The sequence below is a fragment of the Neopelma chrysocephalum genome, unplaced genomic scaffold (genome assembly GCF_003984885.1).
Source record: "Neopelma chrysocephalum unplaced genomic scaffold, ASM398488v2 Primary Assembly neopelma1_82, whole genome shotgun sequence".
Lineage (NCBI taxonomy): Eukaryota > Metazoa > Chordata > Aves > Passeriformes > Pipridae > Neopelma > Neopelma chrysocephalum.
In genome coordinates this window covers 2,708,874-2,842,900 of record NW_020897744.1, presented here as the reverse complement: position 1 = coordinate 2,842,900, position 134,027 = coordinate 2,708,874, and the positions used below count along the sequence as shown (strand labels likewise).

Here is a 134,027-nt window from a genome sequence, read left to right as displayed (position 1 = left end):
GTGTAGTATTTATTTTCATTCTCTTCCAAGCCTTAAGAATAAAATATATATTTTCAGTGTGTGGAGGATTTCCCATGTGCTCCTCAGGATTGCAGAGCACTCCAGGGGAGAACTGAAATAGGAATTGAACTGGAGGAGGTAGTGGGTATGTGCTATTTTGGGGTTTTTTACACCCATATTTTTCAGCCTCTGGGTTGTCAAGAAGCAGGTTTGTAGGAAATGGCTGGTTTGGAGGAATGGGTGACTGAATAATCAATCACAACTGCTGCAGAAGGTGGGGTTTCAATGTGAAAAACACGTTTTTCAAACAGGAAAAAGCTGACCTAGTTGAAAACCCAGAGAGCAGCAGGTCAGCTGATTTCTATCATCATTATAGATATTTATTGGAAAATGCAGCACTGAGGGAGCACAAAGAGGGCTGGGAAGGGACCAGGAAGGATTTCTGCACTTGCCATGGTAGATGTTCAGTGAGGACCCTCCTGAGCAGAGCCTGCTGTTCCTGCTCCAAGGTAAGATCATCCCAAGCTGCCCCAAGTGGAGCTGCATCAAAATCTGGTGAGATCCCAATGTCCAAAATTTAGATATGCTGGACTGCCATTTTCCTGAGCAGACAGGTCCAGAGCATCTGCCCTACATATGTCCCAGGGTGTCTCCTAAAATTATGAGTCAGGCCACACACAAAACTAAGCCTTTTCCACCTAAAACATAACACCTGGGGAGTGCTTTTGAAGCCTGTGAGCCAGGTCACACCAAAACCTGCAGGAATACTCTGGTTATTGCGAGGAAAATCAACTCCTGCTTCAGCTGGTTAAACTGAGAAGAAACCAGCAGGAGCTAAAAGATGATGTTTGCAGGATGCAGTTTTCCCCTGGAGAAGGTGGCTCTGGAGAGGGTTACAGGGGAGAAAGGTGAGACCTGGACAAATCTCACCCACAACATCTGGGACTAAAAAACTGACCACATAAAAACCCAGAAGTTCAGGCTAAAACTTTAGCAGCTCCCATGCTACCTCAAGTCTGGTATTTTTTCCCCTTACTAATAGAAGGAAAAGTCCTGGCTAGGGGAATCTCCTGCATTATTTATTAGCAGCTCATGCCAGTGTGTTTAACACAGGCCCTGGAGATAGAAAATAGTCTGCTCGAGCTCAGCTGATAGGGGAAATGTATCTGGAAAAGTAATGGAAGTGTTATCCCTCAAGGACTACCTGCTTTACATACAAAACACTTAGCAAGCACTGTCAGAAACCTGAGGGGTTTTAGCTCCTGCTGATCACGGAGCTCAACCAAAATTACCCTGCAGTTGGGATGTGTCTAATCCTTGGTGGAATTGTTTTCCTTGGTGGAGGGATAAGGCTGATGCCAAAATATTTCAGGGTCTAGGAAAAAGTGCCAGATACCAAATACTGAGCACCAAGAAGAACCAGCCTCCCAGGAGCAGGGATGGATGGATCAGGCCATCAATTATCTCCCACATTTCAGTAAGCAAATACTCTGCCCAGTTGTGAAATTTCCCTTTTACCAGAAAGAAAATAACAAAAAGCAGCCGATGGATCCTATTGGTTTGATGTTTATGACAATGCTGCAGGTCTTGGCCAGGATCAGGGCTCTCCCTACCAACCCAAACCATTCTGTGATCTGTGTTTCTATAAAATATTAGCACTGAATTTGTTCACGAGGACGAAAACGAGCTTTGCTCACTGGAAAGGACAGGAGGAACCCTGGATCCCAAGTTGGCACTGCAGCACAGGTATTTAGGGATACAGTGCCAGCTTTTTACTTGTAAACTGCATAAGCCCATGGCTCAATTACTCCTGATGGATGGGGAATTGGAGGTGCTTTGTTTATAGTCCCTTCTGGCAGTTTTGGGCTTGCACTTTCTATCTTCTCCTCTCTGTAAATATGCAGAGACACAGCAGTTTTTAACTTCAGCTTAGTTTACAGTTTTACATAAAATTGAAGACCTGATTTCACGGAGTCAGAAAAGATGCAACCTGTTCACCACCCCCTTTAATTATATGTGCAGTTTTCTGAGTTTTCTTCTGACTCCTAATAGCTTATTGATTCTGTGGCTTCTGTGCCATCTTTCTTCTTTGCTTTTTTATTAACTCAGCCTGAGGAGAAAATAAAACTGTGGAGACTGTGAAACATCCTTAAAGGAGGGTTGGTTTAGCTGTACCTGGTGGGGTGGAATGAGCAATCCACTGCCAGTGAGCCTCTTCCATGTGGCATCTCTCAGTGAGTTGTTAGTGGAAGCAGAAACAGCTTTAAGGTTTACAAAAGCGAAGCACAAGGAGGAGAGAAAGATCAATATATAACTCACTGCAGATTTGGCCCCTGCATTTATCACTGGTTGTTTCTAGGTATGTGCTGTGAGGATGCTCTATTTTTGCCTCTCCCCGTGGCTCCTGGGCTACCTGTCAGCTCTGTCCTTCCTCTGGGGAAACCAAAGTTGTCCTGGGCTTATGCAAACCTTTGTGGAGGTGCTCTGTGATTAGGATTCTGCATGGCAAGCAGCAGCAGGGGCAGCAGTGCTAAACACAACATAAAAATATGTGATTAAACCTCAAAGCACCTCATTACAGACATACCTGTATAAACTCCTGGAATATATTCCTGTATGAACTCCTATATATACAGAGACTCAGGTATATGTGGAAAACTGTAAGATAAAGAAGGGACATTGACTATAACAAATATGGAGAATCCAGCTGCATCACCACAGGAATGACCCTGTTTTTCCTCTTTGGCAGCTGCTCCTTGTCTTGCTGCTACCTCCAGGTAAGCCCTGCAATTCCAGCTTGCTTATAGAAATGAAATATAAGGCAGTAAAGAATCAATCTCTGTGCATCACGCTCTGGTACCTGCTACCCCAGCTCTTCCCAAACTCCTGGGGAATCCTGCAGGCAGAAAAATCCCAGAGGTGGACAGGATTCAAACACACAAAATAAAAGGCAGCAGCTTCAGGCTGTGTGCCTTTATACATCACTTTCCAAGAGGAGGAGAACTTCTTTTTTTTTTTTTGCTTTATTTCATCTCCTTCACTGTGCCCACCTGCTTGTTAAATTATGAATTTAAAGGCTCAGTATTTTCCCAAGTGCTCTGAGGGAAGCTGTGCTTTCCTGCAGGCTCAGAGCTCCCCTCCACCACATGCACTGAAACAGCACAGAGCTGGGGGCTGCAATGCAAACCTTGTCCTTTTTTTGTGCCCCTCACTTGCCTTCCTTTGCCGTGAAAACCCACCAGCTATGTTCAGGGAAGGATTAAAAAAAGGATAATCAGGCAAATTATAAGAGGGAGATTTTCAAAAGAACAAAGCACCTACTTCTCCCTTCCAAGCAACTGAAGAAGAGGCTGTGCAGCTGAGCTTAGAGCCAACTGGGTGATACACATTTTCCCAAAAACTGGCAAAAGTTACTGTAAAAAACACTCCATTGTTCATCCAGGAAAAAAAGAACCAAACAAAACACCCCAAAAAATCCCCAACAACAAACAAAACAAAGCAGTAGAACAGTTTAAAGCATTGCAACACTTCAGGACATGCAAGCTCCATTTCTTACAAATTCTCTTTCATTCCAGCTCATTTCTAGAGCTCAGGTCCAACCTCAGCTCACATCTGGCCCATCCAATCAATTGGGGGCATGGGAAGATGTCTGCAATGAGCTTAATGAACCAATTCCCAGCATCCCTGGGAGAAAACTCAGCTTCCCACCCCAGAGGTAGCTCAACTCAGTTTTCTCTCCCTCTCTCACTGTAACTGTCCTCGTTCCTGCTCATTAACCTGAGTGGATATTGCTTCTTTAAGTGATAATACTAATTAGGAAGTGGTAGAAGGGAGGGTCAATTTTCCTCACACCTACACAACAGGCAGCACACATACACTGTGGAACTGGAATTTAGGAGCTTTCCACGTAAAACACATCTCAGACACTGATCTGAGCAGCCCAGGTTTGTGTGTCAGCAACGTCACCCACCTGCTCCAACCCCCCCAGATTCAGCACAACTCACACAAAGGGGATTAAAGCAACATTTTCAGATGGTAACTGCTCAGCAAGAGTCAGCAACTGGTAATTCCTGATAGGAAGTAAGCTCCAGACCAGGACATTTCGGAAGCAATGCCATGTACCCACAAAAAACCCATATCCTGGGCGTACAACTCTTATATATGTAAGTGTCTAAAGTGTCTAAAGATCTCTTATCTTGTCCTTATTTTAATCTGTGTCTTCCTCCAAATCATCTGGTTTTTTTCCCCTTTATCTCCAAGCTCACCAAAACTCTTCCAAAGTAACAGGCACCAACAGGCTCCTCTTGAAATCTTTCCCTGCACCAGGATCATATTTTCCCACGACCACCACTTATTTCCTTCTCCCTCTTTAATTTTGAGGAAAACCTCAAGGGTTTGATTAGACACCAGCTTCTCTGGGAAATCATAGTTTTTCCTACCTGAATTTCCTCTTCTAGTGGATGTAGGTACCACCTTCTTCTTCCTCTTCCAACTGGGACCTTCTGCACGCCAGCCTAACAGATTCAAAGGCTTCTTGCTTGTTCATCCATCAGAAATGCAGCTTTTTCTCACCTGCCTCCAAAACCACCCAGCACTACCCAGGAGTTTGCCCTTTCACCCTATGAGCAGCAAGAGGACTTAAATAAGTGTAATATTATTTTTATAAAGAGAAAGACAGAACCCCAACTCCTCGCCCTGTACCTGAGGTATCAGGGGGAGCATAAAATGGAAGGTGGATGTTTAGAACAAAATGGATATGAAGAGCCTCACCTGGGGCCCCTAACAAGCACCAGCTTCTCCTCCTTACAGGTCAGCCCTGCACCAGTCTGTGAGCAGCCTCCAGGATTTCTCTAAGACTTATTCAAGCTCTGTTCGACTCAGATTGGGCCACCCCTTCTTGCAAGGACCTGCAGACCTTGCTTTTTAACAGGTGATCAGATCATCAAGGGCTTTGGGGGGTGATTAGAGAAGTTTCAAGACTGATTGGATGCAACCGTAATCCCTGAGATCAGCAGCAAGAAGTGCCGGGAAGGATGAACCCACGGGCTTCGGTGAAAAAGTCTCTGCTGCATCTGAAAGCTTTTGTAGTTCCAATTCTGCAAAAATATCCCCTCTAAACTGACCAAAAATCCACATCCATGATGACTGGGCTCCTGAAGGCGCTCTGGAGGGAAAAGGTTTCCCCAAGTACAATATAACTTTACTGCCATTTTCTATTTCTCTTTATCCATTTTCCTCTAAATTCCACACTCTCAAATTTCTTCCCCGTAGTTCATATGTCCCATCTGCAAACCCAGTGATCTCAGCCTGCTGCTCCCTTGAAGAGAGGAGTTCCCTTGAAAGCAGCTCCCTCTTCTACCTCCCTCTGCACCAGAAACTCTCTCCAAAGACACAAGTTAATGGGTTTTCACACAACCACTAAAAAAACCAACTCCTAAAATGGGCTGAACTTCACCAAGAGCCACCCAGAGCGGGGGCAGCCATCAGGCCAGAGCTGTTCCTTCACCACAACAGTTCTTCAACCAATTTTGGTGTCATTGCTGTTCCCTCAGCCCCACTCTCCTCCCTGAAACCCTTCTTTTTCCTCAGCTTTAGCCTCTGAGCTGCTACTCTGCTTCCAAGTGACACTGTGTCGCTGTCATCTCCAAAGACCTTTTTGAAGCATAAAAGCAGTACCTCTGAAATCCCTTCTCCTTGATGCAGCCTCCAGTTTTGGAGCACAAACAGCCTGGCCCTGACACCAAAGCTTTGTCTCACCTCCTGCAAACACAGAGCACCTTTCTCCCCAGTACAGCAGCAAACAGGCCAGTTGGGAGTTGACTGGATACACATCAAATCCAACTCAAAGTGCAGGTACCTTGCTACAGTGTCTTCCCGTGACCTGCTGAATTCACTGTGCATTTCAAAGCTCCCAGTTTGCTCCTTGCTTTGAAACAGTTCTCATCACCTTCCCAGCAGGTATCCCTGGTGTTTCACATCCCAAAGAGCAGTCAGCACAAAGATTTTATTATTTATTGCTATGGTTGAAAGTAATAAATATCTGATTTGACACAGTTAAGTAAAATTGCTTTATCCAATGACTGACTAAATTTGCCTTCCCTCTTCTCATCCCCCCCCAGCAAGACTCCAAGCTCCAGTTTTTTATCTGTAATGGGGAGGTAATCTGGAATCAAGATTACCTGAGGGAGACACAGGAGATTTAGAACATTATATTAAACATTTCATCTGCTGTTGTGGGCTGCATTAAACAATTGTACACGGTCACTGATCACCTGAACACCAGTATTGCACTTGCTGTCAGATGAAGCCTCTGATAACCAAATTATTATCAGAAGTATTTGATACCAGTCTTACCTTGACTCAGGTATTTATTAGTAAAATTTAAGCTGTTCACAAAAATTTATAAATTTTTATTGTGATAAGCTCAGACTGAGCAGGAAGTTTGTCTCTGAATGTGCTATTAAACCTCAAACCTGTTCCACTGTTCTGGTAATAACAGCGCCCGACACAACCCCACAGCCAACACCAACAAAACATCACATGCTGTTTGCATGTGTACAAAACCCAAGAAAAACAAAGAAAATCAAACCTGCAGACACTGTCCTACAGGGTCTGGGAAAGCACAAGCAAAGGAGTAATTCAAAAATCAAAGTGATAAAGAAAACCAAGGAGAGATCACCAGAAAGCCACAGGCAGCTTTAGAAATATTGATCATTTTTTGTTTAGAGTTCATGCTGCAGCTGTGCCACACAATTATTTTACCACAAATCATTACAAATAAAAAACTTGTTATGGGGGAAAAAAAAAATCTAAGCATTGACTTGCAAAAACTGACAGGAAATCCACAAAAAGAAAAGAAAGCACGTACAGGAAAAGTCGTGATTATTGGAGATGAAACTTTTAACATCTCCATTTGATCAAAACAGCAGGGATTTCAAATTCAGTCTCCATAATGTGATTTTCTCATTTGTATTTTGTTCAGGTTTCAGTTCCACACAGGTGCTGGGCTGGGGGCTGTTTATTGACTCCAGCTGAGCTGAAGCTCAACACCCACCACTGAGGAGGCACAGCCAGGCTGGCAAGTCCTGAGGCTGCTGGAGAGAACAATTTTTCATACAGCATTTTTATTAAGTTTTAACTCCTTTGGCTCCTCAGCCCACTGTTTACTCCAGCTCTCTGTGTCACTGCTGTCTGCTCAGACCAGGAACACTCTGGGGCTGGAACCATCACTGCAACAGGTTTGCACAGCAGCAAAACCAGAGCCTTTGCTGGTCCAACACTAAGCAACATTAATTAGCAACTAATTAGCCAGTGACATTTTCACTGTGTGAGGGATTCTCTGTGTGGTAACAGAAGATGAAAATCTTATTAGACAACTGGGAAGGAACCAGCAATTAAACCATGTTTCACTAATCAATCATCTTCCAACACTGTAAAATCTCTCAACAAACACTGAGCTTGGTCACTGCCCCACCTTGTGGGCTCAAGCAGGACAGATGTTATTCCTCCTGTGAATTAAGACTACAGGAGCACAAAATACTGATGTTCTTTAAATATGTCCTCCTGCCACGCTCTGAATCAAATCCCACCTGTTAAATTCTTACCATGTTAAGCAGTACCAGGGTCAGTTCATAACATTTGGGTTAAAATTGATTTCAAGTGTAAAATTAAGGCACTAAATTACAAAAACTGACAAAATAAGGTGAACATCTGTCCTACCAGGCCATTAAATGATGTGTTAACCTTGTCCTTCTTTACAGGAACACGTGAAATGTGCTTAAGCTCTCGCAGCACAGGGTCAGTTGGGTGCTATGAACATTGCTGAGCTTGAGGAAGGCCAAAAACTCCCCTGGTTGTTTTTGAGCCCTCGCTCTTTGCTCAGAGTTGCTGCCTGAGGCATCTGAGAAATCATCACAAAGCATTTGCCAAGGTGGCACCTGGAAGAAAACAAGCCTGTAACACTTCTCCTGCATGACACTAATACCATCTTAATTGTTCCTTGCTAGAAAACAGCAGCTCCTTTGTGCCTCAGTTCTTTCACTAATGTGAAATGAGGGAGAGGAGCTAAAAGACTAACTGCTCTTCCATCTGCCTTCAGGAGAAAAGTAGTGAAGTTTCAAAATTAAGGACTTATTTCATTCTAAAAAGCTAAGATACACAGGATATCCCTTCCTCCCTTCTAATTAAGCAGAGCCAGAACTGCTTCAGCTGAAATGGCAGCCAGCAAGAAAAAAAACTCCTCCGATTTCCATTAAAAGCCAGGATATATTAACGATAGTAATTTATGGTGATTTTAATACTGATGTAGATACAATGGCTTTATAATACTAATCAAGAAATGATAACCAGCATTTATGTTAAATGTGAAGCTTGTGATTTACAGTGAGGAAACAGAGACCAGCAGCCATGGCCCCTGTCAGCATCAAGGCCACACCCCTGCTGCCTTCTCCTCCTCCATCCCTTCAGCCCCTTCTCTATCAGGTCCAGTCACAGCACGAATTCTGGGGATAATGTATAATCAGTGTGTTTTCTCTCACAAATTATTCCATGACATTGCCATCTCTCTGATTGCTAAAAGCTGTCACTCGGCCATTCTTCACTTCACTGCGTATTTTATTTTTGCTTTAATCCTTTCATCTATTTTAGATTTATTTGTGGTTGTTGGCTGTTGTTAAGTGCCAAGGGACTCCTGCCAACTGTTCTTTTAAAACTTAGAAAATCTAAATTAATTGTGTTTGAAAACCAGGTTTTTTGTCTGTTGCTTATTCCACAACACTAAATTTTATGTGCTCCAAATGTAATCAAAACAGAATGGTTTTATTTCCCCTCCCCTGAAGCACTGTAAGAGAAACAGTAAAATTATCTGTGCTCCCATGTAACATCACAGTAGTATGTTGAGGACATCTATTTTGTTTGAAAGGCATCATATTCTAACAGAAATAATACTTTTCCATTCATTTATCTTAGAAAAAAATCCAGCCTGTTGGAGGATCCCTGCTGAGGAACTTTGGTTTTGATTAAAACAATAAACAAGTAATGCTGAAATGAAACTCATGAATAGTTAACTCTAATAGATACCAACTTGTAACCTCAAAAAACCCTGATAAATTATGTCCTGTTTACTTAAGTTTTCCCAGATCAACTCTGCTCTTTTTTAATGAGACAATTCTAACACACACTGGAAAGCAAGAACAATTATAAAAACAAGCTGCAGCAAACATTTCTCGAGCAAATTAAGCACCACACTGAACAGTCAAGCAACAATTTGCTTAGGTGTTTGTTGCCTGAGGGTACGTGGCTACTCTTAACTCAGTCATGGCCTACAGATTCCTGTTTTCAAAAAAGATGCATCCCTTGTGCTTTCTGAAAGCTTTAAAACCCTTTTTATTTCCAATGCATGTTATATGAGATAAGAAATGTCAGCATGTTCTAATACACAAGCTCTTAAAATCAGGCAAAAAGTTTTGTTTCCTTAAACACTGGGAACAGAATGTGACTCTATTTTCAGATTTTAATTTAACATTGGAGTAACCTGTTCTTCATACTGCTCCAATACCTTCAGATAAAAAGAAACTAATTAATCCCATACAAGTTTTACATACTCCATTACCCAGACTGAACATTTTTATTAAACCCTGTATGCATTACAGTCATGATTCTGGGAAAAATCCAGAATAATTTACCTGCACATTATAGCACCAGGCACTCTATTGCTGACATTTCTCTGAAAACCTGTTTTTCAGAGTGCTTAACTCCTGACTTTTCAATAAGAGCAACCTCTGTGAAATCCTACATTCTATATGATTTACACCCTAGACAGCACAGCCCACCTGTGCTACTGGAGGGAAAGGGACAGTGCCCTGTGATGCCATGAGGGCAGCACAAAGTCACAGCATCTTCTTCCAGTCAGGAAATAATTAAAACAGATTCAGGTCTTTACCTGAACTACACAGGGAAGTGCAACCACAGCTTGGGCAGACCCTGAACTCTTATATGTGATCCAGGGCTGGAATAACATTTATGTTCTGCTGTCACTTCTTCCTTTGTCCCACCCTAAGCTCACACCTACTGCTTTTATGAGCCAGAAATCCCTGGGTGAAACTGTATCCCTGCTTTTAGTTTTATGACAACCTGATCTGTTCACTTTAGTTACTACAGCAAAAATATTGCTCATCACATTTTGACTGAAAACTACCATTCTGACTGTTTTGGCTGTCCTGAATGGCTTTTTCCCAGCCCATTTTCCAGCAAAATTTCCACCACTTTCAAACCCTTCTACCTGGAGCTGCACAGCTGACACTGCTGTTCACCTTCTTGGCACAGAATGAGCACGTGCTCATGAGGTATTAGTTAAATTATGATGCTTAATTTAAAGTCTGGGGCCAAAATAATGAAGAAACAGCGAGCCTGGAAACAAGCTACAGAAATAGCTGCATTTGCTCTTCTTGTCAAGTATTTAAGGGTTACTCTCTCCAGTAATTACAGCACTACAGCAGCACTATTAGTATCACTTGTATAAACTGTTTAAAACAAGTTAATTACCAAACAAATACAAAATGCTTACACGGCTAAACCCCACTGACATTATCTGCAGTAAATACACTGCAGCCTGTGTACATCTTCTTTATCATATTATAGCAAATTACAGGAGTGTGTTATAGCCCAATGTGTTTATTAAAAACGTGCTGTGTAATGAAAAAGTCATTCCTTAATGCAGTAAAGTGATAAGAAAAGACTCAGTGTTTTTTTGAAAGAGATCACTTTAATGTTTGTGTAATCAGAACAGTGTAACCATTGTCGTTTCTTAGCACCTTCAGCCAGAAAAACAATTTGTGTCTACAAACACCAGTCCTCAAGCTCACGTGGTTTGTTGGATTCCTTCCTCCCCAGACCAGCTGTTTGCACCATCACCACCTGTAACAGAGCAGCAGGGTTAAGGTAACCACTCCACACCATTATTAACTCACTTGTTCATGCAGGAGATATCATCAGAAAACCTTTGCTCACCACCAGTCAATCTGCCGGTAATTCCAGCAATTTTTGGTTAAGTTTCATCATATGATATCTTTGGGTAAATTGATGCATTTCTAGCAGAAGCAAGACCTTTGTGTCTTTGCTCTACACAGTGCTGTCAGCAAAACTGCAGTGCAGGAGAGCTGCTCTTACACCTCTACTGCCTGTATTTTAGTCTAAGAAAGTGGTTTTTTGGCCTAGAACTTCATTAATTATACATTTAGAGCTAAGAACATGCAGAAACACGTTCCTGAGACTGCAGCCATGTTAAACCAAGAGCACACTAACCATTAAACTCACCCAGGAGACTCTCTTGCTCTGCTGTCTCACCACCTTCCACAGGGCTTGTAAAGAGCTGTAACATCAATGGATGGACATTAGTAACAACCAGCACATGGCAGCACAGACCTGCCAGCTATACCTAAATGCAGAGTTATCAAGAAATAAGTATCAGGCTTTAAACTATGAAGAAGAGATGAGGGAGAGCAGACTGAGTCAAGCTGACAAAACACACCTATCGAGTTCCTTACAGCCTATGAAGCTCATTCATTCTCAAATTAGATTTCACCTGGCATAAAGCTCTATGTGTTCCAGTGAAATTCATTTCTTACCTTCAGATTCGGGCCATCCCAGAAGAGCAACCTGGCCCCATCCTGTTGTTTCACATCTACCTGGAAAGACCAGGCTCTGCAGGTCAAGGGGAACAGATGGACACAAAGCTTGGTTAAACGTTTCTAGGGCGCTTTTCACAGACAGCAAGCACAAATAAAAGTTGCCTGATTAGTTTTAGAAGACAAATTTCTGTGACTCGAACTGCATGTCTGTAGCTGTATTTCAGACAGTAAGAAGGGTATCGTCAGTTCTCGCATCTGACGGCACTTCCTATTCCGGGTTATCATCATCAACAGCCAGCAGCTTCTGCACCCCACCATTTATAAAACAGTGCCTGTTTTATCTTAAACGGTTGTACAATTTCCCCTTTGTGTATAAGACGCTTTAACTCTTTAACTTGTGGGTACATGACTTTATTTAGCTTGCTCTAAGATGTAATTGTTACAGATTATTTTCAGCTAACAGTCCCACGTTGCATCATTAGCATTAAGTAAAGGCCTGGAACAGCTTGTGCACTTAAATAGAAAAAAAAAATTAAACTTACTCTTTACTTCAAGTCATCTTTCTGCTGTGGGGATAAAAGAGAAGTATTATTAGAATACTTTTCAGCAGTAATTTTAGATTAAAGTATAAAGTTGGTTTATACAGGAAAAAAAGGAACAAAAAAGTAAAACCCACCACCAAAACCAGACCCTCATGACCAACACTCTGCTTTCAATTCCAGCTGTGTTTCTGTTGCTATTAATCACCGAAATATTTACATCAGAAAGGCTGTAGTAGTCGACAATCCTCTCTAAATTGCTTTTAGTCAGGAAATTGAGAACTACCTAAATTTAGAATAGTATATAAACGCAGCTTGCCAGACTGCATTTACCACTAGGGCAATTTTCAAAAATCGAAACTGCAGACACTCCAATTTTGAGTTTGTAATGTCTGTTGTGCAGAAAGGGTCTGGCACATCGAAAAACAAACAAAAATAAGAGACTTATTTCCTGAAACAGCGCCATAAAAATCCATGGAAGGCACTGATTGCCGCGCACCCAGCACAGCAGCGTTACCCGCAGAGCCCTCACGGAGCTCCGGGCAGTGATCTCCACCCCCTCCTCGCCGCCCGGCGGTATATCCACACACACAGTGCCCTCCCAGGGCCCCGACCAGGCCAAGCACCTCTTGACTTACCGAGAAGGCGCATCCGCGGCCCCCGCGTGTCCCGGCCCCGGTCTCGATGTCGCCTCCATGGCCGCCTGAACGGACAGCGGCCTCAGGCGCCACGCTCCCCCCCCCACCTCTACAATGGTCCGGCCCAGCCCACGCGGCCCAGCGAGGCACGGCAGCCGCCACCACTGCAGAGAGCGGGGGGGTGAGCCCTCCCTTCAGCCTGCTCAATGTTAAGGGCGCCTCGACCCTACACGTCGGGCCATCGCCTCCCCGCTGCCCGCCCAGCCGGCCCCGACCTAGGCCCCGAGCCCGCGCTGGAGGTCATGCACAACACCCTCCCTCCGCCAGCCGCATAAATCGAAAGGGTGGGAATTGGCCAAGCGGCTGGTTATAAAGCCTTTGGAACGTACCACCCCGCGGCGGGGGGGCGGGCTGGGCCACTCCTCCAGCCAGGCGGGGGTGCGCCGAGGCTGCCGCTTCCTTCCGCGGGGCCAGGAGGGAACGTGGCGGGAGGAGCCTTGGGGTCCTCTCAGCCTCCCCGGCACTAAAACCCGGCTTTAGGCACCGCTTGAGCGCGGGTGAGAGCTGCAGAGCGCGCTCAGCACGAGTGGGCAGGGACCCGGCCAGGCACAGCCCCACGTGGGGCAGCCAAGGCAGCACCACCCCTCGGTGATCCGGCAGGACTGGAGAGGTCACAGTGATTCCAGACAACTTTTAATTTAGAACAGAACGGCTGTTAAAATAAAAGTTCTATTCTCTTCACCTTATGTCATCTTGAACTGAAAATAAGGGGGTTTTGCTTTCCTTTTCCCTGTCAGGCACATCCCAACACCTTAGAAACAAACACAAAACCACCACCCTGTTAAAGTCTATCAACGCCACGTGTTCGTTCTGCCTGAAGAACTATTTATCAAAAATACACCTTTTCAAACCAAAATCCTCCTACAAGAAAGACTACTGTGCTCCTATAATTAAAATTCAGACTAGTTTTTCCTCCGAGACACAGATCCATCCAGCAAGAGCCAAAGCCAAGATTCTCCTTGTAATTTTCAACTTCAGTTCATTTTAGTAAACTGCACAGGTATCTCAGTGTCAGAACATTAATTTCTGCATCAAATTCTTGTAGGTGATTAATATTTGGGAATTCAGTGAAAAATCAAGAACATGTTGGGTAAGGGCAAAACAGCTGAGCACAAAGAGGACTTAGAACACAATTCTCTTTGCAATCTCTCCCCAGATCAAATAGATTTAACTTAAAATGTTGAGGAAAAAGCATTCGCTGAAGATTCAATGCTCATTTTTTAATTATCAAATCCCAGCAGCTCTTGTTCACGTAACTAAGGAAGACCAAAGCTGAAAAGAATTCCTGGTATCAGCAAATACTTTTCAAGGCTCCTTTGTACATCATCAAAATGCAGAACCAGGCAAACACTCAATTACAAAACTCTCTCTGTAGGTTCCTTCAATGGTAAGCCCCTATTTTATAGTAAACCTCTATTTTTCTTGCAGCTAAGCTGCTAAGCTACTGTGGTCTCAATAGCACACATAACCCCCCCAAATCATAAATACAATAGACCTGAATAATACAGAGGCACTTTTAAGGCACTATTTAGGACAACTTGGAAGGCAGAACTGGTGTTCAAGGTGCCTCTTCCTCAACTAAAGTCCCGTGCCTACATGGCTGTTCTTTGATTTCACACATCCATTAGTTCAGATCTTTTCTATCAGATTCTCTACTCCCATTCCCAGTTAATTTATCCTTCACCAGGCCCAAGTTATGAGTATTTACATGGAAACACAGTGGGGCACAACCAGCTGCTGATCTTAAAGACATGCAAGAGTTCCCAACAATGCAGAAGCCTGACTTCACAGACCAGTGGTGTGATTCCCATCTACCACCTCCTTTCAGGAAAAGGAAAGGTCACAATGGCTTTAAAGCAGTAATACAACACAAAGGTTTACTGGCAAAAAGACACCGGTTAAATAAACTTTATCAGGATCTTGAGAAATGGGTATGGTATAGGTATGGTTCTCTTGGAAAGCTTTGGGAAGGATATTAATGAAAGCACACGTTTAAAATGAGTTATTACAGTGATCAGACATTGCAGTCGTTTACTCTCAACAGTACTTTTATGAGACATTTATATATTCAATAATTAAATATAAAATCAAGGATGAGTGTCACAAAACAAGGAAATGGTAAGGCTTGAAGCCTGGTCAGCCCCCAGATTGCCCTTCTAGTCACTGTACCTTTCATTTTGCCTTTCATTTTACATGCTGCTATTTCTTACACATAGCAAAGCAGTAAGAAAAGTTAATTGCAGATTCCTTGCTGAAACCTCAAACCTACTTCAACTTAGTACAAAAATAGGGGGGGAAAAAAGAGAAAACATTTGCTCGTTAAAAAGCAGGAACTGCAAGAGATATTCACAGACATTTTTGGACTGACAGAACCGAGAAAATAGGGACAATGCAAACAAATTTTCAGACTATCAAAATGTAGCAGACGATGTTTTTGCTACCAGTTGTTTACCTGAATGTGATGTGCTGCATTATTCCTCACTTAGAATTACCGGCAGCCAAAAGAAATGCCCACAGGCAACAAGAAAAAAATGGCAGATGCACACTGATCAAACTCTTTTCCTACCTAGGAAGGGAAAATGTGCAGGTAAAAAAGCTGAATGTAACAAGTCAACCATGTCCACATCCACATGTACTACACAGGAAGAACATTCAAAAGTATTGACATGAGACAGTGATCCTATAGTTTTCCTTTTCTCTTTCAGTTATATATATATATAGATAAACAGCACATAGGAGAACACCACTAGAGCTTTCACCGTGGCCAACAGGAAAATTCTCACAAATATAAAAATGTTATGCTTTCCAACTGTTAAGAGTGCTGCAAAACATAATCCAGGTGAAATGGAAGAAATATAATTTCCCATCATGTAACAACAACAACAACGAAAAACCAACCCCCTGGGGATTTACACAATTCATAAACATCCAACTTTGCAGTCCTGAACATCTCAATCCCTACTACAGCAGGACGTGGTATCACCAAAATAAATGAGAATTCCTTGAGAGTGGTGATACCACTGGGATACATGAAATTTAACTGTACTAAAATATTATTTAACTTGGATTTACATTCAGTGTTTTGGAGGAAGGGAATGTGATAATCCCTTCATGCTTTATCCTTGCTGGCTGCCCACCCAGGAAGCATTTTTGTTATTACTTCAAGAGGAAAGGAAAGGTGCTGGTAAGAGCCAGAAGGGCAAGGCAATGATCTTGATCATGAGCCCTGTTCTTTGGATGAAGTGTGTAAAACATTTTGTTAAAAGCCTCCATGATGAAAATATTAAAACCAAAAAGGTCTCATTAAAAATACAGAGCATTTCTGCCTCTTCTTTTAAGTTCAGAGCTCGGGGGAAAGTGTTTTGCTAGAATTAACTACAGGTTTGCTGTAATAAACATATATGACAATGCCCTACATAACACAGGGCCAACCACAGACTCCAGACAATGTGATTGCTTTAGGTTTCAAGTGGTTTATGCAACTCTTTTTGTATAAAAGGAACAGAGACACTTCTGGGACCTTCACTGCAGAGTCTTTGCCAGTGTCCAGCTTTTGGGCAAAGGAAATCTTGCCACACTGCAGAGTCACAATCTTGAGGATGAGGATGTGAAACCCATCATGATTCAGAGTCTGAGCCAGAACTGCTCTCTCGGCTGATTTCGATTTGTAGGGATGGTAAATTATCCAACCGACTCTTTTTTTGCCGAGACTGTTCTTTTTCCTTAATGAGAGCCCCCCAAACCCGCTGCAGCTCGGAATCCTCTTCCTCTGGAGACGCCACAGAGTTTTCAGGTTTATCTGAAGTCTTTTCCTGTGTCTTCGGAGCAGACCCCAATCGGGTCCATAAATTACCTAATCAGATGAAAAATAAACATTAAAAAAACAAAAACAAAACAGGACTAAGGAATTCTGGATGAGTCAAGGAATCAAATCTTAAATTCACTGCATCCCTTTAAACCCCTCGTACTCCTTTCACCTTAATGTCTGCCATGGAACTGATTCTGCTTTGAAGCAGGAGTTGAAATTAAACTACAGGAGGCTCAGGGCAGTCGTGTTCACTGTTGCCCATTTGCAGAGAATTCTACACACAGCACTGAAGTGCCACTGCATTCATTACACTTGTTTTAGTGCCCTGTTTTGACCACAGTTTTAAAGTGGTCCTTGACTTTTCAGCATAACTCTGTAAAAATACTGCCCAGAAACATTCCCAGCTCCTACCTACAAGTAGTTAGATTTCAAAGTTCTGAACAAACACTTGCCAATTTATAAGTTGAATTTCACTCAGCTGAACCTCTTTCGTGACTTTCTGCTGGAATAACTCATACTCCAGAATCAAAGGAATTGCATCATTACACTTTCCCCACAGAACTAACCTGATTTCTTCTCTCTGGTGTCAGAGTAGAGGCCTTTCACATCTTGTTTGGGGATTCCTAACCTGCTGTGGACATCTGAGATTGGTTCCCGACGAGGAGCAGAGGTACTACTTGGAGGTTTAGCTTCTGGAGAATGTGGCCTTTTTCCCAGTCTTTGCCGCACATCTAGGGATGATTTCAGTGATTAAAATGACCAAAAAATCATGTTGCATTTACTCCAGCTCTGCCAGCTGATTTTATGCTTGCTCACAATTTGTACAACTTAAAACCACAGCATTTGTCTGGTTTCATCTTTTCTATGGTCTTTTCACTTAAGTCTTTCATAATCAGATTTCAGTCCTGGCAATGTCTGCAATACAATTTACCCAGATTTCATTTCATTTTTGGCAATAAATTTGACAATGTTTTCAGGTTGTGCTCTGTCCAAAAGATCAGAAAACTAAGTTATTCCATGGCTTGCTGCATTTCTGCTTTAGCAGCACAGCATGAGATAAGATTCCATGAAAAGAAGTATACATTCAGTAATTCTTTTCAGATAACAGATACCTTGCTTTAGAATTCTAATACTTCTTGATATTTTGCAGAACAAAATGAAAACCAGAATATAAGAATCCTAAATATATTGATACTTAGCCTTTGATTTGAATCTTGCATTCTGAGGTTTGGTTTAGCCAGATGTTCCTTGTCTCACAGGGGGTTCAAACAAAAATATGAAGGCACAGGGAATTACAGAACTTTTGTGCCAACTTGTCAGAGGTCCAAAACAGGCAGAAGGGGTAAAATATACTAATAAAACTTTGACATTACATTGATACAAAAGCACATCTTTCCCTTATCAGTCAGATAATCCTCAGAATATTAAGTATGTCAGAGGTAGCTGAAATCATACACACTTGAGTCAAAAAAACAACAGGCAAGTAAGCTCAGAAATAAACCCTGCCAAGTGAAAGAACATCCATATTCATGCAATACATGCTCTTTCACATAAGTGTAGTTAGTGTTTTATGTTGGATTTTGTGCATGACCTTCCCTCTGTGCTGTGTTTGAGTCGTACGGAATCTCTGCCCCAAGCAAATCACAAGAGACTGAGTGAGGGGGAATGGACACAGGCAAAGAAAATGGATAAAAATCAACATCACTAAATAAGCTTTCACTACAGTGTATTTCATTTTTCCCCAAAGCAATCCCCAATTCAGTCTCTGAGTGTGGAAAGACTGTATGAATGCAGAGCTTGTTATTTCCAGTGGAGCACAGATGTGAAATGAATATATAAAGGAGTTGAAAATTACCTGATTTTACAGTGCTGTTTGGCTGACGTGGCCCAGTGCTATTCTGACGTTTCTCTTCTAACAGTAGTCTCACATCTGCAACTTTCTCTAATGATCCTTTGCTGCCAATCCTGTTTTTGATGTTACTGGTTGCTATGCTATCTGCTCGCATGGAATTCCTACAAAATAGATTTAATGTCCCTTAGATTAAATGACATTAGTACAGTTCTTAGGTCTCTTTGTATGTAAGATTACATCACAGAAAAAAAGTAGTATCAGGATTTTTCTACTGAGAAACAGAGGTAAAAACATTGTTTAGATGAGCGCATGTTCCAGTAAGAATCCTGAATTTAACAATAATCCCATGAATACTTCTGTATCCATTTCAAGGCAGGTATTGAGTTTGTCTCCTTAAGGCTGTGCCTCTGGGTCATAATTCAGCACAGATGAGCAGCCTCAAAATTGTTCAAGGCCTTGACGTTATTACAAAATATAACCATACTACTGAAGGGACACATTAAAGTTCCTTTAATAATCTATAACATAGTTTTAATTATATAATCTATAATTTTGGTTAATAAACCCATAATGAGCATAAATTCCTTTTTGTCATCAACACTTAAGGGTTATTCTTCTTTCTGAGAAGAGAGGAAGGGGTGAAGGGAAAAGAGGAGAGTTATTTCTCCCTGGCCTAACTATATGAAGTGCATGAAGTTCACTGTGGTTGTTTGCATAAATTTCTATCGATTCTACTTCAAGTTTCATTATTATCAATGAGCAGAATTCAGAGATCTGCAAAAGAAGCTGTATTTAAAATCATGTTAATTTTATTAAAAGCCTGTTTCTGGATTAGTTTTTAAAATATCTACTACAAAATTACAGCTTGTCTGCAAGCTCTGACAGCTCTGCCACCGATTAAAATCTGGAATGCCTTTTCACTGCTAGTTTTAAAGAGCAAAAAACCTTTACCTAATATTCTTCAGCTGTGATTCCACCTCGTCTGCATACATTGTCATTTTCATGCTTTTTTTGGGCGAGGGCGTTGATATCATTTTCAGTTCAAGATCATAGTCCATCTCATCCGAGTCAGAGCCGCTGGCACTCGACCGTCGGGCTGCGCTGCGCTCCCGGGACTGCCTAAAGGCCTGCAGCTCATCCCGGTACTCCACCACCACTCTGTCATCTTCATCCATGTCCTGATCCTCCTCCTCCTCTTCCTCCTCCTCTATAGGCTCTTCAGGAACGTTTACTAAGCCTGTAGCAAGGCAAACTCATTCTGATAAACTGAATTTTATCATCCAAGTAAAGCACTTCAAAACCAAGGCACGAAGAAAACCCACCTCGCTGTAATGAGTGGTCTCTTACAAAAGAGTTTTGTAGTTCTCTAAGGCTAAAGAAAGGGAATGTTTTGCAAAATATTCTAAGTGGAATCGATATTACAGAATAGCCTAAGTGGAAGGAAACTGCCACAGGACAAAAATGTCCCTGGAGTTCACTACCTCAGAGGCCTGACCAGGAATAAAGCTGGGCAGAGTAACTAAAACTGCCTCTTGTAGAAGGTGCAGTTCTTACTTCCTTAACTAAGCACAACAATTCCTGTGATCTTGCAGGGCTTAATGTGCCAACTGCTGGCTCTGCAATAATCCTTTCAAGTCCTGTAAGCAGTAATGCCAAAAAGAAGGCATGTATCTTTATTATGAATTCATCACAGACTCTGATTTAAATATAAACAACTTAAATTTAGTCATCAGCAGCGTGCAGGCATCTTTTCAGAAAGCAGTACACTACCAACACATAAAATCTGCCATGAGATTTGATACAGCCATGGCTGTATTTTAAAAGGCCAATCATATGAAAATTTGACACTGTCTCATGCCAGATTTTTATATGAATTATCTTTCTACCTTAGGGAGTAGATGAAGATATTCAAGCCTAATTAATAGAATTTTCTAATATTTATTGTTCTATATCTAGAGATTGCTTTCTCATAGAGCAGAAGAATTGATTAAGCAAGTACAACAAATTGCCCAGAATTTTGAAGAAGTCATCCCTTCTTTTTCCCCTCGATGCTCCAAGTCCCCACAACCTAAATCTGTAAAATAAAAATCTCACATAAAGAGCAGCAGCTATTTTGGTAAGCAACGAGCAGCACAGAGTCTCTGCCTCAGTCATTCCCTGCAAACTCTTACATATGATTCAGATTTATTTTTTTGTTTTAGAAAACTACCACACAGCACAGGGGATCAGGTGAGGTTCTGCTCAAGGCCCTCTGTTTACAGGGCTGTCCCACTGGGACCAGTTACCTGAGTGACGGTGTTTATATGGAGGAGTCAAGCCAACATCATCCCCAATCAGGGTCCTTTTCTTTATCACATCCCGATGGATTCGGCGGGAATGGTACCTTCGTTTCCTGAAACACCACAAAAAGAATGACATTCCTGTCACAGAAAGGGCACAATGACTGAGCTACACTGGATTAAGGATATGCAGTTGTCACCTGCTTTACCAGCAGACATATCTTTATGTCAGAGGTCTGTTCTGAATGTTTTAAATATAAACCTTCTTCACTTTCACGCAAAAATACTTCCTTGCAAATTCAAAGTCACATTTATTTACACATAAGAAGCATCTACATAAACTGACTAGAAAGAAAATCCACAAATTAAAACCATTTTAGAGTATCTTGTCCAATTACCTGCAATGTTCCAATTCCTCTGTCCAACACTCACCAAGAATTGCTCAGAATTCCTTTCATGCCTCCATAATTGGGATTGCCATATTTCATGTAATACTGACTCCGCCTTGCAGCTCCCAGCTCTTTTTTGTCATCTGAAAAAAACCATCAATTACAGGAATTTTTCCCTCTTAGAATATCTCTTGCAGCACAGCATAAAAATAAATAACCACCCAAACACAAGAGAGTGAAAGTAAGGCTGAGTACATCTTACAAATCAGCATTACTTCACCCTCCTCCATGAAGGATTCAATTTTGCTGACACCTCTGAAATTTCTCCTACCACAACAGTTTTATTTGTGTCTAGAAACTTAATTCCAGGGAGACTGAGTTTCTACATATCAGCTTAACAGAGCATTACATCCCTCTGTCACTGCTGGAGGCTCTACTTACCTTACTCACCAACCTTTCCTTTCTTTATGGATGTGTCACTGCCTGCATGGTCCAGAAATTATATGGATTTTCATTTTACTCATAGATATAATTTAATATCTCAACTGTATTTAGCAATAATTTCCACTAATACCTCATCAGCATCCCAAGTTATATCCATATTTATAAAATGTGAAATTTACCTCTGTTGAAAAGGGCATCATAAAACCTATTCCATGATATTGGGAAGAATGCCCTGAGCCCAAGATAAAGCTTTCAGTACAATGATTTTCATACAACTTGAACTGGTTTTAATTCACACATTAAATGTGGATTTATTGTAAAGTCTTAACACCTAATGGTTAGCAAAAAACTAACAGTTTTGCAAATACAGAGTAGGTACTTTGAGTCATTAATTAGCCAACAAATAAAACTACAACAAGCAATTAATTCACTGTGCTTGTTAAGCTGGTCATTTACCTTTAGTAGCAAATCTCATGAATAGCTTGTTTCCTTTAGCCAGTTTATTGGCAGGGCGAAGATCATTACGCAGGAGAGAATCCTCTTCTACTTGGGAGAGGGCATCCAACTTTGGGGGCAAAAAAGGTATTTTGGACTCAAAAATAAAATGACTGTTGAACGAAAATGGATTGCTTGCAGAGAAGCATTTTCAAATTATGTTCAAGGTGAATTTTTAACATAAATTGCCCTGAAAATTTAAAACACTTCCTTCTCTTGCTTCATAACTTTATCTCAGATTATTAAATCCAGTAATTGTCAAGTGACAATTGCCAAGTGACATATTACTGATTGAAATGAAGAAAATAAATAGCACAACTTTGACACTGAAAAAATGGACTATTTTTGCTTGTTTCCTATCTAAATGACTTTACTATGAGGTTCTCACGCCCTCACACAATGACTAAAAAGCTTTCTTTTTCATTTATAGCTGCTTTACAGAAACTAAAATTCAGACTTCCGTGATGTATGAGTGTTCACTGAGCCATTCCTAAAGAAAATACTAATCACACCTATTATATACTCAGCCAGTGAAGATTAAATTACTTACAGGACATCAATGTGTATGCTGATTCCCACAGATCTATGGACAGCCTAAATCCCATTTGTCTCTTTAAGCACTGCCTTCACTGCTGAAAGGTCATTGCCTTCCATCACTGTTCTTTCATTGCCTCCTCTCAGCAGAAAAGAGCAGCCAGACTCGCTCTCACACACTGGATGCTTCAAAATCTGCCTTCACAAAACACTTACATTGGTGTTATCACCAACAGCACACCTGCACCTCCTCTCATTCCCCATCTAATTTACTTTGATAACTGTGAATTGCAAACTTATATGGTTAAACCTACAATGCTGTGAGAACTTCACACCAGTGAGAGCAAAACTTTTCTGTGTTTTCACCTCCCTTCTGTACTGACCTCCACGTCACTTGGATTGTCATCCTCAACCTCGCCTTCTTCTGTCTCGTCATCAGAGCTTTCCTCCTGTTTTTCTAAGACAAATTACGGGGAAAAAACAAACAAACTCCATTTTAGTGCGTCTGCCCCATTTGATTATGATTGCCTGCATCCTCTGAAATCAACCTGAAGGTGTTTTCCTTTCTCCTCTGCAGCCTAGAGAATAATCAAACCAGCAAATGCCTACGGACATGAGAAGCACTCATGAGCACAGAAAGCAAACTAGAGAGCCCCTGTGCAGAGAACTGCCTGCAGCACACATGGATTATTAATTTAATTCACTGAAAGCAAATGCAACTGCACTGCATTTTCAGGGTATGGCAGAGATCAGCAAGGCCACGATGCTGAAAGGCACATAAAAGCCCATTTCCTTCAGTCTCCCTTTAAAATGCCACAAGTAGCTACAAGTATCCAATACTAACAGCGTAAAACAGGTTATTAATCAAGAGCTTAGAGGTTTCTGAGGGAGAAGAGGGGAAAAAAACCCCAACCTTAGTGACTTAATTTTGATGTGAAATAACTAAGAGTGTATGCTTCCAGAACTACTAAAATTGTGAAATGCTTGCACAGATTTTTGGGTTTCTTTTTTGCTCAGAGTCATAATTTTTTTATTAAAAAAAAAAGTAGTGAATATGGACAGCTATCAACATATACCAATACCACTTGCAAAGATCTGAAAGTACTTCACAGACATCAGACCAAAAAAAACCCCTCTTTTATACTTCAGAGTTCCTTATCTTATATCTCATCCAACAATAGACTTGAAAACCTAAAATAGAGAGCAGCAGCTGTTCAAAAGATCCTGAAAATATTCCCAAGTGAAAAGAGTAACACTTTTAAAAGAGCACAATTAACCAGACTGAAACCAAACTACCCAAATTCAAACCTGGATAATTAAGGTTCATCAGGGACAGTATTCATGTACTTCCCCCCCCTCCCCAAATTAGAAGCTTCTCATGCTTCTCACAGTAAAGATTGGTCTCTTGCTTCCCTAAATGTCTAAATAGTCCTCAAATTCCTATGCTAAAAACAGGAATGTAACCAAGCCAGATTGCTCCAGTGTATCTGTATGCATGTCACACCTTAAGATGTAATTGAACAGTCTGTACTTTATCTAATATCCCACTTTTCCAGATGAGCAGGAGTAATTTAGATGACAGTTTTTATTTTCAGATGTGGTGTGATGATAATGTAATATGTAATTCGTAGCAAACAAGATTAAATATATATATTCGTGCTCCACTTAAGCAAGACAGTGCCTAGTCTCCAAACCCTTCATTACAAGTCTTACTTGAAGCATTATCAACATCTGCCCAAAAATTAAAGTCACATGGATGGTTGAGGAGCTGCTGCATTGTGGAGAAAACAAGAAAAGGGGGTGAGTTAGAAGGATCCACTTGGAACCACAACAATCTCTCACACCAGCCTAAGAGCAAAAGAGTCCTCAGGTAGCAAAAGGCTGATTTTACCTCACACACACCAAAGTAAAATAAATTTACAGTTCAGGCATTCAGGTGCCAGATTTTTCATGACATTGAGATGTACTTTTGCTGCTTTGCTCTTTTGTAACCAATCTTTCAGCGCTTCTTTCTTAAAAGTATAATGGCCAAATTTAGAGGAGATCCACACCCTGGTGAAGTGATACACTGTCACGTTGGTGTGAAGGATATACTTAAAGGATGTATCAAAAAAGCAATCAACTGTGGCATTTCAAAAATAGGACATTTTCTCACACCTGCTTTTTCCACACTTGGAATCCATCCTTTTACTGCCTTTGTACATCACACAGACTCATTTCTGTGCAACACACACCACTATAAATACCAGATCTGAGTATGACCCTGCATCCAACATGTTCAGTATCGACTGAATTACTGCTTTTGGTCCAGCTCCAACCCACCTTTTAAGAAGCAGCTTCTTCAAAAGGTTTCCAAGATGAAAGCCTTTTTTAAAGTGGCAGAATACATTTACCTGAAACTATATGATAGAAGCTCCTTCAGTAATTTAGATTATGCAGTACCCCAGCATAAGTTTAAAGTTTCATTGACTTAATGAGATGATGTCTATATATGCATATCTCCATCTACCTTTCTTGGTTTTTTCAGCTGTCTTCTCTTCATTGTTTTCTCTGGTCTTTGTTTTCTCCTGATCAGGCAAGGAACTCATATTTATTAGAGCTCGTGTTGCTGTTACTTCATCGAGCCAGACCACGTTACCTGTGACAGATATAAACACACACAGAACCCAAATGCAGTCTGTGTAATCCAGCAGCCACATTCCCTGCCCCACTGCAGGGTAATTGCTGACAGAAGCTCTGGAATGCTTTTCTATGGTGACATGACAGAAGAGGCAGCAGATGCACCTCTTGCAGGGAAAGTCATATTCTTTAACACACTTGATAAGCTGGACAATACAGAATTTTCAAGCATATTACAAAACACAACAACTGATGAAAACCAAATCACTGAAATGCACAACCATAGATATTAGAGGCTTCCTGAGCACAGAAATCAGGGTACTGAATGGGATCAGTGTACTCATGTACACATTTGTACCACACAAATGTGATTAAGGGAGCAGCAGGGGGGAGGAACTGAAGCCTCGATTTTTTTTTTCCCTTTGGCAACTTCACAGAACCTTGGACTTTACTGTGGAATTCTGTTAATCTTTTCCAAAAAGCAGGAAAATAGGGGAAAATAAGAGAGTCTGCTCAGGCCCTTTGCACAGATTATCATGTACACAGGTCAACATGATTCAGTATGTGCCTCGTACGTGTCTTAAGTAGCAGCAGATAGTACTAAAATATAACCTATTGGGCCAATTAAAAGCATTTCATAGATGAAATTGAAAGAGCTAAAACTGCTTAGAAAGAGGTTTGAACAAAAGCTTTCTGCACGGATGCACTTGGTGCAAATACAGCAACAAATGTCACTTACTGCTCTGCTGTTAAGCAGAGTGTAATCAGATAGCAAGAAAACTACAGAGTGACCCAAAATAAAAGATTCTCTTCAATTACTCAGACAAGATTTACAAGGTGAAGAACACACAGATATTAACTGCAATGAGTAGTTAATACCTTCTCTTTTTTTTTTTTTTTGCCTGCCTCTTTTTCTCATCTTCAAATTTTCAAAGCCTTTATCATTTAACGTTCATCAGTTTGAACCACAGCACACTGTGTAAGTTCACCTTTGCAGTAAGTCACCTTGAGATGTAATTCAGTCGGGAACATTAAAGGTTTTGCCATGCTGTGATGCAAATCTATGCTGAAAAGACAAAGCCTTTTTCTTGACCTTTTCATCAACTGTAGTTGGCATGCTAACTCAGATACAGCATGAAAGTTAATCACTAAAAAGATGTGTTCTAACTATAACTGGGTAAAGTATTGTTACAACTCTGAAGTTTGCATTTTTGGACTGGAAGTTCACTCTGGTTCCACGTTAAATTTACTCATGTAGCATTTAAGAAAAAGGAAAGAGACAATCTTAGAAATGCAGCCCCTTGGATAGAGAGTTAAGCTGTGCACTTCCAAGGAAAGAGACAATCTTAGAAATGCAGCCTTAGATAGAGAGTTAAGCTGTGCACTTCCAAGCTTAGGCATCCCCACAGATCCATCTAGCAGCTCTTTACTGCAATTGTCCACCCAGGGTTTATTTGGTTTCAAATCTTCTATCAGCTTGTGCCAGTACATCAAGCTGTCACAGTGACTTCAAAGTTATCAGTGTTTTGGAGAATACCATATATTTTGTCTTGCATTTGAACATAACACCTTCAGGGTCATTCCAGGGAAACCCTGCTACTAATTCTCAGGTCTCAGACACGCTTGTCAATAAAACAATAGCACTGGCTCCTATTTCTTTTTATATGATTTCAGTTACAGGACTTCTAGCTACATGACAATCCTTCCAGTTCCATGATCCCAACTGTAGCTCTTGCACAGCCTTCACTGTCACCGAAGAAAGCACAGCTGTTAACCACAACCACCTTTTATCTTGCTGGCAATCTCCCTGCAGGCTCACTCCCCAAAACAGCCCTTGCCATGTGCAGGTACATTCCTTTTCCCATCTATGTAAATCACATGCAGCTGCCATCTCCTTCCACCCACCAATTTCTCCTGGAGCCTGCACTACACAAATATGGCAACAAGTCTCCTCCTTCAGAGCACAGAACCATCCCAACCTGCCCAACTGCACAGCTCAATCACCTTCTCTCAGATCTGCTACTTACGTCAAGACGGAGGCAGAACGTAATTTTAGACCTTTCATTTTTCCACTTAGAGAGCTGCAAGTTATTCTGTGCTGTCTCTTCCCAATAATAGATACTCAATTAGATAGTGGGTTTGATTTTCACCATGTTATTAATTCTTTCCTTCTACATCTTTTCTGACTAAGGCAGACAGGGAAACTGAGACAGGCAAAGATCTGTGACTCTGAAAGCCACTGAGACATCTGAGGTACAGCTACGACCAGTATGAGAAAAAACAGTAAGAATTACAGACAAATATTCTGTTTACTTACATGATGTGTCATCCAACCACTCGATATGAGCAGGAGGATACTCTTTGAAATAGGCAAAGATGTCCTGTGTACTCATCTCATCCACTCCACAAATGTAAATTGTGTCTAGTCTCACTTTAGGAATTGCTATAAAGAGGAAGAGAAACAAAACTGGTACTTATTCTGAGCTTTTGTATTAGTAACATATGGGTTTACAAAGCAAAACATTTTAAAGGGAAGCTACTTGATGTTTGATGTGCCATTCTAAATACAGTAACTTGATTTATTCTTCCAACCAATGCAAAACTTTAATAAATTGAGCATTAATAGGTTACATTACAAGCATTGGTAGATGCAGGGACTGCACAGCAATCAAACTGCCTTAAAAAGATATTTTTCTCTTTGAATATTGCCAAAGTGTTATCATGAAGTATTAGAGAGCCAGAACACTAACAAGGCAGTGCACAAAGCACTTCCATGACCTGGAGAGCTGTAACAGGCCACAGCTTAGCACATCCAAGCTGCCAGCTGGAAAAAAAGCCTTGAGAACTAACTGGGTGCCAAAAGCACCAATCTGTTGTGCTCACATCTCCTGGCTGATCTGCCTATATCCCAACATGCCCAGCTTGCCATCAGTGCAGCTTCACTGTGGGTACAGCACAGAGACTGATCTCCCTGTGCACAGGACACAGAGTCCTCCACGTGCACACACACAGTGCTCCAGGGCTGGTCTTCCAAAGAATTTAAAGATTCTTAAAGCAGCACTGATCCAGGAGATGAATCCTGGACATGTAGCACTAGGTGCTGTTGCCAGGTAGTAAATAAGGTACACAAAAAATGTCCTCTTCTTTCTGGGGTTGGTAAAACAAGAAGTGAACTGAAAACTGTCAAGTAGGTTAAAAAATAGCGAAATTAAAATGAAAAGGTGGGAAAAAAACCTAAAGCGATTTCTTTTGGCAAAACCTCTGGGAAAGCAGGAAATATAGGATAAATCAAGTAAGGATACTGTGAGGAAGTAAACAAAGGGATCTTTTCTCCTTGACTTTTGGATGAACTCGTACCTTTCTTCATCATGTCCCGATCCAGCGCCACATTCCTTTGGGCGAGATTCACTTCGGCTCGAAAATGAAAGCGTTTTGCTCTTTGTTCCTTCTTCTCAATTGCTTCCTGCAAAATACAAAACAATGCAGTCAAAACAGGAATCACAGCAGCACTCTCAACAAATTGCACTGAAGGACCAGATATTTAAAATCTACCAGCCAGCAACAACCTGTATTAAAAATTTCATCAATTATGAAGAGACCTGTGAGTTTCAGAATGCAGGAGTAACTCAGTAAAACATTTCTGTGCCACAGAGTAGGTTTAATGTAGGTCCAGCAACAAAATGGGAATCAAGATGCATGGAAAGCAAGGTATCTTGGACAATGCTCAGACTCCATGATGGAACAGTAACCTTACCCTCTCCTCCCTAATAAAATGTAAAAAGGCTGTGCTTAAAGAGAATAAAAAAAATCTCTTTTAAAAGAAGCATTTCCACCACAGGAAAAATTCATTTTTTAAGATTATAGAGGTTTTTCCCTATCTGTTCTTTAAATATATTCAAAAATGTAAAGTTGTCTCTCTGAACATGAATTTAAAAGCTGGCTATAGAGATTTTATTTAGACTGGCAACTCAGGCTCCTTTTACGTAGCTCATGAGCAACAGCCTGTGTGGATCTTGTGCAATTTTGGAAACTGAGAAGCTCCTTGTTCCACAGATTTTATTAGGAAGCATTATAGGTTTTGGATCTTAGTAACCAAAGTCAGATTTGGAACACAAACTGTGATTCATGCCAGCTATCTGAGCAGGAGGCAAAGCCTTTGTGCATGTTGAAGAAGAAAGAAATGAAATGGTTCTTCCTTTCCAGCAGCAAAAATGAAAACATGTTCAAGAGCCATGGCACAAAGATTACCTTGGAGGTTACATCTATTCCAGTGATGAAACTTCCAGCTTTGTTTTCATATCTCCTACTAGTGTCCTGAAACAAAGCAAAACGCTGATGAAATCTCAATGAACCCCAAAAGCAACACACTTGTTATACTGAAAAAAACCTGACCATTTCTATGAGAAATACATCCTCTTTTCCTTGATCCAAGCTACATCCCTAGACAGACAGGCACACAAGCAAGAACCTTCTCTGACGTCAGTGAAAGTAAAAGTACATGAACTAAACCAGAAACTTCCTTTACTGTAAGGATTCTTTCCTTTGATAAAATTTAGTATCCATGTCACCTGCTGCCAAGGTTTTTACTTACTCTCTCTCAGCAATACAAGGGAAGTAATCAAATATCCTTCCTAAATAAGACTTGCACAATTTTGGTTTTGGGTATAATTTCCTTGTAAAACATGAACAGATTTAGCAATGATACCCGACTCCTGAAGTGTCAGCTTGCAGCTTTTAGTCTCAAACAGTCAGAACACGAAGCCACATCTGTAAGTTTTTATTCCTAACCATTATTTCAAACCCAACTTCCGAATAACGAGGTGAAACATAACTGGACAAAAATGGAGAAACCATTACAAGAACAATAGGGGGGAAAAAATTACAAGTTTTCCATCCATCAGTAAAGACTGCTGAATTCAGAGATGTACTAAATCCCACAGTCCCTGCACTAGCGATCCAATTCTGTCCCCTCCATTGCTTGCATATGTACAAATGGCACCTCTTCACTCTGACACACTCAGGACCATCACCTGGCAAGAGTTTGTGGAGCTTTTTGAGGAGTAAACGTGTTATTTGCACTTGTGCTGCAATAATTATTTTGGCTAACAGACCTTTTTTAGATGCAAGTTCGTCTCAGTTTAGAAATACCAAAAAACACATTCCAACCACTTTTCTTAGTAAGAGCATCGAAGTTTGCCAAATGTTTAGAGTCACTAGAAAAAGTAAGGCAAAATAAATGTTATTTTTAAAGCTGAAAACCCCTACTGTCTGAGCTTGACTCATGGAGCACGAGGAAGTACAGCAGGGTGCTGTCTCGGGCCACATGTTCGGTAGGAGCACAAGCACGTTGGCAGACCAGCTAATTAAAGATTAGTTTCTAAAGCAATTTCCAAGAAGTTTGGAGAGCAAAAGACTACTTAAGATTTTAGAACAGCGACCCATTTTTCGCTACTGAACCTAATCCTACTAAAACTTGTACAGAAACAACTCGCAAGAATGAAAAAGTGAACAAAACAACAGCAACAAAAAAAACAAAACAGAAAGGAAACCCTCAAACCCCGCTGATCAGAGCCCACACTCCCAGTGGCTCCAGCCCAGCTCTCCCCCGGTCAGTCCCTGTTCCCTGCTCCAGGTATTGCCTGTGTTCCCTCTGCACTCTCTCTCCCACCCACAGAATCCTCTGCACTCCTCAATTGCACCCCAAACCCCGTTCTCCATCGCCTCCTTTATTCCTTTCCTTCCCACACACATCCCGCCCGTTTCCTCTTAGGACTCGTCCCCACGCTCCCTTCGGACACCCCCCAGCCCCCCCCTCCTCTCCCTCCCGCCCCCGGCCCGTGTCCCCGCTTTCCCCACGAGTGCCCCCCTCAACCCGCCCTCACAGACCGCTCACCCCCACCCCGACACCCCCCGCCCCGGGCGCTGCCCCCCTGCCCACACCTCGCGCCCCTCACCGGGATGAGCTCCCGCAGCGAGCGCCTCACGGGGATGGTCTCCAGCTCGCCCTCCTCCACCTCCATGGGCTCGGGCTCCGCGCCGCGCGGCTCCGCCGTGGCCGCGCTCGCCTCCGCCTTCACCGAGATCCGCAGGCCCCGCACGGCCGCCATGGCTCCGCCAGGCCCGCCCTCAGCGCGGCCAGCGAGACGAGCACGCCGAGGCACAGAGCGGCGGGGCGGGCGGGGCGAGCGCCGCGGGAGCGGCACCGAGCGCCGGGGCGGGCGGAGCGCAGCGGTACCGGCAGCGGGCGGAGGGCAGCGGCACCGGCAGCAGAACGGAGCGGCACCGGCCAGAGCGCACTGGCACCGGGCGGAACGGAGCGGTAACGGAGCGGCACCGGCGCTGCGGGGCCGGCGGGGCGGACGGAGCGTCACCCGCAGCCCAGCGCACCCCCCGAGCCCAGCGCGCCCCCCGAGCCCAGCGCACCCCCAACCCGGCGCACGCCAGCGGTGCCCGGTGCACTCCGAACCCGGCGGACCCGCAGCCCAGGGCACCCTCGGGGCCCGCGGAAGACAGAGCTCGTTGGAGGCCAAGGGGTTCAGGGTAGAGAACGACCACAGGTCCGGGGAGGGTGGCATCGCCATGTCCCCGCGTACCCCCATCCCCGAGGAAAGGCACACGGTGAGCGGAGAAACACACAATCAGGTGGGGATTTACAGTCCTGATCTAAGTCCCTACGTGTATTTGTGTAGGAAGCGGAGCTTCCTGCAAAGATCTATTTTTTTTTTAACTATCTGAACTTTTACAAGATTCAGTTTTCCCCTCCGCTCCATACTAGTGGAATTTTACACCTCTGATAAACTAATTCCCAGCTCGCAGTTCTCTGAAGTGTTGTGTCCCATTGTGCTAGGGCTCAGTCATTCTCTTTGTCACCTTGTCCCAAGGTGTGTTCAGGCTGTTCCAGGAGAGGCCTGTGGCCTAAATAAACCACATGGTTTTACCTGTTCCCATGAGACAAGTTCTTCATTTCCCAAATTACACTAATCAGCTCCGTCCCCTTGCACACAGCAGACCAGAACCCTGTCCTAGCTGAGGGCTTGCTCCTGCCTTGGCATCATTATTTCCCCATCCCTGGCTTGAGACCACAACTGACAGGCTCCACAGCCACATCTCATCATCATTGTGAATTATCATCACACACAGCCAATTCCATTAAGAATTCCAAATATTCCTTCAGCTGCAGGACCCTTCCCTCCTGTTCAGGCTGCTCCATTTCTTAATTCTGCACATTTTTCAAACAAAAACCCACTAGTCCATCCCTTACATTACATCACTTTCCCTCTGAACTGACGGTACTTCCCAAATTTTGACTTTGTTATGCAGAAATTTTCCTGCTGGCAGCATAAAAGCTCCTCCCTACACAAAATCCAATAGCTCATTCCACTCATCACTCACTCCAAGATTATTTATTTTTAAGTCTCTGCAGAGCTCTTTATGCAATAGCTCATGTCACCTGCATTCCACTTGGTGCTGACATCACACAGCAGCACGCGGCAGGAACCTCTGACATGGGTGATACTTCCAAGCCAGGTGTGAAGAGTTATGGCAGAGGCCACACACACATAAGAGGAACGAAGAACAGGAGTAAACAGGACACAGGCACCTCCTGTGAGCAGCTGAGTCTGAACTAATTGCAAGAGGAAACACATTTCTATGGCAGAAACTCTATTTCTTCAGTTCATGGGGAAAAGAAACCAAAAGATAGAACTTCTCCTCCTTTAGTTTTATAAGTAGGACAGAGTATTGCCACATGATCTAGACCAGATTTACAAAGCCAAACCCTTCAAGGAATGGTTGGGGCTGGGTTACATGACTCCAGGTCACTTTGCACTGCTGTCAGCAGAGAGCAGATGAAGCCTCTGGCTCACCCAGGTGTTTCTTTATTTTGTTTTAACATCCCCAAATATCACCTCAGACAGAATGTTGCTGTACTACAGCACTTGACACTTGGCAGCATTTCGGGGCTCACTCACTGAACTCAGCAAGAGACTTTCTGCTGATTAACTGTGGCTTTAGACTGGTTGCCAAAATTTTAGAGCTTCTCAGGAAAAAATAAGCTCTGGTAATTGGTAGGGCCAATAAAATCGGGAGAGGAAAACCAAACCTGGCTACCAGGGGGGCTTTTACTGCCAGGTGGGTGAATAGAATGTTTTCACAAGATTTTACAACTTCTTTCAGAATCTTGTTATTAACAGTGAATTCTTTAGAATTACAAGCTGATTTAGTTTTATTCTTCTGAGACTGTGCCTCAGAGTTTTGTTTTTCTCTCACATTCCTCTCAGGCAATGCCTCTGCCTCTGAAGGTCCACCTGAACTCAAAATGTTCATTTTTTTTCAAACCTGTAGGAAGCAGGTTTGGGCAAAAGGGCTCTACCTTATTGTAGCCTTTGTGCAGCAAGGGTGGGTTAAGGGTAATAAACTACTGAAGGGTTCAGTGGTTAAATATGGGAGGAAAAAGGAATTTGGAAAGGGCTACCAGTCCTTATCAGAAACGCTAAGAAAAGGCTGTTACAAATAATGGTCAGAAAGTGACTGTAGAAGAGAAGGTGTTGATGCCCCATCCCTGAAAGTGTTCAAGGCCAGGTTGGATGGAGCTCTGAGCAACCTGGTCTAGTGGAAAGTGTCCCTGCCCATGGCAAGGGGGTGGAACGGGATGATCTCTGAGGTCTTTTCCAACCCAAACCATTCTGTCATTCTATGAATCATTCCAGCATAAAAATACAAAAAAAGAGCGATTTAGGGCAGGAGCGTTGTTCGTTTACGGATTTTGACCACCAGAGGGAGCTCCTGCAACAGGATTCCGAAAGTGAGAAAAAACCAAACCTGATGGAAAGCTCCGCTAATCCCTCTAATTTTGGGGTTCGGCTGAAAGCAGGAGATGGGGGTACATGGATGGGAACTGGGAGGGAGGGAAGAGAAAGAACAGTCTGTGGATCCTCAATCAAAAAGAGACTTTTTTGCCAAGGTCTGGCAGGAGTCAGAGAAATGGTGAATTTTGCCCTGGTAAGAAAGTCCTGATTGGTTCCTTTGTTTGTTTGAAGCCTGTGAACACTGAACAGAACGGACACGTGTTCTTGCGGATTTGATTTAACTCTCCTGGTGTCCTGGGCTCTTAATAAGGATCTGCAGCTTTTCAAACCTGTGAAGAACCCAGCCCTGGAAGCGTGTGTGCTATTTCTGCAGCTGGCTCCCAAACCCCACACATCACCAGGGAAACTGGGACTCTGGCTTCCGAATAGATTACGACTTCCTACCTACAGTCCATCTGGAGAGGGAACAGGATCAGCAGAGGAAGGATGTTCATTTGTGAAAACGTTGGATAAGCTGAAATTAAGCACCCGGTGTTTTCTTATAGATTTGATGAACCACAGGCTCCCACCTGTAAGACAGAATATTTTCTCACTGGGATGTTGTGAGGGTTAATGCAACCCTGGTTACCTGACACAGTGCCAAAGTCCCATCCTCCAGGAGACAGTCACAGGGCTCCAAAGTGCCCTACAAGAAAGCAAGATGCTGAGGCAGGAAAGAGCACAGCACCCTCACAGTTCGGGACAGCTGTGCTCTAACATTGTTTATGCAAGTGCTGCCACATGGAGACCACACAGTTGAAAAAGCACATTCCTTTCTGGAAAAAGCTCATGGAATTGAGCAGAGCTGGAGCAGAGTTCAATACGTACTTACGGATATTGCTCTGGGATTTAAGAGATCTTGAAGAACAATCTGAAAGTGGTAAATATTGCTTTGTTCTTACAGATATAATTCTTGATTTGTGCATAGCCACACACATGCATTCATCTGTGGCACCAGCAGAACTTAAGCTCTTCCCTGTTGCAGACCTCTGTGGTAATGCAGTCAGTTGCCCTGAATAAAATTCAACTTTTTCTTTTGCAGGGCTATTTTTAACCCAGAACAGCTCGTTGGCCCAATTCAGCATGTAGTCCCATGAAAACAGCTGTGCTGGCACAGCCGTGGAGTAGGAATATGTGGCTGGCAGGGAGGATGAGGGCAGGAACTGCTGGTACAGCCCTGAAGGAAAACACACAGTGAGCTGCAGCCTTTAATATGCAGGATCACAGAATATCCTGAGTTGGAAGGGACCCACAAGGATCATCAAGTCCAACTCCTAGCCCTGCACAAGACACCCACAGGAATCTTGAAATGTGCCTGACAACATCGTCCAAATGTTTCTTGAGCTCTGTCAGGCTTGGTACTGTGACCACTGCCCTGGGGAGCCTGTTCAGTGCTCAACCACATTCTGGGGGAAGAACTGTTTCCTAATATCCAACCTAAACCTCACTGGCACAGCTCCAGCTGCTCCCTCGGGTCCTGTCACTGGTCACAGAGAGCAGAGATCGGTACCTGCCCCTCCTCTGCACCTTGTGAGGAAGCTGCAGACCCTGATGAGGTTTCCCCATAGTCTCCTCTTCTCAAGGCTGAACAGACCAAGTGACCTCAGCCACTCCTCATAAGGCTTCCCCTCAAGGCTTTTCACCATCTCATAGCCTTTGCAGCCAAGCCAGTGCTCACAGGAGCCCCCACGGTGATCTGCAGCAACAGGGAAGGAATTGGGATGCTCCAGGGGCAATGGCTGGGATACATCTGCACCCTCCTCCTGCCACAGGGGAGCCCTGTGGGAGCACTGGGAAGGTGTGAGGAGAGGCTGGTGCTGGTGGTGGTCATTGCTGCTCCCAAATACCCAGAGTGGGCCCCCCCAGTTGTGGTCAGCCCTCACTGGTACCCACAGAGCAAGAAATGGTGTGGCCAGCAGGACCAGGGCAGTGACCGTCTGTCCCCCTGTGCTGAGACACCTCGTATCTTGGGTTCAATTTTGGGCCCCTCACAACAAGAAAGACACTGAGGGGCTGGAGAGTGTCCAGAGAAGGGAACGGAGCTTGGGAAGGGTCTGGAGCAGCAGAAGCAGCTGAGGGAGCTGGGGGTGCTCAGCTTGGAGAAAAGGGGCATCAGGGGGACCTTCTCTCTCTCTTCAACTCCCTGACAGGAGGGTGGAGACGGGACAGCAGGACAGAGTCTTAAACTGTGCCAGGGGAGGTTCAGGTTGGACATCAGGAAGAATTTCTTCACAGAAAGAGCGATTAGATATTGGAAAGGGCTGCCCAGGGTGGAGTCACCATCCCTAAATGTAAGGAAAGAGCGGACATGGCACTCAGTGCCACGCTCCAGTTGACAAGGTGGTGATCGGTCATAGGTTGGACTCGACGCTCTCAGAGGTCTTTTCCAACCTGAGTCTGTAACCCGGGGATTCCGCGGCTCCGAAAGGTCACGGCCCGTTCCCGCCTCCGCGCTCCCCGCCCGCCCTCACAGCCGAACCCCCCCCCCGCCTCCCGCGCGCGCGGGGAGATGACGTCACGCCCCCGCGCGCGGTCACGTCCGGTAGGTGAGGTCAGGGCCGGGGCCGCCATTTTGAAGCGGCTCCGCGGGCGGCGGCGGCCGCGGGCGGGGGAGGAGCGCGGCCCCCATGGCCGGGCAGTTCGACTCCGAGGACCGCGCCAGCTGGTACTGGGGGCGGCTGAGCCGCGCCGAGGCCGTGACGCTGCTGCAGGGGCAGCGCCACGGCACCTTCCTGGTGCGCGACTCCGGCACCATCCCCGGCGACTTCGTGCTGTCGGTGTCCGAGAGCTCCCGCGTCTCGCACTACATCGTCAACAGCCTGGGGCCGGCGGGAGCCCGGCGGGCCGGCGGCGAGGGCCCCGGGGCCCCGGGTGAGTGACCCCCAGGGCTGGCGGTGCCCCCCAGCCCCGGGCAGGGCAGCCGGGGCGGCTCCGCTCGGCGCCCGGGCGCTGTTGGAAGGCGTGGAGCGCTTTGTGGTGGAATTAAGCCGTGTTTCCGCAGCTGGGGCTGAGCCGCCCGCCCGCACCTGCCTTCCCAGCGCCGCATGAAACGCGTCCCGGAGCCGGGCGGCCGGGGAGATCCTGCGGCTCCAGCCTCCCGCCGCCTTTGTTTTACTAAAGCGGTTCACGACAGCCCCTGGGTTTGCGTGTCACCCCGGCCGGGAGATGGTTCTGTGGAAGTGTCATCCCAAAGTCTGCCTTCTGACAAGGCAGCGCTGCGCTGTCAGGCGGGCGTGAGGCTGAGTTCCGAGCGGGTGGTTTAAGGAGTGGAGACTCCTCGGGATGTAATGGCAATTGTTGCTTTAAATCAGATGCGAAATTCAGGGGGTTTTCCCCTTGAAGGGGGAAGTTTGATGTTATTTCTCATCAGCCGAGCATCTAATATGAAAACGTGTTTAAGTGTAACACTTAGAGAGCACAAGGTACTGATGGTGTCGGAGGAAAACTGTGTCATGAGAAGCAGCGTTTTGGCTGTTTAATGCAACTAAATGAACCCCCAGCAATGCAGAGTCCTTGGATGTGTGAGAACCTGCAATATCCCTCCTGTGGGAATTACTGAAGCTGGTAGTGGAACTGCTCCAGTTTGGATATTAATGCTTGCAAAATGATGTGGGTCTGTTGCTGGCATCTCCCAAAGGAGGCACTGGACAATTTTTGAAGTATAGAAAACCTGTGTAATAAGAGATTTGGTGAACTTATTTGGCAGAAAGTAAACATTATATGAATTTCTACAGGGACAGTCACTTTTGATGTAGGTCTATGGTTGGAATAAGAGGCTAAGATTGGAAAGATGTAACAATACTTGTTATAGGGAAGGTTTTTCAGTCTCTGCACAGAGTAGTTGACTAAGAAGGAGATAATCGAATTAAAAACCAAAACTACTGCCAGTAGATTTGCACTGTTACACAGTAATTTCCCTTGCTCAGGGGGACACTTCAGATTTGAGAATTTGGGAAAGTCTCATCGTGTTTACCCCAGGAACTGCAGCGTGCACTTAAGTCACAAAGCTCCTCAGGTAGAAGTGGCTGAATTCAGCTGGAAGTCAAGTGTAAGTCGTTGCTGCTGTGGGCAGTGAAATGGTTTGCCACAAAATGTGGTGGATTGTCTCACATCTGTGCAGACAGTTTTGTTGCTGTAGCTTTGCAGAGGTTTGGTGCAATAATTGCTGCCGTGGATGGCTGGTGTTGTGTAGAGCAGAGTAAGTTACCAGGATGGTTTGTTGTGGAATCAGCCCAATAGGACTTTAAAGACAGTGGTGGTGAAAAACACTGGATTGTGGCTGTCAGTTCTGGGCAGTTGATTTCTGGGGAGCAACTGATCTCTGGAAAAACAGTGTTTCCGTGTTATTGTGGTATCGCCTCAGTACAGCCATCCTTTTATTGGGTTACATCCTTAAGCTCATTTTGTGACATTCTATGAGCTGTCTTGTGTTATGGGAGCTAAAACATTGTGGAGTTTGGTCAAAATCACTAAATACCTTGTAATTCTCTTGCTTTAAATGTTTATCTGTTTAAAAAGAGTAGCTGTGTAAGCTGGTGGCACAGTAGGCTTAATATAACTTAAAAAGTATAATTATGTTTTGGTTGGTCTCCTTTTTATTTGTCCTCTGGCACTACAGACACTCCTACACTGCTTTTAGTAACTTTAACTAATAATCATGCCTCCATGCTGATAAACAAAACCCAAGAAGGTGCTGGTAGTGTGTATATTAAATTACAGTGTCATTAAGATGTTCTTTCAGAAAAAAGTAAGTGTGGAGTTGTTCTGCAATGGGAGGGAGATGAAAACTTTGGTAGAAGATTGAATAGGATTTCATGTTTGGGTAGGGAAACCAGTGCAGTAAAAAGAGGTGAATGTTTGCAAATTGTCCTGCTTGCTTATTGTGGTCAAGCTAAAACATTGGGAAAACCATTTCTACATGTTTTATTATGGTACAGTTTATTGGTTGACAGACATACAGGTCTCAGTGGGAAATCTGAATATGCCAGGTCGGGTCCTTGAGTTGATTTTTGTTGGTCTCAGTAAGTGTTTGTGAAGTTCCTGAGTGCTCTAATACTGCTCTTAGAGTTAGGGAAGCCTCAGTACAGAGTGAATAAGATGAGGAGCTTTGGCTTCCCTAATATTGAAAGTCATGATGTCACAAAAACATGATACTGTCTTCTGTTTCCAAAGTATAAAATAAACTTGTGAACTTTTTGTTAAATTCACCTTTTGCCTGATGCTGCAGTTTTTAACTTCTTGCAGGTGATTTTTCATCATAAGAAAAAAATTTAACAGAAAAATTAACCAGATCTTTTTACTTCTTCCTGAAATGCTGTAAGGCTGTTTAAAAAAATACGATAAGTCACTGAATTATGGGAAAGAAGAACACTCTGTTTCCCCTGGAGATGGAGATTAACAGCTGAATGAGAATTAGGGTATAATTTGTGATGAAATATCACAGTCACGGGCTGAAGAAATCCCAAACAATACAAAGTGCTCCATGCAGGGAAGCAGACAATAGAAGAAATACTAAAAACATCATGTGTTTGCAATTTAACTTGGGGCTTTGGGATAAAAATGTGTGATATGCACTAAAACAAAATGCCTAAAATACCCAAAGAAAGATATGCTTTCTATTAGAGAGTACAACATTATGGAGACAGAAACCTTATAGTGTAGTAAAATTTGTGTGACAAATATAGTGCAGAAACTGGTGTTTTCACTGTGAGTTTTAGGAATGTGATGCTTAACTTAGGCTTCTAAGTCACTTCCATTGTGACTCTACTTCCTGGAATCATAGAATCCTTACAGGATGATATCCACACATACAGGATAATATTCCACACTCTATATGGAATGGCTTTAGGTGTGGGTGAGCAGTGTGGTTTAACTCTGACACTTGGGGTTTTGGGGGTTGGTTTTGGGTTGGGGTTTGGTTTTGCTTTCCTTTTTTATATGGAAATCAAAATATATTTAAATGCAAAGTGGTGGAAGCTTGGGAAATGCTTGCATTAGGCATCTGCTCTTCTTCCATCCTGTGTCTGCAGAAATGAGTCTGTGATTCGTGTATGTCCCGGTGTGCTCAGAGCTCTGCCGGGAGCCACTCAATGGGCTTTTATGTTTTCATAGGGCGTTCATGGTGCTTGTTTGTTTTGCTCAGCATGAGTAGGAAGGTACTTCAGAACAAGGAAAAAAGGTGTCCCTGTGGGGGTGGGGGAACCACACAGGCTGGAATGTGGTGCCTTCAGAGCCCAGTTCCCATGTGCTCCAGGAGGAAGCTGCCTTACATCACTCTGATATCTTACTTGGGAATGAGAGCCTCGTGTCTCAGTACCTGTGTGATAAGAACAGCTTTTCTGGCCCAAAACACGTTTTGTAAGTTGGGAAAGGGGGACCACCTTTAAGGACAAACACGAAAACCTGTGTTTCTGTGAGGTGTTCCCTGCACTGAAAGGGAAAGCTTTCCAAAGCTTGGGAATAAAGAGAAAACTCCCTAGTGACACTAACAGTTAATTGGAGCGAAGAGAGAAATGTAAAACCCCTGAGATGTGTGAGAAAGTGAGAAGTTGCTCTGTGGTTACACCACCTGCCCACACTCTCAAGCAGTAGAATATTGAGTGTTTTATACTCCTCATTCCCCAGTGTCTGTACAATATTTAAAAACATATATAATCAGTCTTTTCCAGATTGACATGAAGCCAGCACAGTTCCAAAGCGTATCAGGAGAGAATGTGCATCATAAACAGAGAACAGGCAGGGTCCGGGTTTGAAGCTTTCTTTAATTCTGGAACGCTTTGGATTTTAACTTTTTCCTGGCCTTTCTGAGAGCAGGAGTTTCATTACCTGTTCTGACACTCTGGGGTGGCCGGAGTCAGGTTAAGTCCTAGTGGAGATGGAGCAGGATGGAGTAAGAAAGAAAGATGATACTCAGCCCTTTGTGCTTCTCATTCAAAGGAGAAACCTTACCCAGCCGAGCAGTGCTGGTGCTGGAGGTGCACACTGAGCAGCTCTTCTTCCTTCAGCTCTGCAGGGCTGTGGAGGAGGGAAGATGATTTTTAGTCCTCCTTTTGTCCAACTTTCGTAGGAAGTGACTAAAGTTCCTCCAGGAGCTGGACTTACCTTTCCACGCCTTGTGCTCTTCCTGAGAGCCCTCAGAAGATGGGGACAATGTGCTGCTCAGATTTGTGCCTTCAGGAAGACTGTCTCCCAGGATCATGAAGGAAAACTGCTCTGATTCTCAAAAAAACACTTGCCTTGTTGCTGTAACTTTCTTGTGTTAGATCTTGCCTTAATTATTCCATGGGCCTACAGGTATGAGCAGTGTTGCAGTTCAGCCAAGAAGCTGAAGAATTTCTCTGAGCCTGAAATCTGTTAATCTTTGAATTTCATTATACCAGGAAATGACAAAACTTGGAAGCCTTAGTGAGTAGAATTGTTTCTGCTACACGTGAGCATCATTTACCTCGTTACCTTATAGCTGAACAAGATTATCCACAAAAGAACTGATGGGAAGTTTACCACTTCCTTGGCAAGGTGGATTTGTATTTTATTTCCACCCTGCATTTTACCAACTGTGACCTGGAACTATTTTGTCCTTTTTATGCCTCTGGTAGCTGAATTTTAGAGATCTTCTGTTTAAGTTCTCCAGACAATTACGAGATTGCTGCCTTTGTGTTCTTTGTTAATTAATTTGGATTAAGCCTGTAGCTTTCTTGTTGCAAAGAGATCTTTCCAGCCTTTTGTAGCTGTCTTACATTTTTTAATACAAAAGCATCAGAAGTGCACGTGGTATTCTGGCAGTGCTCTTTGTGAAGATAGCGTCTCTCCTTTCTGATGCTTGTCTCTTTGTCCCTTCAAGGAGTGCATTTGTCTTTCTGATCCTTGAATTTGGAGTGTCTGTTCTCTGGCTGTTCTTCAGTTGTGCCAAATGCCTTTTAGAGTATGATTTTCCAGGATACAGTACACTGATTTCAGTCGCTCCTTCCCTGTACATAATGTTCCAGTGGACTTTCCTTCTTAAAGTCCAACTTGTATTCAGGTACATTTGGCAGCTACTTCAGGCTGTTGTGCATTAATTCAAGAGGGTGAACCTGTTCCAAAGGGAAAAAAAGACACTCCAAAATACCTTGTTCATCCCGGTGATGATTGTTGGTGCTGACAAGGCTGATGAATGTTACTGATGAGCTGCTCGTTCCCTATGACTTGTAAGATTTTTCTTGGAATACTTTTGTTGCTGGAGACAGAGCTCAGCCTCCTGACTGAGTCAGCTTGTAGCAGCTTTTACAAAAGTAAATTAGAGTTACAGGATCTGTATTGTTGTCATGTGAAATAAGTTCCATGTCAGTGAACTTCCCTGAGATTCAGTCTTCTCCCTATGACTTCAAAGTGCTTTGCTGCCCTGGTCTTAAAGTTTCTATGACTTTTTCTTTTAACCTTAGTGCCCCTGCAAGCCTTGATCCCTAAAGGTTCACAACTAAAGTAGTAGGAGATATATGCTCATGTTTCTGTCACCAGGCAGGTCTGAAACTTGATGTCTTTACCACTAGTTACAAGCTGGTTTCCCGCTTCCAAAGCTAGAGGAAGTGCAGCATTCCCAGATCACATCATACCCTGAGAGAGTGAACTTCAGCTGTTTGGAAGTGGTGTAGGGATGCTGCCCGTCCAGCCAGAAGTCATCTCCTGTGAGACCACTGAGCTAAGAAGTGCCACTGGGATGAAATTCCAGAGTTCTGGCAAAGTCTAGAGCTGCAAGTTACATCTCAGCAACAAAAGTTGAGAGAGTTTTGCTACTTCTCAGCATTACAATTGGGGAGAATAAGATGGAATCTTATTTCTCTTCCCATGCTGGGTTCGTATTTCATACTGATAATTACATTAACTTCCTTATCTCTCGGTGATGCCAGTTTGTGTTTCGTTTTTTACAATTTTTTTGAGGATACTGCTTTTGGTTTTTGGCTCCCTGTGTTTGTATTCATTTCTTTTGAAAGTCTTTCAGGGCTGTTAATGCATGCAAATGTGCATTTTCCAATGGCTTAGTTCTACTGCTTTGAGTTTCCTGTAACCAGCTTCACTAATGTTTATGTTCCTTCAGGATACTTCAAAACTTATTTATCGGGTGTTTGTCTATGTTGATCTTATTGAATCTGCCCTTTTCTCTGTTAGAACCCCTTTTTGCTCTCTTGAAAGAGCTTGTTGTAATGTCAGCTTTCCATGCTGACAGTGCTACTTTGAAGGGGGGTTTGGATCAGTGACAGTTTGAAGGATTCTGTTTGCTTTGTACTCCAGAGCTAAGTCTCGGAACTGTTAGATATTCCCTGCAGAGAAAACAGACTTGCAAAGTAAGCATCTCTTTCTTGCTAAAAGAGTTACTCATTAAAGCATAAATCTTTTCATCTCCTCTACCCTCCCCCAGCCTTCCACGATTCTTCCCATAACTGATTACACAGGGTATGGTGGAAATAGAACATCATGTGTGTGTTTTTCCCCAGCTGAAGAACATAAAATGGAAAAAAAAAGTACAGCACACTGATTGAAAATGGAAATGGATACTCTGCACTTTTGGTGCTTGTGATGGCTTGAATATGAACATCGTCTGTATTTCGGTGTATTTGAGGTTTGGATTTATAGCTTAGGTTCTGTCTGACAAACATGGCAAAGAAACGACAAGACTTGAGATTAAAAGGCTGAGTCATACCTATTACGAAAATATATGTTGTTGCTTTGCATTGCATAAAATGTAGATAATTTTCTTTAATGGTACCTTTTATCAAAACGAAAAATAACTTCATTTGCTCATTCACATCACTTTTTTGCTGCTGTCCTAAGCAGTTTTCCATAGTGTCCATGCCTTTAACCCAAGGTATATTACAGCAGGTAAACAACCATTATGGCACTGTTGTCCTTTGGACATAAATCTGAACAGCAAAAGAGAGTTTAAAAAAAATAATTTCCTTGAAATTGTACCAAAATTTCATTTACTTCCTATATTTAGAGTATAAAACAGGAAAAAGGGTATTATGTGTTACTGAAAATGGTACAGGCTTCTGAGAAAGATGCACTGAACGTTTTCATCTCTTGGGTCCATATAGCATTGAAAGAAACAAAGATATTTTTATCCTAATTCAGGAAGTTTGGCAGTGCGAAACAATTACTCTTTTCCTTCTTTGACAAAATCTTTTAGAAAAAAGTCTATCCTCGTGATCATGATAGTGCTGTCTTAGATTAAAAATACTCTAAAAGCTGAATTTGATGAATGCTGATGTAAAGATACCAAATTCACTGTAGAAATACTTCTCTGTAAATGTCTTCTCAGATGTTTTATTTACAGTTTTAACTGTTGTATGCTCTCTTTGACATGTTGCCTTCTTTTTTCAGGGTCGAATCCCACCAGATTTCGAATAGGTGACCAAGAGTTTGATTCTTTGCCATCTTTACTGGAATTCTACAAAATACACTATTTGGACACTACGACCTTGATAGAACCAGTCTCCCGGTCCAGGCAGAATAGTGGTGTTATCCTCAGGCAGGAGGAGGCTGAGTATGTGCGAGCTCTCTTTGACTTTAATGGAAATGATGAGGAAGATCTTCCATTTAAGAAAGGAGACATACTGAAAATCTGGGATAAGCCTGAAGAGCAGTGGTGGAATGCAGAAGACAGCGAAGGGAAGAGGGGAATGATACCCGTTCCTTACGTCGAGAAGTATAGACCTTCCTCTGCTTCAGTCCCTACTCTGATTGGAGGTAACCAGGATAGTTCCCACCCACAACCACTGGGTGGGCCGGAGCCAGGGCCCTATGCCCAGCCCAGCATCAACACTCCGCTCCCTAACCTTCAGAATGGCCCTATTTATGCCCGGGTTATCCAGAAGCGAGTCCCTAATGCCTACGACAAGACAGCCTTGGCTTTGGAGGTACATAATGGGCAAAATTTAGAAGGAAGAGATCTGTTCAAGGGATTTCCCTTTCAATCACATTGATAGTTTTGTAGGAATAAGAAAGGGAAAAGCATTGTAATACTGGTTTTACGTCATGATTATTAAGTTATGGATAAAGGCTTTTTTTTTTTAAATGAGTGACTTAAGTCACTTGTAGATTAGATTATTGTTGATTATTACAGCATGTTTAGGTTACTGAACCAGTATTGTGTCTTTGTCAGCCATCACTAACACAAGTGTTTCCCCATCCATGTTTTCACTTCCCAAGTGTTTATTTTAGGGGGGAGGGAGAGGGAGCAGTTCATGAGTTGTGTGTCTGAACCTGTGTTTGCTGTCGTGTGCCTCACCAACGTGTACAAGGTGTGCTGGGTTGTTTGTTGGCTTATGTTGTGTTGGGTTCCCCCCCCCCCAGTCTGTCAGCAGTTTTAAAGCAATCAGTGAAAACATTGATAGTCATTTTGAAGTTACCCAGGCTTAGATGATGATGATGATGATCACACATAGGGTTTTATTGTAATATCTTCACCTTAAGCAGATTGCTTTGGGTTTAGATTGTGAAGCAAGAGTGTTCTACAATTTACATTACAATTTATTAGAGGGGTCTTGCATAAAGCAGTGATTGATGGAGCAGGATTTGTAATAAAGCAAGGAGTTTCCCTCAGGTTGATTCACTTCCTGACATGATCAAGTCCTTGTACAGGCCCTTTTTGATTTTTCTTTTTCCTCTTAAAAGACGACTAGAGTGCTCTATCTCTCCACATCAGATAGTTCTCCCTCAAGTTAAGTTTGAGGAAATTGATAGTAAGGTATTCCCAGTGGCAGACCTTTGCCTTAGGATATGTAAATTGTATCCTTTAATCTAGGCTTTCTTTGAGCCAGAGGCTCTGGAATTTCCTGATACCTAATTGACTTCCTGTTTATATAACATTTTAAGTACTTGGGAAAAAACAGTTTCTGTGCTGAGTCAGAGCATCTCCTCTTCACTCTCACATACTTTGTGTAATTGTGCATAGCACAAAAGGCACTTCAGGACTCCAGTGATTTGGCAGCTGTAGGTGTGTGTCTGTAGTACAGAACTGGCAAATGCAGCACATTCTACAGATGGATAATTGATGTACAGCCTGGCAGATGTGAAATTTTTTCCCATTGTAGGTAAAAATTTATCTGGGGGAGCAATGTAAATGCACTCTGAGTTACTATACATTCTGTTAGATATGTGACTAACATGCCAACTCATCAGATTTTAGGGAAACGTGAAGATTTTTATCCTTCCTACTTTACTACAGCCTAAAATACTGTCTCTTTCCCTGTTTTTTTCACTCTTTCCACCCAGCCACCTCCTGGAACTTGGGAATATTCTTGAATGGCATTGCAGACTATGTAATTACCAGATGTTACATATTTTTTGAGCCTCTGGATATTATGTTGTGGCATATTTATCAAAACCTTTTGCGTTTCTTTCTGGATTTTGCTATTAATTTTATAATATTATTTTGCTATTATTTATCAGTGTGCCACTAATGTTCTCTCAAGCCTTAACTTCCCACTTTAAAGCAGAACCCCACAACACTGCCCTGTGCAGAGTTTGGGAGCATGGAGTAAAATAGGGAGAGTGAGAAAATGCTGGTAAATCCAGGCCATCATAAGCAACTTAGAGTGAAAGGAAATCCTTTACAGGCTGAAGAACAGCTTGTGAGTGCTGTGGCTGATCTTGTGTTAGCTCAATCCTCTTCACCAAAACTCACATGATCTATCAAGTTGCTGTGCTTTAGGAAGAGTAGTTGGGGAGAATATCTCTCTCCTCTGAGCTACCCTACACCATTAGTGTCTTTTACTAACTGATGGTAACAGGCTCCACAGCTGAAGTGTTAGGGAGGGGGGAACTGGGAAGTGTCAGCTCAGCTCATCTTTGTGACAATATAAGATTTCTGGTGCACAACATTGGCCTTTGTGGGCCTTACAAACTTACTGAAATATTTATCAGTTGAATGTAGAACTTCTTGATTAGGGTGATGCACTCCTGTCTTGCTACACCTCTGCATTTAAGAAGTGCAGTAGTAGTGGTGATTCTTTAATCTGTATAAACTGGGAAAATTTAGTTTTAGAACATGAGCCATTGATCACTGCTTCTAGTATCCTTCAGAGCTTCTTTGCAGCTTTTATCACTTCCAATCACAATGTTACTGAGTTGCTTTCAATGTCTGTACAGGAAAAAAAATAGCAATATGCACTTCATTTTCTCCCAAGTTTTTCTTCATTCTGTCTATCAAAGTACTGTTTCTTGTTGTCTCCTTTTTTCACATTCCCTTTCACTTCATGGTGTTCCTTCTCTGTTTATTTAAAGATCTCTTTCTTAGATAACTTAGTAGAAAGCATTATGTAAATCTTATCAGTCCATTTTTGCCCAGACCTCTTTATAAATACAGAAAGTGGGATTCTTTCCAAATGAAAACTCTTATCCTCAAATCTGGCAATATTCATGGGTGGGGGTGGATCCCACTGTTTCTCTTAGAAAAATAGATTCTTAACATCAAACAGTTTTTGCCCAAACTGCAAACAGAATATCTGTACTGGTCTGTTATTTTAAGACTGACATGCTTTTGAAGAGCTCAAGGAAGGAGGATCAGAACAGGCGATGTTCTAATAAAGTCTGTGCTGTGTTGTGGAAAAAAGATTCAGCAGGAGAAGTTAACATTTATTTTGCATGTAACTGGACCTATTCAAGGAGTTGTCAGTCTATTTTAAGAGAAAATAGAGGAGAAAAAGGGAAGATCTGTTTGGTGAATGACTCTGAGATCGATCGATTTATTTTTTTTCTTTGTAACAGTAGCAGAACTCTGCCACCTTGACCTCACCAAAGAGGAGTACTTGGAATAAAACCTCAGCATACAGAAGTCTTCACTTGAACCTTCAGTTTTGCTTTGAAGCATATGGGGTATATTTAGTTTTAAAACTTCTGATGAAGACTGAGACAAACCTGACTTTCTAGCAGGGTACAGTGTTGTTCCTGAGGTGCTGTGCTTGGTGGGATGATGCACTATGGACTGATGATACCATAAGTCAATGTTAAAAGTGAGGGGAATTCAAAGAGAACATCCACTTCTAATCTAAATGTTTTAAAATTTCAGCACTTGTAATAACAGGTAATTTTTGAAAAGTTCTCTGTATTGTCTTCAGGACAGTGTTTGAACTATGGCTTAATAGGCAGAGTTTCAAAGCAGATCTAGAAAGATCTGTAAGTTATTGAGCTAATGGAGTCATTTTATTAAGCCAGCATTTGTGAAATGACCCATGCTCACTTAAGTCAGTCCTGCTTTGATAGGTGTAAAGAGATATATGAAAGAATGAAGTGGGAAGATACATATATAGATGAAATGTGAATGAAAATTTGTATCAGAGTGATTGCTAAATGACATTACTGCAATGGTAAAAAAGGAATATTTTATCTCAGAGGTCTTTCCTCTCTTCACGATCACTGAAATGCAGATTTCATGTGTAGCTTCTTATAGTAAGGAGAATTCATAAATGGGTGCCCCTTGGCTGCAATGACCCTGAAACACCCCTGAAAACCAAAAAACAGCTACAGGATGCTTCTGGGAGTGAGGGAGTGTCACAAGCATCCTGTAGCCATTGCAGTGTTGAACTCACCTTTTGCAGGTGAGTTGATTGTAAGATGTCCAAGATAAACTCTGTATGAACATAAATTAGGGTGTGATAGTCAATAAGAGCAGTTTGAGAAAAATACCTTGCAGACAGCAAACTTAAGTGCAGCTTGTGTTTCTTCCTTCCTGGTGGGTTGGAGGTTAAATACTGTTGTGTTGGAGGCTGATACATAGGTTATATCCAGGTCTGAAGAGTTTAAAATTATCTACAACATTGTTCTTGTAATGGTTGTGATTAGGAAATAAGATTTTCCGGTTCTAGTATTGTCACTTTTAATCTCCTCCTTGTTAAATTAGAGCTGATGTATTGTTTTGGTCAGCAGAGTATTTTTATTGGTACAACCCCCCAGTGGTTATTAGCAGTAGTAGAATTATACAAACTGCATGATTAAATTCCTAAAGAGCTGAAACTTGCATTCAGTAGTCGAGGAAGGCTTCCTTTTTGCCTGTAGCAAATGCATAAGAGGATTTTCTTCAAAATATGATTCATTAAAGTGTCTATACTAATGATTACAAAAGGAAAAAATAAAACTACAGCGAGAGTCCCAGTGGGCCTCTCATTACCAGATAAGTAATCATGAGAGGTATGGGGAGCTTAATTAAATGTCCATGAAGTGGTTTGAATTTATGAACTGTTAAAAGCTGTTCTGGCAAAAGATCTCAAGTGATTAAAACCTGTAAAGTTAATGGAGATTGGTAACATCTTAAATTGTTTTCCTTGTTCTTCATTTGCTGCCTGGAAAGTGAGAATAATGAGATTCAGGTTGGATGGATTTGGAACACAGTGATGAGCATCTGTGTAAACCAGTAACTGTATATTCAGTGAATTTTTGGATTAAGTGCAGTGAGGCCTTTAGCCTTGCCTTCAGAGTTTATTTACAGTATAAATGAAAGAAAATAAGCGTATATCTGTCCCCAAAAAGCATCCTCCCTCTAAAGAATTCTAAAAACCATTGTTTTTTACTTGTAAATAAGATTATTGATAAAATTCTACAGAGGGGTAGAAATGGGTAGACAGCTTTTCAGGGTTGCATTTATTAACTCACCAGCGCCTTTACAATGTAAATTGTGCTTTCTTAGCTTGTATAAGTGCTGTTTAAAGTACCCTTCAAGATGCAACAGAGTTGGGGACTGATCAGACTTAGACCTGACTGCACTACCTTGGGAAAGTGACTGCTGTGCAGTTTGACCCTTTGTCAGAGGGAGACAGAATTAGTGCCGAGAATATCAGGGTGGAGATGAGAATAGGAGATATATTGCTGGGCTTTTATGTAGTGTACTGTGTTAAAATCAGATGCTTTGAAACAATGTGTTCTAGTTTCATTGGTCCATAACAACCATTCTTTTATTTTTCTAGCTAAAAAAAGTCAGGTCTAAGAGGGAGAGGGCATCAGTTCTCTTTAATATTTCTGTGAGTGGTGGACTTGGCAGTGCTGAGTGAATGGCTGGACTCTGATCCTCAAGATCTTTTCCAGCCTAAACCATTCTGTGGTTCAGTGAGATTTATTTCTGAGAGAAATCTGTGGTGGGCAAGACTGAAATGTCATCTGGCCTTGCCTCTGGTAGTGGCTGTTTGAGGACACTCAGAGTAAGAACAGAGCAGCCTTAAGGCACTACTGCTTATACACCTGCACATTCTCTCAGTGTTTTATAGTCTGTGGAGAGAGATCCCCCACTTATCCAGAGCCTTTTTAATAATACCTGAGAAGTGGAATTTCAAAACCGAGGAGCTGTTTAGCTTCCAGGTTAGTGTTCACTTGGTCCAACCTGCCTTGGTGATGTTCTCGGTGGAGAAGCAGCAGTGTGCAAGCCTCTGTCGGTCCAGCGAGGCACATTTATTGGGATGGCACCTGATGGCAGGTCCCACGAGTGCTCTGAGAGATTGGTATTGGATTGCTGGCTCTTCAGGTAGTTCTCACCTGCTCTAGGCATGCCTTTTTCTCTCTATACTTTCTTCAGGAGTGAGTGACATGGGGGACAGGCTGGTGTCTCAGGAACGGTCAGGACTGCTTTGTATGGCGGTGTGTCTGGTTCACTTGGGGGACACACTGGCGGGGAGGGCTGGTGGCTCATCCCAGTGTTTATGGATGGTAACACGTATTTATTTCTTGCCCCACAGGTCGGTGAGCTGGTAAAGGTCACAAAGATTAACATGAGTGGTCAGTGGGAAGGAGAATGTAATGGCAGACGGGGTCACTTTCCATTCACACACGTCCGTCTGCTGGATCAACAGAATCCCGACGAGGACTTCAGCTGAGTGTGGCTCAACAGTTGCTCTTACAGATGGGAACAATCTCAACTTGTTTTTATTGCAGATGCCATCAAGACTCTGTTCCGACCGATTGAAAGCGGAATTGCTTGGATAAGCATTCTGATAACCTGCAAACCCCTGGGACTGAACACCACCATTCCTTAATCAAGGGTCATGTAATTCAGGGTACGACAGTAGATAACTCGTGTGTCAAGTGGCAGAACTAGTCCACGATTCTAGGTTGTAATGCCTGCTTATGTCCATGTGCACGGCAGACTGGACCTTGCCAGCAGCAGCAGCCGGGGAGAGCAGGACTGTAGATGTTCAGATGACATTTATAGCTCTCTCCGGTCCCATTGCTTATGTTGCTTCTTCCTCAGGCAATGAACATCAACCGTAGACAATTCAATACACAGATAGAAATTTCACCAATTTATCCTGGAGCTTTCTCCATGTTTTTTTTCCATCCTGAATTCTCTGTCCTAGAAAGGCTATACAGTACTCTGCATGGTCAGTTAACTATGCACAGTACAGATTTATGTAGCGCTGTTGGGGACAACCCTTGTGATTTACACGTTCTTACCATTTTAATGGTAAATGACAGATCAGATCAACCTCAGAATTCTAGAAGTTTGTGGACACTAGATTGATTTCTTCAGTACTGTTGATGCTTCAAACATAGCAGCTGATATTAAATTAAGATTTTTATTAACACACAAATATCTCTTTATCCACAAATACAAGGCTTATAGAAGTGTAAACGTCCATATCAGTGCTGAAAAATACGTGCGTAGCACTTTAATACATAGCTTTAAAGCAGTGTTTGATTCACTAAATATACTAAAATATTGACACTGCTTTCCAGTAAAATTAAATTATGTAGGGCTAGTTTAATGTTTCTAGAATTCTTGGATACTCCTGTTGTACAATACTGTTACAGTACAAATCGGTGTCAAACATGGTGAACTGACAAACCAAATATTACTTTTATTATAAAGTTACTCTGGGGACTCTTCTGGTTTGATTCCCATCTGTAAAATATTTGATAGTGAATTCATGAGGATTTTATTTTTAATAAACTAATGGAAAATAATTGTGTGCTTCTGGACTGATTCTCAAAAGGCATAATAGAGTAAATACGGCTTCCTAGCTCATAATGAAAGTCAGTGCATTGAATAGGCAGTATTATGCACTGCTTGGTGGTTGTTTTTGTAGTCTGTTCTTCTAATTATCTGGTTTTCTCTAATATAAATCAGAATGGATTCAGTAAGTTTTGTAAACTGAAATTAAACACTGAAGTAACTATCCCTTGCCTGTACCCTGGGTTGTTTTCCAAGCACAGCACTCTAGTGACCAAACTAAATTTTGTAACTTTATGACTACAGTGTAATCCATACAGAACGGTTTTTCTGAATAGTATCAAATGGAAAATGTTGGTTTTCCTTGCTACAAACCATGTGACTCGAGTGGCTCATTGGTCGCACATGCTGCAAAGGCCTTTGCTGCACTGCACCGACCTGTACAACAATACTGGTAACACTTTACCTCAGAACTCTGTAACATGCTGGAAGTTATAATATTTCTGTTATATTTAAGTACTAGTCGTTTTACTTCAGAACTAATCCATCAGCAAATCTGACTAATGTTCAGGTTATGGGCACTCATCAGTTCTGTGCACTAACGCCGATGTACGTTAATCACACCTGTCCATCACCAGTCTCGTGAGCGCTGCTGAGGATTGTCAGAAAACTGACAGCTGGGACAGTGGTGTGGGAGTGGAAACAAAGGAATCGCAGTCCTGTCCTAGCTTGGATTGCTATTCTGGTTAGGGTGATGTGCCAGTGATTGTGGGATCTCTTCTAGCTCAGTACAAAATTCACTTTGAGGGGAAAAAAAATTGACAAACTAACTCTAGGCTCTGTAACTCATCAGTTTCTTAAAGGCTCATTTGTATTTTTGCTCTGACCTTGATATTTACTGTAGCAGGGTTTTTTTGTTCAATAGCTGCACTCTAAATAACAGGCTTAATACTGAGTTTTTCAATTGCCCATATTTGCTTATATTTTTCTTCATATATTGCAAAAGAAATATAACAAACGGTGTGTTCTTAGAATAACACTGTTTTGAAGTATTTTTCCCAACTGCAGTTAATGAAAGCCCATATATTTGTACCTTTTCAGTCAGGAGTTAAATTTTAAGATACCGAAAGAACATTTTTCTGGTAGTTTTGTTATGCAAATATTGCCTTTTAATAGGAAAGACGTGAATCGAATTAACTAGTAAATACCCTGCAAACTTTGTAGATGTGGTTTTATTAAGACTGTATAAATTACGAATATTTGTACACTTTGAAACAGCAAAATAAAGAAACTAGAGGAGTCTTAATAGCTGCTGTTGCACTAGAACCCCAAGTTCTTGTCAAGCAGTTTTTCATAGTCAACTGACACATTAATGCAACTGTTTTCCACTATTCAGTTCTAAGCCAAAATGTGGTTTTGTTTCATAGGTGGTAGAAATGTTTGCATTTGGACAAAGTAGACATTTCAACTTGTCAAGCTCTTAAAGGAAAATAGGTAGAACATATGTTCCTGAACATGTAGATTAAATCCTTTTGTGGCCTTTGCTTATCCTCTTCTATTTGTTCCCTCCCTTCTCCCCGATGCGTGCAAAAAAATCATTGCTAAGAATGTTGGTCACAATCTTTTGTCTCTACTTGGCTGTGTTTTTTGGTCTCTTGTGCATAGGCAGGTGTTAGAACTAGAATAATCATTTCTAGAAATACACCGTGAAAGCAGAATGCTCAATTACACTGTGTTCTTCTGGTGCATTTACACATTATATCACACTAAAAAGTACAACTGGCTGCTATGGTTTTTTTAATATATATTTCATTTTGGTAAACCCCAGCCTTTTTACTAATATTGGACCTGGTTAAATCTTGTTAATCTGTTTGAATTGTATTTGTTAATAATGAAAATATTTCTAATCATTTTAAGAGTAAAACACTTCATTTTTGTTAATGGTTTTGGGGAAGGATTCTAACCAAACCAGTTTGAAGAAAAATATGAAACATGTGCCATTGTATTATAACACTATCCACTTTCTTGACAGTTAAAGTCCTTTTTTATTTTTTTGTAGCATGTAATGTATATGTTCATAGTACGTGAAGTAAATAAAAGTATAGCCAAAACTTTGACTCAGTGTCATTCTCAATCAGCTGTTGTTGTAATATTTGAATTCAGTGATCTAAAAAGAGAGCTGTGGGTGTGGCCATTTTTAATTTGCCATATTTGTATGAAGACAATTATAACTCCTGCAGAAGTAAGACAAACCAAGGTAACTAAAATAACTTATCAACCAATAAAATATGGCTTTTTTGAAATGAGGTGGCTTTCTGTAATCAAATGAGTCAAGGGGTTGGGAAAAAGTGTATTCTCATTGCAAAAGAGGACTTGTGAGGAATGTTAATATGAGATTTTGTAGCTATTGGTCTCACTTCTACCTGCACAGGTGTATCAGGAAATAGTTTGGGGATTCTTTGGATGGGGTGTGTATGTTTGGGAAGGTAAAAAGCTGTTTATTCATTCCTAGAAATGTCAGTAAAAACATCAAGTTATACAAATTGATACCAGCAAGAATCTCCTACAGGAGTCTGCTGATGGTTCAGCGGAGCTGCTTTGTCCCTGTGGTAGTGGGAGAGCACTATTCCAGTGAAAGGCAAAGGTGTGCAGGTGCTGTCAGGGGATGAAGCACAGAAAATGAGGATCAGAATGCCCGTGTCCCGTGGGGAAGAATGTTTGTAACATGAATCTGCATTAGACCTACTTTTGCCATTGTATTCCTTAAAAACTGCAAGGGGATGGTGGTCTTTCGGCCCCCAAGGATAAGAATCCTGATGGCAAGATTCCTGTTGTGTCTCCACACAGTAAAGATTCTTCCATCACCTTCAGATGGAAAAAAGCTTACGTTTTCTTGGGTAAAACCCCCCAGCTTTGCTCCAGTGTTCACACAGCTTGGCTGCAGCAGATCTGCAATCCAAAAGTGCTATTTAATGAGATTAGAAACGTATTGCTTTTCGTTTTCCTTTCCCTCTCCTTCCAGCCATGGTTTTTGGCTGCGGTAGTGGCTGAATCAATTCATGTGAAAGTTGAGGGTGCAAGGGACAAGCAAGGATTGCATCAGCAAATAGTGCTGTGAGTGTTTCCCTGAATTAGACTATTTATTCCTTATGCTTTGCCAAATCCCTGACCAATTTCCAAATATTTGCATGCCATCTGTAATGAGTGCATTCACAAGTATTTAAAGCATTTGGACAATATGCTATTATTCAGCAAGTGTATCAAGCATGCACCTCACTTTAGACAAATAAATATGCTTGATATGTCCAGGTTTATTTATATTGTTGACCTCTCCAACTTTGGTATTTGCTGAACATGAGGATCACAGAAAAGTTCCTAGATTGGTGCAAATCTAATTTGTTGTGCACAACTTGCCTACAAAACTAAGCCCCAGTTGCTGAAAAATAGGACTTTTGTGGTAAAGATCTATGAAGTGCAGAGATGACTTGCAAGTCTCACATAATTTAGTATATTTACACAAAGGGATGGTGACTGTGCACTGTTGGGACCTTTTGGGTCAGCATTTTTCTGATAGTATATCAATAAATTGAAATTCATGTGGGTTTTTTCTGGACTTGACACCTAATTTTCATCTCGGTGAAGACATGCTGATGTCTTTGCCTTAGTATACTATATGTGACACAGAGGGGTAGTACTATTTGTATTGTCAGCGTTTGAGGGCAGTAGAAACACTGAGAGAAAGACCCGCCCTGAGGGAAATGCCAACCTCCTGGAGCATCCCCCGCCTGGCCGCCGGCCGGGCCCGCTGCCCCACAACCACGGCGCCGTGTCTGACACGGCCCCGCCACCACGGGGCGGGGGAGCGGCGGCTCCGTCCCGGCCATTCCCGGCCGCCTCATCCCGGTTCCCTCCTCCCGCCCTCTCCCGCCCGTTGCCAGGGAGCCGCCGTTGCCATGGCAGCGGCGGGGCGCATGCGCGCGCCCGCGGGAGTGCCCGGATGCAGCGGGAGGAGGCGCTGCCGCCATATTTGCCCGGAGAGCAGCGAGCTGGTAGCTGCCGAGCCCCTCGGACCCATCGGCTGCCATCCGCCCCGCGCCGCCCCGCCGCCACCCCGCCCGCAGGACATGGACGATCGGGAGGACCTCGTCTATCAGGCCAAGTTGGCTGAGCAGGCTGAGCGCTACGATGGTGAGCGCGCGGGCTCCGGGAGGGCCGTGCACGGCCAAGGGGAGAGGGAAGAGAGGGAGCGGCCACAAAATGGCGGCTGGGCGGGGGAGGGGGGGCAGGGGCGGAGGAGGGGGCGCACACAAAATGGCGACGGGGAGCGCCCCTGAGGGGCCGGTGGAACCGGGGATGGGGGGCCCGGGCGAGGGGGTGTCTCGGGCCGGGGCGGGGCCCCGGGCGGGGGGCGGTGGCGGCAGGAGCCGGGAATAAAATGGCGGCTGCGAAGGGCGAGTCCTGGGGGGGCCGGGGAGCCGCCCCCGCCTCGGGGGGCCCCACAAAGAGCCCCCGCTGCCCCTCGCGGCTCCGCGGGGTCGGTGCGGGCCGGGCCCGGCGCTCCCCCGGCCGGGCCGCGCGGGGCGAAGGCGGCTCGGCGCAGACAACGCCCATGGGGGGGGCCCGGCCCGCGGCCCCTCGCCCGCCGGGCTCCTCTGGGGTCCCGGGGGACGGGGCTGCGCCTCCATATCTGCCTTCAACCCCGGCTGGAGACCCTGCTGCCCCTGGCAAACCCAGAGAGAGCGAGCGCTCGCCCTGCAGGGATCGGGGACATGATTCATTGCCCAAAGAAAACGCGTACGCTCTCATTATGTGGTAGAAATTATTACGGATCGTTTTACTTTTCCAGCACCTTCTTTTCATCCTTTTTCCCTTTTAAGCTTGTGCGCTGTGCCTGATCATCAAATATACCTGATCGTTTAATATCTGGGGGAAAATGGGTACAGGGGAGGAACCGGCAACCCTGGGTGGTGTCTCTTGGCCCAAAAATGTCTGTCTTGCAACTGTTCCTTTAAACATGGTTCCCTTGCATAGAATAGAAAGGGCCTTTAATTTTCTCCATGGTGTTACTCACCTGGGACTGTTACTTTGGCCCAAGAGCTATGATTGTTCATTTAAAGTGAAATAAACACCCTTCCATATAGAAAGTGTGAATGCGGTTACATTTCATTTAGAGGTAGGAAGACACTCCAGATACTTTCTGTTCATAAATTTCATAGGCAACATGACCAAGGTTTCACCAAATGACGGGTTTTTACTGAGTTGTGTGTAGAAAACTTGTGATGACACCATCGCAGAACATCTGAAAAATGCACGTTTTGGAGAGGAAAATAGAACCTACAACAAAAAGGAGGCCTAAGTAAGACTCCTTTAAATTACAGTCCCGATAGGGAAATGTGGTAGAACAAATAATACCACTGTATGAGAGCAGTCAAGCAGTTTCCACAATAACTGAAGGACTTACAGGAAAAAAATGCCCTCCCAAAACCCAGGTATTGGGGTACAATGTGATTGACTCAGACAGAGGGACACATGCAGTTCCATATTCCACAGTAAGAGTGCAGGAGGGAAGGGTTCTCCACCTGGTATGGATGAGTCAGTGCAACTGGAAGTGTTGGCTTTGGTTTGAGTGGAAACCCAAGTTGGATGCTTGGCCAACATCCTGGAGAATTCATCATCTTTGGGAGCTCTCGAGGCATTACTGTGTTTCTGGGGTTTTCCTAAGTCAGCAGTAAATCAGTTCTTTAGAAGGTAATCAGCCTCTCCCCCATGGTACAGATCTGCAATGCAAACTTCCTGTCAACTAATAAAAATTGATTAGTAGGGATTATTGCCTTGGTGCAGCGTTTCCCTTGATGGACTTTTGGTTCCACCAGTGCTGTGAATGTTTGCTAAACAAGCTGCCTAGAGCAAAATGTAGGCTCGTTCTGCTGTATTGCTTCTGAATGGTAATGAGACTTGTTACAGTTTAGGAGGGAGCACTAAACTTAAAGTTGCCCTGTTTGAATCACTGCTGTGGGTTTTAGACTTGCAGAGTTTTTAGGAATCGAGTTGGATAAACATATTTAAGGTGCACCCTCTAATTCTGCCAAGTCTAAATGCATCTTCACATTGCTCGTGTCCATGGCCTGGAAGAAAATGTACTGTAGATACTGTTTTATCATCTAATTCTGTGTTCTTGTTCAGCTGAAACAATTAAAAATTATTGGCATAATTTGTTCTTGTTTATATGAAATAATGCAGTTCTGCCAAGATCATAGCTGAATAATTCTGTGAACAAAATGGTTTGGGAAGCAGTGTGGTAAAATGTAAGTTAAACTTCATTTTGCTCCTCAGTTCTCTCTTTGAGATACACAACCATGAGGTCACACTTACTAATTGACACATATAAAATGAGGTGATGGTAAGTACTGTCTACAAATATGTTGTAACACAAATCCCCTGGGTGATTTGAATACGAGTTTGACAATCTTTTGTGCTTAACATTAGGTTGTGTCAAGTTCTGTGCCATCTTCTTTCTCCTGGAGACTAAGAGTGGTGGGTTGCTATTTCTGTAGAGCTCATGGCATTTATAGCAGCACTTATGGTGGGCATCCAACTGTGGCTTCTTTGGTGTTACTTACCTGACCTACTTAGGGAATTCATGAAGTCTTGGGAACTGCATTTGTGAATGGTTGGGAATCTGGTCTTGTATCTGTACTGTCCTCAGTGTGTTGGCCCAGATTAAGAGGGCAACTTTCTAGGTACTTTTGCAGTGTAAGTAGCACTTAAACCCTGATCTCTAGAGATAGTCAGACACCCAAATCTCTTAATATCTTCACAGATCTGCTTAGGCATGTCATGGCAAATCACAAAATGCCAGGAAGCTTACTTGTAGTACAGGAAGCTTTGTGAGAAATCTCACTCACTGCTATTCCTTCAAACATTGTCATTGGTAGAATAATATATAACTCTAAATGGTCTCCTTTTTTGGAAAACAATTGGAGTAAGTAAGATTGTGTTGGCTTGTGAAATTACCATCCTAACATTTGAGTTCTTTATATCAAGAGGATGGATCTGGATTGCTGTAGACTGCTGCTGAATGTTGAAACCTGAATGTTGAAACCTGTTCCTCGTTGTGGAAGCTGGGTAACATCTTTGTTTTAATCAGACTAAAAAAATTATGTACTTTAAACAGCTGCTTTGTACTGCAAGTCTTGAAGTACATGACTAAGGTGAGGTGAAATAGGTGGGTTTTTCTCCCCTGAAAACCAGATAATAGATCAAGGTACAGGTAAGGAAAAAACCCAACCCGTCCATATTTGACAGATCTCTGGACTCCCAATATAGTACCCTATGTATTTATAAATTGTCTATCAGGGAAATGTGTCTTTATTATGAGAGCAGTGTGTGCAGCAGTGGGTTCAAGTCAAGATTTGAACCCCTTTTAGAAAAATCTTCATAGTAACAGTTTTTCAGCTTAGAGCTTAATGAAGAACCAATAAACTAAGTAAGAAACTAGACTTTAGGTTGTGTATTAATTTCGGTTTGCTGATGATTGGTCTATGTCAACCAAATGTCAAGCACAATTAAGTTTTTTGGGTTTTTCCCCCAGTTAATGTTCATCACTTACCCTGTCTGTCAGAAGTCTTAGTGTTGTAGTGATGTGGGGTATGGCTGTCTCTGGGTTGGGTAGAAGTGAAATTGCTAAAAGGCAATCAAATCTCAGCATATCCCTAATAACTGTGGGAATTTTAGAGTTACATGGCCAAGACAGTGTTGGAGGAATAAGACTGTTAATTTTTTTGAGTGACACTTGTACATACTGGGACACAAATTGACTTGTGATGGGGAGGAGTTGTGTGGGACAGGGCCTTTGTCTGTAATGGCCTTCTTGAACTTCCTGAGGTACCAAGTGCAACCAAAAGAGACAAAATTCTACAATTGGATGGTTTGGTTCTCTACAAGGAGCCCAGAAGATGAATTGGTGTCCAGTGCACTTGTGTCAGAAGATGACTTAGTAGCAGAAATGTGTATGATGAGGCGCAGTCTTTAGAGGTGGAATACTGGGAAAACCCTCTTTATTTATGTTGACAGCTTGAAGAGATTATAGTCATGACTTAAAAATGATGTTCTTGTTGCAAGCAGGACTTGTGGTGGTTCATAGGATTGATTATGTAGAACATACCACAGTTGCTTGGATAACTTGGCCTTAACCTGCGTGTTTCTCCAAGTGTGTGAAGGTCCAGGTGTATTTGTAGGACTGTATTGCAGAGTCACACAGTCACATGGGGGAAATGTTTTGACTGCACCAGCTTTTACAAACTTCACACAAGGAATAGCAGCATAACCCTCTGCTTTGTCCACAAAATAATAATCAAAGCCACTGTGCAGGATGGGTATTATTTTGTATTTTTTTTCCTCCTAGCCTGTTGGTTGTCTTAACTTCTTGGAATCTACCTGTTAGGTTCTTTTATGCTCATTTGCGTAGAACTTGTACATGGTGGTGAGTGTGAAATGCTTCTCATGTTTACTTGGGTTCTAGTCTGAGCCTTAGAACCAGTTCAGTTCTCTAAATGAGGAGCAAGATTAATTTTTTTCCCTGAGTAGTTGTTGTCTGAGCTGGTGACCCGAATCAGCCAGTTGAGAGGTCAGAGAGGTGTTGAGCTGGCACGAGGGAATTGATAGGGATAGGGGGAAAGCCATCCAGCCACTCACCTCCCTGTGAGCTCCAGGATGGGCTTAGCCATCCCTTAAGTCTTCCTTACCAGATGCTGGATTTCTTAAGAGAACAGAAAAACCTTGTGCAGGCAATGTAATAGTGTTCAGAAGAAGAGTTCCTGATGGATGGAAGGATGAGACCTACTTTCTCTTGGAACCCATCAAGCCCACTGATGCCAGGTGGAGGCCTGCAGTTGTGGGGAGTGCAATTTGAGGGCATTAGTCTGCACAGTTACAGTCATCACTCTTTGAAGAAAACACACTTACCCCTATTTCTTCAGTTCCTTTTGTGTTTGTTCTTAGCAGTTTGCTGCTACTACTGAGTCAGTACTCAATATTTACTTCTGTTTTGCTGGATCACTTAGAAGTGTTAGTATGCATTCCAGCACAGATCCCTGTGTGATTCCACTGGTGGTCTTTCTCTGTTCTGAACTCCTCAGTCGTATATTCATACCCTGTTTCCTGTCTTTCAGCCAAGTGTTTATCCATGTGAGGACTTTCCTTCCTATCCCATGGCAGTTGAGTTCCTTAAAGAACCTTGGGTGAGGGACCTTGTCAAATGCCTTTGGGAAATCCAGGTAGACTATATCAATCATGTCTTCCTTGTCCATGTGCTTGACTCATTCAGAGCATTGCAGTAGATTTGTGAGGCGTTACTTGAGTTTACAGAAGGCCACATTCTACATATGCATAATGTTTATGCATATACCCACTCATTCAGGGTATTTTTTGTAATTCCCTTTAACTTGACCCCTGGTGAGTGTCAGGTTAATGGTTTTATAGTTCCTGTTGGGTGTCTGGTGGAACCCTTCTCAGATTAACAGTGCTGGCCACTTTGTGTTTGCTGCTGCTGGTAAAGACTTAACAGAGAGATTACAGTTTAGGGTCAGATACTTTGAGTTCTTGAGATTTGTAGCTGATCATCTTTTGTTTGTTGCAAGAATGAACAAGTACAAGACTAATCCTTGTACTAAGTCTTCTCTGAATACTGGTTATGGTTCATGATCATCTGTGGTGGACACGTGGGAAGGCTTCTTTTTTCTCCTGTGTTCATCATGTTCTCACAGCACACTGGATACTCTCAGCTTTTAGCTCTTGATATGCTGAAATAGATACTGGGCAGCAGTTTAGAAACTTGAAGAGCTCAGTCTGCTTTATTGCCCTTAGATAAGGGGAATAGAAAGCATTAAACTTAAAGCACAGCTTCCTTTTTCTGGTGTTCTGCTGCTGCTACTGAAGTCTTAATGGAGAGTTAAGACAGTGGTTCTGCTACTCTTCAGAAATATTTAAGAATTGTACCTTTTGGGTTCTCCTAAGTAAGGTTCACTTGATTTAAGTGTGATTACCATCAAGTCATCTCCATCCCATCTTTACTCAACAAGTTCTTTTTCTGTTCTTATTTCAACCAGCTTTCTCACTGAAGTAGTTCCTCTTTTGGAAGTGAATCACACCACTGAGAGATTTTCTAGCTCTTGTTCCTCTTGGGATAATGATGAACCAGTGTGTGGTGGCAAGGGATAGTTACTTCAGCAGTGAGGTTGAAGTAGATTCTGTATATGTTGGAAATCATGAGGAGGGGTTGTTCACTGTATAGAATGAAATGCTTTGTAAAACAAACAATCTGACACTGTAGCATCTCGATTAGGGAGACCCAGGCACTATGTGATACCTCAATTAGAGGTTGCAAATACTGTAGTTTTACCCCAACAAGTTCTCTTTAGTGCATCAGCCTTTGTTTGGGCCAGATGGTTTCTGCTACAAGCACAGATTTTGGTAGAACTATCAGATAGTGGCTATTCCTTTGATAGGGTCTGCTGTTTCTTGTTTTGCATCCTATATTGGGAAGGTTTTTAGTCTTTCCTCTAAATTTGTTGTGCATCTCCCATTTCCATATTTCCTTACACAGGGACATTGTAGTTCCTCTTTTTTTTTTTTGATTCTACAGTTTGAGAAGCAACAAATACTTAGTTTCCCATCTGTCTCTGTTGGAGAGGCAGTCATTATTTTGTGACCTAGTAGGAGTCCTTATCAGCTGTGCCCTTTGTACAAATCCTGTAGCTTGGCCGCTGGTAAATGGTTTATCAAACATGTGCTTCTCAACACTTGTAAACTTCCCCTTTACATTTTAGAGTAAGGCTTATTCTTAGTCTTTGACATTAAAACCCCAATCCCAGGCCAAGTACCTTGAGATTTTCAAAACCCCTTGTAGGTAGCTCTCAGTATGGTGGTGACCACTGTCCAAACCCCTTAAGCTTTACAAGCTGTGCATGTGTGTCCCTCCTGGTACTCAGCAGTGGCTGGAGAGGAGTCAGCAGTGTTTGCAGTGAGGAGCCAACATTTTAATCATAGGACCAGAATGAAGGAACTTAAAAAAATTGCATGAGCATCGTTTTAGTTTCGTAGTATCTTAGGCAGTTGTTTGGAGTCACAATCAAATGCCTTTTTCCAATAGAATATATAAATCTGATCAGACCAAATATCTGTTTATTGTATTATTTCTTAACCAACAGCAAGTGCTTGGGGAAGGATATAAATCTAGGGCGTGTGTGTCATTCTCCAGAATATTCCCCTCTCCTTCCACGGTTTCTACTTTTGGGATTTCCTGCTCTGGTGGTGGCATGATCTGACAGGAGCATAATAAGTCAACAGCCACAATCAACTGACAGGCTGGAACTTAACCACTTAAACTACAGTCTCTGGCTTTTTGAATCTGCATAACACCACTTTCTCCACAATGCAGCGTAAGCGGCTCCAGATTCTGTGTGCAGCGAGTTGTCATTACTGCAGTAATCCTTCTTATTGAAATGTAATCTCAGACTTGTGTTTTGTCTTGAATGGGCCCTCAGCTTTTCACCTCCTTGTGGAAACTTCCAGATAGGTAAAGCTGCACTTAGAATATAAAGCATTTTTTCTCTTGGCAGGCATAGATGGCTTTGGTTTTGTACAGAGTTAGTTTTCTGTTGGAGAAGATACAGATATGTTGTCCCCTTGCTTTTTTACTGCCAGAGTTCTTAAGATTATACATCAGGCTTAAACTTTCAGGGCTGGATTGTGGCTTTACTGTGGGAGGCCAAGGTATGTGCATAATATTATTTTATCTTGTTGAAATATCAGCCCAGAGTTTTGTATTGTAAGTAAAATTGTGCTCATTATTAAACTGGAAACCTTTCTCCAACAGCTTTGTGGGTAGGCTGATAAATGTTTTCTCTTTGGGTAAGATGCTTATTTATGGGTGGGATTCTAATCTGTGGTTGTGTAGTTAATTTAGGATTAAGATTTTGAGGAGAAGACCTTTCAGTTCCTTTTATCATGAGTTGCTTTTGTATTGAGAGGTTGTGTACCCAGTATGAGGAGTTGGTGAAGCTGGAGGGTTTTGTTCTTCAGCATAAATGAAGAAAACCTCAGGTGCTCCCCCCATCCCCCAGCATCTTGTTATCAGTGGCTGTCACTTGGCAAAGAATATGTTTGACTTACTAACAACTCAGTCATAAAAATGTTGGGGTGATAAGGTCTGGTTTATGACACCAGTAGTTGTGAGCAGGTGGCTGTTTTCCTTTGGCTCCATTGTTTCCATGGTTATGGTGGCTGTACAAGAGGGTAGTTAATGACCACCTTTGCAGAAGACTGAAGAGGTGGAGCAGGGCTAATATGTACTGACAGAGGTGCTTCTCATGGATGTGCCTCTGCTACTGCTCAGCTTGTATTGGATGTGCCCCCCAGTGCACAGGGGTGTTGGACCTTTATTTCAAGATGTTGAGGCAAGTAATGGATAAAATCCTGCAGAAGCCAAGCCTTTGATTAGATCTGTAATGATAGGTTTGAATGTGCTCTGAGAATCAGATACTCCTTTACAGGGAACAGCAAGTCCTGTGTGTAGTTTTTTCTTTTAAATTTCCACAGTAAAAAAATTCTTCTACGAAAGAGATCTTGAAGGAGACCTGTAGTAGAGTTGATAAAACATACCCATTTTTCTCCCAGTTGTTGCAGTTTTCTGATACAGTCAGAAGATCTTGGAAGCTGTTATAGTACATGTTTCTCAACCTCCACACTTCTGGACTAATTATTACATGTCTATCATTGTTTATTATATGAGATAGGTGTGAGTAGTTTTTTGTTCACCTCATTGAGAAGCAGGTTTTCTATCAAAGCATTGTAGTGCATCCAGTGGTATGACTGAAGTGCTGTGTAATTAATCCCAGTGCTTAGAACACAATAATATAAACTGTTTTAAAGAAGGGCAGGATCTTCTGTACCCTCTTGTGTTGCTGTGTGGTGTCAGAGTACAGGGTTGCAAGTGTCATTGAGAAAGTGTGGTGCTCTTCAGGAACCTGCAGGTTTCAGAGAAGGTTTTAGTGTTACTCAGTTTCCCTGGGGCAGATTTGATGGGATCTTGGTTAGTTAAGCTTGCCACATATCTAAAACCATGTGTGTTTGATTAAAGTGTAATAATTAGACAAAAGATCTTCAGGTTGGTGAAGATTCTGTGGAGAAGCAAAATCTACTGGTAGAGGTAGAGATTTTTTTTTTTCCCACTTCCATTGGGAGCCACTATAAAATTTTGTCCTGCACATGTGGAGACCTGTTGGAGACTGATAACATTGTTCCTACTAGGGAGGAGATTGAGCCTACAGTCTCCATTGCTGCAATAGCTTATGCCTGTTCAGATTGTGATTTTGACACCTGAGGGGAAAAAAATGACAGTTAAGCTTCATTAGTTTGCCATTGCTTGTGCTGCCATGACACAGCAGAACACAAGGAGGCAAAATGATGGGAAGGATGATGAGTGAGCAAGGGAAATAGGCCACAGAACAGCAGGGCATCATGTTATGGGAGGCACAGCCTAATCACATGGTTGTACTTTTGGCAGAAGCAAAGTGTGCCTGGCAGGTAGTGGTGAAACAGTTGTTCTCTTGAGGAGGTGTGGTAGTTGGGGCTTAGTCTCATTCATTGATGGTCATGTTTTCTGTCTGTGGGATTCCCACCACTTCTGGAAGCTGGAAGGTGAATGAACTGAAGCCCTGTGTGGCAGGACACCACTGATCCCTGCATGTCTCATACTTGGCTCTCACTGTATATTTAACACTACTTTTCTAATGTGTTGCAAGCAATCATAACGTGGTTAGGTAAGGAAAGGATTATAACCTTCCTTAAGTAGTTCAGTCTTTTGTTTCCACAGGAGTGTAGGAAAGTATACTTGGTAATAATTGTTTTAACTTCAGGTTTAGCAGTCATTTTCAACAGGCTTGAAATATAAATATAAGTTAATTCACGTTTTGTGTAAGTGGCTGCTTGGCATGGGTAGATATGTTTGCTGTGGGTACCCTCAGGATTACTGTTTTGTTACTTCTCCAAGCACCAGATTTTTCTTTTGGAGGTTCCTCTTGCAACTTTGACTCTTTTCCCTATTAACAGTACTCATACTTCTCTACATCTGTTCAAGTCTGGATTTTATTTTTTGGTTAATTATCATGTTACACCGTGTTCCAGTTGACAAACTGGTGGAGCATTCCGTAATTCTTCAGTTTATCCTGACAGTGCCAAGAGCAAGGTTACATTTGCTCATGCTTTTCTCACTGTTCTCTGCCTCCTCTGAAGCACTTTGAACAGCACACATTCCTGTAGGATTGTCCTGATAACTATTATGTGGAAAATTATTATGTGGAAAAATGTTCTTGCTCCTAAATCCTTTTTTCCTGTTAAAAAAGCAAACAAAACCCAAACCAAACCAAAGACCAAAAAAATAAAAACCAAAACTAAATTAACTTTAAACAATTTTGGGGGACTGTTGTCAAATGCCTTTAAATGAACATCAGATACATTCTTTTGTGTACGTGCTGATTGATTTGTTTGGAACACTCCATGTAAAATTGAGGAGTAACTGTGATGAAAGGAGGAGGAAGCCTAATTTCATGAGCTGTCATTAACATCCAGCTTGTATTGAATGGTTTGAAAGATGCTTCAGCTGTGAGAATTAATTGCCTGACCTCTTCCTCCTAGAAATGGTTGAGTCAATGAAGAAAGTGGCTGGAATGGATGTGGAGTTGACAGTGGAAGAAAGGAACCTGCTTTCTGTTGCGTATAAAAACGTGATCGGAGCCAGAAGAGCTTCCTGGAGAATAATCAGCAGCATTGAACAGAAAGAAGAAAACAAAGGTGGAGAAGACAAATTAAAAATGATTCGGGAATATCGGCAAATGGTAAGATGGGGTTGGTCTGACAGCGCTGGGTCACTTAGTTACGGTCCAGCTTTGGTACCCCTGCCATAAACTGCCCTGGTGTTGAGATTGCCTGTGGTGTGGTGACCTGTGACAGGGTGACAGCCTTGAAAGGCTGGAGTTTATTCCTTATCTGGAGAATAAATATCCTTGGTGAAGGGGAGAGGTTGGGTGGTTTTGTGTAAACACTCAAAAGGGCAGTAGACTCAAAGAAGAGAGGGAGGGCTTCTCCCTCAGTGCATCAACAGATCTGCCAAGAATATGAACTGTGCTTCCTCTTCCCTACTTACTCAAGTGTGAGGCTGCACATACTCAGGAGGTCATATTCTTTCCAATCTGACTTATCCCAAGCACCTTTTGTTTTTATTAACCCTGTCAAAGGAGGTGTTTGGCTGTTAAGCTTCCACTTCTGATAAAAGTAGCTTTGGATCATACAATGACACTTTGTGCAATTCCAGTTCTCCGTCCTACAGAGTTCAAAATCCTGACAGTTGAAAGCCCAGTGGGGAAGGATCTTCAGTGCTGTTCCTGGCTCCTTTGCCTTGTCTCTTATTGCTCTGTGTTCCTGGGGGTGGTGGATGCTGAGATGTCCTGCTCATCTCAGCTGTGAAACTTGCACATGTAACAACCTCCAGGGCCTTGCTGTTCTCTATTTCTTGAGAGGGGGAAAAATTGATCCACATAACTTCATGGTGACTAGTCAGTGAGTGCAGCTTTACCTAAAATGGAGAACTTGGAGCAAGCTTTGGCTTCCATTGGTAAGGGCTAATGAAACCTTCAGCTATTAGAACAGGGAGTTGTTGTTTCCCCCTCCCCCCTTCCCTTAAATGATGGTTTAGCACGGAGCAGGCATGCTCCCATACTATTTAAATCCCACACACTTCTGCAGAGACTTAATCTCCATTATTTGAGGACAAGTGCCTCCACATGTTTCACATCTTCACTTCCAGAGAAACAGTGGAGTCTATTATATCACCTGGCACTGATTCATTTACCACCAATGGAAATGATGTTGGCTTGGAAATCTTCTCTCAGGAATGGCTCTGGACTACTTTCTGTTGACTCACAGGGTTTCTGTTGCTCCATGGAATTGTTAAAGCTGTGAGTTTCTAATTTTACGCTGGCATGTTGATGGAATGAGACTCTGCCAGTTACATACAGTCCCAAATACCTTTTCTTGATGGATGTCTACAATCTTTCTAACAGAACATATAAAACAATAGCTGTCTAACGATTGTTTAAATTTGTCTCACACTGTGTGCTTCCAGGTTCTTTTGCACAAGATTTTGTGGGTGGTTTCTGTCTTGTGCCAAAGATCTTTTAATGGTGAAAAGACTTGGTTTTTTTTTGTTTTGAAAGGACTTTAGAAATAGGCATTATTCTTTGTAAACAGGACAAGGACCATGCTGGACTAGAGTGCAAGAAATAGATGTCTGCAGTCCTTGAGGCATCAGGAGAGAGAGGCCACACTGAAGTGCAGTGTCATGCCAACAGTGTCTTCAGCTGTTAAATCCTTAAAGGGAACAGCTCTCACAGCTGCCTGAGGTGGAGGAGTGCAGTGAGAACTGGCATGTGGTTCTGTGCTGGAGAAACACTGGCTGTGTCTGCTCAGCTCCAGAGGGAGTTTTTCCAAGAGGCTTCTGAGTGTCGTCTGTAGCTGAAGACCAGATCCCGTTAGGAGCTGCTGGGAGAACTTATTATGGGTTGGCATCTGCTGTAAGGAGGGTGTGAATGGGTTTGGTCTCCATCAGTATTTATAACTTAGCTCATGGCTGATGTTTGGAGGGTTTTTTTGAGCTACCAGCCAGCCTGACTTGGGGCAGAGCTCAAGGGATGGTGCGTTGAGAGGGCAGGGCTTTTTTATAAAGCATCAACCAGGCAACAGAGAGGTGATGGAAGACACCAGGCTTTGCCTCTCCCCAAAGCACTTCAGATAAATGTAGCAAAACACATCCATAGCCATGGGGGAAAATGCCATTTACCTGCTTCCTTTGTAGACGGGCTGCTCTGCTGGGCCTTGTGGCCATTTGGATACACAACAGCAGAGCCCCCCTGGATTTCTCATCTGGCTGCGTCGCTGGGACGAGAACACACTGGGGCTTGTGCTCTTCATCCTTGAGAGCATGAAGTGGTGTGTGGCTGCACACAGTGCAGTTCACTTCATGCAGTCAAACCAAATCCATTCCCATAGCACAGGACAGGTGTTCACCTTCCCCCTTCTGCCTTGGATTTGTGGCAGATGGGTGTCTTTGTGTTTCCAGTGCTCTGACTTAAAGCCTGGGTGTATTTTGGGGCACCTGCCAGGCTCTCTCCTCCATGCCCTCCTCTTAGAAAGGTTTGGCAATTAATAAGTTTGCTTATTTTATTTTGATCACCCCTGTTTTAGAAGCTTTTGTGTCTGTAGAGTTGAGAACTCAGCCTGGAATCTGATCAAGCCGGCAATGGGACTGAAATAAAGACAGGCAGCGTGGATTGGGGCAGCTTCTGTGCCCCCACTGGGGTGAGCAGTCCTTCCTTGCTGGTCAGATTCTGTAATCCCAGATGTCATATTTGGAACTGGAATGATGATAGACCCTAAACCTGCCTGTTAGGAATGCTCTGAACAGGCTTAGTGTGGGCTCTTGTGCTGGTTTGCTGCTTTGCAGAGCTTGCTAAGCCCCTCTGTCTAGAACAGATCCTTTTTGTACAAGAGCTTTTAGGGTTTTGTTGTGGTTTCTTTTTTGTGTGTGTGTGTTTTGTTTTGTTCTTAATCAACTTGATTGGTATTAAATCTTTTTAAACTAAGCTTGGTGAGGACATTTACATTGCTCTGGACAGGAGCTGATCTCTGATAACTTGTGTGACTGATCCTTTAGGCAAAGCTGAAAAAAGGTCTGTCTGAGATGAAATAGAAGTTTGTACATGTATGGTTATTTAACTAAAGAGGATTAGAAACTGATTTAATTCTTTGCAGTTTTGCTGAAGATCTCTCTGCAAAAGAAGTCATTGAAAAAGAGGATCAAGAGGAAAGAAGTTTGCAGGAACTGACTGCTGGCCAAAGGTTTTATATTGTAGCCCAAGAATATATGAAGTAGATTCTTCTCAAGTGACCCTATATCAGCAACTTCCTTAAGCTTTTGTCATGTAACTCTTAAGTATAGCATCTGATTGTTCCTCTGAATGTCAGGGCATTCTGACATTGTTTGTACATGAAACTTGCTGTTGATTAATTTATCTAAAGGAACTTTTGCAAATCTGTTATTTCGTACAAATCCCTGTGTGTGTATGTGCCAGTTTGACTTTTATTTTGGATCTGTAATTTTAACACCTCTTTAGTAACACCTTTTTAGCTGGTGTGGTTGCAAACCCTGACAGTTTGGGAGCTGAATGGTGGTAAAAGTATTACATGGCAAGAAAAATGCTTAAAGGAGGAGAGCAAACTGCTTGGGTGGGAGGACAGGAAGGGATGGTGGACTCAGTGGGGCTGCTCTTGTGAGCCAAGACGTACAGTTTTTGATAGTTTCTTGTAATTTGAAAAATCTCTACTTTAAATGAAATCAGCTTGAGCCAGAGTTGTCTTCAGCTGTAGGTACGAAAGTTACTGTGAAATCATGAGAAAGCAGCAATGGGTGTCTGTCTGCACTTAACCAACCACTTCTACTGGAATGACATGAGAGGCTCAGGTTTTGGGAGGCTCAGGTTTTGGCAATAGTGATGTCAGAGGATGGTTTTCAGCTTTTTTGGGTGTGTTTGGTTTCTTTGCTTTCAGGTGTGAAACTCTCTGTGGTAAAACCTAACCTCATACAGCCCTTGCTTTATATTCGAAACTAGAAAAAAATGAAGGTGATGTGACTACATTTTCAATTCTGACTATTAAAATCCAACATCTGTTTTTAAATAAGGCTTTATATACTGCTTTTTGGCACAGATCTCACTGGTAGAGTTGATGATTTCTGCTTTTTCACTGAGTTGCTGCACTTTGTCTTTTTTATTTGCTTCTGGAGTTTGTTTTCATGTTGTACCTGACCTTCCTGTTTGCTGGCACATCTTTGTTCTGTTCTGATACTCCATGATTTTTGTCTTCAGGCTCTTCTGTCAGAGCTTTCCCTCCAAGTAGTCACTAGAAATCTGTTCTGAAGGTGCCATTTAACTCTGGGGTGTAATGGGGTTTAGCTGATTTGTGTTAATTACTTTCAAATTGTCCCCTTCACTGTTGCCACTTCAGGAGCAGCCTTCCAGGATCAAAAATGTAAGGAATTGAGTTGTGCAAGCCTTGCAGTAAGGAATTACATCCTGAGACAAACTTAAAGCAACAGTCTAGCAAGATGTCTTCTGGGGAATTCATAATTCCATCCTTGAGTTACACATTTCATCATCCATCAGTCCTTGCCTCTTGTGTGTGCCAGCTAATTGTGTAGAACTGTTTTGCTTAATGCACCTGTGGAGGAGCTGAATTTTATTTTTCTCCCTTTGGAAATTCCTCTTTGGAACTTTATGATGTTATCAATTTGATATTTTTGAAATAGCTCTTAGTCTTATGTGCTAACCTTGCCCCCTCTTTTAATTATGAATTAATTATGAACTGTGGTTTTATTCGTATTACTAGGTTGAGACTGAACTGAAGTTAATCTGTTGTGACATTCTGGATGTACTGGACAAACACCTCATTCCAGCAGCTAACACTGGCGAGTCCAAGGTTTTCTATTACAAAATGTAAGTATGTTCTTGTGAGGAAAAGACCTCTTACTGGGCCTGGAATAGAGACAAATACAGGAGCTGTACACGTGTGTTCTGCCCACTCAACCACAGTACCTTCTAGAAAGAGGGCAGTGCAGTGTCTAACCAATATCCCTTCTTGACTGCCATGTCCTCATCATGTGGTTTTGGGTAGATGATGTTTGGAATAATGCCATGAGGACTTAATGTAAACTGTTGTGCAGCTCTTAAATGTAAGAAACAGCAGTTTCCTTTAACTGAGCTACTAATGTAGAAATCACATCCCTGCTTCAGTGTTTTCTGCTCTGCTTATAAAGAGAAGAAAACAAGGCAGACAGACAACTGTCATGTAGTGATGGTGTAAAATTCCCTCAGCTCCTAACCCAGTGTTGTCTAGACAGTAATTCAGCAGCGGGTCCTTGGTGTGTGAATACATAAACATCAGCCCCAGAACGGAGCCGTTAATTTAGTGTCTGGTGGGGAAATGAGGATTACTGACTTCCTGCTGCTTCTGTTTTCAGGAAGGGGGACTACCATAGGTATCTGGCTGAGTTTGCCACAGGAAATGACAGGAAGGAAGCTGCAGAGAATAGCTTGGTGGCTTACAAAGCTGCTAGTGATATTGCAATGACAGAACTCCCGCCAACACATCCCATCCGCTTAGGACTTGCGCTCAACTTCTCTGTATTCTACTATGAAATTCTTAATTCTCCTGATCGTGCCTGCAGGTATGTGGTGACTGGGAACATGGGGCAGTGTTATGTGAATACCAAACAAGCCAGAAGCTGCTTCTTGGGTAACTGCTTTTCCTCAGTGGGAACACTGGGCTGGCTTTCTTCCTGCTGGTGGCTGCTCTGGTTGACATCAGTTCACCAGGAAGGTTTTCAACTTGGCTGTTTTCTTTTGAGTCCAGACCCATGTGGTTGTGTGGGAGTAGATGGTGTATGAGAAGCAGAACAGTGATAACCTTGATTTGATCAGCTAATGACAGTTCAGCAGCTTGCCAGGTTAACTCTGTGCATGCCCTTAATCTGCCAAAGGTGTGAGGTGGTTTAATTTACCCCTCTTCCCATTGGCTATTGCACAGGGTAGGAGGGATCCTGCTACTAATTCCTGTGAGCATGTTTTGAGTGACAGTGGCTCACCTGTCCATAGGGCTTCAGCTCATCTGACCACAAAAGTGATGATTGAAACAAATACTGTTTGCCTTCTGTTCCTGTCACTGCAGGTTATGTATTACACTTCCTTTGAGGTTTTAGCAGACCTCTGTCAGTTGTACTGCAGGATCCAGAAATTTTTAATAAACCAATATGCTTGAATAAAAAGTTTCTTAAGCACACAAGGTGACTGGTTTTTAACGTGGAAGATACTTAAATGAACATCTAAACACTTTTAACACCAGAATTTTTGGAGGAGCTGTGGGTGTAACACAGCCAGACTAGAGGATGGGTGTGCTGAGACACAGGCTTAACTTGTGTTAACTTGTGCTTCTGGATTCTGTTTAGAAATACTTGTTAACTCTGGTTTTGCTCTGCCCTTACAGGTTGGCAAAAGCAGCTTTCGATGATGCTATTGCAGAACTGGATACACTGAGTGAAGAAAGCTATAAGGACTCTACACTTATCATGCAGTTGTTACGTGATAACCTGACACTATGGACTTCAGACATGCAGGGTGATGGTGAGTAAATCCTGCTCTGAAAGGTGCATCCCCCGACCTCTGCCCAGGACACAGAGCGTGGAAATGCAGCTGGGTTTGATGATTTACTTCTGTCTTCCCTGATAATTGACCCTCCTGCACTTCTGTCCTGCCTTAACGCTGGATGAGGTCATAGGGCTGACGCTGCCTTCTTTGGAGAAGCTTCTTGATTTTCCCTCCCCACCTGGCATCTGTGATTGTTCTAAAAGCAGTGACTTCATTTAATTCATTTTTCCTTTCCTTGTCATGTTCATCTCTGGTTGTCATTCCAACCAGATGTGAACTTCCAGTGCAGGAGGAACCACTGCAAGTGATCTGGTTTCCCCCTTTTTCCAGGTCACTCCATATTTCTGTTGGCATTTCAGTGGATGATTTGCTGCCATTATACTAATCACTCAACTTATGGCACTTTTGTATATTTTATGAAGGATTAAGTACAAGGAAAAGAGAAGAAGGGTTTTGTAAAATACTTTGTTGCCATGGGAGAAAGAAAAAAGATTGGGGAAATGTACTTTCTTTAATACTGCCAGAATGTCAGGTTGTAACTCAAAGTGAGCTATTGCCAGAAAAAATGCCAGATATGTCCCCTACAGTACCAGAGGGTGAGGCATGGATTGTTTCTGATTACTAAGATTTGATAGTATTTCAATTTGGGTGGGGTTTCTTGGGCATATTGAATGGACTTTTTCAGCTTTCACTTTCACTTGCAATGCTGAGTATAAATTTACTCATTTTAGTTTTTTTGAGTTACACTTTCTGTTTCACTAATTATTGGTAATGAATTAAATATAATCTCTATCTAGAAAGATGAAACTCAAGTTTACCTCTGCAGAAATCATGTCTTGCAGACACAAGTGGAAAAAGCTGACTTTCTTTACTTTTACTTTGGGAAGGGGGGGGGGAAATCAGTCCTGTTAAAACTATTTTGGGTACCCACAAATGCCCAGAGGTTTGAAACATCCCTTCTGAACTTCAGATAAATACAGGAGTGTCTTACATTTTTTGGTGAGATGTCACTTGAAGCACAGTGGTGCCCACACAGCATTCCTGTGGGTACCCCATTGGTGTAGTGTCCATCTGAAAGCCAGGGTAGGATTTTTTAACTCTCTCCTGACTCCCTGTTTTTCTGTAGGGCCCATGGGTTTGAAGTGTTGTTACTCAGTAGCTTCTGGCTCTGCTCTTTGGGCTGTTGACAGAACTGGGAATACTGTAAATGTGTAGGATCTTGGCTCCTGGTTTATTCCACATCCCAGTGCTTAAGGCTCTTGCACAGGCCTTGTTTCAAGGATGTGAGGTTCTCTCATATGGGTGGATCCTGGAGGGATCTGTGCAGACTCTTCCCTAAACACCTCAGGAGGGATTAGGTGCCTTCCTTGCTGTGGTTAGGCACTGAGAAAAAGAAATCTGTTTCTAATTCCCACAATTAAGATATGACCATGTTTTTAATGGAACCAAATACCCTGGTGCTCTGTGGAACCATTTCAGTGCAGTATCAGGGCTGGGTCACTGTTTGAGACAGAAGCATTAGAACATCTTCCAAAAGCTCTTAGTTTGCCTGTGAGCTGGGTGATGTGTCTCATGGATCTCTTATTTTGTAGAAGTTCCACAAGATTATTCTAAGGCTCTTTAGATTTTTGCAAAAAGAAATACAGATTGGAATTTCTTGCTTCATAATAAGGACCATAACATAGAAAATAGACATTTTGGTTCTTTCTAAAGTATTTCAGATTATCCTCACTGTTGGTCACAATGTGTGCCAGAAAGATGATGATTACAAAATTACTGCAGAACTACTTAAAATTGGGGTGTAATTCTTCAGATGCAGAATGTTTAGACAGAGGTGCAAAGTTAAGTTCCCTCATTTCCTCATGCCAGGCCAATATGCTCAGTGAGTGTGTTTAAACTGCTGCTTCCAGAACTCCATATTCCCAAAATGGGCAGAGCCTGTGAGGGATAAAGTCAGTAGTGGCACAGTTACCAGTTTCCCAAGGGTTGGGAGAGACTTGAAAAGGGCTTTTCTTTCGCCTTGAGCTTTTCCCTGTTTCCATTTCAGCTGTGCAGGTCGTAGGGAATGACTCTGTAAAACCAGGCCTTTCCCAGCTGCTGCCCTCCCATCCCCTTTCCCGTAGCTTTTCCCATGCCATAGATGAGTGTTGAGTTGAATTCCACGCTTGTAATGTCGTCTCCATATGATTCCTGTTCTCCCCTTCTTTCCTGCTGTATAGATTCCTAAAGGAAAGTCCATCTGTTCATTTCCTAAAAACTCTACTTTGTAAGTCTCTGTCGTGGCTCCACGAGGTGCTCGGTGTCAGTGTCACTAACCGTGCCTGCCTCTGTCACTGCTCTGACAACGCTGTGTCCCTGCTGCCCTTCCAGGGCTGGCACCTGCCCGGGGCCCATGTGCTTGACTGAGATCCAAAGTAACCCACACCTTTGGGAACTGAGCTGCAGAGCTGGGCATTAAGAATATTTGGGCATGAAAAGTACTTTCACGATGGCCTGTTCGAGGGGTATTTGCTTCAGTGCGTTGGTTGGAGCATGCTCAGATCTTCTAATCATCCTCCTGGGTTAGGGCTGTGCTTTCCTCTCTTAAATGATCTGTCACGTAATTCTGTCTTTAAATTTTATTGTTGTTGAATGTCAGATGTCCTGTGTTCCTAGGCCACCTCCTCTAAAATCTACCTTGTGTTGTACCTGGTGGTAATCCTGAATCTGGACATGCTCTGAGCAGGCATCCTGGTTATCTGCTGGAAGCCATTAGTCTCATTTGATTAGACTTTATTGCAAATCAAGTTTTTAATTGCTAGTTTCTGTGTATTATCCTTGAGAGAGTACTGTCTCTTGTGATAAAGTGTAAAGAAAACACTTTCTCAGTCTCTCTTATCAATTAACTGAGTTGTGCATGTGTTGTGGCACCAGCTGAAGTACCTGAAACTTTCCCTGTTGCATTAGAACTTTGGCCAAGCCGTGTGGAGGGTGTTGCATGGGGCTCACTGGGGCAGCTGGAGTGTCCCCAACTGCAGGAGTCCTTGTGGACAGACCTCATCCCACTGCATGTCCCAGCCTGGTTGAATATGCCCAAACTGACTGTTTTTCAAGAGTAATTAACTTCCATTAAATGTTTTTCTTTAATAACCTCATCTAAGGTTTCTTGTCATGTCGAAGTAGAGACATTTTTCATACCTTTGGTAATAACCTGCCATCAGTGGTGCTGTGTAAAAGTACTTTGCTGTTGTTGAGACTTGAGTGGACTTGAGCAGAAAAAAGTTCTAATTTCTAAAACCTGTTTAGGTCTCATTTCTGTAGTGAGTGAGTAGATATCCCTGGTGCTCTCTGGAGTAAAGATGAGGGTTTTGGGAAGGTGTTTCCCAATCCAAGGATGTTGATCCACAGCCCTTCTGATGATTTCTTGTGGCCGTCCAGCTCTTGCTCAGCAGGACTGATCACCTGTGTGGTGTCAGTTTTCAGCAGTGCTGGTTTTGTTTGTCCTCACAGTCCTTGTTCTAATGGCCTGAGCTGCAGTTCTGGGTGAGGTGTGGAGGTGATTACCAGGCTTAATTTCCATGGAAACACTTCACTCCCGAACTGGCAGTGTTGGGTGTGAGAGTGAGTGTGGACTTGCATGAAACTAATTATCTCTAGACGCTTGTTAAGCTTTTCTGAAGGTCTCATTTGTGAAAGTTAACGTTTTCCTTACTTTTACCCACTTTTGTAGGTGAAGAACAGAATAAAGAAGCGCTGCAGGATGTGGAAGATGAAAACCAGTGAGACACAAAGGCCAACAAGAGAACCCATCTCTGACCACCCTTCCCCTTCCCCACAAAAACCCTCAGTGTCACTCTGAGAACCACCAAATCTGACTTTTACATTGGGTCTCAGAATTTAGGTTCCTGCCCTGTTGGGTTTCTTTATTTTTATTTTTTTTACACAGTTTAAAAGTTCTTAAAGGCAAGAGTGAATTTCTGTGGATTTTACTGGTGCCAGCTTTTAGGTTCTTTAAGACACTAACAGGACTGCATAAAGGCTCTTTCAGCATTACTGTATTGTGTTGCCAGCTGTGGTGACGTTGCCATCAGCCCTGGAGGTGACACCTGAAGGCCCTTAGACTCGTAGGCAGAGATTTGTCCTGGCCAAGGCAGTGCGCATGTGGTGGCATCTTTCTTTTCTTTTTTTTTTTCTTTTTATAACTGTTTAAAATGAATTTTATACCAATGTTTCAACTTAATTGGGTGTTTAGCTTGAAGTTACGAGGTTGCATTGGGACATACATTGTAGTGGTTTTACTGTATAAAAACAAAAAGTTTCCAAACTGCTGAAACGTTGCTGAAAAATCATGGTGCTGGTAACAGTTCAACAATCCGTGGCTGCTCATTCTTGCCTGTTCTTTACTCTCCCTCCAAGCAGGTTAGCATTGAAGGTGGCATTGATAAGCCTGCATGCGTGTTCAATATTTTTTCTTTCTCCCTCCCCTCTCCCCATCTCCCTTCGCTCGCTCAACCTCTTTTGTTCAGTATGTGTAACTTGAAGCTAATTTGTACTACTGGATATCTGACTGGAGCCACAGATACAGAATCTGTATTGTTCTTACTGAAACACAGCATGGAATTAACATTAAACTTAAATAAAACAAACCTAAATTAAAAATGCCAAATATTATTATGGCTTTCTTTTAGGTTTTAGTTGTTTCGGGAAGAGTAACTTTTGTTTTGTTGCTTGTGGTAGGAACAGTTGGAGGGGGAGACAGAGTGAGCAGGGACAGCCTTGTTCTTCAGCCATGAGATAAGGAAGAGCTGCTCTGACGTGGGAGTTGTGCTGCTGTGGGAGCAGCTCTGGGAACAGCCTGCAGGGCACTGGGGGAGGCAGAGGCTCTTCCACACCCTGATCCAGCCTTTCCCTACCTAAATGTATAAAACCCATGAGCTGGTTGGTGCTTTCCACTCACCTGCTGTTACAGCACTCCTCATCCATTCCAGTTACCCTGTTTCCTTTTTCTCTATCCATGTATCTTGCTGTTCATCCTGCTAAGCTGATGGAAAATCTTAGTCCTAGAAAAGGACTGAAAAACAAAGTCCTAGAAAGTTTTCTCTAGGAATAACCTGCACCTTGTCCTGGACAGCAGCAGGACTGCTCTGTGTAGACAGATGGGCCCAAGAGCCAGAGGTGCAGCAGGGCTGGGGCAGAGCCTGCCCATCAGAAAGGGTGAGGAAACTTCCACAACCAAGACAAGGGGTGTTGGTTTTTTTGTAAAAATTTATTCAGTGTAGTCTGGAAGGGGTTATAGACCAGCATAGACAGCATTGTATATACACACTGCAGCACAGGGCTGGGAATGGCCCGCAGTGGATCCGGCATTCCAGGCCTGACAGCGGCATCATGTCAGGAACTAGAGTGGAGGAGCCGGAGCCGATGGTGGGTGAGTGGGTGAGAGGCAGCACTTTGGGTTAGATCTCAGTCAGGGCTTGGCTGTAGCTGTTTGTGCTACTGAGTCAGGATAGAGGTGGAATGGGAAGGATTCCTAAGGCAAGTTGGAGTGCAGGATGCACTGAGGTCTGGAGCTGTGGTGTGCAGGCAGCAGGAATCCCACACGGAGCCGTGCACCCTGTGGCCGTTTGGGTTTAAAGTGAAGGTGCTGAGGGTGAACCTCTGCTGTGGTCTGAGTGCTCCAAGTGTGTCCCTGGAGCTGGGGAGCAGCAGCAGGGCTGAGCCAGCCCTCCCTTGTAAGGCAGCACTGAGGCATCGACATAAATACTGCGGGAACTCAAACTTCCAGTTATCGCTAAAAACAAGAGGAAAAGCCGTTTTTCCTGAACGTGCTGCTCTGAGCTGGGTGGGGAAGGGCAGTGGTGACTCCCAGGCAGGAGGGAAAGCTTGTGCCCATCCCATGGCCAAGGACTACAGGCTGCACTGCCAGTCTGGAGATGCACAAAGCAGTGGTAACCTCTGCAGTTTTTATTAGACTGTGTTTGTGTGGATATGAAAAATTCCTACGGTATAAAAATAGCAAGAAATGGGACAGCTGACTTCAAAAAAAAGGTAAAAGTCTCTGGATCCAGATCAGTGAGAAAGTTGCATGATGGGTTTTTCAGGTTAATACCTTGTAACCATAAACTAAAAACAACAAAAAAATTCCAAATCTACATAAGTTTCCACATCAACTCCATCTCTCGTAGTGCATCTCATCCTCAGCTATAAAGTATTTACAGGTTTTACTCATTTACACAATATGGCTTCACTAAATTGTAACACAAAGCATTAAAACATCTCAGAGCAAAATTCTTCATAAAACATTCTGAATACAAAGTTTGGCATTTCACTGGTTTGGCTGAGAAAGCAGCAGAGTTACTTGTTTTCTGACTGTGCTTTTTGGTGACGACAAGCACAAATTTTGGTCATTTCCATCGGGGCTTAAACTCTGTTAACAGAGTCAGAGCTCCCTCTCCCTCAAAGCCCAGCTGAATGTCCCGAGCTGTGGACGCTGCGTTGGACCCCGTGTTTGCCACTTGGGAAAGGAAGAGAAGAGAAGGCCTTTTGTTTGGGACTTTTGAGAGTAAGACAAAGCAGGATGTATTTTGTGGTGGTTCTGAAAGTGCAGGTCTTTGGTAACGATAAACAGAAAGAGCAAAGCGAGGAAGGGGGGGGTTTGCTGGGAACAATGTTCAGCCAATTCCATGGAGGGGAAGGTCCTGGCGCAGGGACACGCTTCATCATCGGGAATTCAAACGAGGAGCAACCTGCAGGAGAGGGATGGGTTAGAAAGTGTTCAACACAGAGATGCTGCAACAGCTCTAGTTCCCAAAAATCTTCAAGTTGAGGCTGTTCCAAGCAGCCTGTGGTCCTGATGGGAGCTCCCAGCTCTGACGCTGGACGGGGAGTCAGTGCAGTCTGGATTTGTCCTGGATTTATCTCTGGATAGCCTTTAATCTGACAGTGCATAAATCAGCTGTGTGACTGTATCTGACTGGCAGGACAACCACAAACAAGCTGAGAAGGGGAGAGGATTTTTTTTTTTTTGCTACCTGTGTTTTTAAATGTATTTAAAATTTGATTTACTCTGGATAAAGTGTTAACGCCCTGAATATTGGGGGGAAATACAACGTGAGTGCCAGGATAGTCACTTGCTGAGCCTGAGTAAACCTGGCAAGCCCTCAGGGCTGCAGAAATACAGAGCACAGCTCCAAGTGGGGGAAAGGCTGGGACACCAGGGCAGTGCAGTTGGCAAGAACATCACATGGCACAGGTCCCACGTGTGCAGGTAGGATTTCATGCCAAAATCCAGGTTTGGATCCAGTGTAAGTGAAGCTCAGCCCCTACTCACCACTGTTAGATGCCCGTTCTTGGCTTTGGCTATGAGCAGTTCTGAGCCCGAGATGAAGTCGATGATCCCTTCTTTGCCTTGGCCCACTGTGAATTTTATGCTGTGAAGAGAAAGGTGAGAACAGCTCTGCTGAGTGTGTGTGACTCTCCAGGAGCTCAGTGCACACAAAAAATGGTAAGTGGCTGCTCTGTATTGATGCTTTGCTGCAACAGATCTGTGTGTTCAAGGAAATGGAGCCTTAGTTAAGGTGTATTTGGTGCATTTTGATGGGGTACAGGAATGTTTCTGTAGCCCTTTAGTGCTGAAGCAGAGCCAAGGGGGGCCCCGGGAGGGCCCTGGTGTCACTCACCTGCCCTGGTTGATGTTGACATTGTTGATTTTGTCAGCCAGGATGGCTGTTTTTGTCAGTGTCTCGATCACGTGGTCACTCTGCAGGACAACGTCTCCCTGGGAGGAGAGACCATGGTTTAGGATCATGGCTTTGGTGTCACTGCACCAAAATCACTGCGCTGGAATGAACAGGCACAGAGCCATCTCCTGTCACAGATGAGAAAGGAAAACCAATCCTCCAAGGGGACCAGGCTTGGTGGGGCTCTCAGTGGGTCACACTGCACCTGTGGCAGTCAATTCATCCACCAGGTACCACTAATGGGGACAAGGGACAGCACTGACCCCGCTGGGGAACAACCAGTGGGGAACCCCACCTGTGAGCACAAGTGAATAGAAGTGAAAGGGCCCTTAGAGCTGGCACACAGCTACACCCCTGTCACCTGTGTGTCCCCTCCCCTCCTCCCAGCTGGATCTGCTCTCTGTGCCTTTCAAACCTTTCCCAGAGGTGGCTGGAGGAGGGATGAAGGAGCTCCCCTACCTTCTGTTTGTTGTCCTCACAGTGCACGTGCAGCACAAACAAGTTGTCGCTCAGGCTGCTGACGGAGATGCCTGTGGGAGAGAGAGGCCATGTGGCACCAGCACTGCTGGGACCTTGGGAGTGTCCCACCACCTCTCCCAGGAATGCAGCAACTGTTCCCACACAGAGACCCGACAGCTGAGGGGCTGCACTGACAAGGCAGCAGAGAGGCTGAGGGGGCTGCAAGGGGCTGAAGTGAGAGGTTTCAGCCAAAGCCTATAATGACCACACTGCACCAGACTCGGCAGTTTTCCCTCTCTGACCACGTTCCCTCTCCAAAAGGATCAAGTCCCTGGTGGATATTTCGAGTGCCAAAAGCTGCAGCAGTGTCCCAGGCAGCTGCTGTGCAATAATGGTGCAACTCCCCCGTGCTGGGGCAGTGCAATTGGGAAATTACTTAAGGGAGATGAATTGAGTAATTTCTGTGACATTTTACGGAATTTAATTTCAGAAAAACTCAATTTCAAGATATTACAGACTTGAAATGCTTGTCAGGATCAGACAATTCCATTCTTGTCCAGGATCGGATAATTCTGTTCTTGCCCAGGACAGACAAACTGGATCTTGGATTAGTATTACTGAACTGAGGGCAGTGCAGGGAGCCTGTTTCCGTGCCCATTCCCACCTGTGAGGTTGGTGTAGTCGATCCTCTGTTTGATCCTGGACTCCTCCACGACGATGGCAGCGCTCTGGGTGAGCAGCAGCTGCCGTGGCCTGGCTTTGTACCCCCGCCGGTCGTACTTGACCACAGGCACTGCATACTGAAACAAGGGTTAGCAGGGCCAAAACACAGCTTGGGGAACCAGCTGCAGCCCAGAGAGCGCCCAGGAGGCACAGCCCAGTGCTTGGGAAACTGGGAATGAAGGAGATCATTCTTTTGAGTCCCGTTCCCTGGGGCAGAACTTCCTTGCTGGCCCCGAGCAGTTCCCAGCAGCACCGTGGGGGCTGCAGCTGTCAGGGCTGGGGGCCTGGAAACCCCCAGTGTCAGTCTCTGCAGGTTTCTCCCTTCCTCTCCAGCTGCAACCCCTTCACTTCTTAACTGACACAATTAAACTGCCCAAATCTCCACTTTCTGAGCCATCAGCTTTTCCCACAGACTATCCTCCAAAGTATTACAAGCTTCATACAATGTAAAGTTCTTGCTGCACTTTCTTCAGAAATCTAATCTCTTCTGCTGAATAACTCTGGAAGCTTGACAAAAGTATTGGGATACATATCTCACCTTAAGTGCTTCGTTTTCTAAAGCCTGAAGGACTTTATTATGTATTTCTTCCTTACCTGTATTAAAACCAAAAAGGTGGGGGTCAGAAAGAAATTTCTAGCAAGAAAGAGCAGACGAATCCCCCCCTTCCTTCCTCCTGTTAAACTTGGCAACACCTACTCACCCAGTCGAGTGTTGATGAAGAGCCTGGGAACACTCTGAGGGTAATTGTCTTTTTTACCCTTGAAAATCTCACTGGCAATTACTTTCTGTTCCAACTGCAAGGACAAAAGATGAATTCTTGTTTAGTTTAAGATTTCTCCTTGTTAAAAAGATACATTTGTCTTAAAAGAGATGTTCCCTTTTTGGTTTTATTAACAATTGTCATCTAGTTCTGACCTCCTGAATCATACCAGTCACAAAATCACATCAATATTCCATACATCTGTCACCCTTTTTTCCTTTCTCTTTCTTAAGTAAATATTACATTTCCTGTTTGAATTTATCTGGACATGACACATAGTCTCTGGATTTTAATAATGCCCATGTTTAAAAAGTCTCAGAATTCTCCCACTGCAGAGCTTCTCTCAACCTCTTCCCCTTAAGCTTCACAGTTTGCTCTTCTGCTCTATTCCTTATGGGTTTTTTAATGCTTCAGACTTACTTTTCTTTCTCACTGAAGCCTTGCAGTATCTTTACTTGAAGCACTGACAAAAGTCATGTCCTTATCAGCGCTGTGTAACACCTTCTCTGATCTGCTCAATATTCCCCACCTTATCCTGACAAACAGCACAATTCCATTAGGCACCGTATGGCCCTGGGAGTTCCTGTTTGGATGATTAGTCACCATAAGCCTTTAGTCCCTCTGAGGTGGCAGAGTTCCAGGACAGTCACCCCACACTGCATGATCTGTGCTCTGGGCTCCCTCACAGCAAGAACAACACCAGTGACTGGGGAAACAGGAAACCCCGTTGCTTTACTGGGGGCAAATGCTGTGGGTGCTGTGAGACAGGACAAGGGACCTGAGACGATTTACAGGGAAAAACGGGGATAAAAGATCCTCATTATTAGTGAGTCTGGTTTGCTGAGGGAAAGCAAGTGTTCTGCTGAGCTGGTGTTAATCCCCTGTCCTTAATCACGGGCTCAGACACAGCCTCTCCTTACAGGTGTTGATGCACTGCAGCCCTCAGAAGGTGAGACAATGTGCAATGAAAAACCTTCATGGCAGCTACTGCAGTTACATCCCACTTGTTTGTTGCCTACATTTCCTCTTATGTCTCTTTACTGAGCCTTTTTTTAATATCAAAATATAAAAATTTATATTTATAAAAATTCCTTCCCCCTACATTTCCATTATTAAGATCAATCAAATCTCAGTATCATTTTTTCAGTTGCAACAGCAGCTGGAACTGTTCATGTAACTTCTCTGTTTGGAATATGACTGGGTTTGTGTCTGCAGCACTCTTACTCTCTACTTTACATGGTACAGGCAGAATAATGCAGCTTCTTACATTTTTATCTTCCATGGGCAGAATAACAGGGCCTTTCACTAGAGAAATTATGTAGGGGCTTGGCTACACAAACTGCTTAAATAGTACATATTCAAATACGTATAGAATGGGTTTTCTTTTATACACATTCCAGTCCTTTAGTGCTTTGTCTCTAACCTAAGGGAAAATCAATGACAGTGTTCCTGTGGAGCTGTAACACCACCCCAGAATGCAGCAATTCACGAGCCCCTCCACCTCCCCACTGTGCCTCCCCTGCCCCTCCCATCCAGCTGCTCCTCTCCTTCATTCCTTGCAGTCAACAATGCTGAGTTCTGCTCTTGGGAATGTCAGTGTGGTTTGGGAAACACCCTAAAGGATGCCTCGTACCTGCTGCTTCCACTCGGGGCTGATCCTCTTGCAGTAGCTCCACACCATGTTCTGCAGGCACAGCCGGCGCAGGAGCTGCGACGCCTGAGGGGGAAATCACAAGGGAATTGATAATAAATTTATAATAAACAGCTCAGAGCTGCTGGCAAACCCAACAGTGCAGAGGAGAAGCAACTGCAGAGAATGCACTGCTGGGTTAAAATGCTGTTTCATGACTGAGAGTCGCTTTTAGAATAAAATAATTAGTTTATTTTACGCCTTTCTATGAGAGTTTGCCCTGTGACATTCTCCAGCTGCTTCAGAAGGGGGAATAAATATCAGGATCCCCCCACTCTACACTGCTGTGCCCTTCCTTCCTTCCAGCTGTACCTGCAATCCAAACAAGGGTCTTTGGATAAGGTAACTGGGATTTTCTGCAATATTTTGTTTCGATCAGATAAACCAATTCAGCCAGATGCAGGATAATAATGGCAATAGAGGACATTTAATATGTTCTCACAGGCAGTGACATTGTCATTGCAACCAATTTAACTGTCCCAGAGGGAGCTGAATTTGTCCAGAGAGAAATGGAAGAGAATGTCAGAAATGGGTGAGAAAACCAGCAGAAAATGGTGTTGCAACTAATGATTTCACGGATGTGCTGTGATTACACCCCTGAGCTGCTGTCTGGATTAATTCCACCAGCAGGGATGCTGGTGCAGTGTGGAACCTGGTTCTCTTGCTCAGAGCAGGAGGGTCCCCTCAGGCCTGTGGTCCCCAATACTGCCATTTCTCTCCCCCATTCCACGTATGTGATTCCCCAGATCCCAGGGCAGCCATTCCCACCTCAGAGAGAGACGGGGGAGGAGTTGGCCAGGACTTATCCAAGACATTTTTTGGCAGGTTACGTTTGAGGTTCATGAGGAAGGAGTAGCGGATGTAATCGAGGAAATACTCGTTCTCTGGGCACCGAGGGTGGTTCCGGTAAATGAAACCTTTAATGAACCTGAGGAGGAAGAAGATATTATTAGAAAATTTGAAAAGTGACGTCCAAAGCTTGTGATACTTAAAGGTCCTTTTCAATCCAATTTTCTAGGCTTTATTTAATAGTTGTAATTTATTTTTTAAAAAACTCCAGATACTGTAGTGACAAAGTTTTATTTTTTGCGTCTTATTATGAGGGAATAAGTGATGTTTGAGGGTTTGGGCTATTCTTTACACACCTCCTGATGGTCTCCACTGCCCACTTCCTCTTGGCAGCTTTTCGGCGTCCCAAGGTCCCCCGCCACCAGGACTGGATGGTTATGGCTAAAAACAACACAAAGATTTTGCACTAAGTGAGGTCCTTCATCCCAACACTGACTCCAGACAAAGCTGGCACCGAAGAGTGCTCAGGAAAGCCTGCCCTGGAATTAAACAGCCTTCAGCGTGGCACAGAATATAATGTAAGTTTTTAACAATATGAACCATTGGATAAATGTCAGTAAAAAGCACCAGCACATGGAACTGCTCTGGGGGCTGCTGGGGGAACGTCTCTCTCTCTGTGTCTCTCGTACCTGAGCGTTTCATGGTCAGGAATTTCTTCCGGCGGTAGAAACCTCTCCACGTGGCCTGCATTTTTGTTGCTGAAATTGCAAGACAAAACAGGAGTTTGTGATTGTCACCAAGCAAGTTTTGGTAGAAAAAAACTCAACTTTTTAAACAGAAATCCCTCCCTGAACAAATAGCAAAGAAAATAATGAGAAACGAGACAGCTACTGCAGTGTGTCTCACCCAGACTCTGCTTCCTCACTTCCAGAGCATCTTCTGTTGCAAACAAGGTCTTGGGAAAGCGGATAAAAATCTTTGTTCTAGAAACAGAAATGTAGAATTACATTTAACATGCTGGAGAAGTTTCCTTTCTACCCTTGGCGTCCTCTTTGGGCTCCGTAATCCTTCCCTCGCCCACTGGGTAGAGAAGCCTTATTTAAGAGCCATTACATGGACAGCTGATGATTTATAACCTCAAATTAAGAATACAGAAGAACTAACCGTCCCATTTTGTATTCTTCTGGTTTGTAGCCAAGGTGCTTCACCAGCACGGCCACCCCGTCGTGGGGCCTCCCGTCCCACGTGGGCCACGTTTCCGGACACAGCGACTTGTACCTGCAAATTGGCAGGAGAAGAAACCTCAGGCAGAGAACTCCAATCCCAGAAGAAGGGACAGAGGCCACGGGAAGGGAGAGAGGCCCCCTCTAGAAAACAGGTCTGTGAGGTTTTAGGGCTGCCTCTGTGCTGTTGAGAATGACTCCCCAGCCTCTGCATTGGTGGAAGGAAGAGCAGGGAGAGGCAGCAGCAGTGGAAAGAAGTCCAAGGTAATTTTACCTCTGCAGGAAAACTTCATATTTTCTTCGATATGCAAAGCCAGCCCTGCGCACCCTGAGGTTCTCCATCAGCCCCAGGTACTTCACTTGGTGTCTGATAAGAACTTCATCGAATCGATCTGGAGAGAGCAGGAAAATAGAGAAACATGATCAGTGTGTGGCTGCCCCTTCACCTGGAGAAGGGGAATGCTCAGCTCTTGTTGTATCTTACACAATCATCTTTAACCCCTAACCCACCCTTGCAGTGCAATTCCCACATAACTTTGTGTCTCCTGCCTTCCCCCCATCCCTTTTTAATAATTTATATTTAGTTCCAAACCAAAGTTTTCCTTGAGGATGTTCTATGCACACAGGAACAAAAAATGAGGGAGAATAAAGGTCACTAAAGGACACTTATATAGATTAATAATTCTTTACTTTAACCATGACCCTACTTCACCCAAGACCAGTGCTCCTGTTCCAATTCCTGGCTGCTGGCACTGCCACCACCTCCCTGTGAGAAGCTCTGGCACAGACCCAAAATGAACAAATCTTGCAGGACTTCATTTCTGCTCCTTTCTGTGCCTCACTGACTGGGATCTACTGCTCTACATCTGCCAAAGAAGAGTCCCCAGGGTCATACCAGCCTGTTTAGCATCGTTGGGTTTCATGCAACGAATGTAGGAGGGTTCTTTGGACATCAGGATTTCCATGAGTTTGGAGAGGCTGTTTTTGAACTGAGTTGCTGCCTAAGAGAAAGGAAAACTATGTATGAAGCAATGACTTAGAGCTGGTGACTGCAAAACTCGGGTTCCCAGCTTCGAATGTGAGGGGCTCTCATTGGAATCACCATGTTAGAGAGCTCATGTCTTTAAAAAGAGAAAACAGCCCCATTTCCCTCCAGCTCTCGTGTTCCTACCGTTTCAGGTCTCTTTTTGTCTGTCAGCTCTGTCCTGTCGAAACACTGGTTTATGATGGGGTTCTCAGAGTTGCACATGGTCTGCAGAGAGAGATAGGTTTTCAGAGATAAAGTACAGACCATTCCTCAGTGAACTACCAGAGAAACATGGGACAAAAACTGGTTTTGTTTGGGGTTTTTTGGTTTGTGTTGCTTTTTAATAATAAAATGAACGTCGGGCACCTCCACTGCTCTTTTCATAGCACAGACTTATGGACACATTCTCCAGGTGGAGTCTAGAAGAATCTTTTCCCTCAGGTCCATCCCATTTTAAACCCAACTGCTCATTCTGCAGGGTGCTGGAAACATCCTCTACCCACACTCACCTCCTTCAGGTTCCGGAAGAGAAGATCATTGTTTTTATCTAGAAAACCTGGAAGAAAAAGAAACCACTCAGGCTCCCACTGCTGTTCAACGGGAACTTCAGGGCAGGAAAAATTCTATGCCCAGATTTTTCTTTACTACACAGTGAAGCTGTTCTCACTCAAAGGGCACAGCATGGGAGGAGGAGGAAAGGAGGAAGGTGATGCACAGACTCACCTGCCACACTGTAGGTGACGTCCCCAGCGTAGTGCGAGAGCCGGAATTCCTCCCGCCCCAGGGACTTCCGCGTCTTTTGGTCGGCGAGTTTGTGCCTGGGGAGAAAGTCAAAAAGCTCCATGAGAAACAAACATCTGGGAGATTCACTTCAAAAAGCACCGTGACGTTCAGTCCCTGAGTGAACACAGAAGGGGGACAGGGAATGGAATCTGACTTGGTGGTTTTCAAGACCACAAGTAAATCAAGAGTTACCCACCAGCACATCATAAAAATGTTATTAAATGTATTTATGTTTATTTCAAAGGGGTGCATTGCAGTGTTCCTTGCAGAGGGGTTCTGCGTGCACATGAGATGCTCTACAGGTTCTAAGATGAGCATAAGCAGAACATTCACAATAAAAAGACATTTGGAGCTCCAAAATTGAAGTAAATAATCTGAAAGGTGAAGTGGCAAGTCAGTAATGAGAGTTTTGCTGCCCCTATTGTATTTTGAAGCTCGGCCCTGAGAAGAGCCAGGCAGTCAGTATTGCCAACTTATTTTATATTATCTTAAATCACAATCAAATCTCTGCAAAAGAAAACTTGATCATCCTTTATGGGGGACCCAGCACACCAAGGATGCTACTGCTCTACACACCATGAGTACAATGTTTTCTAGGAATAACTAAAGCTCTGGGCTCTCTCACACACTTGGATCTGACCAGTGTAACTGCCCTCAGCTGTGGGAACACTCACGTGAGAAAATGAGGGTGGTTTTTCACAGTTTCCTCCAGTTTCTCCAAGAATGTTGTATCTGTGGCATCCCCAGGTCTCAGACACTCTTCATCCTACAAACACACACATTCCAGGACTGGTTTCTGACTGGGCTTGTTGGCACCCAGACCAGCCCTGACTGTCTCACTGAAACACTGCCCCAGTTTGGCCCTTTGGCCTTTCCACAGGTAACCAGCTCTGATTTCAATGAGTGAAGAATTGTTGAGCTGAAAAGGAAAACAATTCCCTCCTTCCAGACTGCCTGGATTGGGAGCTGCTTTCCCCAGAGCCCATGGAGGTGATACAATGACTTTTCATAGTATCACTGCTGTTCAGTGTATTGTTGCTCTTCCCACCTGCTCAAATAGTCCTAACATAAAACTATTTTATTTCTATGTTCTTGGCCTTGTTTTCCACTACATTGCCCCAAACTTTTCATTTAAAAAGGTGCTTTCAACTCACCAAAATAGAAATGATGCCTTTGAATTTCTCTTCCACCAAATCACAAATTATTTTGTTATTGAAATACTGAACCGGTTCCCACTGCAAAGACAAGAAATCACACTTGGGGGTGAAAACAACTCTAGGCTGGAAAAACACATGGAAATTTCAGTGGGGAGGTGCTGGGAAGGAGAGAGTGAAGGGATGACATTGGCTCTTACCGCGATGCCTTCGGACTCGTATTCCTCTTGCTCTGACTTTAACGTGAGCTCTATGAAGAGCTGCTGCAATTTTTCATTACAATAATTAATACAAAATTGCTCAAAGCTGCAAATAAAAATCAGAAAAACAATCACTAAGACTGTACCACAAGTGAAACAGAGGGAGCAGCATGAATATAGTAAATCAACAGAAATGGAAGAGGTTTTGTGAAATGTTTATTTACTGGCTGTATAAATATAGTAAGTTGATTATTTAGTGAAACATGAAGGATGGAAATATGGAGGAACACAGAAACTTTTAGTAAGTGCCCAATAACACTTCAAATTTGAGAGTCTGTTCATTGCTGTCTCTCAGAGAGGTTCCAGACTGACCTGGCTGTAAATGCTAATTATTAGCTGGATGCCCCAGGTGTTAGAATCCCTGTGATTATCAGTTTTCCAACTGATTTCCTGAAGTTTAAATTCCACCTCTTTCTCTTATTAAGAGAACCAGAGATGGAATAAGGTCTTGAATCACAAAGTAGAGAAACACTGTAATGAATGAAGTCATGCAGAGTTTACTCAAAACTCAAGAGACCTCGATTGAAACAAACCTGTTGTGCTGGAAAACCTCAAATCCATAGATGTCAAGCAATCCTAGAACTGTTGTACTTCTCCAGCCTGGAAACTTTTCATCCTGCAATAGAGAAAAAAATAAATGTAGATTTGTACTCACAGCTACAATCCATCACCAGATCTTGATCATTTAGTTCCAGCATTTACTGCTTCATTTGGAGAACAATTTATAAATCACTAAGGCTTGGAACTTGCATTTACTGCTTTGCAGCTAAAAGATTTGGAATTTCCTTTCACAGGTGGTTGGATATCAAGAAACAAAAGGTTCACTTGCCTTGTAAGCCAGAGACTTGTTGACCTTGTTCACCAGCCAGGAGAAGGTGCGTCCGTAGACAGCCTTGGCAAGAGCATCCCTGGCATAGGCCGCCTGCTCCAGGTTCAGGGGACTGACCAGCTGCAGGCAGGAGGAGACAAAAGCCACTCAACATCCACTCCAACAAGAGATTCCACTCCCCTGGTTCACCATTAATTAACAGCCACTCCACAGCCTGTCTGGGCTCAGCTCCCGGCGCTCCCTCCCAGATGAACAGTCACCAGCGGGTTGTGGGATTCCTGCACTGAGTCCTTTGACAAGTGAGAAGGGACTGTTGGGCTCTGGTATGAGAGTTCGAGGTGTGTTAATTCCATGTGCCTCCCAGATCCCCAGGTTCTGTTCTTACCTCTTCCCCTTTTGCTATGATCTTCTTGTGGGTCAGTGCATCCCGAAGAACAGAGCCTTCCACCGCCAGAAGCTGCAAAGCAGTGGGATATTAAATTGATTTTTGAAGCAGTATGTTCCACTTACCAATAATAGTTTTAAGACATCAGAAAGTCTGCTTCCTAAAACCCCAGTCCAGTGAACCAACCCTTTGTTTCCCACTCACACTGCAAGTCTTCTGCAGCATCAGTCCCTCCCTTTTCTCCCACACATCCCCTCTTTTCTGGCAGTGATATGACCTAACAAATACATTGGCTTCATGGTTCTGGCACAAAGAACTGACCAAGCAAAGCCACAAAGGTGGGTTTTTCTTTGAAGTTCTTCTCCAGAGTCTTATTCCTATCTCTCTGCCTGAAGGTGAAAACCACAAGGCAGTGGTGGATCAGGTGGTAAAGAGAGAGGATGTCAATTAAAGGGTTTTGATGATAATATTTGCATTTTATTTAGGTCAAACAAAAGTAAAATTTACGAGAACTTCTAAATCATATTCTAAAATTATATGATGGTATCAAGTTCAAAATAAGGAAATTGCCACAATTCACCTTTCCTGTAATATCTCCCTAACTGGTGATACTCACCCTAGCCAGGTATTTAATCTGATTCTCTGTAGTGACCTGAGAATTTCCTTGCTCATCAACAGCAAACTGCACGTTCCCCATGTGCAGAACGCTGGCCACAATGCTCAGCAAATCCTGGGATGGAAGCAAGAGGCAGAAGTCAGGATGATGAAACGAACACACAGTGAGGTTTTTGTGTTAATTAACATTTCACGAGAACATTTTGCATCTTTTTCAGGATTCCAGTAGAGAATACATTCACTCTGAATTGATTCACTCTGATTTGTTTGCAATCAGAAATCCCAAATCAAAGCAGAAAAATTCTTTAAAAGCAGGAAAATCAACTGTGCTTCCAAACATGCCTCACCTCCACCTCACTGTCACTGAAGCCGATAACAGATAGGGCTCTTCGCATGATCTTCCACTCGTTTTTGTCATTTATGGAGCTGACCCTTGCACAGTGACCCTAAAAAACCACAGTTTGACACAAATAAATAAATAATTGTCAAAGATACATTATCCATGCTCAGCGTACTTCTGTTATACGTTTCTTTTTACAGCAGTCATCTCAGAGTTATTTCTGAAGTGAGGGAAAGAAACGACAAAATCAACCGAGAATATCTTGATTCTATAATATAAAAATATTATAAGAATTCCTGGTTAATGCTCACCTTTACTAAATAGTGATACTGCTGTGGGTTCTTCTCGAGGCCCAGCCTCCGCAGCAAGTCCTCCTCTCCTCCCTCTAGCAGCTGGTAGAAAATGTGGAAGTTCCTCTCGCCGTGATTCTGGTGCACAACTCGGGATTTTTCCAGGAGGTAGTTCAAGATGTGGCCCCCGACAGGAGCCCCCTAAATCAAACCAGGTACATTGAAACAGTTCATCAACATAAAGGAAAATAATTCTGCTTCTTGGTTGTCTATTCAAAGACAAATAGGATCTGAAACAAAAGCCCATAAAAAAACAGAAAATCATCTGTCAGCTCTATTTCAGCTACAACACGGTGATTTGGGTGCTCAAGTGCATGCAAAATGAGCTACTGAGTGACAATGACATGGTATTACACCAATCCTGGCCACAGAACACACTGAATGGCATGTTGTCTTGTGTAAAATTCCTTCTCAGAAGATATTCACAAAACTGTAAGTGTGGAGGGATTGTATCCTGAGATGTTTAAAGGACTGCAGGATGGCAATGCTGAGCTCCTCAGATCCTGCACTGTGTGGGACACCGGGGATGAGAATGGAAACAAACACTGTGCAAAGTTACACAGGACAGAGATTATCTTCAGATCACAGCTGGATTATGTGGATTTAGTCCAGGAGTATCCATTTGCACAGTGCACATATACCCTAGGAATAAGAGGATTTAATCTCACTGTCTCCTTATGTAGAGAAATAAGGGACGAAAGAAAGGAGAGTGAGTACTATAAACCCACTGGAAGCAAACTTTGCTACCACAGACTCTGCTCACATTGTCATCAAGGAAATGCAAAACAATTGCTCCACACACACATCAGTACAAGAACACACAGGCAACAGAGAACTGCTATGACTGGCACAGCTTCCAAGGTACAAAACAGATTTCAAGTTACCCTGTAATCAAACTGCACATCCATGTATTTCCCAAATCGACTGGAGTTGTCATTTCGAAGGGTTTTTGCATTTCCAAAGGCCTGAAATGAAAATGATTAGAGAGAAATAAATAAGTACCAAATAAGATGATTTATAAACACTTTGGTGAAGCTGCTAGTTATCTGTTTACAGCCACTAAAGCCCAGGATTTTCCTTTCTGCAAAGAAAAACAAGAAGGAAGCAGATTGCTCCCCGAATTCTAAGGTTGATCTTTATACCCAGTGCGAGCACTGCAGATGGAACATCCTCTGAAAATACTTCCATCCCCTCAGCAAAGCTTATTTTAATGCTGGTCCACTGTTGACAACATATGTCATGTCTGACAGTCTTTTCAAAGGTTCCTCTTTCGTCACAGCCATTTGTTACAGCCACCCGCAGCTCCACTGACAACAGGCTCTATCCCAACAGGACAGGGCTGTCCCTGCTCCTGGGAGCACACCTTTCCCAGGACACAGCACCCAGCTGAGCATGGAGCAGGAATATCACCGGGCACTACAGAGACAGCTGGGGCTGGACACTAGAGGACACCACAGCACCAGAAAATGAACCCACAAACGCATTTATCCACTGCCCACTGCGGTGTGCCCCTTCCTGCCTTTGCAGACTGACCCAGTGAACTAGAGCTCTTCCCACTCCAAACTCCCCTCTCTCCCTGCAGCCCCGGCCATGCCAGAATTCCTCCCAGTGGAGTGGAAAGGGCCAAGCGAGCTCAGCAGCAGCCAGCCATTCCTTTGGCCTGGAATCAGAGCGGGATTCCCCGGTGTGCAGAGCAGATGATCTGCCCACACACCATGACCCAGCACTCCCAGGACACGCTCTCTGCTCTGTCATGTCCCGTGGGGTCCCACCTCCACCACCCCCTCAGCTGGAAAATGTGAGTGTCACTGCTGTGACTCAGTGCCAGGTTCCCATGGGAGTTACCTCCAGGACGGGGTTGGACTGGAGCAGTCGGTCCTTCACGGTCTCGACCTGCTGGCTGGCGGGGCAGGTCACAGCGTAGTACTGCAGGATCTTCTTGGTGGCCTCTGTCTTGCCAGCCCCGCTCTCCCCGGAGATCAGGATGCACTGATCCTTCCTCTCCGTGCGCAGGGAGCGGTAGGAGTTGTCTGCAATCGCGTAGCTGCGGGACAATGACAGCCAGGCATTGGTGTGGGTCCTCGGGTGAAGGGCAGAGACCCCTCAGAGAGGATTATCCCACACTGAGAACTCCGGGCAGACACACCCCAAAAGAAGCATCTGCCCCAGTCCATGGGCTGGGTGAGACCATATTGCCCCTTCACACTGGTGAAGACACAGGAGATCACTCCATTCACAGCTTGACCACTGAGCCCAGTTTCTGCAGGGTGACAGCACAAATTACCAAATTCCTTCACAAACTGACTCTGACAAAAGAAGTTTCTGCAGAAGTTGACTAAATGGTGCAGATTAACTTTTCTAAATATACATGATCTCTCAACATCAGTCCCCCAGGACAAAAAAGCTTAACATTCAGGAAACACCTTGTTGGCCAGTGGTGTTTATTCTTGCTTATCTTTTCAGTGATGACACACTCAGGTAGTCACAGCTGCACTTTGCTATTTGGGTGGACCCTGTAATATGACTCCAGAGTAGCCCAACCTCTCACAGCTTCTCTTGGATAGTGGGAAGAGTTGGATGAGCCAGCACAGACTAAGCAGCATCCTGTAGGTTCAGCTACCCTCCACCTTAGGCCAAGCACTGCCCAAAACACCTCCTGCCTGCACAAGCCAGGTCTGGCCCTGTCCCTGCTTCCTCTTTGCTGCTTTTTCTTTCCCTTCTCTTTTCCTGCCCATCACAGACCAGATAGGATTTCATGCCAAGAGTTACACACAGTTACATACACTCTTAAAACACCAGAGAGCAGGAAGATGAGTAACAATGGTGGCAACTGCTCATAGAGGGAGAGGGAAAGGACAATGGGAGAGAGTAAAAGAGAAGCATCAGCCCTTCACAACTCATCTAAGACAATCTCCATAACAATATTTTCAGCTGTCTTACATGTGGTGATCAAGCAGATATCCTGTCTTCATATGCTTGACAACCTTCTGGTAGCTTTGCTTTTTTTTAATTTTCCTCTTTTTTTTCACCTCTCATGCTGTGCAATTAATTAGAAATAATCACAGCAAAATAACAGCCGTGGCCTTCTCAGGTCTATTAATACTTGGTGCTAAGGCAACACCAATGAGCTACCTAGCAACACAACTCCACACTTACCCCAGTGAACACATCACATCCCTCTCTTCCCATCCAAACTCTGCCTCTGGAGCATTTTGAAAACAGCTGAATAAATGTAAATTTAATTTAAATTTGAAGAACTGCCTCTAGACTGCGTGCCTTTATTGGGTGGTTTATGGCACTGTGAGCTCCAGCAGTCACGCACAGCACACACAGAATCACTTCAGTTAAAGATGTTTATGGTCCCATTTGCAGCCCCCATCTCCAAAGCCCCTGGCAGGCCATAAAGAGGACAGGATGTGACAGATCCCTGAGAAGTTTGCTGTGTTCCAAGCCCACAGGGATAACTTTCCTCCTCTGAACGTGACGCACTTCCCAGAGAACCCAGAGCTAAGGCCTAGACTTAAACTAGTTTGACACTGGAACAGACATCTTGAAGAATTCTGGCTTTCTAGAATTAGTTTAAAAGAGGAGAAAGAGAGAAAAAAGACACCTGAATTACTGTAAAAGGAGAAGCCCAGAGCACTACACTGCAGACAGGGCATTTCGATGCTCCTCAGAGTAATTTTAAATGCATACATCATCAAATAATGCAATGTAAATAAATAATGCAATGGGGTGTTTAATGGAAGGGTAAAAACAGTTAAGAAAAACACTGTTTTCCCAGTGGGAGCAGCAGTGGTATCCAGCACCACAGTTCTCCAGGGTTTACTTATGAGCTGCACATTTTACAACTTCTTACGGGACTAGTTAAAAGAAAAGAGAACAGCCTAAGAAATAATCAGCTGCTCTGTGATTTAAGTGTAGCACATACAGGAATTAAAGCACATCTGCTTAATGCTTCAACCCATGAGCACTGCCCATCATCCTCAGTCCTGCACCTACTGCACACAGAAAAACAGAGCCACAGTCCCAAGGATTTTCCAGAGAGTCCCAAAACTCTCATCTAAGGACACAGAAGCCCTTCAAGAACACCCTGGTCAAAGTGGAACATCTACACCAAGGGGAGAACTGAGGAGGTCTGAATGCAGGGTTTTTTCAGGTTTAATTTTCCCCCACATAGGTTCACACAATAAAAATCACATTTTTACCATAAAAAAATACAACTTCAAGTGTTTAGACTTTCCCAAGTAATGGTGTTTCTCCCCCTCTCTGTGCTTGCAGCGCATTCTGTTTTGTTTACTCACCTGGGCTATGTGCCAGCAATAAGAAACAACCCAAATAGTTCACTCAAAAATAATATCATTTACTCTTCCAAGACTTCTTAAAAAAAACCCCAAACCAGAATACAACATAAAACCCCTCCAAGAGGTGCTCAGAATTTGGCCCTTGGTCCCGAAAGAAAACATTCTGAAGCCATGTGGCCTCAGCTCTCAGCCATTCAGTCCGACAAAAAAATTCAAATGCTTTCAAAAATAACTTTAAACCTCAAAATCTTTTTTTTTTTAATGGGAAATTGGGAACACTCACCAGGCCAGACCATGTAAATAAATACATTCCTTGTTCCAACAGGCTGACGGTATCTTAGCAACAAGGGAAATACCAGATAAATATTGGTCAGGCAGTACCAGCAGAGGTAGGAAAGAAACCCACACACACCAGACACACTCTTTCCCCTGGTTAGCCCTGTGCTGGGGAAACTCACGGCCCGGACACGGAGACCCCAAGTAACCCTGGAACAATGAACTCCTGTCCTGCCAGGGGCAAGCAACTCTGTTCCTCCAGCCAGGAAGGAACCGACTCCCTTTCCAAATACTGCTCTTGCAAAGGCAACTCATCCTCTTTGGAGACAGGAACAGGAATAGAAAGAGCCTCACACCACACCCTCCGGAGGGTCCTTTATATCCCTAGGATTTTCAGTGCAAGGAAAAGTCCTATTTGCTTGTTTTCACACGTCACTGCTGCTCACACCTGCGTGGGAATGGCACAAACTGCTCTGTTACCCACAGGCCACTCACTCACAGGTGAGGAGAAACTTCATAGAAGCTGACGCCGCGGTACCGCTCCATGTTCTGCTTGCTGTAGATTTCCAGTTCCTTGTACGGATTCACAGACACCAGAACGGAGCCGATGTAGGTCTGGAAAAGAGAACAAAAAGCAGGGAGGTTACAGACGGTCTGGCAGCAGAGTCTGAGAGCTCAGACTTCTCTGAAGGCCAAGTGCCTGCCCTGGGGATGCTCCTGAGGAGCTTCCAAACAGGCCAAGGGTGCTGAGGCAGTGACCTCTTAGCACTGTGAGAGTGACACTGCTGGAGTTATGCCAGACATGTTATCCTTGCTGGATCCTTGCTAGATAAACAGCACCTGCAAACGGTTTTAGTGCTCCTAACAGCAAGAATATTGTATTATTTCTGATATACATTTAGGATCAAGTTCAAGTCTGAGGTTGCTGGAAGTGAGTGAATTCATGACGTGGAAGAACGTGGTGAAAATCGGATTTTCAGTGCTGGCAAGATCTGTAAATGCCAGGAGACCTCAATGGGAGCACTGCAGGGAGTCCCAACATCTGTCAACATGACAGTATCCCAGACTAGCTCTGACACAAGCAATGGTCTGTGAAAGTTGACACCACCACCTCCAAAGCCAACCGCAGAGCAGAGCTGGGTATGTCTTCTGCACCAAACACCCACATTCAGGTCACCGATGAACACTCTGGTGTCTGTCACTGCTACTCACATAGATCAGGTTCTCCTTGAAGCGTTTCCTCAGGTTTTCAATGAATGCTGCCTCGCTGGTGAAGTTCTCCAGCAGGACAAAATCCTGCACCCCAACACGGTCCCGGGCGGTCAGAGCGCTCTCCATGGTCAGCCGGATGCCGTTAGCTCCTAATCCCTGCAGCCAAGAGCAGAGGAAGGTTGGGATACCTGTGGTTTTCAAGCAGCTCTCCCCATCCACAAGAACCACAATTATCCATGGACAGCCATGGATATGAGAACAATCCCACTGCTACTGTTGAAAACGCTACTCAGTGTGTACCAAGACCTGATGACTTGGCTTACACCAACTGCTTTGATGGAAGACAAGACAGCATGAGGGAAAAGTTACTGCTAAACTTCCAACAACTTTAAATCAATCAATCAAACAAGCATTTGATAAAGAGAATAAATCTTGGATTTCCTTTCCCAGGCATCCTGTAGCAGGAGTGAGACTGAAATGTGTTCTCTCCACCTCTCTATCTCATTTCACAACGGGAAGCCGTTTCGAGGTACGGAATCTTTTGTGACTAATGATGATTCATCTCACAAGCAAACAGCTTCACATTGCTGACCAATTTAAAAGCTGTTACAAGACAACCAATGGGAAAGTTCGGCGAAAATTTAGAAGAAACGAGAAATGGGCATTTCTGCATCCCACGCCACTGAATTTAGACTGTGACACTAACACGCATCAAGCAACTTCTATTCCCTGACCTTCTTTTAAAGGTTACATTTTTGATGTGATGTGGGTTCAGACACAACCATCTTTGGAAAACACTCATCTGCTGACTTCTGACTTCACTCAGCCTCACGTACTAAAACAGGGAGGGGAAATGTGCACCGAGTGGTGACTCAGTTGTTACTTGCCCGGAAAATCTCTACACAACAGAGAGATGATGTACAAGGTGTTCAAGATGAGAGACACCACAGAAACCAGAGACAGGAGATACGACGTGTTGAACCATTTGCCTCACACCTGTCTGCATTTCCTTATCATATTCTGAAATCCTTCCTGCTTTGCAAACTCCTCACAGCAAGCAACTCTTCTCCTAAATGATCCCCCTAAAGCACTAATGCATTGCAGAGAATGTTGTTATATTCTGGGATGTTGCCATCACTGGCACAAACACCACAGATGTTCACACACTAGGAGCAATACACAGACACCTTCTCCTGCAGCAGCGTCACAAACTGGGAATGCTGGACCCTCAACAGTGTCATTCAGACCCAAAACCCTACACAATGATGTAGGTGACTTTTGCTGATTCACATTGTCTGGTTTTCTTCTTTCTGCTCCTTCTCAAGATATAACAGTGTTCAGAGTACAGGGACCGATAGTGTGCAGTGAAAAAAAACAAAACCAGCCTTGGTCCGAAGAAAATTTACCTGAAGTTTTGTTAAACAGTAATAAAGGCAAGAGCTGCTGAAGTACAAATTTGGGTCCAAATGGGTGTAAATTCCCTCAGCCTGCAGTTGTTTTGACTTACCAATCATTTATTGGTAAGTGATGTTTTTGATTTGGTAAATGACTGGTAAATGTCGTTTTGTTTATTTCTACAAATACTAACTGGTTTCCTCCCCACAAGTCCAGTGCCTGGGCAGAAGTGATTGCATGAAACCAGCAGTTTTCAGATAGGAAAATTAGTTCCTTCTGGAAATTTCAAATCCAGATCCACTCTAATGGCTCAAATACCACAAAGAAACATCATTTGATTTCCTCTTTTCTTTTTTCCAATTAGTCTCATGGTCTGGAAGGCCTGAGTTCTAAGCTTGGAAAGACCCAGTCTGGGAGGGATTCACAGATACTGTCATCAAGTAATCTTTCTAAAATGCCCCAAATTTTCCAAGCTAATTCCTCCACAGCTTCAGCAAAATGCTCTGTTGTTTTCTTCTACCCTCTTAGCCAAGGTGAAAAGGGATAACCCCAGGAAAAGGAAGGTAGTGAGATAAAGGATAACACTGGCAAAAGAAAAAGAGATAAATCACATACAAATAAACTCTGCCTAGAAATTAGAATTCTTCTGCCAGAGTAGTGCAGCCCTGGAGCAAGTTTTGGACAAGGTAATGGGAACAAAGGCAAAACCAAAAGAAAATAACTACTTTTCAAGTGGGTAAGTTTATAACTACAGCCTTAAAACACAGCTGCCTCAGAAACGACTGAGGAGAAACTTCCACCCTCGCACAGTTAATCCAAGTTTATATAATCCTAAAGACTTTCACAGAAAACGTCACTTAGCAGTTTCAGCAGCTCTTTCATCAGCCACTCCCTCAGCCCAGGACAAACTGATCCCAGCTGTCCACATCCAGGCGAGGGAAGAGCCAATCCACCCCACTGACAACACACAGAGCTGCGCTCCGGCCGCCTCCCCTGGGACAGGCATTTAAGGCCAAGTAGCTTCGGTTTCCTCCATGCTTTTGTCTTCCCATTCAACTCCAGCTCTCTCCGTGAGAACAAAATAACTACCTCAAATTTACAGTCTGTTAAAAAGAAAAAACACACCAACCTCCCCTCCCCCCAAAACAACACAACTAAATGCAACTTTTGAGCAATAATTAAATGTGACCAGGTTACCCATCGAGGGACGTGCTGCAGTCAGATTCTCCAGAATATAAACTTTACTCAGTGTTGTACCCTCCCAAGCCCAAGTTCAACACAAATATAAACATAAGCCATAACCCACAGCTGAGCAATAGGCACTTCTCAGTGCCAGCATTTGCTCATTTGCTTTATTGCATATGTCCAAGTCTAGCACCAGCTTCAAATGTCAGTGTTAACTGTTTGACTGCCAATAACTTCAACAGATGCAATGTAAAAGGAGGTGAAAATAGATCCTTTTTGCAAAATGGAAACAGACCAGTAATGCAGAAGGAAGGAAGCAGGGAAAGAAGACACTATTTAGGAAAAAATAATCACAGTGATGACCATATGTTCCTGCTGAATGATGAGTGTGACAGTAAGGCACTGAATAAATTAAAATAACTAAAATGTTAGTTATTTTCTGTTAGCAGGCAGACACCAAATATGGTGGCTGTAAATCAGTGCTAGAAAATCCAGTCTGGGGAGTTAAATTTGTTACAGTGGAGCTAATTAACCATTAAAGCAGTTTGCCTATGGACAGGACTGGCTCCCTTGGAGATTTCTCTGTGCCAAACCTCCCCCCGCTGACGTACAGTTCACTTACAACATCCTCTGCCCCATACTAGGCAAGAGATCAGCTTGGACAACTCCAAAAGCCCTGTGGCAGGGGTGTGTATTCCAGATAATTAGGAGAACACAAGCTGTGAGGGTCTGATGAGACCTTTCCTTGCGAAAATCAGTTTTTCTGGAAGCTGCTACGAGAGTGCAGTGGTGGATGAGCCCTTGTGACAGTGAGAACAGGCGGAGGGACCATCCCTCCTGCCCTCTGTGCAGCTGCACCCTTTGGCTTGTGCAATAAGATAGACTGGAAATCTGACAGGGATTAAAACTAACTCAGATTGATTTTTTTTTTATTGCTTAAATTCAGGTCATTTTCCCACACTGGTTCCACATGTAATCGCTTGCAGTGGCCACAGATATGGTGATGGGGAACCACAGTGGAGTCAGGGATGAGCAAGAATTCAGCTGCAAGGTCAGTTCCTGCTGTCTTTCAGTGCTTGTGAAACAACCACCTAAGAGGCAGGTCAGGTGCAGCCTAGAGCTCAGCACCAAACTGAATATGTCCCCTCCTCTGGGCTTTGCTGCTTCCCTGGCACCAGCTTACACAATGACCTGTCTCTAACCCAAACCAATGCAAGTCACTAAATCAGCAAAACAAAGACCATGAAAAGAGAAGCTGGTAGTTTCTGTCCAGGCCGTGAGCTGAATCACCTTACAGTGGGATTGGGTGAGTGTCAGACCCAGGGAAAGGAGGAAAGGGAGCATAGGTGCCCACTGACAACAAGTTATCTAGGTCAGCTCCACCATGTGCAGCTGAGCCCGGCCTAAAGGGATCAAAAGGAGGCCCAGGCTGAGGATCCCAAGCATCGCAGGATGGCTACACAGTACTAATGCCACACCCAGCACAGACAAAAATCTGAGCAATCTCCATGTGATCTTGGTGCCTGTGGGCTTAGGAGTGCCCGTGCCTTCCCTCAAACTCGCCTTTCATCCCGCACTAAACCCGCTGTCCTGACGGTCACTCCTACCCGAGAGTGCACAAGCTGACTTTTGCCACCAGATTTCTCAAACCCACTCCATGGTACCGTTTCAAGGGACTCATTCCCACACTATTTTAACCCACTCTTTGCTTTTAATCTCTTCTCCAGAGCTGTCAGCACAACAGTGGCTCCCGGCCAGGAAGGGAAAAGCCGTCACTCCCGAATGGTGGGGACCAGGCCAGTGCAATTACCAACACGGTACTACTTCCACATGCCTTTTCCCTCCCTGTGATTAAATTTTGGGAAAGACTTTCCGCTGGTGTAAATTGGTGCTGCTGAATGCAGCCTGCAGAGCCAGGTTTACATTGGCTGAGGTTCCAGCCTTTCTTTGTATTCATACAAGAGTCAACAAGACCAGAAAATACCTTTGAGCTCCTGGGAGTACAAAACCACTCAAGACTGTACCAAAGAGTTTCCTAAACTGAACTAGTAAATCGCTGACACGGTATTGTGAAGGTGTAAACACATATTTTTCTTTTAAACTAAATGCCAAAGTATGATAAAGTTTTTCCTCTGCTTAGGACTTGGAGAGCTCATACACCTCAACAATGAAAAACAGGACCTTTTGCTCTGCACAACAAAATCCCGAGTATCCGAGTCAGTCAGCTTGAGGACACTGGGGAAATTTTCTTGTGTGCTGGAAGATGGAGGGAAACTCTGCCACGAGCACAGGGCTTCAGGGCTGATGTGAACAGAGCAAGAAGTTCCCCCTGGCTTTGTCCATCAGCTGGTCCATGGCCATGGAACACCCAGCTCAACAGGTATAAGAAGGACTCATTCCCAGAGGGGTACCTGGGCAGTCCATGTTGGCACAGCAATTCCAGACACACAAGCACTGCTGACCACTGAGAGAACAGGCAGCACCTGGAGCACCAGCAACTCCCACTCCTTCCTGGAGCATCCATGAGTGATGCACATGAAAACACCTGGAGTTCTCAAAGTGGATGGTTTTGGATGGAGCAGGGAAACTCCATAATTAGAAAGAAAAGTCCCAACCTAAACACGATTTCTGCTTCAACATCTAAAATCGTATCTTTTAATATTTTCTTCTGGCAATGGATTTTTACAGGTTAGATTGTATCCATTTAGGAGACTTGCACTTAAATAACCACAGGAAGCGGGTGCCATATGGAAAGAGGCACCTTTATCTTGGTATCAAGTGGAAGATGATTGATCTGCAGGTTCCAGAAATAGTTACAAAGCCGGGAACGGAAGAACAGGCAAGAACCAAATGTGAGTGGGAAGGGAAATTCAGATTAGATTCTGGAAGACAATACAAGTCTGAACCAAGAACGAACTTCTTGTGGGGAGGTGGCAGTTAAAAAACATTTGTCTCCTGGATAGTCTGACATTCTTCGCTGTCATGCCAAAGCTGCAGGAAGGAAAGAAAATTCCTTTGATTTCTACTCCACTCTACAGCCCGGGAAAGGGTTTGGACACGGCCTGGGCCAGACAGCAGAGCAGACAGAAATCAACTGTTTTACCCAGGGCCTCAATTCCCGAGGTGCAGAATGGGATAGCTCCCCTTTCCCTCTGCATGGAAAAAGCAATAATGAAAACAACGGAGGTGGACCGGAACCAAGGGATCTTAGTCAAGCACTTGTGTGCCAGCGAATCCCTGACAGATTGAAGTGCAGCCACTTAGGACCCTCCTTCCTCCTGCCACACTGAAAATCAGCTGCACATTTTGGACACAACCAACTCTGTTAGTCAACAGCTGGGTGGGAAAGAAGTTCCCGGAGAGGCAGCTCCAGCTCTCCCATAAAAATCCTCTGCGACCAACCACATGGATTGGTCTGCCTGTTCTGAAGCCACCTGAGCTGAGCTAATTATTTATATGACACATGTTTGGCTTGTTTAGTTGGAAAAATTAAATAACAAAAGGAAATGTTTTATTTTGCTTTTGAACTGATTTCCCAAAAGACAGCTTGAGAAAATCAGAACTGTCAGAGGGATTGGGATCAAAACCAGGTAATGACTCTGATAACACAGACCAGCAGAGTTAAAGGAAACAACTTTAACTTGCAAAAAAAGTTACCATGTCAGCAGCTGCCACTCAAGGGCCATTTATAGCAGAATAACATTTTAGTTTTGCTTGTTTTAGAGCAATACATCACCAACAATGGAATGTCTGGAGTCAGGGAGCACTTGCCATGCTCAGAACCTGGTTCTCCCTCCCTGATACTTCCCATCCTAAACGAGATGTTGGAAGGATTTAACTATGGGATACACCATTCAAAAATTGTATTAAAGAAACAGAAATGCTACATACTTGACTAATTCTTGTAATTATTTTGAGTTCCTCCATATTTTAAGTAGGGACAAATTGAAACACTTTAAAACCTAAAATAATTGGAAATACAGGGGAAGCCAGTTTATTCTGCTCTCACAAAGATTTGTTATATCCTCACTAGCAAACTACCTCAAAGTTAAAGTTCTCCCTCCCTCACTTTCCAACCTCCAGAGTCATTTAATCTCTCACCCTAAAATGCAAAGCAGAATAGGAAGTATGAGCAATGGATCACACTGTGGGAATCATTTTAAGTATTTATCAAATGCAGGTAGGACACAGGGAGTTAAACTGCGAATGCAAAATTTAATCTTTAGAAAACCAGTAATGGTGGGTGCAGATGTTGCTGTAATTAATTGTGACTCAATACATTAGTCAATGACATTTGACATCTGCAAGATTTAGAATAGTAAGAATATATCTAAGGAGTTCCAATGGAAATTAAAAGTGTAAATTATGATGGGCCAGAAACAAAACGAAGCCACGGAGATATGCATGGTAAGCAGGTAATATAATTTGTCCAATGTTAATAACATAATTATATTTTCTACATTTTACTTTGCAGGGGGATAAGGTAGGAAGAGAAGCAATTAGCAGTGAAAAGGAAAAGGCAGTTGTAAGAACTGATTTGAAGGAGAGGAAAAATGTTTACCTCTAAGAGGGGGAAGGTTGATATTTCAATCAACAGGCTAAATATAAAACAGCAGCACGAAAAATGAACGAGGGCAAACCAGAAAGATCACCGGGGCTGGAAAAGTAAATACACTGAATTTCTATATTTAGGGAGCTGACATTTTTGCTCCTGAGCAGAGGACACAAGCTGCTGCTGGTTACAAGATGATGCTGCTGACAGTTTGCTTGGCAGCACTACCTGTGACCACAGGCCTGTGCATCCCACAGCAGCTTCAGAAGACAAACAGCATTAAAAAAAAAGGCAAAAAAGCCAAAATCTCAGCTCGTTGCCCTTGCAAGTGAGTTTGATGCTGATCAGAGTGAGCAGGTGAGTGGGGGCAGCAACTCAGATGCCATCCCACAGATAAGAGCCAGGGGGTGGACGTGCCCCTTGCAGCAATGGGGTACCCCCTGCACCCCCATTCCCTGTTCCGGTCACTGCCACACTCCCCTTGGTCTCTCACTGCCCACACCACAGGGCTCACCCCGTTACTCTTGCAGCACTCTGCCCTCCCCCCTTCCCCACTGGATTCCACACACCCCACACAACCATTTCAGACCACGATGTCTTTCAAAGATAGTAAAACTTTCCAAACAGAACAAGCACTCCCGTGTGTTCCCGGGGTATGTGAAGGGCACTTCCACACCCACATGTTCTCTCGGAGAACATCAAGCACCACCCCAGACAACACCTCTGCCTGTCACACTCTCACCTATCACATCTGACAACCTTTCTCCATGCCCACAGCTGTACAGAGGTTTCCTGCCTCCAGCATCCCCCTTGCCAATAGAAATCCAAGCACAAGCCTCTCAATCCCTGTCATCTCCACCTCTGGATGTGCTGTTGCATGGAGGGATTCAGCAGGTCCTCCAAAAGCTCTGCCCCCTTCCCTTCATCACTAAGACCCTTTCTCAGGTGGTGGTCAACACCAGACTACGCAGGAAAACATGCAAGGATCTCTGGATAGAGCAGGTATGGGATATTCCAGCTCCATGCTAACTCGACTTCAACAGAGAATTGCTTAAATCTACAGACGTGACGTTTTCAATCCTTCTCTTCCTAAATTTGGTAAGTTTACCAATTAAAGCCTTGAGCAGTCAAAAAGCCCACACACTTTTTTGTAACATTCCCTCATTCTTGACCTCAACATCTTCCACAGTCAGTGAATTCCGTGGCCCAATTATACATTGTATGAAAATAATCTTTGCATCTCTTTGGCAACTTTTAACTTAACTGAATGTCCCTCTTCCTAAGCTACAACACAGAAAAGGGAGCTCACAAGCTGCTTTCTCTGTGGCACTGCTGGACATGGGTTTTTTTTCCCTCCTCTCCTACTCATCTCTTTTTCCAGGTAACAATGTTAGTCCTCTCAATCTTTTGCCACAAACTCATTTTCCCAAGGTCCCGGGGTTGTCCTGCTGCAGCAGATGCAGTACACAGAGCCAGGCATCTGGTTGCTGCTAAAACATGGACAAAGTTTTCCTGAAGTAAATTCCTGGAGGAACTGAGCAGCAGTGAGTCCTTAAGCAGGTACTTCCTGCCATTCCCTAGGATGGCAGTCACAGAGACAGAAGCCCAGGTCCCTGGGCAGGGCAGGAGCAGAGCCCAACCCCAGGACAGCACCTTCCCATCCTTGTACCCCTTCCACCCAAGAAAAAGCTCCACCCTTTCTTCTCTCCTAGCTAAGAGCACAACTTTCCCCCTCTCTTCCCACTTTCTCAACTCCCACCTTGGCTTCCTCCTCCAAGCAGGTATTTCCTGGCATTTTTATCCCATTTCACCCCCTTTCACATAACTTTCCAGTGAAGGGGTCTTTTGCAAAGTAGGCTGAAGCATTTCACTTATGTCCTGAAACCCCGAAAATGTATCTCCCCCTTCTTCTCAGAGCAGATACGCATCTGAAAGCTGTGAAGCCACCAGAAGAGTTAAATAAATCTTACCCCGCCTCTGAACTTCATTTTTGCCTCCTGCAGCTCCCGCAGCACTTGCAGACACTTAGTTTACGCTGCTGCAAAAAGCAGCAATCTGAGGACAAGTTCTCTCTTCTGTCAGTTGCCTTTTTTTTTTTTCATGACATTTTCGGTGCAGTCAGAACTCACTCCCTCCCACCAGCTCCTACTGGAGCATCCTGGAGAGGGCGTTTTCCAAGGAGAAGGCGAAGAACTCTCCTCCCCTCCCAACGAGGAGAGACCGACGTGCACAGATCATGAGAGGCAGTCCAAGAGAAGTCAGCTGTGCTCTGCCTGCGGAGTTCCCGCTGCCCAATGACAGGGAAAAACGGAAAGAAAAGTAATCACAGGCGCTGGAAAACCTGGTGCAGAGCCCAGCACACAGACCACGGCAAACAGACAGGATATGCTCCGGTACAGCAAGTCATTGTACTGAAACAGCAGCATGGAGAGGGCTCCCCACCCCACCCCCAACTCACACCAACCACAGCAAAACCCCTGGACTTAAAATTATACTTGTAATCACCCTCTCAGCAAACCAAAGGATCACAAAGCGTCCAGGGGTAGGATGCGGTTTGGGATGGAAGGAACAGTAAAGATCACCTCATTCCAATTCCCTGCCATGGGCAGGGACACCTTCCACCAGACCAGGTTGCTCCAAGGCCTGTCCAGCACAGTGGCTCAGTAGTAATTTATTCCAGATTCATTTTGAGGCATCCACCCCCAAAAACCACATGCTGTGTATGGAGGTCCTTGAGGTCCCCATCTCAAAATAACCTGCATTACCAAGTAAGACCCTTCTTGTAGGACACACTCCAGCCACTGCTGCCCTTAGTCCCCAGCCCTTGCAAACACAAGTAGCACATTTTGCTGTCTCTGAGCCCATCAGTTTGGTTTCACACAAAATTACTTATGGCCACAGCTACACCAAGAGTGTGAAAAACCCCACCCCATCCCTTCAGAGATACAGGCATTCTGACAAAAATACTGTATATACAACCTTTGCTGGCATTAGGTGGAAAGTGAAACAAGAGACAATGGACACAAGCTGGAAGAAGGGAAATTCCAGTGAGTTATTGGGAAATTTTTTTCCCAGTGAATGCTGTCAAATACTGGAACAGGGGGCCCAGGAAGTTGTGAAACTCCATCCTTGGGGATATTTAAGACTCAACCAGACAATGCCTGAGCAACCTGATCTAAATGGGCTCTGCTTGGAAGTGGGGTTGGACCAGAGATCTACACAGGTCCCTTCCAACCTAAAATTATTCTATGATTCTATTAATTATTTTGTTCCTCAATGGACTAAGCTACGTAGTCATAGTAAAATGAATTACAAGTATAGCAAATAAAGCTATAGATCTGTTACAAAGCCCAGCCAAAGTGTACCACCCTTCAGATGTTCCAGGTAGTTCACATTATGGGCTGTCAGGCAGATTCTCTAACCATTGAACACGCAGAGCCATGAAATGATTCCCAGGTTTAACTGCTGATGTTTCATGACTGGCACCACCTGCAGTCAGCTCTGCTTAAAAGGGGTTTTGTTTGTTTGTTTGTTTGTTCTCCTTATCAAAATGCATCCTGTTCAAGTTCTGTTACAGAAAGGGTAAAGTTGAGCTCTAAAGTAAAAAGACTTAAAGCAAAAAGCTAAAAAGCTTCCAAGCAAAGCACTACAAGGCCATGCACGGCCACTACTCACACAGGAGGCTATTTAAAACCGAGCACACGCAGCAGATGTTGTCAGTGGTTGGGTGCAGCACTCCCCTCTAATTAGCTCTGGCCCAAGGCATCGATCCCAGAGATCCCGCGCTGCCGGGGGTGTCATTCAGCACAGGCACAATGTGCCAAGGATTTGTGATGGAGTTTGGCTTCTGGGAGCGCTGGGGAGCCACCAGCTCCTCTGCCCTCACCACACTCCATTTTGAAAATCCTTCGCAGGACCTCTCAGTGCTTGCACAACAACAGTTTGGCAGGATTTTTATTCACTTATCATCAATCACTTGGGTGAGTTATTAACAGAGGCAGCCTCAGGACACATTTCAGAGGTGGGTTTAGCTTTGGTCAGTCAGAACACTGAAGGAAATGGATAATAATACTCCAAGCCCCATCTCAGTGCAGGAGCACAGGTAAGATCAAAGGCAATATAAGCCATATTTCCCAAACTGAGCCACATCAGCCATTACTGAATCATAACGGTGAGCCCCGAGCCAGGAGTTTTCCAGGTATAATTAAAGCTGTAGCCTAGTGGCTCTAAAACTTCAGGAGGAGAATGTCAGTGCTCCACCATCACTCCTCAAATCCGTCTAGTTGTAGCCAAACAGTCAGTAAAAGTCCTGCTACAATTTTAAGTATTACCAGAGTTATCTTCATGTAAGCAACTTCCTTTCCCCTAGTTTACATCTCCTAACACCTCTCAGAACACGTCACTGAAAATGCCACATAAGAGAAGAATATACAACAGCCCAATATTTAGAAGTATGTTTTTTACACATTTCCCTTGGCTTTTTTTTTTTTTTAAATGCAGGAGAACCCTTTTATTTATTTATTCACTGGCAAGACCTTTACTCAAAATGCTTTTTTCTGTAGTCAAACCACTGCCCAACTTTTGTTGGCGAGGAAAACACTCCCGCATGTGGGTTAGCCTAAATTAGGAGGGGAAAAAAATAGTTGGAAAGCAGAGATAACCAGCATAATTTTACTTTTAAAAGATCTTGATCCTGGATTATTAAGGTGATAAAACTAGACTCTTCCTTTCCAGCAGCAGAGCCCAGCCCTTGTCTGTGATTTCTGCTGAGGACGGCTGGCAAGGTCTGGATCACTACAACAGGCAACTACAGGCAGAGGTATGAATCAAGTTTTCCAGGCCTCACCAGTTAGAAGTGACTCATATAAACCCTGGATTAGAGCACTGGGATTGCTCTGCTCGGTGCTGATAAGCAGCTGATTCCCTGCATACAATTTCACATTCAAAGCAAGGGGACTGGAAACCTTTCCTGTCAGCCCTGCTCCGACAGGCTCCCAGAGCCGAGCGGGACTTGCTGAGCTACACCCGCAAGCAGTGGCTCTGCTGACAAATAAAACAAAGAGTTTGGCCTCGTGAAACCAACATCAACAAACCAGTCTTCCCCTGTGCTGTGCAGATTCCACTGCACAACAGAAATCTGGAGGTACAAGATGCTGGCTTGGGTTCACGCTACTCAAAAATCAACGTGGATCACATCTACATTATTCCAAAAGCAAAAGATGTCAAGTTCATCTCTCAGCCTTTTTTTTCTGGATTTTTATAATATTCATTATTTCTGCCTTGCAAAAGAACTACAGAATAACACGCATTCCATAATTAGAAGGCACTTGGCAAAGATACCATGGGAAAGAAACCACCCTAAACAGGCCAGGAATTTGAGAGCCCTTCCTCTCACAGGTCAGAGGAACATCTTCACCAAAAAATAGAAACTTAACCTGTCACCCATGTCCTGCTGTCCAGATTACACTGATCCAAAACTGATTAAAATGCCTCACATTCCTAAGACACCCTGTAGAAGAAACTGAAGGTTCTGAAGGACATTTGTCCCACTGCTTAGGAAAAAAGCCCTGTTCCAGCAGGGAATGAACATGTGACTGCAGGATAACTGGGTAAATCAATGCCCTGTCAAAGAGCCAATGCTAAATGTTGTAACAGCCTTGATAACAAGGCAGAACCTCCTCCCCATATCATTAGTTCTGCTAAGAATTGTCTGGTTTCTACCTTGTTTTTGTCTGGATTAATGCATCTCCTCTTTCCCTACGTGGAGAGCAGCCAGCTGTGCTCCAAACAAGTAGTCGGGAACACAAGTTTGAACACAGGACATTGATCCCCGGAGACACAACATTCCTGGCCAGTTATGAAACCGCACACCTAGAAAGGTTAAATCAAAAGCCCATTATACTCACTCAAAAGGTGTTTCAAGATGGTGAAAGTTCCTTAATTTTACTGCAAACTTCATGACTGAATTCTCCGATTCTGTGTGACTTTGTTTGCAGGATTACAGACAAAACCTTAAAAATACGTGAGGTGTGGCCAAAAGGGTTCAAAAACCAGAAGACAAAGAATATTTAGATTATTATTTTGGATTCTAATTTATGCTTTTATAATGCCTAAAACTGTCAATACTGGTTTTGTTTGTTCCAAGGAAGCTTCGACAGTGAGAACACTAAACGTCTTTTCTTCCCAAGCACAGTCTTTCGCAAATAAATAACAAAAAAGGAATATTACAAAAAATGAAGCTGGAGATGCACACCTCTCCTTGGATTCCTACGTTTTCTCTGCGAGGGCTGTTCACTGTTTTGGTGCTCCTGGTGATGGATGTGTTTGAGAAGCAGCAGATTAAAAAGCACATACGCAGGGCTCGTATTTAGTTATGGCTCCCGCACACACACAATAATTCTGGGTCTGTGACGTGAGCGAAAACAGAAACTGGGTTAATCTAACAAATTAAGATAAATTTTCCTTGTTGTTGCTTTCTGCTGAACCAGTGAAACAGAAAGGGATGACTGGCTTTGACAGTGACCATCAGAACAAAGTCCCACTTTATAATTACCAGATGCCCTTAATGTGATGCCAGTTTGTCTCATGCCTGTGGCTGCTCCTGCTCACGCGTGTTACGGCTCTGCCGGTGTTTTATGGGGCTGTGAGACCGGTCGCCTCTTCAGCTGATTTTACAAACACACTCTGCCCATCCTGATTCCGACAGTAATTGTTGCACTAACTTCAATAGCAAAGTTTAAAAACAACAGTTAATTCCCTCTGATTGCTCTGCCTGTGCTTTGATAGGATCATTTTAAGCAGCTCCCCTGCAGTGTCTGTGGCAAGAGCACCGAGAGCAGTTCGGAGGGAGCTGTTAATACAAACAGCCTGACTCAGTTCAGCTCATGTGCATTCCTCCCGACTGACTTTCCAAACAGTCACTCCCAGTGGCAGGACCTACATCTTCCTTTTAAGGGGAAAAAATGTTTTCACAGGAAAAATTAAGTGTTCAAAGCCTGTGCATATCTCTGTGCTTTCAGTGACCAACCTCGCCTTTCAAAACACGTTCTCGTTGCATGCAGAACAAAAACTTCTCCCTCCTTAATTAAAAGCTGTTCCTTGTTTTTAACACAGCCACTGGCTCTCTGCCATCCCTGGCACACTCAGGTGAAATATCCTAGCACACCACTTTTCACACAAAACAACACGAAAAGAGAGAAATTGGTTTTCCAAAGCATTAGACAACGAAACCCGAGTGAGAAAAAGATGATGTAAAAGAACAGGGAACATACGAGCTGTAGACAACACTTTACAGCTCACACTGGTGACTGACAGTTCCTATTCCTTCACATTTCTTTTCCTGCATTTCTGAAAAGAGGCTCAGTGTTAGAAAGGGCTTAAGACTGGAAAGCATATCATAACAAAAACTTCTTGTTCCATGCACACTAGATAAGGAAAGAGTGAACACTGGTGCTTTGCCTGCATGTTAGATGGAGGAAACAGGATTTCCCTCTGCTACTCCCTGAGCAAGATCCCAAGGAAATGTTTCTAATAATAGGAAATTACTATATAAGGCCAGATCAGCACTAAACTGTTTGCAGTCTGGAAGAGAAGGATGGACAGGAGTGTTGAGGAGGGACAGAAGGGGCAGAGCAGGGCTCCTCACACACAGTGACCCAGGGCTCCCCTCCACAGAGAGGGACAGCATTTAACCTGTGACTCCTCTGCTGAGCAGAGTCCTCTCCCACAGCCCAAAATAGAAACTAAATGTACAAATTAGAGCTGCTGTGTCCTTATGTCCTTCTTCTGTCATGCCCTTGCTTTTTTTTCACGGCACAAAAAACACAGACTTTTAAATCTACAGAACAACACCTGCAAAGCAAGGCTGAGCACGTCTCTGACACGGAAAGGGCAGGAAAAGACACAGCCACATCCTGAAGCACGACATGGGCAGTGCCAATGCAGAAGGCAGGCTGACAGCTCCCCTTCCTGGGCAAGAGATCCAAGGGGCACAATGGTTTGCTGCTGCATTTTGTCAACTGGACAGTTTTAAACTGTAAAGATATTGGGCACCTGTGGAAAGAGTCATTCAACTTCATTTTCCAAGCGTTCCCACATAACCGTAGGCGTTCATGTCCTGCAGACCAACAGTTTCAGCAGCAAAGAGTTGCACAGAGCAGCTGTGAATGTCCCAGCAGAGCTGTCAGAGGGACCTGTGTTAAGCTGTAGCTCCAACACACACTTTTCACCATCCCTTCAGCAAAACCTGCAAGCCCAGTTAAAGACAGACCTTCCTCCTTCTTATACAAATGGAAGGGAGTTCCTACAACAATGCTCACAAAGGCCTCGTTTGGATAAAGTGATGGAACTGGAATGTTTCCCTGTGATCCTCAGCGAGGGGTATCTTTCCAACTCTGCTTTGTCTTTGGAAAAGGCCAGGAGCTCTCAGCTCCCCGTGCAGGGACGCTTGCTGAGCAAACACAGTCTGACACAGTCCCAGAGCTGCCACGGAAATGAGCACAATATAAATTGCTAGACAGATTTATCACCCAGACTTTTTTTTTTTCCTCTGACAGCAAGAGATGTTTGTGACAAAATGTACAAACAATTTTGTATCTGTAGCCCTGCTACATCCTACGTCTGTCTCCAAACCCAGCTCCTAGTGGAACGTGAGGACAAATCCCAGCCAACATTTTCCTGTCAGCTGGTGAGACCTCCTTGAGCTGCAATGGTCACTTTGCCACAGCAAAGTTAGGCTGAGAGCCTTAAAAAGGCAGCCCAGGCTGCCCTTATGAAAGGCTCATTGATGAGACAGTAAAGCAGAGTCTGACAGCAGAGCCCTCTCTACATCTCAGCATCAGGCGCTTCACAGTCCCCAGGAGAGCACGGCTGAGATTTCCAATTCCCTCCACTGTTCCACAGGATTGCTCCAGTGTAACCAGGCTCTCAGGTACGTTCTTCACACCTGGCCCTTGTCCCCATAATACCTGGCCAAAAAAGGGTGTGCACTCAAGGGTGTGTTAAGCTTTCCAGGGCATGTAGCAATTCTGTGCCAAGAGGATGTTTCACGTTGGACTTATCTTTAGGGACATCTTGATTTCTGAAGATTTTTAAACTGACCTTTAATTTTTGTCCTGTTAAAGACTTCACATCCTCGACTGCACAACGAGGGGGAAAACAAGTGCAGGCAACAGGCAGGGTTTTTTTCAGAACCAGTAAAAACAAGCAGTTGTGACTCTTAGAGAAAAACAACTACAAGAAAGCGCTTATATCAGATACTCTTATGCCTCTGGTCTCATGTAACAGTCACTCCATAATAATTATAAAGCAATTCAGAAAGATGGCCTGTGCTGGTATGGCTTGTGGTCAGTGGCATCTGAAAGTTAAATTTAGAAAAAAACATTTTTGGGAACTAGCTCCCTGTGGATTTAAGTCAGTACGAAGCCTCAGCTTTAAGCCTGGACCTAAACTCTGTTGCCTTCTCTATTTATTTTTCATCCCAACTCCAAGGATGCAGTCACTAAGTTGTTTGTTTAGTTTCAAAATGTGCTCCAGGAGAAACAGACATTTGTCTTGGCTCTAAAGAGTGAGAAGAATCGCAGGTATGAGACTGGCAGCCTGAAAGCAGAGTTCAACCACCCCTACTGATGTACTGTCAGGATCCCAAGTCTCCTCTGTGCCATCACTGATGATTTGAACATTCTCCTCTAAATATAGGAATTGTCTGTTTAGAACTGCTGACACTAAAACAGTAAGTTTAAGTTGCTTTAATTTCTTTAGTGGGTTAAATCTGAAACCTAGGGAAGGCCACTTGAATGACATTTTTCTTAACTGTGCCAACATACATCATTTTACAGAGCTCCAAATACCCAATTTACCTACTATATCAGACTGCTTTATAGGAAACAACTAAATTTGACCTACTTGTCCTATGCTGCCCTTTTTTCTTTTAATGGACAACTTTCAGCAATGCAGTTTTGCATTAAAACAAACCACACCCAAACCCAGATCATTGGTACTGTGAAAAACAGTTTAAAAAGGAAATATCTCCCTCCAAAATAGCCAAATGAACTTGTTTCTTTTAGTCAATGTGAAGCTTTGCCTTTTCACAGAGCCTGAATAAAGCTATTGTGATCTCCTAGTTTATTGTCAAAACCATGAATTTTCTATTATATGGAGACTGGAACAGAGGTAATATCTAGATTTTATGAGGATATTCAAGCTTCCAATGTCAGAAAAATAAAGGTCAAATGATTCAAGCTTTCCTGAAAAGCATGGGAAAGAGGATCACATATGGAACATATTTCCTTAAATTCTGGGAACTTTTTATGAAATAGTTTGTACATGAGTGATGCCCCAAAAACTAACTAATTCTGCTCCCCACTCCTGTTACTGTAACAGCCAAATCCCTAGTATGGAGAGTTTATAGTAGGATGAAGATGTATATATCATAATTTCTGTGATATTTCAGTGTGATCTGTACCCAAAATTGAGGGAAATGGTGCTACGAGCAATTTTTTGTATTGGTACAATTGCATCTCTCATAGGTTGTTCCATGTAATATCTATAGGTTTCTTAAGAAACAGCAATCTGCAAGTATTCTTGCAACACTCCATCCTAATGCCAGGAGTTGGTGGTACCTGGGAGTAACAAGTTCTTATTTTCCTTCTGGGTGTGACCCTTTTTTAATGCAAATGTATAAGTGCTGTAAGCAAACTACAAGTTACTAAGTAGAGGCAAGATCTGTGAGTCCAGAAAAAAAGGCATTTTCAATGCTTTAGACATTCAAACAAGTGGAGCAGTTGTTAATGTCATGATTTATAAGTGAAGAGTTTACAGGCACAGTTTGTACTTCCACCACTTTTTTCTTTTTGACTCTGTCCCAAACTGACTTTATTGGCCTGAGGCCCAAGGCAGGCAGTTATTTTGGGACAGTGAAAAGTTATAAATAAGTTCTAATAAAACTATTAGGGGCACACATGATACTGAACTTCTTTCAAACCCTTCTTTGTAAGGGAACAAAGAGCATTTTACATTTATTGTGATGGCATGAGTCCCCTACGAAAAGTTTAAGGGGCGAGTTTCATCAACAGTCTGGAGTAAAACTAGATCATGAACCCAAAATAAATATATTCAGCGATCTAAAGAAATTCCAGATTATGCTAAAAGAAAGGGGCTGAGCAGTTTCCAAAAGCAGAGGAGAGGGAAGCAGGCAGGCAGTGCAGCCTGGCCCTGGCAGCGTGTCAGGCTCCAGGGCTGGCGACCGCCCGGAGCACGTGGGCAGATGATATTGCAGCTGATGTCTGAGCTGCTTCCCTTTCCCCTGCCTGTCCTGCTGCTGCTGAAAAGGAGGGGAAAAGCCACCAGATGAAGGGTATTGTGTGAGGTAATCGCCTTCTGACCGCTCTGACAGCACCCCAAAGAGCCCACAGTGAAGACATTTTTACCCTAAAACAGATATATCATCACTTAACAGTACACAGGGAATGATGAGTTGCCATCACGTTGGCAAAAGTATTCCAGGCTGCCTGGAAAATACAGCCAGCATTTCAGAAGGATATCCCACATCCACCTGCCTCAGCTGGCACTCATCAAACAATCCAGAATATTGTTTTCCAAAAGTTTAAAAATTTATATTCCTATTGAATCAAAACTACGTTAAATCAAGTTGTTTTTTTTTAAAGTAAAAGAAGTAGTGATCACATTGATATTAAAATAAATAAATAAATAAACCACTGGCTTGCAGCTTAGCACCCTTTGGATTGTAAGGAATAGCTCATGTCCAAGGAAGAGTTTCAGCCCCCTGCTCACTCGGGAGAACTTCCTTGCCCTTCTCATTGCATTTTCAAGCCTTTCTGCATTATCAGCAACATCAACTTAATCAGAAACAAAGACACTACAGAATAATCAAGGAGTCCATCCCTTTGTGGTTCTCAGGAACGCACGTTCCACATCTGGATAAACATGGGCGATGCAGAGAATGGAAACATTCCTTCCCCAGCTGTGGTTAGGTCCAAATCCTTTTTCTTTCTCTGTCTGATTTACTCATAGCCCTGCATTGGGTGGTTCAAAACTACACAAACCCTGCTGAGGGACACAATAGGTGGTCCCAGGCCGAGGAATCTTCCTCGTGGCCCTTTACATCTACTATTTTAAGTAAAAGCTTCTGGGCTGTGATCTCCACCTCAAATGAGAGATCCTGAAGGAACTGACAGTGGTGACATTACCAGAAACACCAACTGTCCCAGAGCATCCTGTTCTCCATCAGAAGATGAGGTCTGGCACCCTTATGAGTCAGAGACAGGAAAGCATCCACTTGTGCTGATGCAGATAAAGAGCACATCCTCAAAAAAGCAAAAGGTATTGAGTAGGTGGGAGTCCTTTCCACATAAGGGCACATCCTGCTAGAAATGCAAGGATTTGGAGATCTCATGGAAATTGCGGATCTTTAGATCTCTTCTGATGGTGTGTGAGGAGCCAGGACCACAACAGGAACTGTCAGAAGGCTCATCCCACTGGGAAGGAAACACTTTCTTTCCTCTGATTTGACAGGTATAGTTTCTGTAGGTCCCCTTGGGGAGAGCAAGTGCTGCAGGACCGTGACAGAACCTGAGATTTAACCTTAAAGAAGTGTCCAAGAATCTCAAGAACAGGTACTTCACATACAAAAGTCAACACATGGTATCAAACCCTGTAATGTCAGAAATACATACAAACCACAGGCAGCAGGTTCCTTTGCTTAAATTTTCTGTTCTAACAACTCATATTGCCAGGGCAGCATCGTTCTCTTTACAGCAACAACATGAGCCCAGCCTTCATCACTCCACAACAATGAGAGAAGCTGCAAAAAGCTGAGAGCTCATCCACTATGCAGGGCAAGCCCTAGATTATCCCTGCCTTGCTGAGGTCAGTGTGAGCTCTGCCATCAGCTTCACTTGTGTTGGATGCACCTGTGGCAAGAAAACAGGTTAAGCTCTTTTATATCACCTAAAGAAAAGCACCAGAACTTGAGGGTTTGTTTCAGGAGCTGTTGTTTGTACGGCTGAAGTAGAAGAAGAGAGACACAGGGAAGCTCATCACTGTAAATTATTGATCCACTGCTTTCTAGACACTGAAACTGGTAATTAAACAAATGGTAAAAAGATACTTCATCAATTATAGAGGTGTCACTTTAAATTACACTTGCTCCAGGATGAATAAAACACAGTGGTTAAATGCTTTGGGTACTTCATGAGGCTTCTTGTTCAAAATCCTCACTGCAACAACACTGACTCTAATTCTCTTATATTGCTGCTCTGGAGTTCTGGGCATGTATTAAGCTTGATAAAGGGAAATTAGAGCTTCTGTTTCACCAATCTTTTCTCACACAATGTCCAAAAAGCACAGTCCCATGGTCAGGAGAGAGATTTAGGAGCTGAGAATAGTGGTATCCCTTTTCTGCTCAACATGGTTAGTTACAGGGCTGTAAGTCAAGGCCCTGTGATAACAGCCCTCACCCAAAAATCAGACAAAAAAAGTTTTGTCTGCTAACAGCTAGTTGTGAAATCTGTGAAGTACTGGGCAGGCATTTGACACTGGTCTTATGGTTTTTAGAAACTATAGACATGTACACACCCTCCACAACCTAAAATAACACTGGCAAGCTGCTTCTGAAGCAACATGATGATGACATCAAAGATATCCTTTTAAGCAGAAATCATGTCACAACCATAATGAATACTCAAATTTGATTTATGATAAGTTTTTATAACAGGGTGCACACCTTACTGCATCAAGCTTAAAGTTATCTCAATTTCACATGTCAAATATTTTATGTAAATGTAAAAATGTACTTGCTCTAATTCTAATTCTGAAACAAAAACAGCAAACAAAGAAGAGCTTGGCCATCTTGCACTTGCTAGCACAAAATGCTCTCTAGAACCACTTCTACATCTCTGAAACAGGTTTCACTCTGAGAAAGCATTTATTGAAGGCTGAGTTCATCAACTGATTGAGATAGGTCAGGGAGTATGAATATTCCAAGTGCAGGACTGCATATGCAGCAGAAGCAGGCAGCTTAAAACACATGCTGAACAACCCAAACAGGTGGACACAGTTGGTATCCGTCAGGGAGCAGAGGCAGCAGTGAAGCAACAATGCTGGGAGGCAACATCAGGGAAACAGCAGCTGCTGGTGCAGCCAGAACAATCCTAGAAGTCAAAGAACTCGTGCTTGTCGTGGAGAGGTGAGGAAGAAGTGAAGGTGGGAATCCAGGGTGAAAAGAGAGGCCAAGGTGATGAACCACAGAAATATGCTGTGCAAGCTGGAGATGGATGCATCATCAGCTGATGGAAATGCTCCAAGTGGGAGATGAAGGCTGGACTGTAGGATTTTTGTGAAGGAAAGAACATCAGTGCTTAGGAGGGGGACAAGAGAATCAAAGGCTGAGCTGACTCTTCCTACCGCTCCCCAAATAATGAGGCTGAAGCACAAGGGCTGTGGGCCCGGTGCCAACGGCTTTATGAATTCCTCCTCGCCTGTTCTAAGAGAGTTACACAAGGTAAGGCTTTATTCATAAGTGCCTGATGGATCCTCTGTGTGCAACAGCTCCTACCAGCAGAGCAGTGTTTGTGGGAAATGGTAGGAAGAGTGTCTAAGAGAGATAAAGCCTTTGAGTTGCAGACGAAGCTGCCAGCCCTCATTTCCAGCTTGTCAGAGCAAGTCCTTCTTGAAGTCAGCAGCCTGGAATGAAGAGAATCTGGCATTTGTGCATGGATGTATGGCTCAGACAGCCAGGGTGGAGCGGCTGGCTTTAATCACACTTTCCACAAAGGAGGGGGGAGTGGGAGTGGCAAAGTACAGTGACTGATGGTCGTTATCTGCTATACATCCACAAATTCCTCTTCTTTGACTTCGTATTTCAAGCCTGACCTCCTTTCCTGCTTCCACTAGCCCCAAGAGGAGGAGAGGAAGGGACATAAAGAACTGGAATTTGAGAGTCCTTCACATTCTCAGGATTCCTGGTGTGTGTGACAGGCAGCACACACTTGTCTGGTGATCTGACAAATTCCACGTTCCTGTGAATTCCTGCAACAGGTGATGGGTCACAGGAGTAGGTAGGTACATGCAGGTAGCCGCAAGGCTACCCCAATATTCCAAAATTCACTTATCCAAGTGCTAACCCATTACTGCCCCTGCTGCTCCAGCTCACCTGCTGGGTGACAGCTGGTTGTGAAGCCTCTTTACCCAGAGTGCTGGTATGGTATCAAAAAGGAGTAAAGCTCCAAAACAGTTTAATCCAGCTGCCCACTACAGCATTAGCAACAATAAAGAATTCCAATTCAAACCACTTTTGGTTGCCTTTTACCCTCACAACGAGGCTGCAGTTCACTAAATCACATGGAGCTTCAATTCCATCTAGAAATAGCCTCTTGAAGTCTCCATTGCAGGATGACATTCCTAAATTTTGTTTACTTGGGTGCCACTACTTGGTGGTGACAGCAACAGCAGCTACAAATTGCAGGAACCTGCACGTATGCCCAGAGTGGGCTCACAGCCCAGATCCAACCTCTCGCACGAAAGGTTTTGGCAGCAAAATTAATTCCTTCTCCCTTACCCTTCCTGCCTGTGTCAGTCACATCATGCTCAGATAGCACAGCAACCTTGCCCTGCTGCCACACACACACCTTGTCAGAGTCCCACAGGGCCCAGAAGTCCTTTGAACCTTTACAGCTGGTGAAGAGCAGTGCAAAGTGGGCATCCCTAAATCCACCCTCCAGCCCCCCAGTGCACGGGCTCTCCCAACCTCCTTCCACAGATGGCAACGCTCTGGGAAGTTTGCTCCAGAGAGAGCAAAACACTCTGACATCAGTGCCCAACTGGACACCCCTGCCTTGGGTTTTTCTCCCCACTTTGGACCTCAGGCACTCTGTGTGCTGCTTTGGCAAGAGGCAGAACAGACTCCAGCTTCTCCTGGTTCAGTGTCCAGGCGTGTGTACCCTGGTAGGATTTATCAGTGCCTCTCTCTACCTGACCTGATCCCACATTAATGGGCACGGCAATGCAGGCACTGCATGGGCAGGTGTTCCTGTACTGCTTAGGAGCTCTAACTGTAGGATAACTATTGGAGCTTGTGAATCCCCAGTACAAGCAGTGGGGTGGAGATTGTGTATTCTGTTTGTAAATCTTAATAAAGCCAACATTTAGAAAACAACTAATTACCATTTATGTTCCAAACAGCTGGCCTAGCTCCACATCCACATGCTGGGAGGTTTTAGTGCCAATCAGCCCACACATCTGAGCACAAAAGTCCCCCAGTATGACTGCAGAACCTTCTAGCAAACTCAGACTTCTCCTCATTGACACTGACTTCAGGGATCAAAGCATGGTAGCATAAGAAGAGAACAGTTACACAAACCATCATTCCCACATCATCACATTACAGACACTTGTCCAAGGTGAAAAGAGCACAGCAAGTGTCCTCTGAGGTGCCAGAGTGCAGTCTCAGGCTGCTGTCAGTTGACCCAGACAGCTGATATTACTGTGATACAGCTCATCCTCCGTCCCAGCTGTGCTTGTCCCGGCCCTCTCCCTCCTCTGGACTTGGACTAAGATCTGTGACAAGACAGTTCAAGAACTAAACAAACGGAAAACACTTTTTTCTTCATCATTGTTCTCCCAACTTTGTTTCAATTCATTCACCAAAGGGTCAAATGGATACTATTTCAGGTACAGGGAAGGGAGTGGAGAACTAAGGAAACCAATTTAAATTGGTTTGGTGGAAGGTGCCCCTGCCCATGACAGGGTAGTTGGAAAGAGATGATCTTTAAGGTCCCTTCCAACCCGAACCATTCTATGATTCTAAACAGAACTTCATGTCAGTATAAGCTTATTTTAGATACTGGGGAATACATCCTCCTGGCAGACACGTAAGGAAGGGCTTTTCATGGAGAGTGACGTGGATGAAGCTCTAAGACTCTCTGGCTGCTTGTTTCATCCCCTCCCCTGTGCACATACACGTGCCTCCAAACACTGAAAACCTCGAGGAGTGATGCACGTACAAGTATCACCCCCGGCAGCCTCGGGGACAAGCCCAGGAATGCCACCAGAGGCTACAGCCTGTCAGCTGCAGTGTTCCATGAGCAGGGAAGCAGCACTATAAATTACCTATCCTGACACATGTGGGGATCCATGTCACACCCGATCTGCCAGCAGAAAAATGCCGAGCTAAGACACTGCTCTGCTATTCAACAAGATTGCAAACAACTGACACTTTCTGGCAGGTGCCTTAGAAACGAGGGCTGATGCTGCTGGACTCTGATTGCAAGCACACAGGAGGGGGGCAGCTCACTTCACACACTCATCACTGTGCCATTTATTGACCCAAATGAACCTTCCTACTCCCTATCAATCCACAAATCTCAATCCAGCCCACACTAAACACTGATTGATTTTCTACTCTGACCAGCACTGTGTCACATTTGTGTTAACTACCCATCAGTTCAGATAAGTGGTTTGCAATTAAGATAATTTGTTTGAGGCCAGAAAGTGTGGCCTGAAAAGCACTTTGGAGAGTTCAGCACACAGATTAACCAGAGAAGTTCACTACTGAAATAGGCAGCAAGGTACCAAGCTGACAGCTATTTTTAGACCTATATACCAGAATTTACCTTTCCAGTCTATCCAAAATAAAAAGCAAGGTTTGTCCCAATTGAATTTTTCCTTGGAAGGTAATAGCTTGCTTGTATAATACTTGGAAAAGATTTCTTCCCAGAGGAGTACACTCACCCTGCAGTAACACTGATCTTCTTCCCCTCTGTATTTCCACTCAGGTGGCACCGCAATCCTTTCACAGGTGCTTCCTATTCAGATGGCAGACAAGGAGCATTCCGGCAAAAATGCCTTCAGCAACAAACAGCCAACTTCACTGAAGCCTCCAGAAAAAAGTAAACAGTTACACGAGCGCGGCTTTGGAGTTCCATGGACGTGAGCCTGGACATAGTTCACATTCCCATCCTACACAGAACCACGGAACCACTCTGCGGAATTTTCCTCCCAGTGCAAGCCGGGCTAAGAAAAGTGGTTTGGATGCCAGCAGTTGCCAGTTTTAAACACAGTCAGGCTTTACCGTTGGAACTCCCCTGTCCCCACCTAGATCCGGAAACTTCAGAGCAGAAACAAGACACTTGGCAACCAGTCAGGTTTCAGTTTGAAGAGTGAGATCAAACAGCCTCCTTCACGCTGCAAGTTTTTTTGCATACAGAACACCACATCTCTTGCAACACTTCCTCTCTTTCTCTTCACATGGAGCCTCATGACCAGTCTGCCAGAGCAGCAGGGAAGCCCTGGCTCCCAACACTCACTACCTGCCAGGCCCCAGCACCAGCCATCCCCTGCTCTGTCTACAGCAATCTCCAGGAAGTGCAGCTCATCTTGGACTCTTTTTCTTTTTGCTCTCCTTTCCTTTATGCTTCTTCCTTGTATTGAGACACAATTACTTCAATCAGATTAGTTTATACTTGAGTCAAATAACATCTGAAAGCTTTACCCAAATATATATATATATATGGCCTATAACCACTGGCCCATGTAGTCTTTAAGTACATCAGGCAAAAAAAGAAAAGATATTGTGCTTCTTCATTATGTCAGCACACGTTTTTCTTAAATGTTCTAAGGGACTTTAACACACCTGGTTTAGAAATACCTCATAAATGTGCATAAATTATCCCTTCTATTATCCCAAATTGCTCCCAGCTTTCTCCAATCCCTGCATAAGCAGTCATGAGAGTGTTGTTTCTTCTGTGGATTGAGGAGACAGATTTAGGTGATCTTAAAGGACAGTATTTTAAGGTAGCCAGCATTTAACTGAAGCATTTAACAGGAGGCACTATGGCCCATCTGCATTTACAGAGATGCTTTCTGCTGGAAACCAAAATTGTAAGTGCTGAAACTCAGCACCAACTGAAATAATATGAGAGCCAAGATAATGAACATTTGTCCCTAAGTTTCATAAGGCCGAGCTTTCATTTTCTTTAGCAAAATAATCTGTAGATCCACTACTTTGGGAGGATGCAGAGACCAAAGAGAAAGCAAAATAAGATCAATCAGATCTATGATACAGGCTTATTTTGGCCTCATAACCTTTTCTGCCTCCCACACATTTATCTCTCTCAAACTTTTCCAGCCTCCACTTCTTGGCCACTACTTTCCTTGCTGACCTCCCACATCATTTTAGCCTCCTACTCCTTTTTGGTTTCTGCTTTTCTCATTGATTTCCCACTCTTTTTCAGCCTCCGTTTTTCCTTCTGGCCTCCCACAGATCTTCAGCCTCTGGTTTTCTCTCAGACTCCCACCCCTTCATCCAGCACGCGATATTCAAACCCCCTTAAGGTTATGAAGTTGTAAATTCACTTTGCAAACAACAGGGTCTCACCTTGATGTGCACATTCATACTCTAACTTCTTCTACAGCCCAGGTGACCAGAAACACTCCAGCGTCCATCCTGATATCTTGCAGTCACAACAGCACAGTTTTATGCCCAAGGAAACACACTGGCTCTCTCACTAACCCCAATCCTGCCAGGAATCTCACAGCTCTGTACAGTTAATTGTGTCAATGGAGGTACAAAAGTAAAATGTGAGAAATTCTGAGATGGTAAAAATCAGAGTCTCACACAGATGCTCTGAGCTCTGCTGACGGCTCCATCAGCTGCTGTTCCCAGTTCCTATCCACCAGCTTTCTGGGCAGAAGATCATCAAAACTGAAGTTAAGTATCATCTGCATTCCCACAGAGTGCTATGGTCGGGCACACAAAAAACACACTCTGTACTTCCCTGCAGAACTTGCTTTTGACCCCCTCCCCCAACCATAAGAGCAAACAAATCCATGCACAAATAAAATACGGATTTTGCAAGTCACGGATTTTGTATTTGCCCTCATTTTCACACGAGACTGTTTTCCTTTCTATTTTCGAACAAAACTGTGTCCAAAAAAGCTTGTGATTTAGGAGAAATTGAAAATAATAGTTTGGAATACACTAGTCAAAATGCAGCATTTGGTTTACCTGAGAAATGTGATGGGTGCTTTTTTTGTTATTCTAGGAAAGATAAAACAGATATAAAAGCAGTTCTTCATTATCCATTACTGTGCTTTTCCAGGAGTCATATTGCTCTGAATCTCCTCTTTCAAGTTGCAATATTTTTTTAGTTACACGGTACTTACTAGTTCTGAAGGGAGAAGAAAGAGAACTGACCACAAAATTCATAAATGCATAAATTCAAAAAGATGATCTGAAATAGCTTCAAAAATTATATTTTAGAAGTCCAAACCCTCTTTCCTGTCCCTTCACATGGAGTGTCAGACATGCTCAGCTGCCCCCACTTCACCCCCACATGAACAAACTGATGGAAGAACCTGATACATTGCACTTGGTATGGTTTGTTCAGTCACCAAAACCAACCAGGTACACAAACACTGCTGTTACAATCCTAACAGGTGTAATGGGTGGGTAGGAAAGCTGCCTTAACACCTGTGAGAAAACCCCGTGCTAACAGAGAACAGCAGATAGTCAGGAAGAAGCAGGGAACTGCTCAGGACTGAACTTCAGTGCTCACTTAAATGAGGCAAAAGAAACATCTGTTTTGCTGTCTAAGTTCCAGTTCTCTCAAGAGAGAGAATTCCTGGCTTCCTGGTGCAAAGGTGTGGTTTTCCCTCCCAAGAGGCAATTTCAAACAGACTCCAAAAGTTCTAAGAGTTTAAGACAACCTGTTATTTAAAAGAACAAGATGTGTGGACAGAGAACAAGGCTTTCTGGTCTCTAATTTGAAAGGTTCAATAAAACTCTAGAAAACCCCAACAATAATTTTGTGCAATAATTTTCCCTCTCTCCAAACTGCACCATTGGACACCTCAGCCTTTGTTGCAGACCAAAACCTGAACTGCAGAGGCATTACTTGTAAAGCAACACTGTCTAGTGTTGCAAATATGTATCAGCTTTTGCTTTTTAAAAAAATGTTGATTATAGTGTGCTGCCTTGTAAAGCACAGAACTGCATATTTTAGTTATTAAAGTTAGCAAACAAGTCTGGCTGTTGAAAGTCATTTCCCTGAGTAAACAATGACTCAGTGTGGGCTGTATAATGTACAAGTTATTAGTTACTGTTAGTGAGTTTAAAAAACCCAACTCGCAACACTATACAAAGATCTGCTTCAGAATGGAAAATAGCTTTCCTCCTACTTCTATAGTTCCAGTTATATTGTTTCAGTGGAATTTAATTTTCTAAAAGGCTACACAGATCACTATCTCTTCATTATATAATTGGACATTGACTTAACTGGACCCTTCAGCCATGAACAATATGCACAGTGAGAGAGCTGAGTTTACCCTCTTTTCTGTTCTCAGTTTGTCACTGTAACTGAAGTAAAAGTGACTCTTTCCTGGACAGGAATATCCCATTCAGACCAGGCAGCAGGTGGCAATGAAAACAGACATAAAGACAACCATGAAATATTGAGTGTATGATAATGAAGAAAAATGCAATTGTAAGCTCACCAAAATCCTCTGACAACACTGTTCTCTTGAATTACAGCTCCCTCCATAATCCTTCTCTTCATTAGTAAAATGGCCAAATACACCTGGTGATTGTCAGCTGGCATAAGGCACTGGGGATCACTCTGGCTAATGAAACACTGCCTCAGCTGCTAAGGAACAAAGGCTTCCCTGCAGTCTTAAACCCACTCCAAAGGCTGTTCTCCAGCCTCCAGTGTGCACTGTCTGAGATCAGGAGCACGTCTCTGTGGTGAAGTCTCTGGTCAGATATATGAGCACTACAAGGAAATACAGAGTCAAATAACAGAATCACAGAATATCCTGAGCTGGAAGGGATCCACAAGGATCACTGAAGTCAAACTCCCGGCTCTGCCCAACAATCCCACCATGTGCCTGAGAGTGTTGTCCAAACACTCCTTGAGCACTCTTTGGTTTGGGGCTGTGACCACTTCCCTGGGGAGCCTGTTCCAGTGCCTGACCACCCTCTGGGGGAAGAACCTTTTCTGGATACCAAACCTAAACCTTCCCTGACTCAGCTTCCTCAGGTCCTGTCACTGGTTGCTCCTCTACTTCCCCTCTTGAGGAAGCTGCAGACTGTGGTGAGGTCTCCTCTCAGCCTCTTCTCCGGGCTGAACAAACTAAGTGACCTCAGCCACTCCTAATGACTTCCCCTCTAGGCCCTTCATCATCTCTGTAGCAAACTTTGTGGTAAGCTTGTTCTAGAAAAGCACCTCCAAAAGAAATTACCAAAATAAATTTAAAGGCACAGCCTTTTAAAGCAGCTACAGCTTATATGGCCCAGTCTGCATCCAACCAGCGGGCTGAGTGCCATCAGAACTGTGTTAGGGAGGACTTTTTATAGTCATTCATGGACTATCCACTTCCTGGCAAATATCACAACACATTTTGACAAGACATTCTTTGCCACCAACAATGACACTGCCCATTCAGTAACAGAACTTCCCAGTGACTGCAGGCTGCTGTACCTTCCAGCTCCAGGACCTCACTGCCCGGAAGGCAAACACTGCAGCGCTCCCAAGGTACTGCCAAGTGCTAAATTCTACCTTCATTTATTATCAGCTGCTGAACTGAATTACAGGAAGGGCGGGGGCCAAGCTGGACTAAGGTCAATGCACCGGTTAAAGGGCTGTGAGTGTCCCAGGGAAGCACAGCTTAGCTGGACACTCACACGTGACCAAGAGCTTTCCTAAAGAAAAACCACTGCCAGGCAGAGCTATCCATGCATGTATGAATGTCACAGGAGTTCTAAATAACAACCTTTATCACCTTCCAGGACAGGAATTGAATAGAGCACAGGCTACACTGGAGATATATAGTAATAGAGAAGGTACTGGCCCTGCTGCTCCTTGCAGTATTTAAATGTTTAAATATTTAAATAAAGTAGGGCAGGGCTTCAAGGAACACCAGACCTTCCTCCCCCACAGAACATGACTCAGTTGCAACAAATTACTTGGTATTTGTCCACTCAGAACCTTCTGCCATAGCAAGCTTTGTTAGCCTTTCACGTTTATTTATGCTGCTTGCTTTATTAATGCTTTCTGGGAAGAGCTGGCCACCCACCCCATCAATGCATCAACAAGAAATATGCAGAGGACGGCACAAAATATATAGCGGGATGTTTTCTAGCAGAGAGATCACTGAATCCAGGCACAGGAGGCACAGCACCAGTGGCTCCCTCCAGGCAGAAAAGGAACTGTGTTACACAATCTCAGAGAAACACAAGCCATGCAAACCTCACCCACTAGAGATGATAGAAGGTTAGATGTATGGTTTCTGTTGAAGCCAGGGATAGCAATCCTAGGCAAGGCCAACCACATCACTCAGGGGTTGGTTACGCAGCAGTAAAGCAGTATATAACACAGGAAGGGCCCTGACAAAAGACAAACACATGCCACAATTGCCAGCATAAAGCATTGCTGCTTCCAACAGGGCAGTCCCCACTTGATCCCAGCCTTTCCTTCCTTTGGGAAACTGCTCCAGACAAATCACCTGTTTGTTTTGCCCACTTAGCTTTGATTTGGATCAGTTCTGAAAAGTTAACCACATTTGAGTGTCACTGATACAGGTAAGGCAAAGCACAATACAGATGGGTTTCCCTGCAGTAACATTTTAGAAACACACAAATGAGCCTTTATAAAGGGTTCTTCAGCCTGTATGAAAGGACAAGTGATTTAGTTACGTTTGCATCACTTACAAAGGGCAGTAGGACACACCAACCTCAGGAAAATCCACTGCACCTCTAAGTTCCCTCCCCCACCAGTAACACATCATATTTTCCCAAATAAAAATTCGTCCTACAGAAAGTATTGGTTATCTGACAGCACCTTGTGAACAGCCCTCACTCATTACTCTCCAAACTGGGAGGCAAAGTGCTCTAGCCCAGTGATTCTCCATATTTTACATGCTGGAACTACTCCAGCCTGCCAGGTAAGAGCACTGGGCTGAAACACCAGAGCAATAGTTTAAACACTGCTCTGGGACTGTGGCAGCTGCTGCAGTTTGTTTCTCCTGCATTTGGTGCAGACTGTCCCTTTTGACAGGGGTAGAGGCATTTGTCCAGTTCCTAGAAAGCATGTGGTTCCCAACAAAGTAATAAGCAACATGACACTACAAACAATAGAAAAATCCCAAATATCTGAGCACGACTATTTTACCTTTGCATAAAGTTTGAGCTTTTTCATAGAAAACCACACCATATGTAATGTTATAAAGAATTCTTAGCCCCCAGTTTTTTAGTGACCTTCCTCCGCTGCGCTCAGATCAAATAAAAAAATAAATTAAAAACCAGTTTTCTACCTAGCTTGAATCATTTTGTTAGGATCTATAGAAGTTCTCTTATAATTATTATAAATCCTGTACCATCAATCACAAGTTTCTTTGCTATTAATTATGCAAAAGAGAACAGAAATTACACCCTGTGGATCCTGAGTCACACGGGATCTCTCACTCTCTTATGGTATTATGATTCACATCCTTTTTTCCTTAAAAAAATATATCTATCCTTCATACCATGATAAATTAGGAGAGCATGTGCACAGTCGAGCACTCCATTGGTCCCTGCCAGGCAGAAGACAAGATTCATATTTACACAGCCCCTCCCTAAAACACATTATATCCACTATCAAAACCGAAACCCCTGAAGTGTCATGACAGTGGTTGCCATATCAGGGCCTACTGTAAAAATTAAGAACTCATCACTTCCATAAGCCTTAGGCATTTTTGAAAAGGTGCTGACAACTGGTAATTGTCTATTGCCCCAAAAGGAGATGAAAGAAAAACGCTTCTTCCCAAGTACTCTAAGATGTGGTTCTGTTTTCATGGCTTGTCCCACCAACCAAGGATATTTTCTCATTTGTCACTTTCTAAAACTAAGCAGCTGCCATCTACAAGTAGTTCTCGAGAAGCCTTCTGCCTCCAGCAACTGTTAGAGAATGATTAAATACCAGAATAATCTCTGTATTGTATCTCGGAATCACTTTTCCTCTGTAATCCTCCCAACTACAAGAACGCAGCTCAAGCCAGCTTACTTGGAAAATTCAAGTTACTAGAACGAGTTGTTCATTCAGGCAGAGTCAGATTCCTTCCAAGAATTGCTGTCGCTTAAGGCAATTAACTCCAGGTCTATCAGAACTGGGAAAAACTGGCACAGAAAGCAGCACAAGAGATGGGGACCCCCGAGCCTCAGTGGATTCAGACCTGTGGTCTAAGCTGAAGAAGTACGGAGTTTGACATCACCTCCACCTGTAAAACGAAGCTAAACACAGCGAGCTCTCTTCACCAAGTGCTCTTGGGCACCTGTGCAAGCACTGGCAGAGAAGGAAGAATTCTCCCAACGTCAATGCCAGTGCCATGCACAGCAGGGCGGATCAGCAGCGCTCACACAACCGTAACTCAAGTCAGGGATGTACAGGAAGCCGGTCTCGAGCAGGGCAAGGCAGACACCCCGAACCCCGGCCGTGCCACGGCCACGTTTCAGCGCGGAGCAGCCGCACGCCCCGCCACACCCTGCCCGGCTCCGGCCGCGCTCGGGCTCCCCACGCGAGCGCTCCGCCCGTCCCAGGCTGGGCGTTCGGGATGCGCTCGGGGAAGCGTTACCGGAGTCAGCGGCGTCACGGAACGGGAGGGAGGGAGCGAGCAACCGCTCGGCGCTGCCGGAGCCCGCGCCGTGCCGCCGCCAGGATGCCGGGCTGGCTCTCAAACGCTCATTTGTTTCTTCCGTGGAAATTTTTAGAGTTTCCGGGAAGGTCGCCGACTCCGGTGGGGGGGGGGGGGAGGGCGGGGGGGCGGCACGGCCAAACCGCGGCTGCCCGCCCTGCCCTCCCCCCCCCCCGGCGCTGCCCCCTTGAGCCATGTGGCCGAGAGCGGCGGTGCCGCGCCGAGGAGGGGCCGGGCGGTGGCCGCGGACACCCCCGGAGCGCCCCCCCGGCCCCGCTCACCTGCGCTGGGCGCCGCGGGACGCGCGGCTCGGGGCCCTGCGGCGGCTCCGCGAGCGCCTCGGCGGCGACTGCCCGCGGAGCCCGCGCCGCGCCGCTAGTGAGCATGTCCGAGCGCCGGGCATGCGGGCTGCGGGCCCTGCTCCGCCCTCACCTGCCCGGGCACCGCGCTGCCCCGCCGCCGGCAAGGGCAGGCGCACCGCGGGTACTCCTGCGGTCCCCTCCTCGCCCCGCTTTGATGCGCGGGGGCATCGTTAAAAGCGCGCCTTCGACGAGTTCGCTCCGGAGCGATTTCCCCCCCACAAAGAGAGAGGGAACTTCGCCAAGTTCAGGTAACCGTCCCCTCTGATGGTTCATCCGCGTCCGCACAGGTGGGAAATACCGCAGGCAGCCTTCCTCGGGATCCACGGGAAATTCTGCACGTGATCGAACTCCCAACAAGCTGAACCACATTGAGCTGAAACAGTGAAGCTCTGCCCCTGCCACTGCCGCAGCAGTTTTAAGTGTCTTTAAAGCCTCTGTTAAAGCGCGGGACATCAGAAACTGCCTCTCTCTGGCCATTCCTGCAGCACCGACAGCACTTGGCACAGACAAGGCTGCTGATCTCAAAGTAGCAGATTGCCGTTTTATGGCATGTTAATGAGTATTTGCAACTTTTTAGCAAGCTGGACTGATACCTTTCCTCTCGCTGATGTCTCCCCCAGGACCCTGGCACATGCTATTAGGGATAAAGTTTAAAGGAACAGTTCCCCCTAGGAAAGGCAATTCAGTCCCGCCAGTGTCCTCTGCTGTCACTACAAGTACATCAGTAACATTTCAGGACCATTTACTGAAAACCAAAGAACACCAGAATTGCCACTATTTCCTCTTCCAACAAGGCAGAGAGAGCCCTCAGGTTTTTGTGGAATAAAGTGACTCTACCTGACAATTGTGTAACCACACACAGTAAATGTCTCAGCTAATTTTCAGATCGAGTTTTAGATTAGTCACAAGAAAGACAATGCAAGGAAAAGGGAGCAACATGCACAGATGTGCACTTCAGTACAAGATGGCTCTACCAGAGCTGAAGATCTGTTAAACAGCTTTTAAACACCTATGACAGAGAGATATAAATTCACAGTTGCATTTAGGTACTTTATAAACATTTTAAATAGTTTTTACAGTTTCTTCTCTAAAGACTCCTTAAATTAAAAAAACATATAAATCCAGTTAGAAAATATTCTGAAGCAAACCACACAGAATGGCTGTTCATTCCAAGAAAATGGAAAGTATTTTTAGAAGAGTACTGTGTCTTTCTTAACTGTTCATATCTACCACACCAAACCAGAAATAATCAGCTCATGGATTTTCCATCTGCTTACATACAAACCCTGAACCCGAGTCAATAAAAGTCACGAGTTAACAGAATACTCAGTTCCTTCAGATATTCATAGTAGTCTGTTAATATGTCCCTCAACTCTGAATTTTCCAAGTGTGAACCTTCCTATAACATTCAGGGCATGAACCCAGTGACAGTACAAACAGTCGATATTGAAGAGGATCAAAACACTCTCTTCAAAGCTCTTTCCCTTCCTTTGTACTTTGAAAATGCTTCCAGAATTATGACAGAATTAATACAGCCAGGCCAAACACCAACTGCAAGTCACACCAACTTTGCTACACTATAGTATTTCAACAGGAAATACACTTTAACAATTTTCTAAACTCACAGTCACTTCATATGAACGTTCATTGCTACTAATTCCATCCTAGGGAGAGAAAACTGTTCACAGCACAGCTACAGTCACTCCAAGGACCAACCACTCTTGCAAACTCTCATATTTCTGCACTACAGTCGCTCAGTTCAGAACTAAGCTGGTTATTGTGTAACTAACACTACAAGAGGGGAAAACAGAACAATAAAAGCCAGGCTCACAGTCTTGTGCTCTCCATTGCGACCGACCACGCGGATGATTTCTCCTGTAGGAATACGTTCAATCCGCAGTTCCATTTTTCCAAGGAAAGTCAGTAAATCTCTCTATTCTTTACGGATAGTTCTGATTTCAGTGCGCAGCAGCAGCAGCGGCAGAACTTGACTAACTGCAATCTTTGGTTCAGAGCCCTGTTGTGAGAGGAAAAGATGAACCTCTGTATTTATACTAAGGGTTAGGTGTGAGCTGAAACAATTAAGTTCAAGACTAGTTTCCACTGGTTACAATGTGCCACGACAGTTCCAAGAAGCCTAAATTTATGCTTGTGTTTATTGCTGCCAACTTTGTTGATGTTCCACTTTACTCCCAGCGGACTTAGAATTCCAAGTCAAGTCGCTGCGGATGCTGTTTCAAGGTATTAGCACGAAACAATCACGCTGCAGACTTCAAAAACCTACCAAGAGATTTTATGTAGAAAAAATTTCTTCATCTTTGCCTCCAAGAGGCAGAGCAATAGAAAACACTGATTGCTCCCATGGTAACTACAGGAAGTTCTGCAAATTGCTGCAGAACGAAATCATTATTAATTGAGTCCTTGAGCAGCTAACTAATCATGACAAAGGAAATTAACTTGCACGTTACTGCACAAAAATGCCTACTACAAATATGAGAAAAATGCTCTGGTGAGCACTGGTTTAAGTGCAATTACAGAGCTTTACAATGGCCATGCCATCCATTAATGGAGAGGCCAGACCTTTCACTCCCTTCATACACCCCTCC

At 43.8% G+C, this 134,027-nt stretch overlaps 4 protein-coding genes, 1 long non-coding RNA gene and 2 other non-coding genes across 16 annotated transcripts; 2 read left to right on the top strand and 5 right to left on the bottom strand.

Moving 5' to 3' along the window:
- Positions 1-10,742: 10,742 nt before the first annotated feature.
- On the bottom strand, positions 10,743-13,141 carry LOC113971351. The gene is made up of 5 exons (XR_003535529.1): positions 12,805-13,141; positions 12,170-12,193; positions 11,625-11,700; positions 11,314-11,368; positions 10,743-10,914 (listed from the first exon to the last, which is right to left on the bottom strand). It is a non-coding gene; the product is annotated as an uncharacterized LOC113971351 (long non-coding RNA).
- On the bottom strand, positions 10,987-11,060 carry LOC113971381. Its single transcript, XR_003535533.1, has one exon. It is a non-coding gene; the product is annotated as a small nucleolar RNA SNORD65 (small nucleolar RNA).
- Positions 11,846-11,919, bottom strand: LOC113971386. The gene has a single exon (XR_003535538.1). It is a non-coding gene; the product is annotated as a small nucleolar RNA SNORD49 (small nucleolar RNA).
- A 1,599-nt stretch (positions 13,142-14,740) lies between the features above and the next one.
- Positions 14,741-34,925, bottom strand: NCBP3 (nuclear cap binding subunit 3). Of its 2 annotated transcripts, none has more exons than XM_027691183.1 (13): positions 34,536-34,925; positions 29,533-29,598; positions 28,642-28,747; positions 27,602-27,727; positions 25,175-25,303; positions 23,049-23,122; positions 22,093-22,201; positions 21,236-21,335; positions 20,810-20,916; positions 19,476-19,761; positions 18,528-18,685; positions 17,239-17,403; positions 14,741-16,717 (listed from the first exon to the last, which is right to left on the bottom strand). In XM_027691183.1, the coding sequence occupies exons 3-13, from the start codon at positions 28,652-28,654 to the stop codon at positions 16,482-16,484; spliced, it is 1,503 nt and encodes a 500-aa protein (XP_027546984.1). In that variant the 5' UTR covers positions 28,655-28,747; positions 29,533-29,598; positions 34,536-34,925; the 3' UTR covers positions 14,741-16,481. The 2 variants fall into 2 exon arrangements, with proteins under 2 accessions (XP_027546984.1, XP_027546983.1); XM_027691182.1 differs by lacking the exon at positions 34,536-34,925 and adding an exon at positions 31,239-31,415.
- Positions 34,926-36,678: 1,753 nt separating this feature from the next.
- CRK (CRK proto-oncogene, adaptor protein) lies at positions 36,679-54,155 on the top strand. 4 transcript variants are annotated; one of them, XR_003535527.1, is made up of 4 exons: positions 36,679-37,001; positions 44,487-45,022; positions 47,874-48,039; positions 50,828-51,112. XR_003535527.1 is itself a non-coding variant. In XM_027691184.1 (3 exons), the coding sequence occupies exons 1-3, from the start codon at positions 36,758-36,760 to the stop codon at positions 50,963-50,965; spliced, it is 918 nt and encodes a 305-aa protein (XP_027546985.1). In that variant the 5' UTR covers positions 36,679-36,757; the 3' UTR covers positions 50,966-54,155. The 4 variants fall into 4 exon arrangements, 2 of the variants coding, with proteins under 2 accessions (XP_027546985.1, XP_027546986.1); XR_003535528.1 differs by having other exon boundaries at positions 47,874-47,981; positions 50,828-50,917; XM_027691184.1 differs by lacking the exon at positions 47,874-48,039 and having other exon boundaries at positions 50,828-54,155.
- A 1,873-nt stretch (positions 54,156-56,028) lies between these two features.
- On the top strand, positions 56,029-77,994 carry YWHAE (tyrosine 3-monooxygenase/tryptophan 5-monooxygenase activation protein epsilon). Of its 2 annotated transcripts, XM_027690812.1 has the most exons (7): positions 56,029-56,226; positions 66,733-66,932; positions 71,536-71,642; positions 72,167-72,373; positions 73,189-73,325; positions 75,569-75,615; positions 77,059-77,994. In XM_027690812.1, the coding sequence occupies exons 1-6, from the start codon at positions 56,163-56,165 to the stop codon at positions 75,574-75,576; spliced, it is 723 nt and encodes a 240-aa protein (XP_027546613.1). In that variant the 5' UTR covers positions 56,029-56,162; the 3' UTR covers positions 75,577-75,615; positions 77,059-77,994. The 2 variants fall into 2 exon arrangements, with proteins under 2 accessions (XP_027546613.1, XP_027546612.1); XM_027690811.1 differs by lacking the exon at positions 75,569-75,615.
- A 581-nt stretch (positions 77,995-78,575) lies between these two features.
- Positions 78,576-133,438, bottom strand: MYO1C (myosin IC). Of its 5 annotated transcripts, none has more exons than XM_027691196.1 (32): positions 133,253-133,438; positions 98,248-98,403; positions 97,535-97,650; positions 94,301-94,499; positions 93,340-93,420; positions 92,417-92,596; positions 92,113-92,211; positions 91,767-91,880; positions 91,151-91,222; positions 90,766-90,885; positions 90,470-90,552; positions 89,877-89,982; positions 89,677-89,757; positions 89,197-89,288; positions 88,463-88,557; positions 88,249-88,295; positions 87,884-87,964; positions 87,608-87,713; positions 86,987-87,104; positions 86,654-86,767; positions 86,396-86,472; positions 86,179-86,247; positions 85,846-85,930; positions 85,469-85,628; positions 84,644-84,727; positions 82,951-83,044; positions 82,788-82,843; positions 82,191-82,326; positions 81,527-81,597; positions 81,008-81,105; positions 80,659-80,758; positions 78,576-80,074 (listed from the first exon to the last, which is right to left on the bottom strand). In XM_027691196.1, the coding sequence occupies exons 1-32, from the start codon at positions 133,325-133,327 to the stop codon at positions 80,048-80,050; spliced, it is 3,192 nt and encodes a 1,063-aa protein (XP_027546997.1). In that variant the 5' UTR covers positions 133,328-133,438; the 3' UTR covers positions 78,576-80,047. The 5 variants fall into 5 exon arrangements, with proteins under 5 accessions (XP_027546997.1, XP_027546995.1, XP_027546998.1 ...); XM_027691194.1 differs by lacking the exon at positions 133,253-133,438 and adding an exon at positions 131,341-131,448; XM_027691197.1 differs by lacking the exon at positions 133,253-133,438 and adding an exon at positions 130,601-130,933.
- Between the last annotated feature and the right edge of the window lie 589 nt (positions 133,439-134,027).

Coding starts and splice junctions, on each gene's coding strand:
- CRK (XM_027691184.1), top strand. CDS start 36,758: ATGGCCGGGCAGTTCGACTCCGAGGACCGCGCCAGCTGGTACTGGGGG. Junction 37,002..44,486: donor CGAGGGCCCCGGGGCCCCGG/GTGAGTGACCCC, acceptor TTCTTTTTTCAG/GGTCGAATCCCACCAGATTT. Junction 45,023..50,827: donor AGACAGCCTTGGCTTTGGAG/GTACATAATGGG, acceptor CTTGCCCCACAG/GTCGGTGAGCTGGTAAAGGT.
- YWHAE (XM_027690811.1), top strand. CDS start 56,163: ATGGACGATCGGGAGGACCTCGTCTATCAGGCCAAGTTGGCTGAGCAG. Junction 56,227..66,732: donor GCAGGCTGAGCGCTACGATG/GTGAGCGCGCGG, acceptor TCTTCCTCCTAG/AAATGGTTGAGTCAATGAAG. Junction 72,374..73,188: donor TCTCCTGATCGTGCCTGCAG/GTATGTGGTGAC, acceptor CTGCCCTTACAG/GTTGGCAAAAGCAGCTTTCG.
- NCBP3 (XM_027691182.1), bottom strand. CDS start 31,391: ATGGCGGCCGTGCGGGGCCTGCGGATCTCGGTGAAGGCGGAGGCGAGC. Junction 22,202..23,048: donor ACAATCCAAGTGACGTGGAG/GTCAGTACAGAA, acceptor TTGCCCCCAAAG/TTGGATGCCCTCTCCCAAGT. Junction 20,917..21,235: donor GGAATTCTGAGCAATTCTTG/GTGAGTGTTGGA, acceptor GTGGTGTTTCAG/GAAACGAAGGTACCATTCCC.
- MYO1C (XM_027691194.1), bottom strand. CDS start 131,445: ATGCTCACTAGCGGCGCGGCGCGGGCTCCGCGGGCAGTCGCCGCCGAG. Junction 91,223..91,766: donor AGATTAAATACCTGGCTAGG/GTGAGTATCACC, acceptor ACTGCTTTGCAG/CTTCTGGCGGTGGAAGGCTC. Junction 90,553..90,765: donor ACAAGTCTCTGGCTTACAAG/GCAAGTGAACCT, acceptor TCTCTATTGCAG/GATGAAAAGTTTCCAGGCTG.